The 138,318-nt window shown below is 40.7% G+C and overlaps 15 protein-coding genes across 20 annotated transcripts in view; 6 read left to right on the top strand and 9 right to left on the bottom strand.

The window, feature by feature from the left end:
• Positions 1 to 7,571, bottom strand: part of LOC306697477 (long-chain-fatty-acid--CoA ligase ACSBG2-like) — an 11,806-nt gene extending 4,235 nt beyond the window's left edge. Inside the window, exons 1-10 of one of the 2 annotated variants that reach the window (XM_079161423.1) lie at positions 7,477 to 7,571; positions 5,569 to 5,643; positions 5,348 to 5,484; positions 3,681 to 3,964; positions 2,682 to 2,770; positions 2,014 to 2,134; positions 1,842 to 1,922; positions 1,434 to 1,583; positions 116 to 283; positions 1 to 32 (exon numbers count right to left, since the gene is read on the bottom strand). The exon at positions 1 to 32 is cut by the window's left edge and continues 150 nt beyond it. In XM_079161423.1, coding sequence (XP_079017549.1) covers positions 1 to 32; positions 116 to 283; positions 1,434 to 1,583; positions 1,842 to 1,922; positions 2,014 to 2,134; positions 2,682 to 2,770; positions 3,681 to 3,964; positions 5,348 to 5,484; positions 5,569 to 5,633 — 1,127 coding nt within the window. In that variant the 5' untranslated portion in view covers positions 5,634 to 5,643; positions 7,477 to 7,571. Of the gene's footprint in view, positions 33 to 115; positions 284 to 1,433; positions 1,584 to 1,841; positions 1,923 to 2,013; positions 2,135 to 2,681; positions 2,771 to 3,680; positions 3,965 to 5,347; positions 5,485 to 5,568; positions 5,712 to 7,476 lie in introns of those variants that run through there. The other variant, XM_079161422.1, reaches the window with a different exon arrangement.
• A 2,056-nt stretch (positions 7,572 to 9,627) lies between these two features.
• Positions 9,628 to 19,478, bottom strand: LOC306697309 (long-chain-fatty-acid--CoA ligase ACSBG2-like). The gene is made up of 15 exons (XM_079161136.1): positions 19,340 to 19,478; positions 18,192 to 18,266; positions 17,950 to 18,086; positions 16,201 to 16,484; positions 15,773 to 15,861; positions 15,105 to 15,225; positions 14,933 to 15,013; positions 14,538 to 14,687; positions 13,320 to 13,487; positions 13,055 to 13,236; positions 12,443 to 12,676; positions 11,240 to 11,457; positions 10,584 to 10,723; positions 10,255 to 10,498; positions 9,628 to 9,932 (listed from the first exon to the last, which is right to left on the bottom strand). The coding sequence occupies exons 2-15, from the start codon at positions 18,254 to 18,256 to the stop codon at positions 9,841 to 9,843; spliced, it is 2,205 nt and encodes a 734-aa protein (XP_079017262.1). The 5' UTR covers positions 18,257 to 18,266; positions 19,340 to 19,478; the 3' UTR covers positions 9,628 to 9,840.
• Positions 19,479 to 21,089: 1,611 nt separating this feature from the next.
• On the bottom strand, positions 21,090 to 23,830 carry hint2 (histidine triad nucleotide binding protein 2). Of its 2 annotated transcripts, none has more exons than XM_079161990.1 (5): positions 23,440 to 23,830; positions 23,218 to 23,355; positions 22,970 to 23,074; positions 21,486 to 21,558; positions 21,090 to 21,381 (listed from the first exon to the last, which is right to left on the bottom strand). In XM_079161990.1, exons 1-5 carry the CDS (start codon positions 23,668 to 23,670, stop codon positions 21,290 to 21,292), a joined length of 639 nt encoding a protein of 212 aa, XP_079018116.1. In that variant the 5' UTR covers positions 23,671 to 23,830; the 3' UTR covers positions 21,090 to 21,289. The 2 variants fall into 2 exon arrangements, with proteins under 2 accessions (XP_079018116.1, XP_079018117.1); XM_079161991.1 differs by having other exon boundaries at positions 23,584 to 23,830.
• Positions 23,831 to 24,899: 1,069 nt separating this feature from the next.
• mrps30 (mitochondrial ribosomal protein S30) lies at positions 24,900 to 27,312 on the top strand. The gene is made up of 5 exons (XM_079161505.1): positions 24,900 to 25,558; positions 26,011 to 26,156; positions 26,292 to 26,397; positions 26,601 to 26,777; positions 26,909 to 27,312. The coding sequence occupies exons 1-5, from the start codon at positions 24,937 to 24,939 to the stop codon at positions 27,166 to 27,168; spliced, it is 1,311 nt and encodes a 436-aa protein (XP_079017631.1). The 5' UTR covers positions 24,900 to 24,936; the 3' UTR covers positions 27,169 to 27,312.
• Positions 27,313 to 27,510: 198 nt separating this feature from the next.
• Positions 27,511 to 32,299, bottom strand: emb (embigin). Its single transcript, XM_079162048.1, has 9 exons — positions 32,206 to 32,299; positions 30,396 to 30,473; positions 30,110 to 30,293; positions 29,669 to 29,754; positions 29,335 to 29,471; positions 28,968 to 29,129; positions 28,634 to 28,751; positions 28,516 to 28,546; positions 27,511 to 28,406 (listed from the first exon to the last, which is right to left on the bottom strand). Exons 1-9 carry the CDS (start codon positions 32,273 to 32,275, stop codon positions 28,346 to 28,348), a joined length of 927 nt encoding a protein of 308 aa, XP_079018174.1. The 5' UTR covers positions 32,276 to 32,299; the 3' UTR covers positions 27,511 to 28,345.
• Positions 32,300 to 33,752: 1,453 nt separating this feature from the next.
• malt1 (MALT paracaspase 1) lies at positions 33,753 to 42,951 on the bottom strand. Of its 2 annotated transcripts, XM_079160462.1 has the most exons (17): positions 42,713 to 42,951; positions 42,013 to 42,179; positions 41,805 to 41,926; positions 41,366 to 41,513; positions 40,987 to 41,165; positions 40,745 to 40,841; positions 40,581 to 40,628; positions 39,968 to 39,991; positions 39,824 to 39,868; positions 38,540 to 38,743; positions 38,251 to 38,428; positions 37,253 to 37,324; positions 37,036 to 37,163; positions 36,548 to 36,697; positions 35,626 to 35,783; positions 35,293 to 35,418; positions 33,753 to 34,725 (listed from the first exon to the last, which is right to left on the bottom strand). In XM_079160462.1, exons 1-17 carry the CDS (start codon positions 42,859 to 42,861, stop codon positions 34,237 to 34,239), a joined length of 2,484 nt encoding a protein of 827 aa, XP_079016588.1. In that variant the 5' UTR covers positions 42,862 to 42,951; the 3' UTR covers positions 33,753 to 34,236. The 2 variants fall into 2 exon arrangements, with proteins under 2 accessions (XP_079016588.1, XP_079016589.1); XM_079160463.1 differs by lacking the exon at positions 40,581 to 40,628.
• A 2,452-nt stretch (positions 42,952 to 45,403) lies between these two features.
• prlrb (prolactin receptor b) lies at positions 45,404 to 50,549 on the top strand (the record flags this gene model as incomplete). The annotated part of the gene is made up of 7 exons (XM_079160785.1): positions 45,404 to 45,530; positions 45,944 to 46,076; positions 47,048 to 47,217; positions 48,136 to 48,302; positions 49,278 to 49,465; positions 49,695 to 49,764; positions 49,866 to 50,549. Exons 1-7 carry the CDS (start codon positions 45,461 to 45,463, stop codon positions 50,547 to 50,549), a joined length of 1,482 nt encoding a protein of 493 aa, XP_079016911.1. The 5' UTR covers positions 45,404 to 45,460.
• Positions 50,550 to 52,027: 1,478 nt separating this feature from the next.
• Positions 52,028 to 61,403, bottom strand: LOC306697878 (selenocysteine insertion sequence-binding protein 2-like). Its single transcript, XM_079161967.1, has 18 exons — positions 61,264 to 61,403; positions 60,680 to 60,783; positions 60,395 to 60,572; positions 60,229 to 60,304; positions 59,676 to 59,887; positions 59,483 to 59,567; positions 59,308 to 59,399; positions 58,138 to 58,284; positions 57,948 to 58,037; positions 57,663 to 57,764; positions 57,443 to 57,572; positions 57,097 to 57,263; positions 56,853 to 56,994; positions 56,579 to 56,762; positions 56,197 to 56,417; positions 55,500 to 55,654; positions 55,176 to 55,371; positions 52,028 to 54,975 (listed from the first exon to the last, which is right to left on the bottom strand). The coding sequence occupies exons 1-18, from the start codon at positions 61,270 to 61,272 to the stop codon at positions 54,848 to 54,850; spliced, it is 2,418 nt and encodes an 805-aa protein (XP_079018093.1). The 5' UTR covers positions 61,273 to 61,403; the 3' UTR covers positions 52,028 to 54,847.
• Positions 61,404 to 61,972: 569 nt separating this feature from the next.
• Positions 61,973 to 73,053, top strand: LOC306697028 (uncharacterized protein). The gene is made up of 11 exons (XM_079160769.1): positions 61,973 to 62,071; positions 62,442 to 62,503; positions 62,599 to 67,718; positions 67,820 to 68,106; positions 68,476 to 68,594; positions 69,179 to 69,313; positions 69,423 to 69,666; positions 69,786 to 69,928; positions 70,012 to 70,235; positions 70,614 to 71,622; positions 72,339 to 73,053. Exons 2-11 carry the CDS (start codon positions 62,494 to 62,496, stop codon positions 72,479 to 72,481), a joined length of 7,434 nt encoding a protein of 2,477 aa, XP_079016895.1. The 5' UTR covers positions 61,973 to 62,071; positions 62,442 to 62,493; the 3' UTR covers positions 72,482 to 73,053.
• A 355-nt stretch (positions 73,054 to 73,408) lies between these two features.
• On the top strand, positions 73,409 to 79,357 carry mfsd10 (major facilitator superfamily domain containing 10). Of its 3 annotated transcripts, none has more exons than XM_079161457.1 (13): positions 73,409 to 73,485; positions 74,483 to 74,667; positions 75,172 to 75,268; positions 75,400 to 75,503; positions 75,688 to 75,846; positions 76,083 to 76,274; positions 77,194 to 77,296; positions 77,408 to 77,519; positions 77,617 to 77,725; positions 77,831 to 77,921; positions 78,302 to 78,349; positions 78,454 to 78,543; positions 78,790 to 79,357. In XM_079161457.1, exons 2-13 carry the CDS (start codon positions 74,515 to 74,517, stop codon positions 78,891 to 78,893), a joined length of 1,362 nt encoding a protein of 453 aa, XP_079017583.1. In that variant the 5' UTR covers positions 73,409 to 73,485; positions 74,483 to 74,514; the 3' UTR covers positions 78,894 to 79,357. The 3 variants fall into 3 exon arrangements, with proteins under 3 accessions (XP_079017583.1, XP_079017581.1, XP_079017582.1); XM_079161455.1 differs by having other exon boundaries at positions 77,390 to 77,519; XM_079161456.1 differs by lacking the exon at positions 73,409 to 73,485 and adding an exon at positions 73,492 to 73,541 and having other exon boundaries at positions 77,390 to 77,519.
• Positions 79,358 to 81,388: 2,031 nt separating this feature from the next.
• On the top strand, positions 81,389 to 85,839 carry coq2 (coenzyme Q2 4-hydroxybenzoate polyprenyltransferase). The gene is made up of 8 exons (XM_079160967.1): positions 81,389 to 81,918; positions 82,248 to 82,590; positions 83,378 to 83,544; positions 83,695 to 83,816; positions 84,249 to 84,334; positions 84,731 to 84,864; positions 85,017 to 85,205; positions 85,355 to 85,839. Exons 1-8 carry the CDS (start codon positions 81,874 to 81,876, stop codon positions 85,508 to 85,510), a joined length of 1,242 nt encoding a protein of 413 aa, XP_079017093.1. The 5' UTR covers positions 81,389 to 81,873; the 3' UTR covers positions 85,511 to 85,839.
• A 180-nt stretch (positions 85,840 to 86,019) lies between these two features.
• mboat4 (membrane bound O-acyltransferase domain containing 4) lies at positions 86,020 to 87,274 on the bottom strand. The gene has a single exon (XM_079160968.1). It carries the CDS (start codon positions 87,263 to 87,265, stop codon positions 86,306 to 86,308), a length of 960 nt encoding a protein of 319 aa, XP_079017094.1. The 5' UTR covers positions 87,266 to 87,274; the 3' UTR covers positions 86,020 to 86,305.
• Positions 87,275 to 92,098: 4,824 nt separating this feature from the next.
• gldc (glycine dehydrogenase (decarboxylating)) lies at positions 92,099 to 109,219 on the top strand. Its single transcript, XM_079161989.1, has 25 exons — positions 92,099 to 92,520; positions 92,697 to 92,775; positions 96,554 to 96,689; positions 96,845 to 97,009; positions 97,218 to 97,295; positions 97,520 to 97,667; positions 98,135 to 98,331; positions 98,446 to 98,542; positions 98,697 to 98,802; positions 98,960 to 99,099; positions 99,743 to 99,823; positions 99,993 to 100,090; positions 100,887 to 100,971; positions 101,061 to 101,102; positions 101,346 to 101,488; positions 102,188 to 102,263; positions 104,285 to 104,410; positions 105,026 to 105,175; positions 105,899 to 106,011; positions 106,229 to 106,370; positions 106,801 to 106,912; positions 107,044 to 107,139; positions 107,327 to 107,499; positions 107,591 to 107,671; positions 107,925 to 109,219. Exons 1-25 carry the CDS (start codon positions 92,233 to 92,235, stop codon positions 108,063 to 108,065), a joined length of 3,093 nt encoding a protein of 1,030 aa, XP_079018115.1. The 5' UTR covers positions 92,099 to 92,232; the 3' UTR covers positions 108,066 to 109,219.
• Positions 109,220 to 110,553: 1,334 nt separating this feature from the next.
• Positions 110,554 to 114,546, bottom strand: LOC306698005 (monocarboxylate transporter 13). The gene is made up of 5 exons (XM_079162141.1): positions 114,530 to 114,546; positions 113,916 to 114,164; positions 113,691 to 113,834; positions 112,010 to 112,792; positions 110,554 to 111,499 (listed from the first exon to the last, which is right to left on the bottom strand). The coding sequence occupies exons 2-5, from the start codon at positions 114,109 to 114,111 to the stop codon at positions 111,327 to 111,329; spliced, it is 1,296 nt and encodes a 431-aa protein (XP_079018267.1). The 5' UTR covers positions 114,112 to 114,164; positions 114,530 to 114,546; the 3' UTR covers positions 110,554 to 111,326.
• Positions 114,547 to 116,001: 1,455 nt separating this feature from the next.
• Positions 116,002 to 131,567, bottom strand: jak2b (Janus kinase 2b). Its single transcript, XM_079161591.1, has 24 exons — positions 131,085 to 131,567; positions 129,112 to 129,354; positions 128,311 to 128,434; positions 128,084 to 128,201; positions 126,602 to 126,747; positions 126,168 to 126,459; positions 125,659 to 125,778; positions 125,313 to 125,470; positions 124,819 to 124,930; positions 124,204 to 124,390; positions 123,354 to 123,478; positions 123,017 to 123,151; positions 122,293 to 122,380; positions 121,845 to 121,972; positions 121,483 to 121,621; positions 121,156 to 121,307; positions 120,819 to 120,969; positions 120,312 to 120,448; positions 119,620 to 119,809; positions 119,272 to 119,396; positions 119,015 to 119,187; positions 118,459 to 118,576; positions 117,971 to 118,084; positions 116,002 to 117,020 (listed from the first exon to the last, which is right to left on the bottom strand). Exons 2-24 carry the CDS (start codon positions 129,338 to 129,340, stop codon positions 116,913 to 116,915), a joined length of 3,369 nt encoding a protein of 1,122 aa, XP_079017717.1. The 5' UTR covers positions 129,341 to 129,354; positions 131,085 to 131,567; the 3' UTR covers positions 116,002 to 116,912.
• Positions 131,568 to 138,318: the final 6,751 nt, after the last annotated feature.

Raw genomic sequence — 138,318 nt, 5'->3', positions numbered from 1 at the left:
CGAGCCTCTTTAAGTGTATTTACTAAGGAGCCCTGGAAAAATGATTTGGGATTAGAGTAAAAATAGTAAACCACCATTAATAATACTATGTTTATACAACAGTAGGCATCCTTACCTTGAGGGCGTCTGGCTCTGCAAAGTAGGTGGTCATGGCAAAAGAAACACACAACCACATGTCAACTAGCTGGGCGGCCACGTGGCTGAGCGGCAGGTAACTGACCATCACCTCCTCAGTGTGCTTTAAGTTGAGCATGGAAGATCCCGTGTTGACTGTCCATGTCAGCTGCATATTAGAGAGGAGTCAGAATCAGAGTAATTTACTCAGATATTTTTCTATAATTTTCACAAAACAGCAAACACATTGTTCACACAGACTGTTATCAGTATCTTATAAAACTCATTGGTTGAGCCAATAGTAGTAGGGTTTAGTTGTTTAGTTTTAGGTTTTGTCTTTACATCCACCAGCCAGTGTTTATGAGATGGTGGTGCAGTCTTTTTCCATTTAAGGGGAATTAGTCGTCGAGCAAGCAATGTAGAGGAGGCCACAACTTCAGCTTGGTCAACTTTAAGTCTTCAGGGCCGCCCCAAATATGGCAGTGAAAAGGTTGGGATCAATAACTAAATTGATGTACATTAAATTTGAAAAAACACTTTCCAAAAAACCTTTTGAGCGAGGCAGGAGTTTTGTATTAAATGTCTGATCTGGGTGCTACCTGTCTGATAGTATTTGATGTGCATAAAATACATGTAGCTGTTTTTGGAGTTCCCCAGGGCTCTATGTTGGGTCCTCTTCTTGTTTTTATTTACATAAACAAATAGTTTATTTCATGCTGTTAAAATGCTCTTGTATCTCCCAAAATTCTGGTTTAGAAAAAAGTCAATAATCAAAATATAAATTACGGGAAAAAAGTACACCAACTTCCTTATATTCGCCTGTGTTCGTGTTTTTGTTCATTTTAATCATACCTTTAATTTAAACCGGCTTCTTTTGAACACACTACGTATATTTGATGTTTATATACATGTCAAATGTCCATTGTTTTTGCAATACAAGTTGATTTGCTGTTTTCTACCTTATGTGAGCATAATCACTATGTATCTTTAGTATTTTATTGTTACTTTAATAGTGAAGAAATGCTAGACATTCTCTGGTTCCAGCTTCTCAAGTGAGATGATTTGCTTGTCTTTGTCAAATATCAGTTGAACATTATAGGTTTTGTACTTTTTTGGGGCAAATAAAACAAGAGTTTTGAAGATATCATTTTGTGGTATCCAGTTTTTCAGTTTAATTTTTTTTACTGGAACGATTAATTAACAAATTATTAGATTAATTGATAGTAAAAACAATTGGGCTTTAAGATGAAATGATATATAGATATTTGTCAAAATAATAAAAGCTAAGAAAAGGGAAGTATTTTGTCCAGATAACTTACATTGTCGTGGCTCAACATGACTGCTTTAGGGTTGCCAGTGGTTCCAGAGGTAAAGATGAGAGTACAGCACTCGTTGGCCCGAAGACTGTCAATCACAGCATTTAGCTGCTCGTCGGGCACATCCTCTCCCAGCTTCATGAACTCTGCCCACTACACAAATACAGAGATAATGTTAAATAAAGTGCATTTGAATCCAGACTGAACTGAACTGCATCTGATGTAGTGCAGTTTAATATATTTGAGGTCACATGTATTTGATTACAATTCTTAAACCACAAGTAAGATAATATTATTGCATTAGGTCAGTGGTGAAACGATAGGCATCACATGAAGAATTCAGTTTAGATCAGATTTTCTACAACCATGTGACTTATCTGCTACATCAATATGTTTGCTGAGCAAACGTACTGTATACAGGAATGGTGCTTTCTGCTGCAGCTCGCCTTTATACTGGACAATGGCTTTCAGATGAGGTAGATGATCTTTAACCTGTTGGGGAAATACAAATTAAACAATATGAGGACATTTTTTTTTCTAACTTTACCAATAGTTATTACAGCACTCTAATGAAGCTCCTGACCTGCAGGATTTTCTCGAGCTGTTTCTGGTTCTCCACTACCAGGATGTTGGCCTCACTGTTGGCAGCCACATACTGACAAGCTTCGGGTGAGTTGGTGGTGTAAATTCCAGTTGCCAGACCCCTATGGAACAAATCAGATATAGGAGAGTAAAATCCTCTGTTGAATGCACACATTTCCTTACATGATGTAGTGTGGATTTTGCTCTTTGGACTACAGTTTGTCTCACAAATAATTGCACGTCTTTCAGAGAGACTGATCAGAACTAACTGAAGTTAATGTTTGATTTATCTGTTCATTATTCATGCAAATGAGTTAAAAACATAAGACATAAGGCACAAGATATGCCACATAATTTGAACTAAACAAATGCAATCATCAAATGATACATTTCTTACACAATTATAAATAGTATTGTATCCTCGAAACAACCTAACATTTTAAATTAACCCAAGAGCTATCTGCATACAATACACAACTTCAATATTACTCATTTATCTGAGGACAACGGCTGGATAGAAGTTTCACACCCACATTATAAGACTTTTAACTGGTACGGCCTTAACGGCTGTGGGTGGGGATACAGAGATGAACTTTGAGATGAGCATGGACAGAGATAAATGTGTAGTATCGGGTGGAATTTTATCTTCCTCCTTTATTGTGATCTTACCCTGCAAAGATGCAGCCGATGTCTGAGATGAACCATTCGGGGGAGTTGAATCCCAGAATACCCACACCATGGTAACGCTCCAGCCCCAACTACAAAGCAGACAAGTTGTTGTTGTTTTTCTATTTTTTCAAAAGAGCATGTATCTTTAATGAGACAGCAGCACAGTGCCTCCATTACTCTTGACCTACATCTCGTTTCAAAAGCCACTCCACCTCATGGGACACGAACATGTCCATGAAACAGGAGATGGAACACAAGCTGTGAATTTCACACACCCAGGTGTTGACTTTCAGCAGCCCAATCTCATGCCACAGATAATTCAATGAGAGAGGGAGGACATTCTGAGCTACCTTTTACAAAACAGGAATTTACTTTGTTGTGTAGCCTGTAAGTCCTGTACCATATTTAAATGCGCATGTCAAAAACTTCTGCTATACTAGTTTGGATTACAGATGTAGGATATCACAAACAGTGCAGGCAGAACATAAGATATACTGTAATGGAATGTTTTTATTTGCTCTAATTCAGCACACTTAAATGAAACTTATGACTTTAATGTACAAGTCCAAAAGTTTTAATAGAATAATGATCCTTAACACGACAAGCAAGACATTTTTACCGGCCCACAGGTTATGTATTTACTAAAGACCAGGCTAAAACCAAAAAGCTCCTGAAGCAAGCAAGAAGTGAAGATGGCTGCAGCAAAGGTCTGGGAGAGCAATACAATTTCCCTGTGGCAACTTTTCCACTTTGTTCCTTTTAAAGTGTGTAAGTTATATGTACTTACACATACAGTAATGTGTTATATACATTCATGTGCCTTGCCTAGTTTCTGCTACTGAAAATTGTTGTTTGTGTAAAACAAAAAAAGTCTGCAATTACTACTGTTGACCCAAAACAGATATAAACACCCTTAAATTAAAGCTCATTCAAAATCCAATGTGCTGGAGTAGAGACCAAAAGAATATGTAACTGTACAAGTTCAATTTGCAAACAAACCTTGAGGAAACTTTTAGCTGCTGCCCGGCACTGCTCATAGTATTGCCTCCATGTCAGGGTCACCCACTGGCCCTCTTCTTTGGAAGCCAAGGCTGGATGATCCCCGTACGATTCCACCGTCTTCAGAAACAGCTGATGGACAGTCATGGGAGTCTCTGAGGCCGGGCCCGAGCCCTCCATCCTCAGCTTGACTGCCTTGTGTCTGCTGGTGCTCCATAGCTGGTCCGCTGGGGCCAGAGGTGCTGGTCCGTTCGCCCTCAACAAGGGAACTGCCTTGGGCTCTTCTGTATTGGGACAACAGGGACAGCCGTGTTTACTCGCCATTAATAACAAGTCAAATTCAGACGACACCCTCACCAAACCGAGACAGCAAGCTTTAGAAGAAGAGTCGGGTTTATGAGAGGACTACAGACATCACTGGACTGACCCTGTAGATTTCTTACACATGAATGGACAGAGCAACACGATTTACAGGTTGTGCTGTGAATGTGGGCGGGCTGTAATGATACCTGAGGCAAACCATAAAAGTCAGTGCCTACCTACCGATCAGGTTTGGTTAGTTAGAGGAAGTTTGGTGAGAGCCTCAAACAACACAAACACGATAATGTTGCGTTTGTTCCTGTTGGTAAAATTCCTTCCTGTTATTTAATTATTTTTCTTATTTCTCTCACCACAACTCTACAGTAGGATGGTATACATTATTTAATTCCTTCCTTTTGCTAAATCTTTGTTTGCTCTTCTGTTTTTCATCTTGGAGTCAATTTCCTCCAAAACTCCTAAAACATGCAACACGTTAGCCCCCGAATATTTAGCATCTATTGTTACAGCTCTTTGACTCTGAGGTGTATCTTCCGCTCCACCTTGTGGCTGTAAGTACGTCACTTAAAGGTAAAGTCGAATTTCCAAACTTTCCAAACTACAACTGTTTTTATAAAAGGTCACAAAATTGAACGATCTTGATGCATCATTTGATACAGTGAAACATGTGATTTTTACTCAATTGTCTCTTTACTGCATCAACAACACCATTAGACTGGTTCAGATCCCTCTATTTCTTAACATGTTATCCATCTTACCTTATTGTTCCCTTTTTCATGTTATAGTATCCAAAAATAGAATTTTAGCGTTCCAAACTGCAGGAACTATTTAAAAACCTCTCAGACTAAAAAAAATGTAAAAGACAAAGAACACATAGTGACAACAAGTACATCATGATATTTTATCTAAGAACGAGGGTCATTCTCTGATTCCAGTGTCAGAATAGAAAGGTTCTGCTGTGCTATGTTGGATGTCATTTGAAGAGCTCTCTAGAAGATCTTTTTGCTTCATTTACTTGACAATCCAGCTGATTTTCACAGGTTGCATTTGTTTCAAGATGTTTGTGTTTGTGCGCCTTCTCAGTTTTTCATATTTTAATCATTTCTAGAGGTTTTCTCAATAAAAGACAATATCATTTGTGGAGCAGAAACCCCTCTAAATTATTGTTTTTATGTATTTATTGTTATCATTTATTGTCTTGTTAATCAGTCTGTCAGCCCTGGGAGCCATTGAGAACAACTGTGCTCTACAATTACTAGTTCGACAAATCTTTCCAAAGCTTTCCCTCTTGAAGCAGTTTTTAACATCAGATTAGCTTCTTTCTCCTCACATTGCACTCAGACTCTTACCCAGTGAAAGTCCTTCAGTGGCTTCCTCCAGCTCAGATGTTGTACAGAGCTCAGCTGTGGTGGCTTCTCCATTGAGGAGGAGGGTGGGGGGAGTCTTTACGTTTGTGGAGTCTGACGGTGCCTTTTGGGTAGAGATGCTGTGGACAAACATAATTGTTAGTTACATGGATCAAATCTACCTGATAGTAAAGATGTGTTTTTTCATGCATCATTTTGCATACCTCTCAGCTTTACCATCCATGTCTGCTACACCACTGCTCTGAACCGAACCCTCTTGGACACTCATCTCGTATTTGCTGGAATAAAAGAGAAAACTAGATTAAATGGGCGTTAAGTACAATCAGCATTGAAACATTTCAGATATCAACCGAGTAGATAAGGATTCCAGTTGTGAAACAGCACCGCTCTGGTCATTTATATAAGACTGACAAAGTCATTGCAACAGGTCAGAGCCGATGACCGTCATCACTAAATGTTGAAACTCTGAATATTGTGCCAGAAAGCATTGCAGGACATCTGCACGCTTTCATACTATTTCACTCCACCTTAGCCATCGCTAATTCAAGTGAACAAACTAACGAACCAACGTTTCACGTATTTGATGAAATTTAAATATTGTCAAAAAACAAGCTTGTCTTTAGGACTTAGGAATTCAGTTCTCTTTTGAATGCACTGCAGAGAGTGAAATGATGCCACCTAGTGTGTAAACGACTCAACTACTTTGTTTCATGGTCCCAAGCTGTATCTTCAAATAACCAAACTGCCGAAAATCAATTCAACACATCTCTACGGATACAAATTAGCAGTGGTGGAGGAAGTATTCATCAGTAGTAGAGTAGTATTGCTCTGTACAAATACTCTGTTACGAGTAAAAGGCCTATTCAAGATTTCACCAAAGTAAAAGTACAAACAATTAAGAAGTATTAAAGTAAAAGTATGTGTAGCCTAAAGAAATCAATTATTTCAACACATCTGTAGAGATACAATGAAAGATCAGCAGTGGTGGAAGAAGTACTCATAACTTCTACTTAAGTAAAAGTGGTAGAGTACTGCTAGTATATATATAAGGATATATATTATAGCAATATTATTACTCATGCTTTAAGATGTAAGCAGCATTTTAATTGTTATATTCATATACTGTGTTTGTGAAATCTTAATCTCTAAAATAACTAAGAACTCCAGTTGTCAGATAAATGTAGTGGAGTAAAAAGCACTATATTTCCCTCTGAAATGTATGGGACTATAGAGATATAATGTAGCATACAATTTAAATACTCAAGTAAAAGTACCTTATAATAAAACCGTATGAGATTAAGCTCTGTCAACCCAGCAGACTCTCAGTCTGACCTCTAGTTTAGAACTTTGGTCAAAATTTCTCTGGACCAAAGTTCACACGACTTACAAAACTACAGTGTGGCAATATGAAGTGGCAACGGCAAAGTCTTGTATTATGCAAATATCGATGGATTTCAGTGTCATTAATGACTTGGATTTGCACATTACCCAGAAAGCAGACGTTACCTTTGAAGACAACTTTGTGTTAAATCTTCTAGTAAAAAGTGAGTAGTAGAAAGTCCTATAAGAGTCCCATGTGAGATAACTGACAGCCCAGAGTAGTTCCAGATGTTGAGTCTGATTATGTAAGAATCGCTCAACTCATTGCAGAGGGGGGGGGGGGGGTTAAAGAAAGACTTTGTCTCTGTTGATCAAACAAATAAAAGTCAAAGCGGCCTGCTCACATTTAGTATTTCCATCTCTTCGTCACGTGTTTGTCTCAAACACATTGTCCATGCAGCCCAAAGACTAATGAATGAATTTGCTTCTGTCTACAGATCAAAGATATCAGTGTCTAGTGATATAAGTGTGCATATCAGTATATCTTTCTCAGCCTTAAAATCGTAAATTAAATTGTGAAATTAATTTATTATTTTCTGCAATTCAATAACAATCAGCTGAACCACGAAAGGAGCTGTAACATGTCAGTAATCAAAGACATTCAAAGTGCATCATCCTCATACAAGACACGCAGTCCCCATAGCAACGTATGACAACAAAATTCCCCCAACACAAGTCTTCTTCACACACTGTAACGTGAAAAAAGATCTTAAAATTGAAACTTTTCTTACCTTCTTCTGGGACAGAGCTGATTGACAGTCGTCAGGTGTAGGACAGACCCGGATCAACCTTTGCCCGGCGCAGGTGTTTGACTGTTGCCCCCCTGGAGAAAGTGTCAGCCTAAAGAGGACTTCCTGAAGTGCATGCCAGCTTCCCTTGCACTCACGCCTCGTGTCCAGTGCTTGAAAGACTTTCGCAATCCTCTAAAACAACTGCTGAGTCGACCAGTTAAAGATCCACCAACAAGCTAGACAAAAGGTTCCTGCTCCTCGCGGTGAAGCAGACACACAAACACCCTGTGACTGGTAGAAAGCTGCTTTGTTTATATTAATGATACTAGAAGACAACTAGTGGGTAGTGTGTGTGTGTGTGTGTGTGTGTGTGTGTGTGTGTGTGTGTGTGTGTGTGTGTGTGTTTGTGTGTTCACTCATGAAGACACGTCATTATCAGATACGCATAACCAGACCTGCCAAGGGTAATGATAAAACTAGGTAAGTTCTCTCAGGTCCGTGAGGAGAGATGAGACTTTGAACCATAAAAACAGTTTTTCAACAGTTCAACAAAACTTATGTAACTAACTTTTTCTAACTGATTGACACGTCAAGAAAGAAGTGTCAGTATGTTGGCAATGCATGTTCAAATGCACAAAAATATTAGGGATATAGTGTTTTAGCTGCCTTTTGCAGAGTCTACATACTCTTAACTAAGAACTCTTAATTTTTCAGCTTCTCTATTTATGTCTTGGTAAAAAAGTGCACAAGAGAAATCAGTAAGAGTCCATGAATTCTACTTAAAATGTCCATAGATCAATACTTGTTACGTGTCATTACTACAGCCCTCGTTTCCTCTTTTGTCTGATAGTCTCGGTTAAAAAGTAAATATTGAGGAGAGTTCAGCCACCCCCCCCCCCCCCCCCCACACACACACCCTGCTCACGGGCACCGATGTCACTAAATCATACCACCCAGTCACACCACATCTGTCCAGACTCTGACCCTCACTGCTAATATCTGGGCACATGCCATCTGTGGAGGTTAGTTAGGGAATTTGACTTTAAGGAAATGTGCTACATAAATAAAATTGTCTTTCTACACTTTAATACAATATTGTTGACTGTGGTCATGCATATTGCTGACTGTTAATAACTAATACAGCCCAGTGTGATTTATGTTCTAAAATGCATGTAATACTGTAATTTGAATCAACTCCTCTCAGAAAACCTTGGCAGCAATTGTTTAAGTTTTTTCAAATTCCTGACTGTATGATTTTAGATGGTTTCAAGTTGTGGAAACGAGATGCTACTGTTCCTCCGCTTAGTGTAAGTCTTCCCTGTGGGCTGCATACGTGACAACAACTAATCCAGGATGTAAACTGTGAGCTTGCTCGAATATTTAAGATGAACGCAAATGAGTTGAACTTAAGAAAGGTACTGCAGGTACACACCACTAAATGGTCTAAAGAACATTTCACAACCTGTCACACCTCTTTGTTTACTTCTTGTCTGGGGCTATATTCTAAATAGGGTGGGGCAAAGCCCTTTAGTTTAAATTAAGGGAAGCTTGATGCAATATAGAGGTATATATTTCAGATTGTGGTGTGCTTGACTTGTCAAAGGAGCGTAAAAATTTAGGTTACTGTTGTTCAACATATTCTTGATTTATATGTTTGAAAACCTCAATAAGTTTACCATTCAATTATGTTGGTGTTCCTACTATCAGTGGGAAGCACTTATTGCTTCATGACGGTTCCTACACGTGATTGAAGTACATCATTTCATCCACATGATGGCAGCGTTACACCAACAGCACAGCCATAATCTGCTCTTCAATTACAGCTACTGTTGAAAAATGAGTAATGTGATTGGATTCTATTCTTATCTCATATAATATATATATATTGAAACATCAGCTCCATCCAGTCTTTAGAGGTGATATCTGCAGTTTTGCTAGATGGGGATAATCTCGAAGCATGAGGCAAAAAAAATACATATTGGTATGCTGATGACCAGGACATGAGATTTTCTTCTTTAAGGCCACAGTTGAATCAAAAAATGTCCTTAAAAAAAATGATGACTGACACCATTCAGTGTTTCCCAGTGTGATGACATACAATGCACCTGTATGCTAACAGTAAATGGCAAGATTTGGCTTTGATTTGGATATTTTATTTACAAAATGTGCACAGCTGTTTTGAAACCGTATGTTTAGACATGACATCTATTGCACTTCTGTTCATCCTGGGAGAGGGATCAGAACATATTAAACAGAAACATATTAAAACATATTAAAATATTACATTTTATACATTTCTCAACATGACGTCTGGGCACAACACAAACATGCCCCAGGTATTATCTCATCTCTGTGCAGTACAGTCTACTGTCTTTCCGTGGCCACTGTATACAATTCATTTATTTTCTCCTGGTACATCTTCACAACAATGGGTCTCCTCAGTTTCAAGGTAGGTCCTGCATAGACAGAAAAAAGAAAAAAGCAGGTTAATTACATTTAAATCTCAACCTTAAGTCTCTGCTGAGCGACACTCACACGGTGACAACATTTGACCCACTGTAGCTTTAAAAATATCTCAGAGGGAGAGATTCAATCGCTACCAATCAAACTTCACTGGAATGCTTTCTGGCATGCGGCACAGTCACAAGACATGACCCTGATTGATAGCTGATTAAACTACATCACAGCAGTAGTGAATACTTCTTTAATTATATTGTTGTGTGCAGATTTTGCTATAATTTGAATACCAAAAGAAGGAAGCAAAGCAAAACAACTCACCCAGTTCACCTCCACTGACAGAGAAGTCTCGCTCCAGTATCACCCACTTCTGGATCTTCTGGGCGTTGGACGTTGCTCTGGCGTTGGAGCGGTCCATGCCTTCCTGTATGGCTTTGTAGATAGCCGGCTCCTTATTGGCTACGATCTCGGACACCTTGGTGGCTGTGACGTTGTGCTGCTGGCAGAATATCAAAGCCTCGGGGCTCAGCTCGTCTGTGGGCTCGCCGCTGTCATCCACCACACACTGTGGAAATAGAGAAGGGACATTATTGTGTTTGTTTTATTTATTCAGTAGCTGTGACTGCGTGCAGGAATGGAGGCCCGGTTACTTTGAGCGTGAGCAGCATGGAGAGGAACTTCAGCTTGTCTCCGATCAGCATGGCGTTGCTGATGATGGGCACCTCGGCCTTCACTGAATCCTCGATGGGCACAGGAGGGATGTTCTCTCCACCTGCAGTGATGATCAGTTCTGTGCCAAAAAGACAGTTTAGTTTCAAAAGTGTGTCAACTGTTTGACAATGTTCAGAGTCCAACGTTAAAACTAAACACAATGACCTTTGTCATTTTATATAAATATTTTATATAAATTGCCCTAAAAAGTGCATTTGTATGTTCCATTTGTTTTGTAATGTAGAGTACTTGAATTGCTAAGTTCTTAAAAAGTACTCAGTTATTTTACTCAAGTAAAAGTGCCAATACAACAATACTTTATTACAAATTAAAGTCCTCTATTCAAAATATTAAATAAGTAAAAGTAAAGAATTATGTTCAGCAAAATGTACCAAAAGTATAAAAAGTATAACTCTTTGTTCTGCAGAAAAATACATATTATATTATGACATTATTAGATGCATCAATTAATAAGCAGTTTTTTTACTGTTGTAGCTGGTGGAGGTCAACATTGGTCTAACTACTTTATATATAGTTACATAGTGCAGTCCTGTGGATCAAGGGGTCAGGCCCCTCCAAAGGGACCACAGCTTACCCTTGATCCTTCCTGTGATGTACAGGAAGTCATTCTCGTCGTGTCTTCCCAGATCTCCAGAGCGCAGCCAGCCGTCCTGGTCGAGAGCCTCTGATGTTAAGTCCGGCATGTCCAGGTAGCCCATGAAGACGTGCCGACCCCACATACATATCTCTCCACTCCCGTCCTCATCTGGGTTCTCCAGCTTCGTCTTGCAGCCTGGCATCACTTTTCCACAGCTGGAGAGACACAAGTCAGCAACTTGTTTATTTAGACCTGACCTAACTACAACGGCACCGCTACTTTTAAGTTTAGTACAAAGAAATAGGATATCATAATGTCAGTATACTATGAAAAACATTTTCATGCAAAAACTGACAAACCTGGCTGATTTGTGATTAATTAAACCTGTGGTTCCCAACTTTTTTGACTTGTGACCTCTTAAAAACAGATTAATGTCTGCTTCCAAACCCTCAACAAAAGTTATGATAATAATAGTTTCGCATAGCTAGACTTATCTCCACAGCGCTGTGTCAGCGCTAAAGAAATGTCTGGCTCCACAAATTAACATTCACAATCCTGGGCGACGCTAAGCACAGGATGCAATGACGGTTCACTTCCTAAATAAATAGTCCGGATAGAGGAAGAAGAGCAGGATACTGTGTGAGATATGCGGCCAATGACAGACTTACACCCATAGTCTACATGCAGGTCAATCTTTGTCAGTTTCACATCCCCGACTCCACCTGTCGGTAGATTAAAGACTCAGCCCCTCAGCTCTTCTCCCTCTACACCAACAGCAGCACCTCCAGTCAGCAGTTCGTCAAACTCTTGAAGTTCATGGACGACACCTCATTGGACTCATCTCTGTTGCGGATGAGTCTGCCCACAGGTGCGTGATTAACCATCTGATGACAACTCAGAGCGAAAAGTCTAAAGACAGTGGAAGTTGTGGATTTTAAGAGGAGCGCAGCCCCAGTCGCCCCTATCATCCTATGTGACTCCCTAGTCGACTTTGTCCTTTAGCTTCATGGGATCCGTCATCAGCCAGGACCTCAAGTGGGAGCTTAACATCAAAAAATGTGTAAAATCTGTGGAGTTCCACTTTGACTAAAGGTTTTACTGGAGAGAAAATTACCAGCAGGTTGTCACAGTATTCTCACATCCATATCAGCAACACATTTTAATCATAGTTGAAATGTCCCATAATGCTTTGCTGCTCACCTTGTGAAGTGGTAATAGGTGTCAGTGGAGATGGTGTGTGGGCAGGAGCATTCACTCATGCCGTATAGCTCCAATAAAGGGATGTTCAGGCTCATGAAGAACTCCATAGTGTCTTTGGTGATGGGGGCAGCGCCCGTGAAGCATAACTTGCAGCGGTCTAGGCCCAGCGACTCACGGACCTTCTTAAAGACCAGATTATTAGCCAACATGAAGCCCCAGGGCACCTGGTTCTCCCTGTAACCAAAAAGATAAAGTCACATTTACACCCATTGTTTGTTTGAAGTTAAGATTTCTTCGGAATTAAGAAATGGGCTCCAAATGAAGCATTACCAACTTGGCAATGTAGGTCTGTCTGTTTGGCCCAGAAATGAATAACTATTGGATGTATTGCCATTATATTTGGTCCAAACATTCATGTCTCCCTGAAGATAATTTGCAACCACTTTGGTTATTTCCTGATTTCATCATTAGGTCAAAATGTCAACACCAATACAGAAGCATGCAGAGCTAATGTCATTCCCATCAGCCTCAGCTGTTCTTTGTGTTTAGTGCTAATTAGCAAGTGTTAGCATGCTAACATGAATTCTAAAGGAATCTTTGCTGCTGTCTCACCCGTTCATGACACTGTAGTTGTACCGCAGGCCTATAGACTTGGCCCAGCCCGCGACTCTCCTCTTCATTGGGGATGCCTTGGCCCCAACAGCTTTCATTTTCTCCTGCATCTTCTCCCACACTCGAGGAACCCCCACGAAACAAGTTGGACGAACCTCTTTAAGTGTATTTACTAAGGAGCCCTGGAAAAATGATTGTGGATTAGAGTAAAAATAGTAAACCACCATTAATAATTCTATGTTTATACAACAGTAGGCATCCTTACCTTGAGGGCGTCTGGCTCTGCAAAGTAGGTGGTCATGGCACACAACATAGTCATCCACATGTCAACTAGCTGGGCGGCCACGTGGCTGAGCGGCAGGTAACTGACCATCCTCTCCTCAGTGTGCTTTAAGCTGAGCATGGAAGCTGCCCTGTGGACCGTCCATGTCAGCTACATATTAGAGAGGAGTCAGAATCAGAGTAATTTACTCAAATACTTTTCTTTAGTTTCCACAAAACAAGTCAGCAAACACATTGTTCACACAAACTGTTATTAGTACCTTATAAAACTCTCTGGCTGAGCCAATAGTAGTAGGGTTTAGTTGTTTAGTTTTAAGTTTTGTCTTTACATCCACCAGCCAGTGTTTATGAGATGGTGGTGCAGTCTTTTGTTCATTTAAGCAGTGTAGAGGTGGCCGCAACTGCAGCTTGGTCAGCTGGGAACTTTAAGTCTGTGGGGCTGCTCCAAATATGGCAGTGAAAAATTTGGGCTGAATAACTTTAATGAAGTATATTACATTGAAAAAAAAAAAACTTTCCAAAAGTCCTCTTGAAGGAAGCAGGAAACAGTGAGTTTTGCAATAAGTGTCTGGTCTGGGTGCTACCTGTCTGATAGTATTTGATGTGTTGGCATATAATACATACACTGTTTTTGGAGTTCCCCATGGCTCTATGGTGGGTCCTCTTCATTTACATAAATAAACACTTTATTTGATGCTGTTAAAATGCTCTAGTACCTCCCAAAATTCTGGTTTAGGAAAATCTCATTAATCAAAATATCAATTAAGGCGTACAGTAAAAAAGTTTTTTCAAAAAAAGAAAAGAACAACTTCCTTTTATTCAGCTGTGTTCGTGTTTTTGACTCATACCTTTAATTTAAACCGGCCTCTTTCTAACACATTATGTGTTTCTTTTGTGGGGGGTTTTCTTCTTCTGCAATACAAGTTGATTTGCTGTTTTCTACCTTATGTGAGCATAATCACTATATATTTGTTATTATTTTATTGTATTTGACTTCAATAGTGAATAAATGGTAATGATAGTCTCTGGTTCCAAGTTGTGATGTGCAGTTTTTCAGGATTTCTTAAAATACTGGAACGAATAATTAATTTATTATTAGATTAATGATGGCAAAAACAATTGTCAATCAAGCCCTAAGAAAGAATGATATATAAATAATTTAAATGTAAGAAAAGGAAAGTATTTTGTCCAGATAGCTTACATTGTCGTGGCTCAACATGCATCCTTTAGGGTTGCCAGTGGTTCCAGAGGTAAAGATGAGAGTACAGCACTCGTTGGCCCGAAGACTGTCAATCACAGCATTTAGCTGCTCGTCGGGCACATCCTCTCCCAGCTTCATGAACTCTGCCCACTACACAAATACAGAGATAATGTTAAATAAAGTGCATTTGAATCCAGACTGAACTGAACTGCATCTGATATTTGAGGTCACATGTATTTGATTACAATTCTTAAACCACAAGTAAGATAATATTATTGCATTACAAAGGTCAGTGGTGAAACGATAGGCATCACATGAAGAATTCAGTTTAGATCAGATTTTCTACAACCATGTGACTCATCTGCTACATCAATATGTTTGCTGAGCAAACGTACTGTATACAGGAATGGTGCTTTCTGCTGCAGCTCGCCTTTATACTGGACAATGGCTTTCAGATGAGGTAGATGATCTTTAACCTGTTGGGGAAATACAAATTAAACAATATGAGGACATTTTTTTTTCTAACTTTACCAATAGTTACTACAGCACTCTAATGAAGCTCCTGACCTGCAGGATTTTCTCGAGCTGTTTCTGGTTCTCCACTACCAGGATGTTGGCCTCACTGTTGGCAGCCACATACTGACAAGCTTCGGGTGAGTTGGTGGTGTAAATTCCAGTTGCCAGACCCCTGTGGAACAAATCAGATATAGGAGAGTAAAATCCTCTGTTGAATGCACACATTTCCTTGCATGATGTACTGTGGATTTTGCTCTTTGGACTACAGTTTGTCTCACAAATAATTGCACGTCTTTCAGAGACACTGATCAGAAATAACTGAAGTTAATGTTTGATTTATCTGTTCATTATTCATGCAAATTAGTTAAAAACATAAGACATATGGCACAAGATATGCCACATAATTTGAACTAAACAAATGCAATCATCAAATGATACATTTCTTACACAATTATAAATAGTATTGTATCCTCGAAACAACCTAACATTTTAAATTAACCCAAGAGCTATCTGCATACAATACACAACTTCAATATTACTCATTTATCTGAGGACAACGGCTGGATAGAAGTTTCACACCCACATTATAAGACTTTTAACTGGTACGGCCTTAACGGCTGTGGGTGGGGATACAGAGATGAACTTTGAGATGAGCATGGACAGAGATAAATGTGTAGTATCGGGTGGAATTTTATCTTCCTCCTTTATTGTGATCTTACCCTGCAAAGATGCAGCCGATGTCTGAGATGAACCATTCGGGGGAGTTGAATCCCAGAATACCCACACCATGGTAACGCTCCAGCCCCAACTACAAAGCAGACAAGTTGTTGTTGTTGTTTTTTCTTCAAAAGAGCATGTATCTTTAATGACACAGCAGCACAGTGTCTCCATTACTCTTGACCTACATCTCGTTTCAAAGCCACTCCACCTCATGGGACACAAACATGTCCAAGGAGCACAAGCTGTGCATTTTTACACACAAGTGTTGATTTTTATTGAGAGAGGGAGGACATTCTGAGCTACTGTTTACAAAACAGGACAAACAAGAAATGCTTACTGGCCCACAGGTTATGTATTTACTGAAGACCAGGCTAAAACCAAAAAATCCCACAATATGTAACTGCACAAGTTCAATTTGCAAACAAACCTTGAGGAAACTTTTAGCTGCTGCCCGGCACTGCTCATAGTATTGCCTCCATGTCAGGGTCACCCACTGGCCCTCTTCTTTGGAAGCCAAGGCTGGATGATCCCCGTACGATTCCACCGTCTTCAGAAACAGCTGATGGACAGTCATGGGAGTCGCTGAAGCCGGGCCCGAGCCCTCCATCCTCAGCCTGACTGCCTTGTGTCTGCTGGTGCTCCATAGCTGGTCCCCTGGGTCCAGAGGTGCTGGTCCATTCGCCCTCAACAAGGGAACTGCCTTGGGCTCTTCTGTATTGGGACAACAGGGACAGCCGTATTTACTCGCAATTTAATGACAAATCAAATTTCAGACGACACCCTCACCAAACCGAGACAGCAAGCTTTAGAAGAAGAGTCGGGTTTATGAGAGGACTACAGACTTCTCTGGACTGACCCTGTGGATTTCTTACACATGAATTGTCAGAGCAACATGATTTACAGGTTGTGCTGTGAATGTGGGAGGGCTGTAATGATACGTGAGACAAACCATAAAAGTCAGTGCGTACCTACCGATCAGGTTTGGTTAGAGGAAGTTTGGTGAGAGGCTTTTAGACGCACCATTAGACTGGTTCAGATCACTCTATTACTTAACATGCTATCCATCTTCTTTCGCATTTTTCCCTTTTCCATAGTTATATTATCCAAAGGGAAATGTTGCTGTTTCACTTTGAATTTTAGCGACCCAAAATGCAGGAACTATTTGAGAATCTCTTTAAAAACTGCAAAAAACAAGGAACACATAGTGACAACAAGTACATAATGATATTTTATCTAAGAACAAGGGTCATTCTCTGATTCCAGCGTAAGGATAGAAAGGTTATGCTGAGTTGTATTGGATGTCATTTAAAGAGATCTCTAAATTATCTTTTAGCTTTATTTACCTGACAATCCTGCTGATTTATGAGACTGTATACAGTAAGTATCTCTCAAATTCTGCCCTTCATGCAGCTGCTAATACAGTAGTAGCTATTTTGGGGCTTTTGACCTTTTAAAGCGACAGAATGTCTATATCCTTTTTCACAGGTTGCATTTGTTGTAAGATGTTTGTGTTTACCTTAAGAGTGATGGCACCTTCTCAGATTTTATCATTTGAATCGTTTTTAGAGGTGTTCACTATAAAAGACAATATTTGGGGAGCCTACTAATTTATTGTTTTTATGTATTTATTGTTATCATTTATTGTCTTGTTAATGTGTCTCTCAGCCCTGGGAGCCATTGAGAACAACTGTGCTCTACAATTACTCGTTCGACAAGTCTTTCCAAATCTTTCCCTCTTGAGGCAGTTTTTAACGTCAGATTAGTTCCTGGAGTTATTTTTAAACATTTGCAGTTTCTCCACTTGAGAAGGATCGATGAGTCTCCCCAAACAACTTTTATTTTGGTAGGTTCAGCATATTAGTTCGTTCAGTCACTAAGCCATTAAGCCATTTTAGCCATTTAAGCCTTTTTAGGTGAAAACCCTTTAAAGAGAAAATAACACATAGAAGAAAACCCATATATATATATATATATATATTAAATATACAAATTAATGTAAACAGGCAAAGCACTCATGATAGTTTGAGTGATAAAGTATCAGTGCCATATTCTATCATCTAAACCTAATATTTTTAATGCACATAATGCCCACTGCTGCCATAACTGCCAGCTTAACACCAGGCAATGTATTTATACATAATTTCCCTTTCTCCTCACGTTGCACTCAGACTCTTACCCAGTGAAAGTCCTTCAGTGGCTTCCTCCAGCTCAGATGTTGTACAGAGCTCAGCTGTGGTGGCATCTCCATTGAGGAGGAGGGTGGGGGGAGTCTTTACGTTTGTGGAGTCTGACGGTGCCTTTTGGGTAGAGATGCTGTGGACAAACATAATTGTTGGTTACATAGTACAAATGGATTAAATCTACCTGATATTAAGATGTGGTTTTTTTTCGCTTTGGGACATGCATCATTTTGCATACCTCTCAGCTTTACCATCCATGTCTGCTACACCACTGCTCTGAACCGAACCCTCTTGGACACTCATCTCGTATTTGCTGGAATAACAAAGAAAACTAGATTAAATGGGCGTTAAGTACAATCAGCATTGAAACATTTCAGATATCCTACAAGTAAATAAGAATTCCAGTTCTGAAACAGCACCGCTCTGGTCATATACTGTATATAACACTGACAAACATTGCAACAGGTCAGAGTCAATGACCGCCATCACAAAATGTTGAAACTCTGAATATTGTGCCAGAAAGCATTGGAGAACATCTACATGCTTTCATACTCTTTGACCCATATAATCACACATTGAAGCACAACACACTGCATCTCAGTCATCTCTACTTAATTCAAGTTAACAAAGTAACGAACCAACGTTTCACGTATTAGATGAAATTTAAAATATATTCAAAAAGACAAGAGCTTGACTTGAGAACTTCCTTGATTCAGTTCTCTTATGAATGCACTGCAGAGAGTGAATTAATGCAGTTTAGTTTGCAAACAACTCAACTCATGTGTTATGGTCACAAGCTGTATCTTCAAAAAACTAAACTATGTATATAGAAAGCAGACGTTACCTTTGAAGAAAACTGTGTAGTAAAAAGTGAGTAGTAGAAAATCCTAAAGGAGTCCTATAGGGGATAACTGAAAGCCCAGAGTAACTCCAGGTATTTAGTCTCAGTATGTAAGAATTACTTATTCATTGTGGAGGGGGGTTTTAGAGAAAGACTTAGTCGGTTGATCAAACAAATTAAAAGTAAGCGGCTTGCTCACATCAAATATTTCCATCTCGTAGTCATGTGTTTGTTTTAAACACGTTGACCATGCAGCCCAAAGACTAATGAATTCAATTGCTTCTGCACATCAAAGACATCATCAGTGTGCATAGCAGTATATTTTACTCAGCCGTAGAATCTTAAATTAAATTGTGAAATGAATGTAGTATTTTCAGCTGACGCAGAAAACGAGCTGTAACATGTCAGTAACCAAAGACGTTCAAAGTGCATCATCGTGCATGCGACATGCAGTTCCAATAGCAACGTATGACAACAAAATTCCCCCAACACAAGTCCACACACTGCAACGTGAAAAAAGATCTTAAAATTGAAACTTTTCTTACCTTCTTCTGGGACAGAGCTGACTGACAGTCGTCAGGTGCAGGACAGACCCGAATCAACCTTTGCCCGGCGCAGGACTGTTTGCCCCCTGGAGAAAGTATCAGCCTAAAGAGAACCTGCTAAACTGCATACCAGCTTCCCTTGCACGCCTCAAATCCAGAGCTTTAACGACTTTCGCAATCCTCTGAACAACTGCCACTGAGGCCGAGTGCATCAGTTAAAGATCCACCGACAGGCTAGACAAAAGGTTCCTGCTCCTCGAGGTGAAGCACACACACGAACATCCTGCGACTGGTAGAAAGCTGCTTTGTTTATATTAATGATACTAGCAGACAACTGCTGGTTTTAGATGTGGTGGAAATGAATCTGTGAGAAATAAACGTGATGAAAAAGCTCTCAAATGTCTCTTAAGTATTTTATTGAACAGGCACTGTTCCAAAAACATTTAACAGTATAAAGCAGGTGTATGTGTGTTTGGGGGGTATTTAGACTTATATCATCCCTAATTGACTCATGAAGACAAGTCATTATCAGATATGCATCATCAGACCTGTCAAGGGTAATGATAAAACTAGAACTTTTAACTAGAAACTAAAAGTTCTCTCCAGTTCATGAGGAGAGATGAAACTTTGAACCAGTTTTTCGAAAGTTCAACAAAACTTGTGTAACTCTTAACACGTCAAGAAATAAGTGTCAGTATGCTGGCAATACACTTTAAAATGCACAGAAATATTAGGGACATCGTGTTGCACATATCTTTTGCAGAGAATACATTTTCTTAAGAACTCTTCCCCTTCTCTATTTACTTCTTGGTAAAAAAGTGCACAAGAGAAATCAGTAAGAATCTATGATTTCTATTTAAAATATCCATAGATCAATACATTAATAATACAGCCCTCATTTTCTCTTTTGTCTGATAGTCTGGGTTAAAAAGTAAATATAGAGGAGAGTTCAACCACCTTGCTCACAGGCACCGATATCACTAAACAATACCACCCAGTCCGGACTCTGACCCTCACTGCTAATATCTGGGCACATGCCATCTGTGGAGGTTAGTCAGAAGATTAATTAGAGCCAGCAATGCTAATAAAGAGGTAGCAGGAAACGTGACTACACTGTAGGTAATGTGCTGTAATACATATATTGTGTGCCTTAAAACAGGCTTCTCTTCTCCATTCTTCAATAAAATATATACTTTTGAATATGATGAAACTATCCGAAATAAAGCAGGATAGAAAGTGTATCTTGAAAAAGTACAAATATTTAACAAGAGTATTACTTTCTAAATAAAAAGTATATTCCACTTACTTTCAATTCTCCCACTTATTTGATATACATTTTTATTTTGATGTGTTTACTATGTGTATTATTGTTTAAACTTTTATTGTTTTACATTTATTGTTTGTCTCATAATGATTTTTTTTAATAAATTATTAATTTGGGAATCAATGAGGCTCAGTTGTTTTGAGATTTGGTTTCACTTTTTGATTAGTTGTAACAAACCTGTTGCTCTATTATAAACGTGTTGTTTTAAATCCTTTCTTCCCCACTTGATAATTTGAGTAGAAAATGTAATACATCCTTAAAAATAACATGCAAATCAGCTTCACTAACAAAAATTCTACCGCTGTCAAGATTCAACTTCTTATTGTATTTTGAAATACAAACATTTTTGAAGTATTATCTGCATTATCTTCTGATCACTTATTGCAGATGCTAGATGTCAGATTAAAGAACTGAGTCGTGTTTTCATATTAGAAACTCTGTCTTTATTTGCAGCCATATCAAACATGATGTCTAAATGTTTACATTTATTCTTTATATTTGATAAAAATCAACATATTATCATGTTTTTGCATGGTGAAGTTAGTTGTTGTACAGGATGACGGGAGGAGGATGAGCTCATTAAACACATGAAAGCAGCCTAAAAAGACAAGAGACACATGAAGCCTTTATCCTGGCGGCCACCTCATCTGCCTTCCTCCCAGGACGTGGACGTGAAGGTGGTAAACTGACTGAGCACCGTGCTTTCCCTCGTTGATCACTGCAGAGGACAGAAAGAGACCCAATATTCAATGTGCAAGTATATAAACAGCCTGTATTCCCACATATACTGTGTATCACTATAAGCCCATTTCTGTAACTTACCAACTCTGTATCCTTCATCTAGAGACTCTTGCTTTGCCACATTTTTGGCAACAACCAACAAATGTCCCAAGAGCTGAAACGTGTAAGAAAAGAGAGCTGAAGACGTGATTTTTCAATGCATGCGTGCACGTTAGTCAATAATAATTGGCTTTAAATAATATATTGAGTGCGACTGGTCATGGGGGACATTTTGTGGCAAATGATTTATGTTGGACTTGATCCCTGCTGGTTTCTGGCTATATCTGGAAATACTATTATATATTATTTTTATATATTAGGCAGGATGAATTTGACTTTAATGAAATGTGCTACATAAATGAAATTGTCTTGCATATTGCTGAATGTTAATAACTAATACAGCAAAGTACACATATGCAGTTTGTGTGATTTATAAAATGATTGTAATACTGTAATTTGTATGCCCTCCGATAGCATCAACTCCTCTCAGAAAACATTAGCAGCAATTGGTTGTATTTCAAATTGTGATGTGACATCAAATAGATTTAAACAGACAACAACTAATCCTGGATGTAAACTGGGAGCTTGTTCTCTGGAGTGCTTTCTTTGAATATTTAAGATGAATGCAAATGAGTTGAACAAAAGAAAGTACTGCAGGCACACATCACTGAATGGTCTAAAGTATGTCCACAAACCTGTCACACCTGTTTGTTTACGTCTGGTCTGGGGCTAGATTGTAAATAGGTTGGGGCAAAGCCCCCTTAGTTTAAATTTAGTTTAAGGGAAGCTTAATGCAATATAGAGGTATATTTTAGATTGTGGTGTGCTTAACTGGGGCAATGGGGCAGTCAATAAAGTCTTAAAGCACGTATGGGTCTGGCCCCAAAATATATAGAGGATTTAGATCAAATATATAGAGGCCTCTATAATATATATAGAGGCCTTAGACCCTCAGGTGGGGCCCTTCTGGCTGTTCCAAAGTCGAGTCTGAAAACTAAAGGTGACGGTGCCGTTACCATCGGGGCCCCTCAGCTTTGGAACGAGCTGCCTGAGGAGATACGGCTCGCAGAATCAGTCATCTCTTTTAAATCACTTCTTAAAACACATTTTTACAGACTGGCTTTGATGTGATGTCGTCGCTTTACTGCTTTATTTTTATTTGTTGATTTTACAAAATTATTTTATTTTTATTGTATCGTTTAACTCTTGTTGTCGTGCCTCACTGTTGAGCTTTCTGTTGTTATTATTGCCTTGATTTTGCTGCTTTGTCTATCAAAGCACTTTTTAAACTCAGTTTTTAAAAAGGTGCTATATAAATAATATTATTAAGTAAAGTAGGTAAGTTTCAACTTTGCGGAGATGCTTTTCTGTGCACAGCCCAGTGGAGGGTGTTGTAGCAGCAGATTAATAGGAAGATATGTGCAACACTCACACGTGTATGTACTGTTTGGGTGCCCCCCATCTCATCACCGCACAACTCCTGAACAGGATCAGCGAGTATAATAAAAATGGATGTACAGATTTACCTCTACGTCGTCATCTTTGGCCTCACTTATTCTGGGAATAGGGACCCTTGGAATAACCAGGAAGTGAACAGGGGCCTGTGGGCTGATATCCCTAAAGGCCAAACACTGATAAACACACACAAAAACAACTTATATGAAGAGTTGAATCGCACAACTTTCTCTCAACAATCATATGCTGAATCTTCTCTGGCCTCCACGTGGAACAGGACAAATTAGACACCATGTTTTGAGAAGGGTTGGCTGTTTACCTTCTCATCTTCATAGATTATATCTGCAGGGATGCTTTTATCAATCACTTTGGAGAAGATGGTTGGAGCTGGGGAGCCATACTTCTTGCTGGCCTCCTCTGCCAACCTCACCTCGACACTTTTGGTGCACAGTGGTCTCTGTGGGACCGAGAGACACATCACACACACAGGAAATTAAAAAGCTCTGAGCTGAATAACAAACAAACAACTCATAAACCAAACCTCTTGGTGGGCAGATACTGTGTGTTCCCCACAGCCTCCACCAGGGCTAGTGGGACGGGTGTTGTCAAAAGGCTCAGCTGCCGTTAACGAAAATAAAAGGTTTATGACAATGAGACGGTTTATCTGAAGAGCAGCGGACGTTACCTCGGCTCGACAAACACGCTGCAAACGGCTGAGGTGAGCCGCTCTGGTCCCGATCAACTGCCTCCGCAAAATCTGCCTAAAATACATAACTAGCTAACCAGCTAATTTAGTATATCCGAAGTAAATATTTCAGGGTTAACTCGTTTTTAAGACACAACACGGTGGTCTACAAAATCTTGTTGGCAGTTGAAAACTGTGTTGTACGGCGATGTTGCCTTCACGTGCTCCCTTGTAATGTTTACTTCTCTTCTTCTTCTTCTTTTTCGGTTTTAACGGCAGCTTGCATCCTTAGCGTTGCACTACTGCCATCTTCTGGAGTTAGTTTACTCCTACAGTGACCAGAATGTTATATTACATGTCAATGTGATTCATAGCTGCTGTACAACTAACCAGCACATGCTCTACAGTTTATAGTACCTGACAATGATCTCAGGAAACGGTTGGATGCTTCCTTAAAGTGGGAAGTGTACTCTTCAGATTACTGTGCCCTATTCTTAACCTAGTAATGACTGTCTCTTTACTATTACCTCCACTACTTCTCACAATTGCAACTCTATTTTGATTTGTACAATTATCTTTCCTTCTGATTCTTAAAGATCAATATGTGTATCTGTTTCCTTTATTTAACGGCTTGTTTGGCTAATTTGTCCACTCTTTCATTTCCCAGCATGTCTGAACGAGCAGGAACCCAGATGAATACAACATCAGCACCTTGTTTGCTGAGAAACAACACGCCCTTAGATAAGTATAAAGTTATTATTTACCACATGTTTATTTATATGGTGGTATTTGCGTACATAGGGGCATTTATGTATGTGTAATTTCTTTAATTGATATTGTTGGAACCAGGCGAAAAACGCGTATAACATCATTTACTGACCATCAAAGTTGACAATTTACCATCAAATGAAAAATATGACTTCATTGATCACTTTAAACAAACTGTACACCTGGTATTCTACGTTAACGGTCTCTAAGTCTTATTATATCCATGATCAGGTTGTGTTCTTACAAATTTACGACATTTTTGAATGCGTCCAAAGGGGGCATTTTCTTAGCAGTTACAAGGGTCTGTTCAAGAGCCTCCAATATCTCTGATGCTAACTGTGATGCTAACATTAGCTTTATACAAGTAAAACATGTAAAATGGCCTTAAATTAAATTGACCATAATAATAATTTTAAGTTTCTCAGTTCATACATAGGAGTTGATTCTTTAGACAACTGAAATACTGTCGAATATGGACATGTATGTCTGTTATGACCTTTCGTCCAGCAGGGGGCGATGTTGGGGGAGACTAACGGCTCATATGTCGACGGAAGAACAAGTTTGAAGTAAAGTCATACAAGAAACATGGCGGCCCGCACACGGCTGCCCTTGCTGTTCCCTAAAAAACTGCCTCCGCTTAGAAACCAAAGGCTTGCCCACACCGAGGCTGCGGTAAAGGAGCCTGCGTATCCCCCCATCGTCCCCTCCCTCACGGCTAAAAGCAAATGTGCCCGCGTGCGACAGGTCGAGGACCAGGTGAAGAAGATATGCGAGTCTCCGGTGGAGGAGAAGCTCTCCCTCATCACTCGCATCCAGCGGAAGAAATTTGTGGTTTATCCTCAGACTTTCGCACGGAACGCAGACAGATGGTACCAGCACTTCACCAAGACCGCATATATCCCGGGCCTGCCCGAGAAGTTCACCCTGGGCCCGGAGAGGAAGACCCAGGCGGAGGAGGAGGAGGAGGAGAGCTCTCCTCCAGCCGCAGCTCACACCACTCTACCGGGGGTCGACAGCGATGCGTTCGCGGACATCCGCTCCTTGGTCACTCGTGTGATTTTACAGGAGCACTGGCACATGAAGAAACGCACACCTTTCCTGTACAGAGAGCAGGAGCAGATGGTTGGACCTTTTCTGAGAAACCTGGTGACTGGACTCACCTTCAGTCTGGCCACATATAACCCACTGCTCCGCCTCTCCAGTCTGGGTATGAATCCCTGATCTGACACCAGTCTATCTCAAGCTGCCTTTCCACCCACTTTGGCACAATTTAACCATACATTCCAGGCCTTTGTGCCTCTGTTAAAACTACATTTGTGACAACATTGTGAATGTAAACAAGGTTTTTACCCTTTATTTTTACTGATCAAATAGAGCAGGTTATTGGTATTTCTGATTCAACACCAATAATATGTTTTGATTGCTGTACAATTTCCAAATGATGATTTAAATAATGAACTATCTGACCAAAAAATACATTGGCAACAATACAATCTGCCTTTCAGTGCTTTTGATACTCAAAAAACGTTAATTATCAAGATACATAAACCAAAGTCCTTCATAGTATCTAGTTTTACATCACAATAGCAGTATTACGGTGCATTCATTCCTTAACTATTTGACTTCTGTAAGTCATATTTTTGTGTGTTTCTCTATCAGATATTGCTCCCCAGGTAAACTTCTACTGGAGGAGAGGACAGAGAATCATCCCAAAGGGGCACCGGAGAGGCCGGCAAGAGCCAACCAGGTTCCAGATCGATGACCAACCGCACTGTCAGATCAGGATAACTCAACAGCTGCAACAGGTGGACGTCGTTCCCAAACCGTGGTCTTTAGTTATATACATATATATCTAAATATCATTAATAGGTGCCGTTTAATGTCAAGCATTCATGTGATTTTTGTTCTTATCCCTTTTTGTTGTTTTTAATTTCTCTTAGTTTACCCCGCTGGAGGCTTCTTATGCAGCCGATGTTCCAGAGGTGACGTTTGCTCCGGACCTGCTGCCTCTGTTCAGAAGGCAGTACGACAACAGCATTTTTACAGGTAACGCAAGAGAGCAGTGACATCGGTCTTACTTCTTACTGATGTGTAGTTTTGAAGTAGCCAAAACGACATCAATTGAGCATGTTGTGTTCTGGCTACATTTAACATGTTTCAGTTCTGTCTTGCTGCCACTAGATGGCGCCAATGTGCAGCTGTTTTATTGCTCTCTCAGCTGTGCCCTGTCCTCTTGGTCTCATCAACAGGTGCCAAGGTACCGGACCCGGCATGCTACGGTCAGACTCAGTTCCACCTGGTGCCCGACCGGTACCACAGAGACCGGATGGCTCGGCAGCAGCAGTCTGACCAGGTGGAGGTCTTCCTCAGAGCCAATGGACTCGCCAGCCTCTTCGCCTGGACAGGAGCTCAGGCCATGTACCAGGGTGAGTTACCAACGCAGCAAAGAGATGCACACACACACACACACACACACACACACACACACACACAAGTGGACTTTTACTGAAGAGAGGAGCAACAGCTGGTGGTCTAACTTCCCTCTCTCACCTCTAAGGTTTCTGGAACCACGAGGACGTCACCAGGCCTTTCGTGTCCCAGGCTGTGATCACAGACGGACAGTTCTTCTCCTTCTTCTGCTACCAGCTCAACACAGTGGCCCTCTCTGTGGAGACGGACGCCAACAACCCCAGGAAGAACCTCCTGTGGGGCACCGAGAGCCTGCGACTGTACGAGAGCGTGCAGGACGGAGAGGTGGTCGGGCTGAACGACGGCGTCGTCAAGCTTCTGGTTCAGTTCCTCATGAACCAGCCGTAGAAGTTCGTCAATCAAGAGGACGAGCTTTTAAAGAGCCCAACGTGGCGGACATGAGGACGTTTGTCAGATTGTATAAAATGTAATGTTCAAAAATGTAGAAATGAGTATTATTAATGTGCAGACTGTAGCCTATTTATGCAAAAATAAAATCATGCTTTTCAGATTGACACTCGTGTGTGTTTGTCAGTGCCTACTACTAAAATGTGAACATTAATAAGACATCTTTTCACTCATACACATACTTTCTTTTAAAAGAGTACTTCGCTGACTTAGCATTGCACTCCTGTTACATTGGACTAGAGAAAAAAGGATTAGAATCAATGCAGCAGAACCAGAGGTATCTTTTATTCCACATATTCTTCCTCCTTGTCCCTCAGGAGCCACAAAAGGGTTTTTACAACTTCATTTCTTATGTGCAGTAGTTCTCAACGAGCCCTGTGAACAGACTTTGATGTGTGAATTTGGTGGCGTTCCCCTTTAAGTGAGCTCCGTCTCCATATCGGCTAACACAAAGGCTTTGATAGTTATTTCAGGCAGTGACTTGTGTATTTTTTAATTTGCATGTTCACACACACACACACAGTGGCAGGTTCGGGTTAACAACTACAAATGGTTGAAGTCATTATTAGGGTGAAAAATGACCTTTTCTGACTATCTTCTGATACATTAACATGAAAAACACATACAAGCGTTTGCATATATGATGAAATATCTTGATATACTATAGTATATTATGGCATTACACAGCATGTTCACTACAAGGACAAACCGCAAAATTGTTGCAAGCACAGGATGAATGGTTATGGGAGTGGTTTTTTCACGGTGTAAGGCACTGCTCACAAACCATAACACATTAACAAACAGAAGTAAAGAGAAGTTGAGGTTTGAGTTGATACCAAAAAGCAAGAAATGCACTTCCTGTTTGAGAGAGAGGTGTGATGCGTGTCACAGGATGTGGGTGCACATAAGACTAAAAGACGAAAGGTAAATCATTGGTCTTCTAGCTGCCATGACAGCACTGACGGTTATTAAGTGGTGGTTATTGCACTTTGTTTTTTTGAACACACGTATAGAATAGTTGCTGAGATTTTGAATTTAAAGCTTCAAATCACCTTTGAAAATAATCCAAATAAGTCAACAGTTTTGAAGAAGCTTTTATGTGTTGGATTTGCAATTTTTAAACTTTCCGCTGTCTCACTGAAGAACCTTCCTCTGGTCCGTTATTTTCTCCCTGAGTCCTGATGAGGGAATAAAAAATATACACCGTTAAAAACTACAAATAAATACATTAAACCTAAAAAATATATACTTCTTTAGACAGCTCAGCACCATTCCCATAGTACTCACATTGTATTTGTTTGTTCAATGGTCCCATTTCCTGAGAATACGGCAGATAATTTCAAGTTAAAATACAACATGCAGTACACACAAAACACACAAGAGTACCAGTATACTGTCTGACTACCTGCTGTGTAGTCTTTCTTGGACTGACATCTCTCGTAGAGCAGAATGCCGGCGACCAGGACGATCACTTCGATCAGGATGGCGATGAACGGCTTCAAAGGCTCCTGGAAGCTGATGACCTTCAGCAGTGGGGGGAAGACGTGTTCAGACGTTTTACTCGAGAAACAGTTACACTGCACAACAATGTGAAAATACTCCATGACAAGTAAAAGTCCTGCATTCAAAACAACCTCAACTTGAAACACCCAAGTCAAGTAAAAGTACATCAAATGGTACTCAATTGTACTTAAGCACAGTAATTGGGTTAATGTACTTAGTAACTTTCTATATCTGACCTTCAGCTCCACGTGGCTCATCGTGGTGCTGATGGCGTACACCGCACCGCAGTAATACAGGCCTCCGTCAGCCTCCGTCAGGTTGTACACAACAAGTTTGGTCTTCCTCTCTTCGTTTTTGATCACATGGCGAGGAGGCTCTGCAACAGCGAAGATCTGCTCCTGGACCAAACATCAAATATCGAATGGGTCAGAGGCACATAAATGTGCTTATGCATTTTTCATCAGATTCTGAATCTTTCAAAGTGAAAAACAAAATAACACATAGAATATTCCATCAGTACAGATTGAATTTAGACACACCTGCACAGGTGTTTTCAGATATTTGACGCAAATAGTTATGTCAGGCTCAGAGCAGCTCACCCACCTTGTCTGTACCATTTGCTTTGTACCAGTTCCAGGTGATGGGTTTCGGTTTGGTTTCGTCCATTTTACATGCAATCACCCCAGAGTCCCCCACATAGCTGACTATCGGCTTATCTCGCACCTCACCGATCTGTGGAGCTGGTGGACAACAAGGAAACAGATCATGAAAAAGGGGCATTGCTTGTTCTGCATTATGTAAATATTGACATTCATTTTGAAAGGGACTTATTAACAAGCTGATAGCAACACAAATGCTGACTGGAAAATGTAAGAATATATTTATACATATATACTGTATATACACACATATACTCATGAAAGGATGTGATCTGTACCAGCCAAAACAAACTCTATTTTTGCTTCTTCACTTCCAAACACGCAAGAGTAACTCCCGAGGCTTTCTTCACTGACGATGCTGAACCTGTGAAGCACAAAAAAATAGACACATAAACATATTTTAGTATGAATGTTATTTTAAAAAGGTCCGTAGATAATGTGCTTTATATTCTTGTAAATTAAATAAAGTCACAGATTTGGACTGCAAACTGATAAAAGCCAGTTTTGAGACGTCCAACTTAAGTTCTCAAGCTGCTGTACATTAAAAAATACATTTTAGTTGTATGAAATATAATAATGGCTATGACCTTTTATTGTACATCATTAATAAAATGATCAGACAACTCAGATATGGGTATTTACATATCAAGACAGCCAATTTATGATAAACAATGTATTTCTTTAAGCTGATGGATGGATTAATGAACACGTGTACTCACACTCGTTTGAGTTTATATTGATCGCCCTCCAGTTGCACTGTGACTTGGCTGTTCTCAACTTCATCCCCATCTTTTCTCCAGAACCCAGTTATGTTTGGTTGTTTGTTCTGGTTACCTGTCCAGGTACACGCCAGTGCCAGATTGACAGGATTCAACAGTTCAACTTTCTCCGTGTGACTTTCACCTGCATGAAGAGTTGAAGCACGGACACAATGGAAATTCAGAATGAAGATCACGAGCAGATAAAACACTCTCTGCCATAATACTAAGATTTAAAAACAGCTACCTTCAAGAATAACGCTCCTTTCATCTGTTGGCAGGGAAGTGATGGGGACCAGTGGTGGGGGCGTTGGACCAGGTGTCTCTGACAGGAAAACAAATAATGAACACACACAAACTAAAAATGTAGCACTAACCGTCAGCATTCATAGTAAAAAGGGGCTACATTATATGAAAAGCAAGGGTGTTGATAAGTTATCTGTAAGGAAATCAGTCGTTGTTAGGATATTATTGATCATTGCTAAGGCATTGCTATGTGTTTGATGTTTAGAGTTGTTGTTGTCAGGGTTATGGCAACAACCTTTATGAGGGTGTTTCTAGATGTTTGCTAGGTTACACTTGCATGTTGTGAGGTTGCACCAGCTGGTTGTCAGGTTGCACTAGCTGGATTTTAGTTTGCAGCAGCCAGTTGTTAGGTTGCACTAGCTGGTTGTGAAGTTGCAGTTGGTGGTTGTTAGTTTGCACAAGCCAATCCATGATGGAGGTGGTGTTTAGGCCCAGGGCTGTGGGGCACCAGCTGGTTGTGAGGTTGCACTAGCTGGTTATTAGGTTGCACTAGCTGATTGTTAGGTTGCACTAGCTGATTGTTAGGTTGCACTAGAAGGTTGTCATGTTGCACCGGCTGAATGTTAGGTTGCACTAGCAGGTTGTTCGATTGCACTAGCAGGTTGTTAGGTTGCACTAGCTGCTTGTTTGGCTGCACTAGCTGATTGTTAGGTTGCAGTAGCAGGTTAATAGGTTGCACTAGCTGATTGTTAGGTTGCACTAGAAGGTTGTCATGTTGCACCGGCTGATTGTTAGGTTGCACTAGCAGGTTGTTCGATTGCACTAGCTGCTTGTTTGATTGCACTAGCTGATTGTTTGGTTGCACTAGCTGATTGTTAGGTTGCACTAGCAGGTTGTTCGATTGCACTAGCTGCTTGTTTGATTGCACTAGCTGATTGTTAGGTTGCACTAGCAGGTTGTTTGGTTGCACTAGCTGCTTGTTTGGTTGCACTAGCTGATTGTTAGGTTGCACTAGCAGGTTTGTTAGGTTGCACTAGATAGTTAAGTTGCACTAGGAGGTTGTTAGGTTGCACTAGATAGTTAAGTTGCACTAGGAGGTTGTTAGGTTGCACGAGCAGGTTGTTTGGTTGCACTCGGTGGTTGGTAGATTGCATTAGGTGGTTGCAATGGTAATTCAGTGTTCTTGATATGCATTGAAAATCTTCACATTGCACTTTTTATACAAAGAGGTGCAGCCCAAAGTTATTGTTGACTCATAATGATGAAGGTAAAATATATATAAACTAAACTAAAATAAAAAAGTAAATTAATAGATCTTAATGGCAGGAGAAAAAGACAAAATAAGATCAAAAAAGTGATCCTCTTTGAATTTGCAGAGGTATTATAAAAAGGTGCTCTTTAAAAAAAAAAAAATCTTCAAACCTTTAATCTTAACATTAAAGGTAACTGGGTTTAGCCAAAGGCAATTGTAAATGTACGGTGAGTAAACATAATGCATTAAAAATGTTTTTGTATTATTTTTTTAATCCTTTAATATGTAAATGTTCTTGGTTTTAATGTAGAGTTTCAGTGTCCTGTGACAGTGTAAATGCTGTCTATAAATGCTGATATAATAGAAAATAAACATTAACTAGCTGCAATTTACAATCCAGAATGTGGTGGATACAGTAGTACATGATGGTGTGGCAATCCAATGACATTCTCTCCAACTCCCCTCAAGGTTACAGATTATTTAATGGGGAAATGAGAAGGCAGAAAAGGGTTTTAACACAACCGCACTCAGCCAAAATGAAACCCAAACAGTCATTTACTTGTATTGATGTATCTGCAGGAGACGAGAAGGAGGATCTGAAAAAGGATCTGCTTCCAGGAGGCTGACATGATTATTATCCCTCTGTCCTCTCTGCAGGCAGGTTTCTCACTCCTCTCTCTGCCTGCTGCATCGTCTAAAAAACACCACCCACCCACCCACCCCTCCTCCCTCAGCTGCACAAGTGACGCAGCCATGATATCACCCTGCAGCCTGTAGAGGGCTGACTCCATCCATTATTCAACCAGACAGGGTTCATATCTCCATACCGTGTTGCAGTGTACTGTCCTGCACTGCTGTGCATGAGCAGAACATGCTGAAATAAACACTCCTGTGCTTTGAAGCTTAATGTTTGCTCAGTGTGAATAAAATGTTCTGCTGTGGGAGCTTCCTGCAAGGTGCCCGATGGTGTTATGTGAGAGGACACGACCTGCCGGCCCTCATGAAAACGACTGCTACTGTAGCTGATTTGCTTTTTCATACATTTGAGCTTTTTTGAACATGTTCCAAAACCAAAACTTTTGTCTTAAGTGGATTTTAGATGATGTACTCTACGTAAAAGCAAGAAGATGTCAAGAGAGCCAATTTTCTTGAGCAGATTTCAACAAAAATAATTTCACATCTACTTGAGTAACTCAGTGCTTCTGCTTGTGTATACTCCAGCCCTAGAAACAGCCCCCATGAGCAATATTTATAATAACACTGAGTTAAACACCCTCATGTATTGATTCAATACCTAGCCTGTGAATGCATGATTCAATACTATTGAATCATGCATTCACAGGCTAAAAAAGTACACAGGTCTCTCTACATCACACATCCTCCTTCAATTAAGTTGTATTGTTATCTTTTCTGTCCACACTGGTACATTTCCATTCTGTCTTTACACTTATTTGTCAACTTCCTTTTCCTCCTCGTTTCTTAAGAAGTAGTTCCTCTAACAAATTGTCTCAGACGGGAATAAATACTGCGTGAAAAGCAAAAAGGGGTGGAGCCATTTCTTTTGCTCATGCTGTATCCTGCAGGGTTTGACACAGACACGTATCGTGGTTTCTTATGATAGGAGATTAATTCTGCATGTGCCACATTGTCTCATGGAGAAATTAATACATAGTAGGACTGTGGAGCAGCACATATTGTCTGTGCATACCGGCCCATTATAGGTTCTCATAGTGACCTTCTCACATGTTACAAATGCTGAACTCAAACTTCAGGAATAAGGTCAATCAAGTGTGCAGTGGACAATCCAGAGGTAGCTCCATGAACTTGTCGGGGATAATAAAGTGAACGGTGCCTTAATTCCCCAGCACAGAAATCACCAGGTGGAACTCTTTTGGAAAGTTTCACAGTTCACCGAGGAGCAGATTGAGACTAAACAAGGATATAAGAGGAGCTGCTGACATGAGGTGCAGCAGACAGATCCAGAGAGTTGGGAGAAGAGTACGAGAGGCAGCTGGTGGAAGTAAGTCCTCACAGAGACGCCTCCTACTGCCATAAGATAGAAAAACAGAAGAACGATAACGGTGTGGAAAGTAGCTTGAGGTTTTTAATCTGAAGGGTTGTTTTTAACGATCACTTTCTTTCCTCTGGTTCATTATATTACAAAACGTCTTTGGTATTTCCTCCGACTACAAAACATTTTTTAGACTAGTTACATGAACAGATGTTGTGTGTAGATTGCTTCAGCCCTTATCTTCTTGATCTTAATGCCACTTCCATCTCTCCACATTTAGCTCATATTCTTAAACAAATATCTGGAAGAGGTACAATTCCAGCTGTGAAAAGACATCCAGTATCTTTGCTATTCCTCGGATAAATATTGGTAGATTGACACCTCATTTATCTAGGTTTACTGAAGTACACTTTTTCAGTCTTCCTAACATGTATTTACACTGTTCTTTAAAACTCTAGTATAAAAGTCAGTATACGGCTTCTTGTTAATAACTGGATGAATATAATATTCTAAAGAATGGTATTAAGTCACAGAAAGAGCAGCAGTATTCCAGATACAACGTTAAGAGCTTTAAAGCTTTCACTGCTGCTGAAGCTGCAGACTGTTGATGAACACAGTCTGCAGCTCGAGGATGTCGTCAGTGGTCTCTATTGGGATGCTGAGCCTCCCCGGTGAGCTTGAAAGCCCACCAGCTGAGTCGTACGCAGGTTCACAGCGAGATTGGCCGACGTTGTCGCAGAAGGAATCCCCACAGCCTCCCACTGCTCCCTGGTGCTCATAGACGTCCAGGTAGTGGTGTTGCGGGGACAAGCGGTTGTAGTCCTGGGCCTGGTGCGACTTGTAATGGAGGTGGAGTTGGTGTTCGGGCCCGGGGCTGTGGCAGGGGCTGTGGGACGGGCTGTGGGGCATCATGCAGGTCTGCAGGCAGCTATTTCGCCGCACGGCCCGGTTCAGGTCCAGTCGGGCGATCAGCGGCTTGCCAATGTTGATGCTTTTGGTCCAGTGGACGGATTCGTCATCCATGGCGGTGAAGGTGCCCTGAAGGCACACGGTGAAGACCAGCTCCTCCTGTTGGATGTGGGGTTCGAGGAGAAACAGTGTTAAGAAATTCATTGTGTAACTTAACTAAATACTTTCCAGGATGGACATGTATTCTCTGAACACTAATGAAGGAATGATAAGCAAATTATTGCCTAAAACATTTTTTTTCAAAATAGCAGCGTGGTTCCTGCAGAGTCTGTCTTTCTGTCAGACCAAATCTGTGAAATTTCATACAGACATTCATGGAGCCCAGAGCATGAATCTAACCGACTTTGGTGATCCCATGACTTTTAATCTAGTGCTCCCAGCAGGTCGGATGGATCGGCACAAAATTTGGTACAGACAGTTCAGGTTACATTACTTAAGTTCATAAACCTGCAACACAAATGACACTAATGCCTCTTAGTCTTATTATTTAATCGTAAGACAACAGGCTTTCCTAACCGGAAGGAAGAAAAACATATATAAACCTTCTGCACGTAAAAAAAAACGTTTTTTGTGAGAAACTGAAAAATAGCTCTTAAGCTCTTCTGCTTATAATGAGGTTAGGCTAAACACAGTATGTAATGCCAGAAGGCCCCGTTGAGTTTTTACCCTGAGCTTCTGCAGTGAGCTGACTCTGGTGTAGAGGCAGTGCTGCGGCAGGTTGCTGGACAGAAGGTAGATCCCCGTCTCCTCTGGAGTCTCTCTGTTCATCTCTTTAGGATCAACATCAAGGTCCTGCAGTGAGGAAAAGAAGCAGGTGGCCGATTACAGTTGGCACAAACTCACAAACGTATATGCACACGCCCAGGTATTTTGTGTTCTCTCAAGTCTGAAGGGCAAAAGTAAATTCTAATCAATTTACCTACAAGGTTCCCTGTTAGATTGGTAGGACAGATGAGAAATTGCCTGCTTAATAATCAGTTTTCATGACAACATAATTACCTGTGAGAAGTCGGTGACGTGAGCCTGGCAGAAGGACATGTCCTCTGGCTTCTTAACGATGTGGGTGTAAATGACGAGCACGTTGGAGAATTCTGCAGCGAAGCCCAACTTGATCTGAGCCCCGCAGTCAAAGTTGAGACACATACTCTCAGGGAGCTCTGGAATAACAAAGAAAAAACATTTAAAGTTCTGTATGTGTGATTGATTTAAAAAAACGTCAGCTGTTCTTGAAGCTCCATTCACAAGATCTCATGTCGTGTCATTTTAAGAAATACAACAAATGTTCACTAATGTCTTTTTTGTAACAGGGTTCTAAGGAATAACTTATATTTATTGATTTATCATAAGACACATCCACTTTGTGTGTGTTTGTTTAACTTCAGTGTTTTGTGTTTGCCTGCACATCCAGTAGAGGCGCTTAATAGAATATTTTCTTAAATCATTTACTCAGAAATGGTGAATCACTTCCCAACCTGAGGGTCGTGGTCCCCCAACCTCTCTCAAGATAAATCATATCGATGATTTCAGGAATACGATAGAAAATAAAACAAAGAAAATCTATTTCTCAGAATTTTCTCAACATTTTCTTGTGAAATGCTGGATACTTCCACCAATAGAGGTCTCTAAAAATCTCTCAAAATAAATAATCTGAGAAAGGCTTCTCCATAAGCAACTATTTATTAGCTGATAGAAGAGGTGATCATGCTGTCGTCCGGTGTTTGTCACTCGTGTGCGGTTTGTCTTGGGAAGCCCCCATGTGTGCAGGTGTGTGCAGAGGGAGCACTGTGTGTTTAATCGGCATTAACCAAAGTCAACATTTGACTGAGCGTGCATTATAGAGCTGCAGTGAGCTAATGGGGGCTTCCCAGCATAGTGATAACAAGTGCTAAACAAAGTTTGCGTTGTCTCGTTGTCTACTCACCGTGAGCCTTTGCCCACTGGAGGCTGTGGGCGTGAGCGAGATCGGCGCTGTCGCCGGGCAGGATAGGATCGGTCAGCGCTCTCCTCTCTGACAGACTACTGCGGATCTCCAGAGCCTGCTTGCCCTTCGTAGCGTCAAACTGACCCATGTCTGGACACGAAAGAGTATAAATCACATTTTCAACAACAGCCCGTGTTGACTGTATCGCCTCGACAAAATATCAAAAGCTCCTTTACATGAGTTGAAACTGAATCCAACCAGAACGGGAGCTCTGTGAGGAGCACATTGTGTTAATAACTTAATTTAATCTCAAGTAATTAAGTAATCTCAAGTCAATTATATTCATTAACTCACGGTAACCTAATAATGTTCTCAGAAAATTCATTTGAAGAAATCAAGACTACAGTAAATAATAGTAATTCTAATAAAATATAATAAGAATTTTGCTACGTGTGTCGTCATCTCTTGTGTTTCTCTTCCTCTCTCACCCTCAGCGACTCTGTCCAGCACCACGGTGATCTTCTCGTCGTCGAGGAGCCGCTTCTTCAAAAACTTGACAAACACACCGTTGGTGAAGCCGCTGGAGCTCAGCTCGAAGGCCTCGGCATCCTGGCACCTGAGCAGCCAGAAATCAAAGAACAAAGCATTTTAGACGCTCTTGAAAACAAAAATAGTGTGACATACATTTAGATGATTCAAACTTACGTCGCGTATCCAAAGACGATGTTTGCCGTCACCCTCAGGACAATGTTAGGAGCGCTGTCATCATGAATATTCCTGGAAGATATAAAAGGTACAAACCAAGACGATAAATAAATACTGCAGAGAATAACAAACAAAAACAATCAATGTACATGTTCATAAGAATAAGATAAAAGGGTGGCCTGGTAGCCTAATACTACTTTGTTGTCCTACCCGTCTCTCTCCCACCATTTCTTTAATGTAGTTTTCTGTCTCCTTTCATCAGTCCAATTAAGGTTTACGTGCCAAACAAATCTTTACAAAATGACATTCACAAAATAAAAACATAGCAGAGAACACAAGGTGTTCTGGTACAGAGGATGTCGTATGCTATACAGATTGTAAAGCCCTGCAAAGGCTTTACAAATACATTAAATTAAATTAAATTAAATTAAATTAAATTAAATTAAATTAAATTAAATTAAATTAAATTAAATTAAATTAAATTAAATTAAATGTTAAAGTTAAAACTGGAGCTCTTAATATAAGATGACTGAGAGAACTATTTGTTGGAGAAAGGTTAACCTGTGAACAAATGTCAACATTAGCTGGTTTTATTAATCTTTAATGATAATAAACTTGAATATTTAGGAGTTATTTGTATTTTGTTGACTCTCACTTCAGAACCTTCAGTGAACATTTTCTCTTACTAGTTTCTGACATATTCTGGACCACTTGAACAATTAATCAAAGAAAAATATATATATAAATATAAATTAGTCCTGCTGTACTCACTGTAATATATTATTATATTATATTGAATTGTTGCTCATATTTTACCCTTGACTGCAGTAGTAATTTTAGTATTTAGTAATATTTTAGGTGCAGAGAGGATGTGAATGGTTGCCTTTAATCTTGGGGACATACAGTACTAATTACACTCTTCCACCTACATGTCGTCTGAACTTCTCTTTGTAACATTTAAAATGTAATAAACTCACAGGAATGACCTGCTGACTCACCTCTTCCTGCACATGTCCAGCAGGAAAACATTGAGGCCCGTCTCCTTCTCCTGCATCAGTTTCAGGATGCTCTGCACACATAAACAGTTGGCCGACCGGTACGGGTTCGGTGCGTCTACCGGCACCATGAAACTGTTGCCGTAGTTCTCATATCCGTGACCAGCGTAGTACAGCAGACCTAAAGGAGGGAAGTGAGTATTTCAATCGACCAACAACACAATTCATGTGAGCATCTCTGGATCTACCGCAATCTAGAACAGTCCACGGGTGTGTCACAGTCTCAACGTACCGTAGACTCCCTTGTGAAGCAGCAACAGGAACTCCTCGACAGCGTTTCTCATCTCCGACTCTGTGAGGTCGAGCAGTGACACCACCTGGAAGTTCAGCTGCCGCAGCAGGTTCGTGAGGTCGTACACGTCCACCATGGGAGCTTTGAGCTGCGGGTGGTTTTGGTAAGACAGGTTGCCGATCAGCAGGGCCACTTTGTCGGTTGCTGTGAGGGGAGAGAACCATACTGTTACACTGTGGGAGGGGACGACAGCTCTGCTGCAAAGCACACCCATTTAAGTTAGGAATGTCCTTAACAATATTCATGCTTTATTATAATAACAACAATAACAATATATATATGTTTACATTAACATATAACATAAGTACATATCCTTTTTATGGAGCTTTGTGACCAAGATATGTACTAAGCGAGATAATTAATAGCTATACAGTAAAAATGTCCTCTAAAGGACAAACTATGTTATGATCACACCTTCTTGTTTCTTATTGGCTTATAAACTAATATCAACTGACACATGAAGAGAAACGCAGCACAGACAGATGTCCTGCAGAACCTTTGTTGAGGCTCATGGGTGTTTGTTTTGGTTGCAGATATCAGGGGCATTGAATCGACTTGTGACAGTCAGCCAGTGTTTATTTGTGAACACGGCAGGTGCAGTTTGTTTTCTGATCAATTAAATACATGTTTTTATGGGTTTTTTATGACACACAATGCTGCACTTTATATGTTGCAGCAAGATGAAAATTCCCCTTTAAGACAAATACAGATTTGTCACAGGACTTAAAACCAGTAGTTCAGGTAGTGGTGCTACAAATCATAATTACAGAGAAATACAGGCAGGAAGTGGGTCACAATAACACAATGATATTAACAGCTGTTTGATGTCATATACCAGCCTGCTTGTCAATTTCCTTTTCTGGAGACACCGTCAGAGAGATGTTGATTAAACTCTGGTGGTTTTTTAGAGGTATAATCATCTGGTGTTGTTGGATTTTATTATGCCTTAAAGTGTTATTTTGTTCATCTTTAGCTGCTGACATCACATATCACAAGAAAGCTATCACATCTTTATTTTGGTGTTCATGCTGAGAGAGGAACTGACGGCAGATCAGAACAAAGACCGCGATGGTATCAGACACAACAGCGACACAGTTGACGTACACTGTGGAGAAACTGTGCATCAGACATATCAATCGCTGAAATACAGCAGAGAACTCGGTGATCACATTTTAACACATTTTTCACCAACTCCTGCGTAAAGATGTGATAAAAGACACTCACCATGAAGTTGTTCTGGGACATTATTCAGGAAAAATTCACTGGATCCTAAAATTGCAATGTCAAAATAAAAAGAGCATATCAAAGCAGGTTCTGTGTGAGATATGTGGATATGTATAATTACTTGATGAGTGTGATTACTCTTACCTCCTCCAATGGCGTAAATATCATCTAGAAAGTGAGACAAACATGTTACCATCATATAAGATGAGCATGTTTACGAAATATTGTATTAATTCAGGAAAGAAAGATTAGTCAAAGGGAAGGTTAGCTTCACAGTCGTGCAATTGAATCAACGAATTATTATGTTTAATCTAGAGATTAAGAGGGGTGTTATTCTGTGGTTTCCTTATTATCAACAAATCCCATTAATACGACAAAACCAACAGTTCATTAATCCGTCTCTCAATACTGTCCACGAGTTCCTCCTCAACACATTGAACCATTTGTTAAACAAACAGGACTACAGGATTATGTTAGAGGATCACTTCATTGTTGGTTTTGGTGTTTTCATTTGTTGACAATAAGACAAATATAGAAGACACAGACTTGAAATTAATGACATAAGTCAAAACAAAATGCAGGCATGTGAAACCTCGAGATCGAACCCTGTGAGCTTTATGCTGGTTAGTGTTTATGTGACAATAAACCGGATCACGACCCACATGCAGTTAAAGGAATTGTGATTAAAATGTGCATGCATGCTTATTGTTATGCTATCCCCATTTAATACACCATGCGCCAGTGCTTTCCACTCTACCTTCAGAGCACTCCATTGCCTCTGAAATCTGGACAGATATCCTCGGTGCTTTCAGTCAAGAGCAGAGCAAATAATCACTCATAACACAAGACAAGACAACACGAGAGCTGGTTTTTCTGGACTGTAATCACACCACGAACTAAACGTACTGAAGTGTGACATACCGATCACGACGTTGACTTCATTGGTCCACATTCTCTCAGTGCTGCTGCTGATCTCACAGCGATACCTGCCGTGGTGATCCTGCATCGAGTGAGGAATCTGAAATGCACACACACAAAGAAAAGTCTGATGCTCGTGCCTTGTAACGTCTGACAACTAGAAAAAGAAGCCTCCAAACAAGAAGCAAGAAGTAGAGTTTTGGAAACAGTAACAGCTTGATTTTTCTCTAACAACCTCTCCTCACCATGTGTTTCCTCTTTGTGGCGTTGGGTACCGGGACTCCGTTCCTGTGCCACTGGTATCGAGGGATCGGCCGTCCCACGGCTCCACACTCCACCTGCAGGGTTTCCCCAACATGCAGCCGCTGGGACTGAGGCTGGATCACCAACTTCAGCCGACCCTCCAAGGAATGATAACTCTGCCCTGGTAGTGGAAGGAGAGGAGACATCATTGCTATATTATCTGTTATATTCTCAACGGCAAAAGCACTGGAGTCAGGGGTTCAATTCCCACAGGAGTCACTTGTCCTGTGCTTCGACTAATAAATACGTAAAACAACAAATGCATTTATAAAACATCGCACACGGAGCAGAAGGTAGATTTAAACACCTGCAAAATCTTACCGCACAACCCGGTGACATTCAGGACGTCCACTTGAACCCACTGGCTGAACTCAAAAGTTTCTCCACAGTTGACCCTGCAGATGTAAAAGCCAGCGTCCTGCAGACGGACTGGACTTAACACCAGGTCTGAGGAGAAGCTGTTCGGCACCTGAGGTTGTGGAAATGTGAATCACATTTACCAACATGCAAAGTGTAAAACTATCACAGCCCTAGAAGAGAAACAGCGGCGTGAAGACTGAAATCTAGGGTCAGGTAAATAAAAAGTATGTGCAGGAGCGGAGGATGGATGAGAGTCAGACATGTTTTGAAGTGATCGCATCTTACTTATGATAACATCTCATATCAGCATGACCACGACAAATAAACAAACTCAGCGGTTTATCACAAACGACTTCCTTTGACGTCGGAAGTGTGTGAATGCGGAGGAGTCGTAGCTCACCTCTTCATTGGTCTTGAACCACTGGTAATGTACCGGAGACTTGCCCACAGCGTGGCAGCTCAGCCGAAGATTGTGTCCAGATATAAGAGCCACCGACTGGGGCTGTATGAGGATCTGCAGGGCTGTGCGTTTAGTTAGAATTGTCACACTGGTTTTAAACAGACTATGTGAGAACACGATAACAAGCCTGGGTGCATTTTCACTGTACCTGATGGTTTCATGCACTGCAGGGCCTCCGAGTTGCCCAGAGTTTGAAGGTAGTCCACCAGGTGACCCGTGGTGCAGCCTCGCTCTCCCATCAGCCTCAGCAGCATGCGGCTCGGGCTTCCCTCCAGCTCCAGCACCTTCAGAGAGCACATCTCCATGTCGTCTGGGCTGCAGAGCGATGTAGGACATTGACAGCACGTCATATTTCACACACCATATTCAACTTTCTTGGGGGCCAAGAATTTGCCTCAGGTTGTCGGTGGCTCACAATATATTTATGTATCTATATCTGTATTTATCTATATTGTTAATATTTCCTGATGTTATTAAAAGGGCTTGTTTACATTTGTACACACATCTTTTTTTTGTCTATTTGTGTTATTTCTCTCAACTACACATAAATTAGATGTAAATAGTAAATAAGTTTGATTGTTGTTATTATATTATTATTATCACATTTCCTTTGTATCTATAGAAAGGACATTGTGATAATCTATATATCATCCTTCCTGTGAGAATATATTTTAGAAATAACTATTTCATTTCAAAGGCTGCAGACACCATCCAGCATGTTGCCATTGAGTGCATAACTTTATTCACCAAACTAAAGTACAGATACTACTGGACTCAGACACACTATATTGTTTTAACAACAATAACGTTGTGATTTCATACAGTCTGACGTCTCAACGTCAGCCTACCTCACTTTGAACCGTCTGTCGTTGCCGACCAGCTCTCCTAGTTTTCGCCATCCTTTACTGCTGGATTTGTCCAACACCTCACAGAGCTTCTTCACAAGCGACTCCCTCAACAGGTTGATCTTCGTGGACCGGTCCAAAGAATCCGACATGGCGGCCAGCGAGAAGAGTTGACCATCAACGCGTTTCTCTCAGGCTACAGTCACTGGTTTTACACTTGACAACATTTCCCTTCAAGACAAAAAGTCTACTTCCTGGAAGAAATTGTAAAAGTGATACGGATACAGATACGCCTACTACACAGACTTGGTTTCTCTCCCCCCCCCACACGTAACTTTGGCTACCTCTGTCAAAGATTATATATGCGTCAAGATAAGTCACCGTACGTAAACGTTATTTTTGAAAACGAATTGTATAGTAATTTGCAGGTTTTCTAGAATGCTCCACAACTGAACCTTAATGTTGAGAAGTCAAAGTTTAACATACATTTCACCATTCAATTGTTTACATTCCTTCAATACTTTAAACAATGTTCAGATGAGAGAAAACGTATTCAAATAAATAACTGTAAGTAACAGTAGGCTACCACGTCTTGGCGAATTGCATTCTGGGTAGTGGTCACCATGTCCGTCGTTGTTTAGCTACATTAAGTTCAGTGCTTCAAATAGAAACAAAAACAATAAATAAACAACAATAAATACAATTAAATGTAAACAAATAAAAGTCAGTAGTGTATAGAATAATGCAACAAAAAAAATGTTAAAAAATATGAAATCTTAAAAACGAAGGGTATAGCATTACTCCAAATTTAAAGCCAGATAAAAAAAAATAGGTTAGGTCTTTCATTTCCTTTAAAAATACAGAGAGAGTTCGCTAGTCTAATATTATTTTAGTTAAAGGAAGACAAACAAAAGAAAACATAAGATAAACTTATTCTTCACAAAACGACAGCACGTTGGTAAAACAAATAAAAGCTCGATGGTTAAAAGGACTGCCAATTCAAGTTTTTTTTTTAAAAGCATCGCGAACAAGAAAACTCTGCATTTCTGTAAGTAAGATGGTTTGTAATGTCAAAAGTGTGACATCTCGATGCGGCTGTGATCTTTGGCTGTACTCAAGTGGGCAAATCGTGACGACACGAAGCCCTCCCCGTCGTAACTCAGAGGACGTCTCTCTTCCTCAGGTCACGTCACATCGCGTCGGACACACCTGTGGTCATGAACGAAGAGGACTTCATAGTCCTGACCTACTCTCTGAGGATAAATGTAGTGAGAGTCGACACCCGTCCTAGGTAGGTGAGTGAACACCAGAGCTGTAATTATCTTTATTTATGTTTAGCAATTTGTAACGGTAATTTATTTAATTAGTTATATTGTGAGTATGCTCAGAATTAGCTCTACAAGGACCACACACAACATGAACACTGAAATGCAAAAACTTGTAATGATATATGCATTAGGCTTACTGCCCTTGAGTTACTGTGTGTGTAATGCTCAATTTATATTTAATGGTGTGTGTTGGAACATTTTCTGAGGCCATATATGGTGAAATATTGGATTGTAGTGTCACTTTATTTATTATTTTGTACAACATAATAGAAAAATCTTGAATAAACACAGCTTAAAACGAACCTGTAGTCAGCAGTTTTTAAGAGATTGGATTTAAGAGATGTGTCTTATAATAAACCGGTGTATTTTTCCTGTTTTTGGTACAGATCATAATAATGTAGGATTTGCCATTTAGCTTGTTCCCTAAGATATTGTATTGTATTGCCTGAAATGAAAGATAATTCAACTCTAGTTTTTGTGATGTGTGAATAGTTAATTGTAAGAATGGCTGCAAGTTATCTGCAAATATAATGTTAAATAATAGTATAGTAAATATGAAATAGTAGCCCAGACACCGCTTACGCTGAGTGTAAAGCTGAATATTGAGCTTTGGGTATTATTTTTAGCCTCAAGTTCTGCTTTTCGCCTGTCAGAATTGAGAAATAAGCCTCATCTATCCCGCCTTGCTCAAGCGACCATGTTACAATTTGTCTTTAAATGGTGTCGCAGTATGAAACTGAGCTATTTGTCACTGAGAATACTGCACAAAAACAAGGAGGAAAAACGGTGAAAAGCCGTAACCCTCTCTGTGGCATCCTGTAAATTCCAGGCTGGAGAAGGGTTTCCAAAACCTCCTCAGGTGACTAATTGTATTTCAGGTCAACGTTGCTCAAAAAATCAGAGAGTTTGAATCAGGGAGCATAAATCTGCAGAGCCAATCACTCAACCTTAAGTGAATTTCATAGTCACAAGACATTGAGGGAAATAAGCGTCTCATAGCTGAGTGTGTCACGTGTGCCGGTGTTTCATAAGTCTGTGCCTTGTGTGTAAGTGTTTGATCGTTATCAGAGTCAGTGGATCTGAATTAACATGAGCTCCTTGGGATACGGAAGTACATAACATTGACCTAAAGTTTATTTGGGTGATTTCAGAGAGCAACACTAGTGAGGGAGATGAAGTATTTATCCCTGAACTGAAGATACAAGGTTTGTTTTTACATTTTACATATTCTTTATAGTTACATTATTACATTATCATGTAATGACCGTAGTTGTCAGCTACAACATGTATTGGTTCGTGCTCTCTGTTTTCCCTTCATATCTCCTTGTTTTAGGTAAAAACAAAGACACGCGGTTTCTATTACCTCATTAACCACAAGCTGGGGATGACACGCCACACAGTGTGACAGACAGTTGGTCCCAGGATGAGGAGAGATCTTGGGGTGGCTTTGCTCTTGCTGCTCTTGCTGCTGTCTGCAGCTGTAGAGTCCAACAGTAAGTTGAAAGGCTTGAATGGCATTGTCTTTGGCTTATAACAACATGTCTAATAAACCTAGAATTGCAGGTAGTTTTGGTTTTATATGTCTTGGTTTGGAGATCTGCCTTTGAGATGTCTTTCGTGTTCACAGCACTGAATAATTACATTTTCATCACTGCTCAAAGAAAATGTTTTTTATTTAAAAATATCAACCTTTTTGAACTGTGGTGGATGAATACTTCTCAGATACACATACTTCAAAACCAGGGCAGTTAAAAACAAAACAATCTATCTAGTGTAGCTACCATCAAAGTTAAGGTTCAACTTGTTGTTGTTGTTCAAATCCTGCCAACGTTTCTCTTTTTTATTATAATATTAGTGCTAAATTGGGGATTAGCAGCTAATATTTGTTCGTCACATGTGTTGCCAGGCATGTCCCCACCAGGGAAACCAGTGCTGCTCGGCTGCAGGTCCCCCGAGAAGGAGACGTTTACCTGCTGGTGGGAGCCGGGCTCTGATGGAGGGCTGCCCACCTCCCACCATCTGTACTACGAGAGAGAAAGGTGTTTTGAATTTAATTTTCCATTTGGGGAATTTCCTTTTTTTGCTTTTATTCAACAGGTCACAGTAGAGATGCGGGAAGGGTGAGTGAGAGTGAGAAAGAGGGCAATGACACACAACAAAAACTAGAACCAGGCTTTCAGTCACAGTGTTTTGTCTTAACCTCTCGGCCACCAGATGCCCCATTAAGTCTCAGTTTATCACCAACACTGAGAGAAAGTAAAGGTAAAGCTTCTGTTGCTGAGTTATCAGTCATGTAATATTGTATGCGGGTGAGTGGAAAAATACCGGCTCTCTTGTCTTGAAATCTAAGCGCAAATCTTTGTTTCTGTGTAAGAAAACCTGCAGACTTCAAACGCTTCACCTGTGTGACCTTTACTGGCAGTGGCCTGGGGAAAAAAAAATCCCATAACTAAATTTATCACCAATAGTTTCAAGGATCGGCAGCGTCAGTTGGTTCCTCCAACTGGATGGATTGCCATCCACATTGTACGCACAGTCAAGGTCCCCAGAGGATGAATCCTGGCTGGTGATCCCCTGACCTGACCATTGATTTTTACTAACTCTTTTGTTTATGCCCATTATGACATTCCCATCAGCCTCAGCTCTGTTTAATGCTGATCATCAGCATGTTAGCGTTTTAATTGTGAGCATGCTAGCAAGCTGCTGTCAATATTCATCTGTGCCTAAGTATGACCTCACAGAGCTATAATACATTAAATGTAAAGTTTGGTCATTATGACATTTGTTATCGTGTTGCAGTGGTCAGTGAGGAAACTACGTGGACATCACACACACCTGACTCTTTTCTCATTGTCAGTCCAGCCCTGTGCTTGTTTACTGAATGTCAACATGTGTTTACTGCCCACAGCACAGTTTTACAATGCTGACTTTGTCGTATAATATGCATGTAAGCAAAATGCCCTGAGCAGTGTTTGCTGGTCAGTAAAGGTCTTGTTTTGTCTTCGCACAGGTTAGAGGGAACGTACGAGTGTCCGGACTATCGGTCGGCAGGGAGGAACTCCTGTTTCTTTGATAAGGAACACACCTCCATCTGGGTCGACTACTACCTGACGGTGATGGCCTCCAATGCACTCGGGAATGCCACTTCAGAGCCCTTTAAGATGGACGTGATGGAAATTGGTAGATTTTGTTGTTTGTTGTTTTCTGGGTTTTGGAGGAAAATGTAGAATATAATCCCTGTGGGTTTAGCTATGTACTATACTACTTAATGTACAATGTCTAAACAAGTAGTGACCTCCCTTTGACTTTATCATGGATCATTGTTTTACAACATTGAACCACATTGAATATAGCTAGGATTTTTGAACACTGATCAAATGACTCAAAATGACTCATTAATTCAGAATTTAAAACAAAACAAATTGCGACTAATAATAACATATAACTTAATCTGTTTAGCTCAACAGTGTTTTTGTGTCACATTAGGACTGATGCACTTTGAACTATTGACAACCCGTCAATATGTGTATTAATTAGAGTAGAAGACGGCACACAGCAGACAGTTATCTGTATTGATTCAGCTGATGATTGCCACAGTTGTATTGGCTGTGCAGCCTTCTAGAGCCTTCTAAAGTACCGAGTGGCGGACACGAAGTATAAATTGAAACCTGAACAGAATGAGGCGGAACTGGTTTGTGGCCTGTGTAAAACTTGTGTACAGTCTCGGATCAAGTTTCACAGCTTTTGTTTGGTTATGCTATGAAATTTGGTCCGGACATTTGTGTCCGTTTCAGGAAGAATTGTAATCACTTTGGGGATTCCCGACTTTTCGGCTGTTGCCATCATCAGGACAAAGTTTTAATTTGTCCAATACTTTGGTTTATGAGAGCCAGATATCAAACTAATGACATTACCATCAGCCTCAGCAATACTTTGATTTTAGTGCTATTTAAAAATGTTAGCAAACTAAACAAATATGGTGAAAATGAACAACATTATACCTGTTAAACATCAACATGTAAGCATTGTCAATGTGAGCATATTAGCATGCTGATGTTAGCATGGTTCTGGACTAAATGTCTTGTTCTGTCTCGACAGTGAAGCCCGATGCTCTTGAGAATGTGACGCTGCTGGTGGAGGAGAGAGAAGCCAGTCCATACCTTCACGTCAGATGGGAGCCTCCCTCTAACACCGACACCAAATCCGGCTGGGTCACCTTGAAATATGAACTAAGAGTCCGACAAGACAACAGCAACAAGTGGACGGTGAGTTTGAAATGTTGTATTCCTATAAAATAGTTTGCACATAAATAATATAGAAATAAAATAAAATAGAAATGTAAAATACAGGATTGCAACGTGTTTACAGTCTCTACTAAACCTGTTTTAGGTGTGTTTTAGAGCTGAAACTATTCGTCGATGAAATGATTTATGAAATGAGTTAACTGTGTGTGGTGAAGCCTGACCGGAGTGGCTTCTGAAGTGGTAGGAGGCAGACACGAGAGACTTTGTTCCAATAACAAAAAGTGTTTTATTTACAAAAAGTGCCCTGCTACACGTGTAACCAAACATATATCAAACAACACAAACGGTTAACTTGGCAGAACTGAATAAACTCAACTCATCATAAACTAACATAATCACGTGCACACAGCTACACACTGATCTTCTCTTTTCCCCCGTTCAGTCAAAGTCATCTCCTTTATATAGAGCCTCCTATCAGCAGGATCTAATTCAGTGCAGGTGACACCAATTACCTACACATATTCTACCCCCCCCCCCCATACTTGGTCTGACCCAATGACATCACGGATGACATCATCCAGTGTATAAATAGAGGCAATGGTTGGGTGACTTCCCCTTTAGCCTCTGGAACACATGGTGGGTATGATAAACAAACAATTGACAAGCATGGTTAGATTTATAGATGAATGCAATATGGGGACAAATGGTGTGTTCTCACCCACTTTGTCACACTGTGTTTTTCTCAATTATTATTATTTATTATTATATATTATATAGTGGCCTAGATAGTGGAATAGATTTTTAGGTGAATCAAATTCTCAGTATGAACACTTAAATAGCCCTTATTAAAATGATCAGGTCAGTAAAAAAAATCAGATATCACTAAATCAGTGTACCGTAATTCAGGTAAAAGAAATGTATTTGCAACTACTGTTTGACCCAAATGTGATCCTAATCTGGGTAAGAGGTCAACATGTGTTTTGTTTTTTTCTCTAGGAGTACACGTCAGGTACACAAACTCATTTCAGCCTGTACGGCATCAGTCCTGGGGTGGTGTACACGGTTCAGGTGCGCTGCAGACTAGACCACGGCTCCTGGAGTGAGTGGAGCAACTCTACCTGTGTGAAAATCCCTCACAGTAAGTCTCAGAAGCTTGTTGCAGAAGATCTTTGGCTTTATGACGAGTACTAATAATCACTGAAAATGCTTTTTATATTTAGATCATCAGAATGAGAAACCATTTTGGATAATGGTTTCTATCCTCTCTGCAATTCCATTTATAACAGCAGTGTGTATCTTGGTAATGAAGAGGAAATCGTATGTATATCCCGCAAAAAATATACATAACTCCTTATTTAAAGTCAAGATGATGAGGATAGTTTGACTCATGATTTACTTTCTTTTGATCTCCAGTGTGAAGCAGTGTGTTCTGCCCCCTGTTCCTGGTCCAAAGATAAGAGGTGTTGATGGTCAACTTCTCCAGGTAACGCTGAATCTGCTGTGTTTTCTCCAACATATCCAAAAAGTTGCTTTGGACTTGATAGTGGTCAGGTCATAATTTCATTGATTAACTCTAACTTCCAGAGTGGGGGATCTGAAGACGTCGACAATGCCCTGATGGTCAACCAGAGCTTTCCTCCTATCGGGGCCTGGAAGGACCAAATGGAGGAGTACCTAATTGTGACTGAAAATGAAGATGGGCTTCCCTCCAAATCTCAAAAAAGGAAGAAAAGCTTCATTATTCCCGCTGGCTTCAAATTAGACTTGGAAAAAATCTATTATGAGGAGACGACACCATGCCAAAATAACTGGGAAAAGGCTGAGAAAAGAAATAATGAAATGGATAGCTTTGAAGGTGATAACACCATCAAACCCTTCACAAACAGCGGTTATGTGGATATTCAGAGACATGTGGAAAACATACAGGTGGTGGATGTGAAACAGGTGAACTACAGCAGAGTGAAAGTGGTGAATGGTGACAATATTCTCATCTACAAGGAAGAAAACGTCCCATTTGAGAGCTCTGGCTACATTGATGTTCAGATACAAGAGAACATACTAGAGGACTACAGCAGGGTGAAGGAGGTGGACAGTGACAACATGGTCATCCTGCAGACACAACATGCGTCAGTTGACACTTCCAGTAGCGAGAAGGAAAACCATTACACAGACGGTGCCCTTCAGAAGACAAGAAAACCCAATATGTGCTCAGAACTCATCGAAAGCGGATATGTAGATACCATCCATCCATCATCAAATATGGGATGAATTGCTATGATATTTAGTACAGACATTGATGCTCTCTATAGGATGAATCGGAATGACTTCGGTGATCCTGTGACTTTTCATCTAGCACCACCATGAGGTTGACATTTTTATGCCTCCGTGCTGGCGACATTCTGTTTTCGGGTTGTCTCTCCGTCTGTCCGGTCCATTCTCGTGAACGTGATATCTCAGGAACGCCTTGAGTGTATTTCTTCAAATTTGGCATGGACGTCCACTTCGATTCGAATTTGGTGTTCAATGGACACTGTCACCTCACAAAACATGTATTGTGCCATAACGCAAGAATTTCATATGCTTGTGACATTTTCACACAAAGGTCCAATAAAATTATGTTTTTGGACCGACGTTTAGGACAAATATGGATGTAGACTGCACCATGACCGGTATGCAGAGGCATACAATTGCGAGGCAGTAGTTCTAGTTGGTTTTGAGTTCAATTTCTTGACATGTACTGAATGTGTTGTTGTGAAATTTGCTACATAAACCTAAAATATATATATATATATATATATATATATATACCATCATCTGGCAGCATCATGTCATTTCAATTTGTCCAATACTTTGAAAAAAAAGTGACACTCCCATCAGCCTCAGCTGTATGTTTTTACCAATTCACAAATGTTAGTTAGCATGCTAACAGGGTAAACATTACACCGTCTAGTGCTAAACATTAACTGGCCTCACAAAGCCGTTCTCAAGTCTACGCTTGAGTCTTGTTTGCTAACAATGGAGCTTTACAGCACTGAGGATTAAGTGTTATCAGAAGACGTTGGTTTTGGTCTTCTTGCATTGGATTTTTGTTGAGACTAAAAAGAGATTAATGAAATGATTGGGGCCCAAGCACCGACAAACGAAACTGTAGCATTTCTTCTTCTTCTGCCAAATATATTGGCTTTTTGGGGGCTTTATCGTGCTCAAAAACGTAACAATTTTGGCATGCATATCAGGACTGGTGAAACATGTTATATTTTAGGGGTCTCGCATTTGGGTATGAAAGAATGGCTCTATAGTGCCCCCTAGAGCTGATTTTAACTTTGAAAGGCCACGCGCCTCACCCAATATGTCAAGTTCTATCTGCGCTACAAAAAAGTCAATAAGACCCCTAAACTCCGCCTCCCAAAATGTTCCGCCATTTTGAATTTAGTGAAAAACACATTTTTGCAAACTCCTCCTAAACGCTGGATCTGATTGCAACTGCAGACTGCACATAAACATGATAGTAGCCTAATCAACTAAACTGTTTACTAATTCTGCAATATATAAAATAATTGTAGTAGTAGTTTAAACCCTGGACTATTTTTGCTGCCTCAGTTTGACGGTTGCTTTAAAAGTAAACATGCATTTCTGGTCTATTTGTGAACTATAGTTTTAAAAGTGATCTCATGAAAGACGTTTCTTTTCTTTCACCTAAATAAACAAAATGTTTGAGTAACTTTCAGATAAAACTTAAATATTTTCCAAGATTCTTTATTCAGGTGAAAATTCAATATCTATTGACAAAATGTTAATCATTTACAATTACCAAAACAATCTAGATCTGCTTGGTTTTTCGTTTTTATTAATGACCCAAATCCACTTAAAGTAAACACTGCATTTGTCCTCTTTATGAAGATGACACTACATTGAATAAGAAAATGAATCAACTCCAAATTGTCCTGACTTTACTTTCCTATTTAAAATGCAACAATTGGTTGTATGTCTGTTGTCCTAGTTACAGCCTACAGTCCATCTTACATTCAGAGTTTATATTCAAGGATTTATAAAACAGCTAAATCAGGAATTATATCTTAACATTAGTTTTCATCTTTCTTTGTTTCAAATCTTCAAGCATTTTTTAATTCCTATTATTTCACAGTTTGTTCTCTCATTACCACAGAACGTATTGAACCATTGTATAGCATTTGAAGAAACCATTTGAAGTTTTGGGAAATACGCTTATTCACTCATTGGTGGTGAATTAGATGAGAAAATTGAAACCTATCACATTTCTGTATGATGGCCACCTAAAGCTAGCTAATTAACAAGTACTATCTCATTTGTTCAATCACAAGAGAAAAATAAAAAACATCAATTCACCATTTTACGGGGAGTATTTTTCTTGGAATCTTTTGACTTTTTTCTTTTACAGAAAACAGTGATTTTTAACCGCTTAGAGGCCAGAAATACTCCAGTACATAAACCATGAAATAGTTGTTTTGCTCTGATAAAACAAATTACATATGACATTCAAGTATTCTGCTAAGCTAACCAGCTGCTGGCTGTAGTGGAGGTCACTGATAGGAGAGCGGTATCATCTTCTCATCAAACTCTCAACCAGAAACAGATGGACACATTTCCCAAAATGTCAAAGTTTTGCTGTAAGATTCACATGAAATGTAAGACTGTGTAGAGACTTTTTGAATAGCAGGACATAATTAATGCTGTTAGTAACGTGTGCTTTTCCTGGCGTAACATGTCAAAATAACTTGTCAACTTCCTAAAAACCATCCTCGTCCTGCTTCCTGTAGAATTATACTGAGACTTTAGCATGTTAGTAGATCCATCTTGCTTTAACAACTTCCAACTACACATATGATCTTCATACTCATGTCTTCCCTCTACAAACTTCATTTCAGTCCTCTGAGATCTGACTGTTAATTCATTGTGTCCATTTCAAATTGAAATTTATTGCTTTTCTTAATGCATATTGCCACCTAGCACTTTAGATTACTGTAATTTGTTATATCATTATACTATTTTATAGTTTCTTATTCCTCACTATGTGGATCAACAAAAACAAAAATCACTAAACAGCTTTTTAACTAAGTCAAGTAAACAGCAGCTAATGTTCCTTAACATTATTTTGCTCTTTTTCCTATTAAAAGAAAATCAAACGCTGCCATTTACACCAATCTCAGGTAGTACTACATGATATGTTCAGTACTTTGGTAGTCTCAGACAAATAATAAAAATAAAAAAACACAGGCTGTACTATATAGTGCAATCAGGATAAAAAGTAAAAAACATTTTCAACTCTAAACTCAACAATACATGTGTCACGGTGACCAAGACTGTGGGTCAAATACGGTTCACTTAGATGTTGAGCTTGTGAAGTCTATCACCCTTTGTCAATCTGTGAAAAACAGGTTGTGAATGTAAATTAAATTTGGTCTCAAATCGTATCAACGGTAAGGTTACACAAACACTGAAACAAGTGGTTTAGTGAGCATCTGAGTGCAGATTCAAAACAAAAAACCTGTGTGAGAAACTCAGTGCTCAAACTTCCCACACTATGTGTAACTCTGCAGTTACACATCCATATACATACCAGTTCTCTAATACAATTTGGTTAATAAAAGGAAATGTAAAACTTAAATAGTGGCTTTTTTTTAAAGTTACATTTTGATTGACACCCGACGGCACAAGTATTTTATAATTTCTTGTTAGTAGATATTGGTTTAGAATGTTTTTCTTGTATACCAACATCAACAAATAAAGATACTATAGAGTATATACTGTTTTGGGACACTTTTCAAGAATCTTGGCTCTGGTGTTTGTGTGGATGTGCACCTTCAGTGTCATGCACAGTATGGGAACTTTGAGATTCTCACATTTTTTCTTCTAAAACCCAACATTTTTTTTCCACACAGTTTTACAAAGGGTGGTATACAACCATCATTTTACAAACTTAAAATCGTATTAACCCTTTTTTGAGCCGATATCAGCCCTGACCAGGTAGAGTAATTGCAATGTTTCTGGGGACAAAAAGATGCCAGAAACATTACATACTTTAAACTTAACTGAATTGATTAGATAAAAACTAAAATGCACCATATTGGCTTTACTGAGAATGTCTTAGTACTGTGTAGCTGGTTGACATTGTACATACACTCAGTACATAAACCCCTGCACATCCTCTAGTCTTGATCACAGACAACTTGGCTGAAGGTTCATATTGTGGGATTGCTTCAGGTGAGTGGTTTAGTCCTGATTAAACCTCTCCAGTTTATAACCCACACACACTCTTAAAGTACATAGCTTTGCCCACTTATCTTGAACTAAAACACAGAAACATTACTTAAGCTCAATGTCCTATTTTTTTGTGTTTAAGTTCAATCAGTCAAAAATAAGAATTAATTGTAAACTTTAGCAACATAATTAATTTCCTGACAAAAATCTTCAGGTTGACAACCACTGCAGCGGATTATGTGCATGTGGGGTTAAGTCCATTATAAGCTGGTGATCAGCGAGCGAGAGTGGGTTCATTCATTGTTTAGGCACAGAGGGATTCGCCACTGTCAACTCTTGTCATCTTCATCCGTGTTTTCAGCACATACACTGTCCAAGTGCATGGAGCTCAACTGCTCCTCAAAGTTCAGAAATTTGTGGTTGCAATCCTTCTCCAACATTTTCTTCCAAATTTTTACTGGAAGAAGAAATACAGAAAGATAGTTATTGGACCTTGACTTTCAATGGGACAATCTGTTTCTGTATGCTCTAACTCTTTACTTACAAATTGAACTGGTCAAGTCACAAAGTCACAGCTTTCCCTTTGTTTCACCTCATAAGACCACATTCATTTAAAAGAGCAGGTGTCACAAGTATTGGGTCAGGAGGGTAACTTACTGTACTCTGGTTCCTCTGGCTGTGTGGTGTCAGGACCGGGCTCAGCCTCCTCAGCCAGGCTGCTGATCTGCAGCTTTTCCTCAATGTCCACTGCGTCCTCTGCATCTGCCTGGCCTGTCTGCTCCAGACTCGACACCATCACCTCATAGGCTCTCCTGGCCTCAGACGACAACTCGATCATCTTATGATAGAAGTCCTGTGGGTAAGAAAGACAAACTTCTCATCTTTTTTTAAAATATATTTATGAAAAAATACTAATTCTCATGTCTAAAACAACTGTTTTGTTAGTGATTAGTATGCATTAGTGCTGAACATATTTCCCACCTGTGCACCATCATAGTTGAAGATGCCCACCAGGCTGACAGGCACGGCCTTGTTGACGCAGCGACCCAAAGCTTTCCTGGAGAGGGCAAACACGAATGGCACCCCCTGTTCCCGACAAGTGTCGATGATGGTGTAAAGAGCCTCATCCAGGCCTCCTGCGAAAGGTGACATTTTTCAAAGAACTTTGTGTTTTGACCTGGTGCGCATCTTAACCTTCTTGCTCCCACGTTTAAATGTGTAAATGAGTATGGTCTTGCAAAAACTGTCACGGTCAGCGTATGTACACATTGAACTGGATAAATCTGCTATAGAATTTGTATTCCTTCACTTTTGGCCATATGCCCACACTAAGCTGCCATTTTCACACCAAAAATGTTCAGCTGGGGATAAAACTCAAAACGCTGGCTTTTTCCAAAAACAAGACTTACTAGCTAACATTCTGTCACCTCTAGTCCACACTGTGATTACACATCTGTGCCGTTTTTGTTTTGCCAAACGAGGAGGGAGATGAAGAGATTTAGCTATTTTAACTATAGTTTTGGTGCCTGTTTGGGCAGGGATCTTTAAAAAAACAACCTGACACTTTATACGAGAGCTGAAACAATTAGTCAGTCAACCTTTTCAGTCATTTCTCAAGCAACAATACATGTAATATTTCAAAAGGTGGCATTGTGAAACTCTCACAAAGACACAGTACCTTTGGACTGGATGCGTTCACAGTTGGGTGAGATGACGACACACTTGACCTTCCGGAGTTTGAGGTGCTTCAGAACCTCTCTGAGCCCCATCACAATGCGTCTCTTCATGCGGGCCTTCATGGGGTCCTTCTGGTACAGGCGGTCCTGGAAACGAACCAGCTCCTTTAGCAGAGCCGTCACACATTCATCCACGTCTTTGCTCAGCATCTGGCTGCAATAGCTGACATGCACAACAATATAATATACTTTTACAATATACAGTTACCACAAATGTGAGAAGAAAAAAAAAACACTGATTAAATTCTGTGAGATTAAATGTTTCCTTATTTCTGCACAACCAACAAAGATTACAACTTGTGGGAATAGAGTGAACAATCTTACTCTCTGAACTTTCTGCTGTGGATTTTGGGTCGACTGACCGGGCAGGGCACAGGTGAGGTGGTTTGTTGCTCTACGATTTCGTCTTTGTCGGCCTCTTCATCACCCTCCTTCATCATCTGGTTTGTGTCGTTTAACTCTGACTGGTCATCAAGTTCTTCTGTAGGACTTCCAACCTCATCTGAGGCTACAGAAGCACAAAAAAAACAGATCAAATATTTGCTATAATCAAAGAATTCCTCAAAAGTATTCTATTGTTTCACATGCTTGATCTGACCCGTGGCAATTGTTTCACACTGCTCTTCTTCTTCTTCTTCTGCAGCATCATCATTAGCAGGTTTGAACTCATTTTCAGGCAGCAGTCCTCTCTCTTCCAGCAAACGTTTTTGTTTCCTCTCCTCCCTTTCTTTCAAAATAACCTGAGAAACAGAAGTAAACTAACAAACGCTGCACCGCGGAAAATACATTCTTAGGAAATGTGGTGCATCTGTTTTTGTTTCAGAGTAAGTCGGTGGACATGCCTTTTTGAGAGGAGTGGGTTTCTTGGCTTTGGGCACCTCTCTCTGCTTGCCTTTCTTCACCAAAGGGCAGGTGGAGTCCAGAGGGTTGTGTGCAATTTTATCCTGCTGCCAGGGCAGCTTCTTCTGGACTAATGGTTGCTTCTGGACAGCAGGTAGTCCGCCACCAACTGCAAATGAATCATTTAAAAAGAGACTCATTCTGGGGTAAGTTTTTGGATCAGTAGGCTTTGTGCTAAGAACACAAGTGTAACCAACTTAAATACATTCTTAAATAATCTTTATTGAGGAAAGAGAGAGAAATTAAGAAGCCTTTGTATCAGAGGCCAAGATGCCAAACACAACCCACCTGAGAGAATGACTGGTTTGGCGTCCTGCTTTGCTTTTTGAGATTGCTTCTTTTCCAGGGCGACCAACATGTTTCCGATGTCCAGCTGAACAGGAACTTTGCTTTTCTTCCCAGACACCTTTTCAGCTTTCTAGTAATCAGGAGACCAAAAACAATCTCTAGTGTTTTCTCCAGGAGAATATCAAAACACACAATTTGAATGTAGAAGAACAATACAAACCTGTCCTTTCTTCGCCGTCTCTGTGGGCTGAGTTTTTGCTGCGGGTGATTTTTCCTTGGTGTGGTCGGCAGGCTGATGCTGAACACCTTCTCTTTGGTTTTCCTGGGAAAAAGAAACGCAACAAAGGTTTTGCAAATTACATACAACATAACGTTGAAGACAATCTCCTGACCCGACAGGTTGTAATGTTTCCACCCATGTAAAGTGCATTTTAGTAGAAACAGAAACAGTATTTTAATTATAATGTAAAAACAACTGGGAGGAGAAATAACTGTTGATATGTACCTCATTGCATAGTTTTGCGGCATAACTGCTCGTTATAAATCTATCAGTTACAGTCAGAGCAGGAGTCAAGCCTGGAAACTCCTCTTCGTCCTGAGAAGACAACATGGCAACAAAAATCAGCTTCCATCACTTGCAAAAAAAACATTGCTTTAGAATTGAATAAAAATATGTGCGCTGTTTTTTTATTCACCTCAAATTTTGGAAGCTCCTGATACATTGCTGGCTCTTCTGATTCATCGTCTGCATCTTCACCAGCACCTTTAGCCTTCTTCTTCTTTTTCTTCCGTTTTCTTTTCCCCGGAGCTCCCTCCTCCTGCTGTGCAGCCATTTCCTCCGTCTGAAGAGACGCAAAAGTGAAGGGACAGAAAACAATGATTAAAAACAAGGCAGCGCAGAAAAACCCAGATGTTTACCTGACAACTACATTGTATTAACCTAAGTGAGGCTGACACCTTTAATAGACTAAATAGCCAATTTTCAGGCAAGAAACAAATCTTCAAGTTTAAGATGTTGATACCTTCCAAAGCCTGAATGAATTAAACACTTTTAAAGACTTTTTTAACCCGTTACCACTCCGACGGCCCGCGGGAGTGTTTACTGTACATCTGTGTCATGTACACAACGGCTATTTATAGGTAGGCACTGAAATGACAGGTTCAATCAACGCCTCTGTCAAACCACCAACCCACAAACAAGCAGTTGCAAAAACAAGGCACCTCACCTTTGAGTCTTTATAGAAGTCCACCCTTCAATTATATTCTAACAAAAACAATCTTGTTACATTGGCAAAGGTGCAGACGATCCAATCCAGTAAAATATTTAGTCCAAAACACATTATTACGTCCATAAATACCCACGGACTGCTGTTGCATCATTTCAAATTAGCCGGCAGATATGCTAACTATCTGTGTAGTTTTCGATGTAACTCCCGTTTGCATGTAAACACTGGCACTCCGTGGATCTCAAAATGGCGGCTGCACTCTGACCTTTCGAATGACACCTTATTTAACCTATTAGGAGCTTCCATGTCCTGTCCACAGCCTACAATAGTCAACGAGAGTCCGCGTTGAATGCTAAAAAATATTCAGGAGGAAATAAAAACCGTCTCCTTCAGTGTGTTCAAAATTCTATTACTCAATGCCAATAGCACTTACAGTGATTCTGAAACTTCAGAGTGTTACCTTTCAAATAAGACCAAAACCATGCATGTACTCCAAATGGTTCAAGAACAGCTTTCAATTTACTTTGGGTAAGCCTTGGATAGGCGTTTTAGGCGTGGTAACAGGTTAAGACCTGCAATGCCGTGTAAAAATGAAGCCGTTATGCCGAGAGCCTGAATCAAACAGAAATGTCATCTAACCTGCTGATTGCCGCTGATTGTCTTCTCTTTAGGGACAGGTTTCTTTGGAGGCTGAGAGGCAACATTAGCCCAGGAAGTCACCACCGGCTGACCTGTTCACAAAAATAAATATATAATCTCAATTATTACTGATCTTATAGTCACCAAAAGACTGACGACAGGGACTTTCACCTACCTGGCGACGCAGCAGAAGAATCTGGCTCAGCATTACTGGCAATTTGTTGGTGGTCAGTTTGTGTTGAGGATCCTCTCCTAACAGACTATTCAACAGAAAATGACATCAGCACCAAATGTAGGAGTATAACTACATTAGTGAAACAGTCACTGCAAACTACACAATATCCCTTCTGAGATTTCAATGATCTCACCTTCCAGGAAGATGCCGATGTTTGCATTTGAGGGCTCGAGGATTGAGGAGTTGGACCCCAGCACTCTTTCTGAATAAGAGCGCCTGCTTTTCCCAGCGAACCACCAGCCAACTCTGGGAAATCAGTCATCTTCACTTCAAATGGGACCGAGTCTGCCTGTGCTGGTTTCGACGTCCCTGCAGAGGTCGGGAGAGATCTGGCACCTCTAAAACCTGAATGGTAGCAAATCATTTTTTATTGATTAAAGTAAGATAACTTCTTGAGGTGCCTGGGATCATTCAGGAAAAAGGTTAAAGATGCCATGTGAATGTATATATTAAGACTGTAGAATGAAAGACTAAGGCTGTTGTATTACAATGGAAGAGTAATTAGCAGATTTGAAGAGTGCTGTCTGAGTGTCTTATTTGTTTCTGCCATTTCTATTCTTAATTTATTTTACATTTTTCATTAAATTCTGCTTTTAAAACATTATATTCAGTACATATTCATGATGCTATGGGGATGTTGTACTTTGGACATAATGGAAATGAATCACATCATGTGTGATGTGCACCTTTTCTCTGAACATCCAGTGAGTTCTTGCCCATAACTTTGACTTGAGCAGGAGAGCCAATGTTGCCTTTTGATGTCTGTGGAGATGGATAAAAATCACTTAAATCGATTTCATGAAGGAAGTTTAGTTTATCAAATCTCTCTGAAGATTAAAACTAAAAACCCACCTTAGCTTGAGGGCCCCGTGTGGACCTGTCCCTCTGCAGGAAATCATCACTGGTCTCTCTAACACGACGGCTGCTACTGTACCCATGACTCCTGGACACATCTCCCCCCTTTCCTGCTGGACCTCCATTTGTATTTGATGTGTTCTGCTTTTGGCTCAGACCTGAACTCCTTGTGTTCCTTCACAAAAGTTCAGACATTCACACAAATAAGGGGCTTGTGACATCAGTCCATTAGGTCAAGTCATGGTTACTTAATCAAGTACAAAGCAGTGATCATCCTCCTACCCTCTTAAACTGTGATCACACACGTGTGGCTTTGGTAACATCAGAGGTGGTGGTGTGGCTGTGTGTGGCTCAGCAGGTCTCCTCTGGTGTTTATGGTCAGAAGACTGGATAACAGGTGACAGTAAAGATTGTCATTAACAGTCTGCTGGAATACGACCTTTGGCTGGAAGTGAAGCCATGTGTTGCCACACTTATTCAATAACTATTTGATCGCTTTATCCACATTGCAGACTCACACTTATATGCGTAAGGTACAACTTTTTCCTCTAGTACAGTGAGCTAACGATTAACATTTGTTAACTATAACTAAACTATTTAGCCGTTAACTCAAACAATTAGCATCTAACGTTATGTTAGCTAACGTTACACAGTCTTTTGTGTAGCCTGTCAAAAACTTTGTTTTTCCAAAGTTAATAACCAACAGTCGATTAGTGTAGTAAAACCATATGTAAACGCCAAAGTATCATCCAAGCTAACTTACACATTGACAACAGCTAGCTAAAAGTTACGTCCATACGGTATGGTTACTGGCTAGCTTGCTAGCTAAAAAACAAACAACCGTTACATTATTATTTGTTAACTACCTTGTCCATCTTCAGGTTTTCCTAAATGCAGTCACATGTCCGCATGTTCACTCGATCGTCCACGTGTTGTCAAACACCCTGTTACACCGCTGCCACATATATATCTAACTAGCGCAACAGTTTGTTGGCTATCCAGGCTAAGCTACTTGAGCGATAGCAGCTAGCTGTCGTTGAGCCTCACTGGAACAGCTGATGTTTACAGCGACATCTTCCGGGCTCATTGCGTAACACATCAACTTGGCAAAAGGTACACAAACAACGCGAACTAAATATGAATAGCTTTCTTTTAATTGCCAAAAGCTGTGCCAATATGTCAAGATATACGATATCACCTGTAATACTATGAAACATTTTTAGACGGACATTTATGCCACAAATAAATAGGATTTTAGCAGCTTTTAGTGGCAAGTCTAGAATCCAATACTTCCGGTCAACTATGTCTCTGATTTCACAGTTAAAGCACAGGTGTCCGGTGGTTTTTTTGGGATCAAATGAAGGCAAGCATTTTAAAATGGATTTAAATGTATGCTAATGCATAATTAATTCATGTTTCAACGGTTACATTCACGCAAGAGTGTCATAACGTGAAAAGAGGGCCCTTTTTTTAAAATCAATTTTATTTTGAAGGCTAAATGGCTTTTGACGGAAGTGATGTGTAACACATTGATGGTCCGTTGGTGGAGCGGAAGCGGCACAAACCAGAGTACTCGCGGGAAAAGATGGCGGAGGATTGTGGCTTCTTCACGTTCTCAACATCAGCAATTGAAAATATTGTATTATAAGCCTCATTCGATGTTTATCTGGATGCGTGAGTACATTATTCGTGTGCGTTGAGTATTAGTGCAAGTTGTATTTGTCCACTTTGTCTTTTTCATTGTTTTGTTAAAAGAGTTCGTGCCAGTTTGTCTGTAAAGGGGTTGGACTCTCCTTACGTTTCCTTCCTGTTGAACATACCTGACCGAGGTCCGAAGTTGTATCCAGTGCCATTGTTGTTCTGCTCTTCAATTGATTTTCCTTAAATACTCAAGAAGTGCGATATATCTCTTGTTGTCATTTTTAAATCCCCTTGGAACCCCCCCAGTAGTGCACGTGACTTTAACAGTAACGCTAGTAATTAAAAATATGTTGCTTATTTTGTACGTTGAGCGATGCAATAATATATGCTTTCAATCCTCTAGGTTTGTCAGAGCGGTGTCTTCATATGGCTCTGTGTCTAGAGAGGAATACAAGATGCAAGAAGGTATTTATTACAGTAATTTTCCTGCCATTTTTGTGTCAATGTAGTGCATAAAATTAAGTTGAGTATTCAACATAAACTTTTATTTACCCCCTCAGAGTCACTGAACGTTCCCACCTCTGGCTACAGTCAACCTAATCAGGTTTTCACTCAAGAATCCCCAATCAAGTATTTCCAGTGTAGTCGTTGTATACTCCTCTTCAAATCCAAGGTCTACCTTTTTGAACACCTCAACAAGGTGCATGGCTGTGATGTAGACGCTGCTCTCAGAGAGGCTGGTTTAAAATATGCGCTGACTGACAAAGACAAAACTGACAGCAATAGCAACAGTGCAGAAGATGATTTTGGATGCCAGCTCTGTGATTTTAAACCTTGTAGTCGGGACATTTTAAACGAACACGAGAGACAATGTCACAAAAAATCCGAAGATGTTATTGGAAATCTAATCATTTCTGAAAACCCGGATACCAGCATAATTGTCATGTCAGCAAACCAGCACAGTGAAGCTGCAGGAGCAAAAGAGATTGCCTCGGTTTTTTCTGTGATGTCTACCTCAAAATCGAAATGCACACTTAATTCATCCAAGGATCTTAAGACGTACAAGCGGCCATTGCAAACCATTACCAAGTACTTTGCGGTATCATCTGGATCAAATGGGAAACCCCCAGTGGACTCAGCTGAAAGCCCAAATCTTCTAGACAGCACCAAAGGAACCATCCTTTTGAAAGAGTCCCCCTCCAGCTCCAGCCCAAACAGTAGTGGTGTGTTTAAAGTCACTGCAAAGTCCATGAATGATATCGCCAGTGTTTCTCACCGCTTTTTGCTAAATGACCAAGTTATAAATCGTAACCTGATTGCACCAAAGCCCAAGGAACCATCCAGAGAAACAGTTCCTGACAACATTGGTAAAAGGACAAACAGGGAAATCTCAAAATGTCCTCCTGCTAAAAAAGCAAAGTCAGAAAAAGAAGAGACAAAGCTCCCACAGAAAGGACAACAAACATCAAGCAACACAGAGTTTTCATTTGACGTTAGCGAAGATGAAGCAGAAAAGCTTTGTCTTGTCAATGGAGACTCTGAAAGCTCAACGGTGTATTCTTGTAAGCACTGTGTCTACAGCGATGTGAGCAGTACATGTGTATCTACCCATTATCAGAACGATCACCCCTGTGTGATATATAACGCTGCTTACATTCAGGATCCAAGTGACAGAAGTGCTACCTTTCGTTGCCTGCAGTGTCCAGTTGAGTTTGTAAGTGTAGCTGCCCTCAAGAGACACTACAATGAAAATCACCCAGAGGCCCCAAACGTATTCGCGATGCAATCACGTGATCTCAGTTTGGTTTTCAAGTGTTTTTTGTGTGTGTTTACCACCAACGTATTGAAGGCATTGAAAAAGCATTACAAGGAAAGTCACCCAACTCATGAAGTGGATAATTCCTTGCTGTACTGCAGATATTTGGCGACTGGATGCGAAGAGGGACCAACTCAGTCAAATGTATGTGAAAAAGCACAGAGTCCAGAAAGACCAGGAGGTATTTCTCCTGAAAGTGCCTGTACACCATGTAAGGGGGTCCAAAATGCCCCCTCAGCCCAACATGCCACCTCCACAGGAGCAGATGTGACCATGTACCATTGCAACACCTGCACATTTAGTCATAAGTCAGTTGTTGTTATGCATGTCCACTACCTAAAAAGCCACCCAGGTCAAGAAATCACAATAGATAAAATCAAACAGTCCGCTTGTGTTACGTCACTCGCAACATCACCGATGACGCCAGACAAGTCTCCAAACTCTGTGACATTAACAGAAAAATCTGCACCTCAAACGGACATCTCAGATTCTTCGAAGACAACAACAGACAAAGCTGAGCAGTCGCAGCGTAAAAGCACATCGGAAGCTTCAAAGACTCATTCAGCGTCTCCCAAAACCAAGAAAGCGGAATCTACTGAATACGAAAGTAAATGCAAGGACTTGCCCAAAAAACGCAATCGGGTGTCAACTGGAATAGGCGGTTCATCCGACATTTCTCCAAGCGAATTGTTTTACTGCCAGTTTTGCAGTTATTCAAGTACCAATATCAAAAGCGTCCTTGGTCATCATAATGCAAAGCATTCTCTGCATGCACTAACGTGTATGGAAGAGATCGTATGTTATAGTACTCAGATGCAGAAAAAGAAAGTTAAAAGTAGAGCTGAGGCCTCAGCGACGACTGCATCTTCTGATTCTAAACAAGTTGAGGTATGTGGTTCAGAAGTTCTACGTGACGAGGATGATGCAGCAGACGCTTCCGTGACTGAAGATAATGCTTATGCATGTGCAGAAAACTTGTTTTACTGTCAAAAGTGCAACTATGGAAATCCATCTATAAAAGGTATCGCAAACCATCAACTCGGAATTCACAAAAGCCTCCATTACAGGAGGGTATGTGTTATTGAACATACAGCTGTGATTCGTGATCAAATTGAAAAATCAAAATCTCAAGCAAAGGAGTTCTCCTTTTCTACGGGTCTACCGCTTCCTCTTATGGGTGCGGGAGACAAAGATGTGTATTTCTGCCACTTTTGCAACTACAGACAGAGTACGGTGGACTATGTGGTGCGGCATTACCTCAAAAAACATCGAGGGTTTATGATTAAGGGCGAACTAATCCGTCTGTATACCGCTATGGTTCGCGAAAAGACAAAGAAACTACACCTACAAACTGCAAACCAAGAAGTCACTCATGCATCCCTAGAGGGGAAAGGAAATAAAGAAATAAAGATGGTCGGCAAATCCCTCCCAGATTCAGCCCCACCCTCAGTGACAGCCTCACAACCACAGAGGACCCTTCGTTGCTATAGATGCCAATACAGCACTCAATATGTGCTCGCTTTAAAGAAGCATATATGGAAAATCCACAGGGCAAATCGCTCAATCACAGATGTTTTAAGAGTGTGTTTCAAACAAGGAACTTTACAGACGGGGTATCACTGTGACACGTGTGTTTTCTCTCACGAAAAAGCGGCAGCAGTCCATGAGCACTACCAGGAACAACACCCCGGACGTAGCCCAAGCCTCGAGTACGTGACTTCTCGGTTGTATGTCGGTCCCGATGCGCATCCTCCGAAAAAGAAGAAACCTCAAAAGAAGTGCACCGATGTTGGTGAGGGTGATGGCACCGATGGCTGCTCACCATCTCAACGATCTGGACAAAATGAAACCAAGAATTATTCATGCAGAGCGTGCTCATTTAAAGGCAGCTCGGTGTCGGCCATCACGCGCCACTACCGCGCTGTTCATCCGTGGTCTGTGAAAGAAGACGGCTCGGTCCTGGGTGTCGTCAACAGCAAGAGACCAAGTGCAAACAGGCAGGTGGAAGACGATGATGTAATGCCACAGACATTCAAACCTTACCAAATGCCTCTTGAATTTGAAGCGACAGCATCTTCCCCATTGCTCAGTTGCCCTTACTGCCCTATAACATTTCTCACCCAGCACGGTCTCAACACTCACTGCGGAATGAAACACCATGAAGCTGTATATGACGGTTACGATGAACATCAAGAGAAAATCCAAACGCGCATGCAAGTCTTCAAGTGTCCACATTGTACCTACGTGAACACCATTCATCAAGGAGTTCTCAGTCACTGCCATATGAAGCACCCTGTCCTCGAGCCCAGGGCGGACAGTCTTCACACGGATGAAGCACAGCTAGCTAAGTGGGGTGACTGTTTGAAGTGTAAAGGTCCTGGTGATCCTGGCAATTTCAGGCTTCGTGGCTACATGTGTGAAACCTGCCAACAGATCTGTGCAACGCAGGAGAAACTGAATAAGCACTGTGAGAAGGACCATACTGAGACTGTGGCAAACACGCTGCCAAACACGGTGAAACCAGCCCCTAAACCATCGCCCATGGGTAAAATAAAACAATATAAGACTCTAAGCAACCGGGGATTAGTATCGCAGGCTCCCTTTTTACGTAAGAAAATCTATACGGTGGTTAAATGCCAGTACTGCCGTTATAGTTGCAGCACAAAAATTGGGATCAACCGACACATGCGTGTTCACCACAAGACGGCATCTGTTTCTAGGCCTCAGGATTGCGTGTACAAATGCGCTCTGTGTTCCAGTTCCTATTACACGAAAATACTACTTGGAAGCCATTATGTTAAGAAACATGGAAGGGACAGCTTCTTAAAGTACTATGCACCGGTATACAAGCAGGCCCAGGAGAAGGAACCATCAGCATCTCATGACCGCCCTTTAACTCCGACACCAGAAAACACTCCAGAGGCATGCGAAAGCAGCACGACGACGGAGGAAAGCAAAACTTTGTTAGTCTACAGGTGTGCAGCTTGTCCCTATGTGAATACAAGCTACCATGGCACTCTCACTCACTGCCAAATGAAGCATCCAGACCTCGTTGCCAGGGCAGATGAGCTCCAAACAAAGGAAATACTTGGAACCAACTTGATCGGGTGTACGGTTGGAAAAAGTGCTACTGAAAGAGGGTACATTTGTCAAATGTGTCCACTAATTTATCCAACAATGAAAAAACTAAAAAGCCACTGTGAGAAGGACCACCGGCAGGCTCTGCCAGCAGCCCCTGAACATTCAGCTGACATTGAAACTGAAAAACCACCTGATCTCTGCTCTCAGGGCTCAGCATCAGAGGAGGCTTTAAAAAGCCAAACATCAACAACAGAAGATGGCCTCCGTCACCAGAGCACCGCTGGGACAATCAAAGTGTCCATACAGAACAAGGTAACACTGTACAAGTGCCACATGTGTAGCTATAAAGGATTCTATCGAAGATACCTGCTATGTCACTACAAAAAGACCCACAAATTGGATCCACTTACAACACGCAAGCTGCTACAGAAGTATAACAAACGCAGAAAGGCCAGCAAACGGCCCGAAGCTAAAGCCGAAGCTGAAGCTGAAGCTAAGGAAGGAGTGCCCATCAAATGTAGGAAGTGTCCGGAGTTGATTTTTGACTCCTCCCAGCTACTCGTTGCCCACTATAGTACTTTCCATAGCTCAGATTGCATATTGGACTTCACGGTGTTATCCCGAGGATCAAAGAAGGGTAGTACAGGTCTTTACAGATGTGTCCGCTGCAGTAAACAAATGAATGGAATTAGAAAGCTGTGGTATCACCTGGATTGCCACAGAGAGACGGCAAGAAAGAGCGCAGAGGCTGCAACGTCATTGCCAGAGGCCAAATCCATCGAAGTAAGTTGACTCTGCCGATATTGGGCATTTACACTCTTGATCCCTTTTTGCTGCATGCTTTAGCTACGCCTTGTTGACCTTTTGCTGCGTTTCATTTTCAGCTCTTCATGCAAGATGAACTTCTCACGTTGGAGACTGTGGACGAACTGGCCCAGTGGAACGTGACACCAGATGAGACCGCCACTTTGCCGCCAAGCCCTCTGTCGCCACTATCAAAACCCGCGGATGAAGCGCAACCACAGCCGGAATCCAGAGAAGAGTACACTTGCAAACGGTGTCGGAGGACATTCATGTCGCTAAAGGGGCTGCGTTCGCATGAGCGCAGCCATGCAGCCGTGGCAGCCCTCAAGAAGATGAACAAAGCGCCTACCTCAGGGTTAAAGCTCAAGTAAGAAGAAACTTTGGGGATTTGAAATGCACGCTATTCAAAACAAAAGTCACATGTTTGTTCATGTAAAAGTACAAGGTTTTAAAATAGCTCGGGCTTATACTGAAATGCATGAAAGCTCTCCAGTTGGCTTCATTTGCATACATTCAAATACCTTTACAAAGCTAATTGTTACTATCGCAGTATCATTAATACAGCATTATTGATAATTATTACTGCATTATTATTATTATTTGAACATTATTTGTTCGAAGTTCAGGTAATAAATGAAATATAAATCACATACATTTTATGTCCGAAACCCCCCCTCAGTGTATTTAGTTGTAGGTGAGCTCACTGTGATAATATCTGTTTCTTTTCTCTCTACAGCATTAACAAATATGTCCTGTTCAAAGCCGGGACTATCAAGCCTTTCCTCTGTAGTTTCTGTTCCTATCGGACCACCGTCATGGGCCTCTGGAGGTGTCACTTTATGAAAGTGCATCGGGGTGAGAAACCTGCACATATCCCACCATGACCCACCATGACATAAATTGATAATGTTACTATGATGCATAATTTATGCTCTGTTGCATGTATACACTCCACCATATTTCTATCAGTGAGGGAAGGCTGAACATTAGAAACATCTCTTCCTATAACCCAATACTGTTCATTTGAACCATAGCGCTCTAAAACAGTTTCAACACACACTGAACATTATAACCTTTATGAAGGGGGGATTTATTGCGTGGATGTTGTAATTCACTAGGTTTACTCAGGTCTACTTAATAAAATGTCAACTGAGTGTAGATGGAAACTGTTGCAGCTCTCTGCTTGCTGAGATTATGATCAGGATGGTTTATTATCACTGGCATCCAGCCAAATGTTGTTAAATATGGGCTATTGTATTGTATTGTACTGAATAGCCGACTCTGCCCGTTTTCGTATGTTGTAAAAGTGTTGGAATTTACCAGATTGTGTCGCCCGTATGCTAATAATCAGCCTCACTGTACGGATTACACAGCACTTGTATTGTTATATTGATACGATCTTCTGTCTTTCCATGTTCGTACCACTAATGAATGCTCAGATGTCATGATGGATCCTGCTGAGACTGACATCCACGGTGAGGAGAGCGTTCAGGGGGCCGACACGGAGCCCTTTAACTCCTCGGAGGAATTTAACTATTGGCCTGAACCTGATGAAGAACCGGAAATTTCTAAAAGCAAGTCATCCCTATTGTGTTTTGTAAATCATAATGTATATTTAGTACACACTTTTTTTCAGTAGTGGCTATACTGAGATTAAACTGTGATTCATTGTACTTTTGACAGAATCTCTGTACTTGGAGCCCCCAGATGTGCAGCGACAGTTGAACCACTACAGCTCGAGGGCTCAGGCTGATTGCCCGTCTGAAACTAACGTGCAAGAAGCCAAGTTACCGGACAACCGTCTTCTTCACTGTGAGTTCTGCAATTTCAACACCGGACACCTGTCTAGTATGCGACGACACTACTTAAATCGCCATGGAAAGAAGATCCTCAGGTGTAAGGACTGCGACTTTTTCACTTGTTTTAGGTAAGTTACAACCCCCATAAGGATTAGTTTTAATGTTGGATATTTGTGACAGGAAAAGTTGTCTCCAAACACTTGTTTCTCACTTGTTTCTCACTTGTTTCTCATGCCTTTTTTATTAGGAAAACCCTGGAAAAGCACATGGCGGTGGGTCACTCTGCAGGCCAGTCAGAACCTACTCATGAGAAAGACCTCCGCTGTCCTTTCTGCCTCTACCAGACCAAGAACAAGAACAACATGATCGATCACATCGTCTTGCACCGCGGTAGGTTCGACGCTCGACGGGATTTCGGTCTTCGCGTCCACTTATATTCTCCTGCGTCACATTGTGTTTTCTTTTGTCTTCAGAGGAACGCGTTGTGCCAATAGAGGTGCGACGCCCGAAGCTGTCGCGTTACCTTAAAGGCGTCGTCTTCCGCTGTCACAAATGCACTTTCTCAAGCGGAAGTGCTGACAACCTGCGTTTGCACATGACGAGGCACGATGACGTCAAACCCTACAAGTGTCGGCTGTGCTACTTCGACTGCACGTGGCTGAGCGACTTGGAGGCGCACCTGAGCGATAAGCATCAGGTGAGGATTTGTTACTAAACCCCCGTCTGTGCATCACTGGAATCCCTTTGTGTCTGAAGAATTTAGAAAGTATCCACTGTCAGTGTACCGGAATTTTGAAAAAGAAAAGGGAATAACAGACACCGTCTTTGTCTCACATTTTCAGTAGCCGTTAATATGCATTATAGACAATAGAAGTTATTCCCTGAAGACTCCGGTGCTTGGGGGACACTGGAACTTGATTTCAGTCTTTTTATTATACTGTTAGCGTATATACATAGCTTTGCTTTTAATTCCAGTAAACATTTAAAGAAATATTATAGTCTAATATTTATGATAGTGGCAACTGGTGCTTGATTACTGGGTCAAGAAACACAATTTCTGTTTGTTTTATTGCAGGTTGTGAGGAATCATGAGCTTGTGGGTCAGGTCAGTCTTGATCAGCTACAGGCAAGAGTTGGTAGGATGCCAGAAGAGGAGCCTTCGTCGAACGTGGAGCACCACAACACTGGCAGTGAGGATGTAGAAACAGAGGAGTTTGTTACGGAATGTAATGAAGTTCCACTTGAGACGCGAGCAAAAGACCCGGCAGAAAATACCACAAGGGGGGAAATTACACTACAGGCCGAGGAAGCATATCAGAAGCGAGGGCAGGCCGGGAAGAAGGAAGTAAGCGCCGCCAAGAGCTGCGTGTTGGACCTTCAGCGTGAGCAGGAACCGGCCCAACCCAAACTCAGAGATAGTGAGGTCAGCAACATAACGTTCACACTACAGAAAGAGGAGGCAGCCGAGGGAAGCTCACTGACATCTGGTGAAATAGCTGAGGATGTCAGCATCTGCAGGACAGATAAGAGGGCAGAGCAGGATGGAACGGTTAAGACAGAGGACATTGAGACAGAGGTTATAGATAATGTTAGAAGTGAGCTGGTATTACTAGATGAAAGAGGCAGCACCTTTCTGTCCCACAACGCCAAAAATCAAGTCAATACAGAGGCAATTTCAGCCCTTGCAAGGAAAAATCAGATGCAGGCTAATAACAGCAGGCCTCAGGGGAGTTTTACAGTTACAAGGCATTTGCTAACTCTCTCATCCAAGTGTGCACAACTTAAGATGAGCCATGAGGACAGCTTAGGGGTCTCATTTACAAACTGCAAAAGGGAACAGGTGCACGATCAGAAAACCAGTGCCGAGGTAAGAGAGCTGTATGGGGAAATGCCAGTACTTGAGAATGAATATCTCAAAGAAGAAATGCAGCCTCTTGATTGTTGCAAGGAGGAAGATGAGGGCGATCGTCTTGAGCAAAAGCGGGACGGAGAAGATGAGACGGTCACAAAGGACGATGGGAACAGATGCACGAAACAGAATCATGATGGCATGAAGAATGCTGGTACTCCACATGTGCCCAGAGGTAAGATACGGAGTTGATGACAATGAGTATTCATCATTCTATTATAATTTACAGAACATGAGGTCAGAGCACCTCCACCCAGTAGTTTTCTAATAGCCTGCACTCCAGCGATGTCTTGACTCACGTCAGTCTGGATACATCAAGATTGCCCTGCATCAATGATGGGGCCCCAGCTTACTGTCGTCTTCATCGGTTAATCAGCTGATCATTTTCTCGATTAATCGTTCGGCGTATGAAGATATTTGTTTCGTCGGACCAACGGTCCAAAGATATTCTGTTTACCATCGTATATAACGGAGAAAAGTATCAAATTATCACAGTTGAGGAGCGGGAATTTGTGAGTAATTTGGTATTTTTACTTGAAAATTGACTGAAATGAAAAATGTATGATAAAAGAAATGCTTCTCTCATTAGTCAGCAGAAAAAAAGCAGCATTTAAATGTGTGCCAAGTTCCAGTTTTTCAAATATGAGGATCTTTTTCTGTTTGCTATTATAGTAAATGTAATATATTTTAGTGTAAGATGGCCAAAATACGATTTCATCTCGGCCTCCTGTGAATCGTGATTGGTATTTGTCACTATACTTTGACATGTTACAGTATAGTATATAATTACTACTAGATGATTGAAGGGACAGCATAATAATAGTGGGTTGCTGCCCTAGTTAGGGTTTGTGAAATGTCATGTGACACCAGCCTGTTTCTCTTGTTCTTCAGGTGCTCTCACAGTCACCGATGGAGCTGCTGAAGTCTCATTACCAGCAGCGACTGAGGAGAAACCGTTTACTTGTGAGTTCTGCGGACGAAACCTCACGAGCAGCTCTGACCTGCAGCGTCACATCATGCGACATGGATTATAATGTTTTTCGATTGCGAGGGCTTTCCCTATTTATTTTTTTTGTGTGGGAAGCTTCGGACTTTGTTTTTCATGAACTGTCCGGGCGGGACTCTCTTACTGTGTAAAGCTGTACAACCTGGTTGCAAAAACATGTGTCATGTTTTGTAGAATGTAAACCTTTTTCTATTGTTTTTATGGTACAGCTCTTGTGCGTAGGATATAGTTTGAGTAACTAAAACTTAACCCGAGACTTTGACTGTATAAAGTGTGACACGTTAATATCTTTAAAGACAATAATGGATAACCATGAATATCCATCAGCCAATGCAAAGAGCCTTTCTTTTTTTATTATTGCTTGAGTTTATGTGAAGATTAATTAATACTGTAAAACATGCAAAGCTGTTGACACTGTGAATAATTGTTACATGTAAACTGGTAACTAGACCAACCACTGATTGTGGAAACAGCTTGTGCTGCATTCAGGTGCTGTTAAGTATTTGACCATGAATTGCTGTGTATCTTGACATCGAGGAAGTAAGTCATTTTACCAGTGCTAACATAATATTTTGTTTGAAATAAAGTTCTGTTAACTTTTTAAAACCCCGTGTGTAATATGACGTCGTTTAGTCTTGTTTAGACAAATTGTAGCTCAACAGTGAGCAACATCTAATTTATCACAATGCAAATGAAGCTATCACTTGTATTATTAAAACTAATAAGAGTAAGGCAGTTGAATGTGTGGGAAGGACTTAACACGTATCTACTGTCCCGGTTTGCTATTCCGAATGTTGGAGTTCCCCGTTGGCTTTGCCCGGGTAAATATTTACGACCAACGGACATGATTGGATGTGGAACGCGGAAATACGAGCTTCCGATGAACACCTGAAGGCGGCATTTTCGCCTGTGCGCGCTGGGTTGGTTACGACATTCTTGTCATCCAAATGTAAGAAGACACCGTTTCCTGGTGTGGACCTATAATAATGGACCGATGAGAGAGAGAGAGAGAGGTAGACCTGCTCGAGTCGGGTAAGTGTTCAGTGTGATCTGTTTGGATTTATAGGTTACGGGTCTGCACATACTGTGTAAGTATAGGAACTGTGAAATGTGTCCGTTCGCTTGGTCAAATGTAGTTGCGGTGTCCGAGGAGAGGTGATGCTGGTCAATCTCACTGGATCGATGCCATACATGGTGGAGGCAACTATTTGTCGGAAATGTGTTATTTATCAGAGGCACAGTTTTGGGACTAATTCAAGTTAAGATGTGTTTTCATGTCGGTGCGAGTTAATAATAATTAGATCAACTTTGAGCTGACATTTGTGGTTGCAGTTGTTTCCTCCTTCCTCTTTGAGCAACACCTTTTTTCGGTCTTTCCTGATGACTTACTGGAAGTAGTCAATGGACATTAGTTGCAACTCTACTGGCATACATCTACTTTTGTAAACCTCTATTTGTTTACATATAGCATATCAGAATCACGTCGCCTTATCAACAACTTTCACATGTTTACACAGGGTTTAACTGAGCCCCACGTGGAGTTAAACAACTCACCCTGTACATTTTTTTGCAAAGTTCTACTCATTAATCTGCAGATAACTAACTCACTGTCTGTATTAATGCTTTATTTTACTGGTTTCCTACTGACTCATTTTCTAGAAAGTAACTGACATGTATCTGCAAATCAGGAGGTTTTCTGGTGATAACTATATAATGTAATGTGTATTACTTATTAAAGAGACACTGTTCAGTTGATACACTTCCATTTAATTAATTCATTAGAAATATAACCTATAGTGTGCAGCAGGCCAACTGAACATGCACAAATATATAAACAATCAAGCACAAGTTTTGTCCTTAAATGTCCAATATATATTCCCATATATAAATATTTTTTTTCCAGGAAACTCAAGAAAGTTATTAGGAAATTACAGACTTGTACAAATATGCTGTTTGTTATACTTTCCCGATGGTTCATTTGTTCCTGTCTTTTTCTAACATATACTGTATGTGTTTTACGTATGTACAGGAACAGAAAAGACGTCATATTTAGTCCCAGGAATGTCAGCCGTAAACAAACCCGCAGAGGATGGCAGCTCCTTCTCATCAAAGGTCATCAACATTGTGTTTATCACCCTGCTGTTGGACCTGCTGGGATTTACACTGATTCTACCTCTACTTCCTTCTATTTTGGACCATTATGCACAAACGGGGGTCAGTTTTGTTTTTTGAAAGCCATCAGTTTTTGATGATTCTACCAGCCTTACGTCCTGATTTGAGTTGCATTTGATTGCATGTAAATTAAGATAATTTATTATCACCTGTGACGATATTTTCAGCAGTTAAATCATCGGACTGTTTTGGAACATATGGGCGCCAGACAATAATCTCTTGTTCCCTTGGCAAGACAGTCGTGCATCAGTTTCGCCGATTGGAACCGGTGTTTGTAGTTTAGAAACTGACTCTGCTGTTTGAATCATGGTGTGATTTGGACAGACAATGTGACGAATCTGATGCTCTGTTGAACAAAGGAGGCCTTGTGTGAAGAATCTGTTCCATAAAAGCCAGAACCAACTCATGAGTGATTATATTAGTCGTCATGTGCTGTGTCTGTGTGTGTGACTCTGTATGCTGACTCATTCTGAACAGACATATTCACTAGTGTTTGTATTGTCCATGTGTAATGTTATATATTCTGTGTTTTGTCTTGTTGGACAGGATGGCGTATATCAGTCTCTGCAGAGTGTTGTGGACTGGTTCAGGGAGGTCGTCGGGATTCCTATGGAAAAGAAATACAACAGTGTCCTGTTTGGAGGTATATTGGATTGATTTCATATTCAATATAACGTATGTGGAGCTCTACTTTTCATGACACTATGACTAATTAAAATTGTAATACTGGCAAGAAACTGGCCTCATTTGTTTGCTCCTCAATTTAACTTTCAGGTCTCATCGGGTCGTTGTTTTCTCTGCTGCAGTTCCTGTCGTCGCCTGTAACCGGGGCTCTGTCAGACCGTTATGGCAGACGACCCTTGCTCATTCTTACCACAGTGAGTAAAATGCCATATCACACTACTTTATGTTTTTTTTACAACTTTACAATATAAACTTCAGTATCCTTTCACATTGGAAGCCACTAGAGTCACTTCGGCATAGTCGCCACTCCACGAAACCATGCAGCTTTTACCATCAGCCCTGATTCATTCGGGTCTAATTGGGTGCCTTGTGTTCCAGTTAGGGCTGATGTCCTCCTATGCGGTCTGGGCCGTTTCCCGGAGCTTCAGCATGTTCCTTTTGTTTCGGGTAATTGGGGGCATTTGCAAGGGCAACGTCAGCCTCTGCACCGCCATCGTGGCCGACTTGCCTTGCCCAAAAGCACGGAACCGAGGAATGGTAGGCACATATTTTCATTGGCCGTTTCAGGAAATGTATTGTTAAGATACGGCATTCAAAAAACCCCATAATGTGATGTGATGCATGCTCCATCTTTCGCTGGAGGTTCATGTATGAAAACAAGCTCTGCTAGTTTTCATTTAAATCTCATTGTTGTGCTGTTTGCCAGTTAATAACTTTGTATCTGACCTTCAGGTAAATGTCCTAAAATCTAACTCTAATTTCATTATGACCAGGCTATGATCGGCATTGCCTTCTCCCTAGGCTTCACTGTGGGACCTCTGATGGGTGCCTACTTTGCCCTCAGCTCCAAAACAACAGGGAATGTCTTCTACCAAACTCCAGCTCTGCTCGCCTTGGCCTTCAGCGTAGCTGATCTGCTCTTTATTTGGGTCGTGCTGCCAGAGACGCTCACAAAGGATGTCCAGGTTGGCTATGGAAACATTCACACTGCCAACTGACAAACTGAATAACTTGCAGTTTTACTCAAGTTTCGTGCAGCATGTCGTACGAGATTTAGATGAGAAGATTGGTACCGCTCTCTAATGTCTGTACGGTAAATATGAAGCTTCAGCCAGTTAGCTTAGCTTTGCATGAAGGCTGCAAAGAGAGGGAAACAGCTTGTCTGGCTCTGCCCAAAGTTAACAAAATACGCCAACAGGCAATTTAAGATTGTGCTTGTTTAAAAAAACAGCCTATTGTTGTTTCACCTGGGGTTATGTGCCAGACTACTTCTTGGTTGAAAGCAGTATTTTCCTGACAAGACTCCAGGAAGTAATTCGACCTTTTGTCTGACTGAAGCTGGGTGGAGCTATGCTGGGAATTACCTGGTGTCATTCACCGAACCCTATGATCTAAGAACAATATCAGTGTACATTGTCCTGTCATAACAAGTACCATAAAGCAAACAGAAGAGCAAGGGAGCTGTCAATCAAGTGCAGTTTATACATACCTTCACACCTGTGTGAGTGGAATATGGGCGCATAGGAGCTTAAAAACGTATGTGAAACAAAACAACAAATAAAAGAAGTCTGTAGGTTGATACAGTATGTATGTAAAGATTTGTGTAATTATTTATTACATTTTCACTTGTAATAATAATAATCACACATAAAATGAAATGCACATCAAGTGACAGCAAAACATACTCATTCAACGCAATAATTAAAGGTTCAAACATCATCACTACTCACTGATTGATATATGTAAGAATCATGGTTATTGTTTTCGCTCAGTGATAAAGTCAAATACCAGTTTATTTTCCTTAGTGGCTGAAAACATTATTGTTCTCACAACATCATTATTCTATTTTAAAGGATACAGATTGTTTTTCTTGTTTCATCCTAGGCTTCATCTTCGGGGTTCGGGGACTCCAGGGACCTCCTGAACCCATTATCTTTGTTCCATTTTTCAGCTGTTACCAGGACAAAAGATCCGCCTCCAAAAGAACGTGGGTACTGCACATACTGAACGCCTCTGTAGCGAAAGAGGCTTACATCCATTTGACCCATATAAAGCATGAATGAACACTGAATGATAAAAGGTGGAAATGTCTTTACAGGAATGCAGAAGCTTCAAGCGTTGGGCCTGGTTTATTTCTGCTACCTCTTCCTGTTCTCTGGTCTGGAGTTCACGCTGAGTTTTCTCACTCACCAACGCTTCCACTTTACAAGGTATGAACTCAAAGATGAAGCGGTGTGCTCTATCAGTTACAGTAAACGCACCCGAGTAGCAACCCTTTGATTTTTACGAGCATTTTTCTCTCACTAGTATGCAGCAAGGAAAGATGTTCTTCTTCATTGGTGTCATCATGGCTTTGATCCAGGGGGGTTATGCTCGCAGAATCAAACCCGGGCAGCATATCATGGCTGTTAGAATGGTAGGAGCATCTTTTGTTTACATGACAAAAACCTGTATAGTGAAAGACATGATCCACCGCTACGCCTTTGTTTTCTTAAACAACCACTTTTCTCATTTTTTTTAGGCAATCGTAGCATTAATCCCAGCGTTTATTCTCATCGGGCTCTCATGGAATATAACGATGCTCTACGCTGGCTTGGCTTTATACGCATTTGGTGAGCTCATTTTATATCGTATGTCCCCTTAACAGAAGTTACGCCTTTTATTGTACCCAAGAACGTGTGATGTTAGTTAAATGTAACTGATAAACAATGGCTTGATAATGCACTTGAGTAGAGTCAGATTAGAAAACGAGATAGAAAATAAAGATGGTAATATTAGAATACCTGATTGAATAAAGGTTAAATAAAAATAAAACACAACATACAACCAATCACACATTACAGTTTGTATGCAGCAGGATAATATCCATAGACAATACATGAAAATGTAAAGCATAACATATAGCTACATCTAGAGAATTATTTATTTATGTTAAATGCATTGTATTGTGTGTTTACATTTGTCGTTTATAATTTGTTCATTTTTGTGACAGCGGCTGCAATAGTAGTTCCATGCCTGTCGACGCTTGTTTCTGGCCACGGTGAGCCTCTTTATTAGTTCATGTTTATGGAAACTCACAACCCATTTTGATTAGACTAGAATGTGCATGTTGTTCCTGATTATCTACTGTGGATATTCCTCCAGGGTCGGCCAATCAGAAGGGCACAGTGATGGGGATTCTCCGAAGTTTGGGCGCCCTGGCCAGAGCACTGGGACCCGTTGTGTCATCCTCCGGTAAGGAAGCCAGATGGCAGTAATAACATCAAATGCTGCTGAAATTTGTTGACAATTTATGAAACATTAGGCAGCACACACAAGCCACTAACTCTTTTGAGAGAATAATCTTTGAATTCCTCAGTTGTAATACCTTATTCTGAAGAAATAGCATGGATACTGGGCATGGTGTCAATTTGTACAGACTGATGTACAGTGTATGTATAATCTTGCTTGGTAAAAATTCTGTTTGTGTTTTCTTCACAGTTTACTGGATAGCTGGAGCTCAAATCTGTTTTCTTCTCACATCAGCCTCTTTCATTATTCCTCTGGCTCTCCTGAGGACAGCCAGCAGGCTGAAGGATGAGTGAGAGACACAAACCCTTGACCGAGCCTCTGCTTGCAGAGACATTTTATAGCTCATATGAATGTTATGATGTTTACATCTGCTGGTAAAACAAGCACCTGTGTCTTACTTTGACGCAAACAAAAATAATGATGAGATGTATGCTTTCTGCACTGTTTGCCAAGCATCATCACATGGAACAAAATAATGCAAGAAGACAATGCACATGCCAAAAACAAGAGATGTTATTGTACAAATTAGGGTATTGCCTTTTAATGTGCAAATTTAGAACTGCTCATAATGTGAAATGTATGGGTTAGAGTGGGGTACAAATAACATTTGTGTTAATAGATATACTTTTATAATGCAGTATTTTATCATGCACTCAGATTTTATATTTTACGAAGCAACATTTTATTTTAGCTCACTTTAAACATGTGGATATTATATTTTCTTGCTTTAAAAAGAGAATAAACGAGTTAGTCAACATCTGTGTATCAAAATGAATTATTATTTGTCTTCAGATTGTACAAAAGGGTTTTCAGTAAACTTAATTGCAATGGTGGAAAGTAATCAAATACATCTTCTCACGTAAAAACTTTGAAGTAGGCTACTTGTACTTTATTTCCATGTTGTGCTACATGATACTTTGACTCCACTGCATATATTTTACTCCACAGCATGTATCTTTTGCTGCTGTTGAAGATGTCACATAAATCCACCCAACATTATAGACTGTAGTAAAAATCCACCTACCAGCTGCAATTTTATAATACTACTTGCATATTTATACCTAAATTATTATTATTATCAAAATCTTCTGCATAAATGATGTATAAATGAAAAAATATGGAATAACAGGAGTAAAAGTGTTCTACCCAATCTACAAGACATTGTACATCATGGTACTAATACTTTTAATTAAATAAGTTATTTCAAAATATTAGTAGAAAGTTATTGATTCAAGCAATACAATACTATACTGTACTATACTTAACTTGTAAGTTCGCTGTATATCAGAGTGATTTTCTAAACCAGATGCAAAGTTTTGGACGATTGTTAGCGGTTGTCTTCTACGTCTGTGATTGGTTCCGCGTACGGACATTGTTTACTCCGGAACAATATCATGCGGACCACAACAAGACAGCGTAACAGCGGTGCAGCTGTGGGTGGAGTGTTGTGAGAGATGTCGGCAACATCAGCAGGACGTAAGCGAGGAAAGTCAATTTAAAAAAAAGATGAAATCCAGCTGTTTGTCAAAGCAGCAGTGAACCACTTAGCAATTAAACTTTCTGCAAACAGATTAGAATGGAAGGGTAATTGAAGCTTTGAAGGATGATGGTAGAGGAACAAGGATAAACATAACTGCAGGTACTGAAACAGCAATATGTATCACATTAGTGTATAATGCATTGGCTGGAGTAAGTAAATGGGACGTTTGCAACAGTAGGAAATGAGCATTACTCGTTATCATGTTTGATAGGAGAACTAGTGGAAGTCAGACCAGGTGGTGGAATCCCAAAGTGGATCTTTCAAAAAGCAAACTGGGATAAGTTCCAAAAGTTAAGTGAGATAACAATGACAAACATTTACATTTCTGGATTTATAGATGACATAAACTAGTAACTTCAGCAATAATTATTGCAGCAAATAACCAGGAGTAAAAATAGGATAAATAGGAAACATGTACCATGGTGGACAGAGGAGTGCTGCCAGGCTGTAAAAAAAACAGAAATAGCGCATTCAGACACGTCAAAAGAACCCATTACATGCAACATTTGATTCAGTATAAATAGGCCCAGGCAGTGGTGAGATAACAGTACTGTATGCAATACTGTATGAAGTCTTTCAGTCAGCCGCACAAATAACTAATCAGGGAGGTCAAGTTACATTCCAGCACATGTAGGGGTGAGTGGTAGGAATGAGAAGGTGGATGAGTTCGCAAAGAGGGCTTTAAAAAAGGAAACATAGAAATACAAACTAGTATTGGTAAAGCAGAGGTCAAGTGTGTTATCTGGGAATACATCTTTCTTAAAGAAGTTTATTTTTTTATAAGATATGACGGAAATGCAGTGATATGGTACAAGAGAAGCTAGGGTTTTATAGGTCTAGACTCTAGAGTACAACACGTTTAGGATAAATATATAGTTTAATATGGTATGTGTGGTATTTTTTAATTCATTAATTACTTTTTGTTTGTTTTGTTTTGGGGAAATATTGTAAGTATATTGGCTGAGCAGAAGGTGGCGCTCATGCACCAATTAACTGGATGCCAACCGCCGAAGAAGAAGAAGAAGTAGAAGAAGAAGAAGAAGAAGAAGAAGCAGCAGAAGAAGAAGAAGAAGAAGCAGCAGAAGAAGCAGCAGAAGCAGCAGAAGAAGCAGTGCTGCTATGAACGATTAGCCACCTGTATAATGGCTAGTCTGTTATTTTCTCTACTGTAACCCACAGTGTAAGTTTGTTTCACTTTATTGGGTTTCAAGACAAGTTAACGTTGATACAGACGTTTTAAATAGCTCGCGGGACCTTAAGTTAGCAAATTAGGTTTGTGGCTAACACACACATGTTCAACTGTCATAGAAATGGACTTTGTAGTGTCATTTTGCTTCCTAAGAAAATACAAAATACAAACAGAAAGAAGCTGCCAGAGAGTCTGGTGGTAAGTTACTGCAGTTGTTAAGGCTGAGGCTGGGTTGTTATTGTCTTTTAATAATTTTCTCTTAATAAGTCTCCTTAAGAAATACAGCAGTTTATGACAACAAGATGGAGATGTGAGATCACCATGTCAGTTCTATTTCATCCTTACTGACCGCCAGAGGCAGTGTTTAACACTGGATATCTTCTGTCTCGCGCATGCGCAGGTCGAATATTTATATCAACAAAGTCACCTGTGACCTCGGATGACCCCCCGTCGTCTATAAGTTCCGGTGTCATTCCGAGTTCAGTCCTTTTTCATCTTCTCGCTACGCAGGTTGGCTACCATGGTAGAATAAGCTTAAACAAAGATGTGTCTACGATCAAGACATATTGGAGCTTGTCGCTGTAGCCTTGTGAGTCTAATAACCAGGGGCACATCGTGGTACACATGCCCAGATTGCTACATTTAAAACTCAAGTTTCTTTGGGGGAAGATTTTGTTGAATGCTGAGCTGAAATCAGCAAACACGAATCTGATTTCGGTGTTTTTATTTTCAAGATGTGTGAGAGAGCTGAGGTGAAGACAGCATTACACATTAACACCTCAGTGCTTGTGCAGCTGATTCACTCTGACACAAAGGGAATGCCTGTTGCAGCAAATCAGTCCTCCTTTGTGAAAAAGCCGTTGATGTACGTGTGTGTGGGTGTGTGTGGGTGTATGTGTGTTTTCATTTGTGGTTTAGGGAGGATATTACCGGAGGAACACCATGTTCCCAGCCAAGCTGACCAGCCAGTTAACTCTGAACACCCTGAGGAGGATTCGTCATGGAGCTCTTTGTTCCCTGTCCAACGTCTTCCTTCACACAGAAGGAGGGAGGACTAGAGATGGGACGAGTCTCCACTCAGATTCCAGCGTGTTGAAGAGAGAACTATGCGCCCAGAGGGTTTGGCACCCTTCACTCAGACCTCAGGAAACACGGCAATATGGGAGAAGATCATTCAGTTTATCAGCTGCCACAGTTGTGAATTCAGCACCCGGTCCTGTCCAGCCGTACCTCCGGTTGATGAGGCTGGACAAACCTATTGGTGAGTACATCACATCTATCTGTGTATGTTTATAACCTATGTTTTATACAAAGACTGATGCTGTGTGTGGATATAATATAAATATTGGTTTTAAAAAGTTATATCTTGATTGGTTCTGCATTATTTTAGTGCAGATGCTTGGAACATTGTCAAATCTGCATTTTGTTTGGGATCTTTCTTTGGGAGTAATTCACCCAGTTGTGTAATAACCAACTTTATGAGAATATGATTGTGTATTAGAAAACACACAAAGACCTTAAGATAGACGGACTAAAAAGATGAACTTGGTTTTCAGCTATATTATCCAAGAACATTTCCAGAAGTTTATTTTAAAAGTAGTGTGTGCTATGAAATATATTTGTATCAGCTTCAAAAGACCATATTAATGCATCCCTATGTTTATATCTGCTTTTATAACTTAAAGTGTGATGTTCTTCCCCTCACATTGCCACACACATTGCCCTAACCCAGTCTGTGTTCTTGCTTATACTCTCAAATCCTAATCTCTTGTTTAGTTCACTTGAGTGATGGTGTGTCACGATAACTGGATATATCGTCCCAGAAATAATTGAGATAAACGATGATATTGTCATTTCAAGATAATTTGTATGCCGCTGATATGATAATATTAATATACAAATAATGCAAGCACACCCTTTCAAAGAGCAGTTCACTTTGAACTGTTATGAATATATAGGCATTGGAATTGGAATGTGACTGCCAATCAGTTTGTCAATGTTTACGACTTGTTTGTTTGTTTGTTTGTTTGTTTGTGTGTGTGTTGTAGGGACATGGCTGCTCTACCTCCCGTGTACATGGAGCATTGCTCTGGCTGCCGACCCCGGATGCCTCCCACACCTGGGCATGCTCACCCTGTTTGGTGCGGGTGCCCTACTGATGAGAGGAGCGGGCTGCACCATCAATGACATGTGGGATAAAGACTTTGACAAAAAGGTATATCAAAGCCATGATACGATACGATGCTGTTCATTGGATGTAGTGCCTGCGTCACCGCCCTCCTTACTACTATGCTACGGTAAGAAGCATACATTCCTAATGTGATTTCTGCACTCGCTGAATGAAAGTGTTGATGTTTTTGTGCAGGTGGCCCGGACGGCAACTCGACCCATTGCATCAGGAGAGATTTCTCAGAAGCAGGCACTGGTCTTCTTAGGAGGGCAGCTTTCACTGGCACTCGGGATTCTCTTGTGTCTCAACTATTACAGGTACCCAGTGATCTTCATGGTGTCATTAGATCTGTATCGTCATCAGTTTAGGAACGTTACAGAAACATAGATGGAACAAATTACCAAGTGTGTAGGTCAAACAACAAACACTGTCTTTAGACTTTATTTCTCCTGCTGTTCCATAGTTAGATCATCGGTAATGCAAAACATATTGCAACGCTCATATTTGCACCTAACTATTGTTTTAGGGTTAGGGTTTAGACAGATTGAAAATTTGTGAGCCTATCCTTAAACACTGGATAAAACTTGCGTTTTTATAGATACGTTACTTGCAGTCTGTTAATGTACTATAACATATAGTCTAACATATTATGTTAGAATACAGACACACAAAGACAAAACAGCAAAGTTGTTTTTATATCTAAAGGCTCAACATTGTTTGACTCACAGTTTTCATAATGCTCTCTACAGCATAGCTTTGGGCGCTGCCTCTTTATCTCTTGTCATCTCCTACCCGCTGATGAAGAGGATCACCTACTGGCCACAGTTTGTGTTGGGTATGTACTGTATAAGGTTCTCCTGTGGTGTTCTACATCTGAAACCAAGGCTGCGTTCACACCAAATCATGCGTTCTTGAATGTGGGTAGTGCGTTCGGGGTGCGGAAGTGTGGCTCGCAGGAGATGCTCCCCCCCCCCAAAAAAAACCGGTGCGGCAAAAAGTTGAAATAGATTCAACTTTTTGAAGAGTCGCAACCCGACATTACGCTACGGTGACCGATCACGTATACAGTGATCAATGGACCATTCAAATCAAATGGGCCATTTAAGTGAACCGCCGCACAACACGGCGCTAATCGCCACACAGCCTGGTTTTGGTGTGAATGCAGCCTGAGAATCCTTCCCATCAGCAAAACTAAAGTTGGTCTCGTGTGTCTTCTATAACGTCTGTTTAGGCCTCACCTTTAACTGGGGAGCGCTGCTCGGCTGGTCCGCTGTCCAGGGCTTCTGTGATTGGTCCGTATGCCTCCCGCTGTATTTCTCAGGAGTGATGTGGACGCTGATATATGACACAATTTATGCACATCAGGTGATGTATGGGGCTCCACTGATCTTTGCTGTTCTTCTTTATGTTTTATAGAAAGCACTGGCATGAACATTTTCAGGCGCTCACATTTGGAAGAAATTGTTCGCTTTTTAACCTTAATGTCTGATATTGATTGTTCTCTGTTTGATAATAAGGATAAGGAGGACGACATGAAGATAGGAGTCAAATCTACTGCACTGAGGTTTCATGAGCAAACCAAACCGTGGCTCAGCGGCTTCATGGTGGCCATGATGTCAGGACTGGTTGTAACTGGAGTCAATGCTGAACAGACTCTCCCGTACTATGCTGTACTGTCCACAGTGGCTGTTCATCTAACGTATCAGGTGAGGAACATGGTGTTGTACAGTGTAGCCTGAAGGCTCTCTGCCAAAGGGATGACTATTCCAGTACGTATAGTACAGTGTCATTCCACAGTGGGATGTTATCACAGTTGATCTTTTTGAGTCTCTAACATTCCTCTCCTCTCTTATAGATTTACGCATTGGACATTAACAAACCAGAGGACTGCTGGAAGAAGTTTTCCTCAAACAGAAACCTCGGACTGTTGTTACTTTTAGGCATTGTTGCCGGCAATTTGTGGAAAGAAAGAAGAGAGACTTTGCTGCAAGACGAGGAAGCAGTCAGATAAGTGAGATCAGCAGAACAATTTACAGATCACAATCACATGCTACAATGTTGGGTTTTTAATTCTGAACGAAGTCCCATGAGACAACAAAAAGATGTACCGCAGGCTGTGTGATTTTAAATGTAACTTTTCAATTTATTTCTTTGCTCATGAAAACATTTACAGATTTAAAATTTCCTTTCAATGAATATTGTTGAGATTAAATTATTAAATAATACACCTCCTAGTACATACAAATATAATTCGCCTCTATGTTGCAGTGCTGCTAAGTGGACCTCCAATGGCTGCACAAATAAACACAAAACAACATGTAGTCACAATAAACATGCATAATTGGGGAAATTGTGTTGTTTCTGTTCAAAGCTGCATTAAGCAATTGTTACCACTAGGGAGCCGACAAATGGCCACCGTAGGAAGTATTTACTGGTTGTTTGGTTTCATTTCCAATTATTTAGAAAAATCTGAGTCTTTAGTTTAACTCTCATCACGAGTCTCTTGTTTACTTCAGCCTCTGTCTCTTCATGCGATGTTGATTGGGAACATACTCAGACTGAGCTGGTTGGATGAAATTGGATGCTGCCAATTCTTTTTTTAATAAGAGTTTATTTTTAGATTAGTCACACATAACCATGCAGTATATGTGCAGCGTGATGGAATAGTCTAAAAGCTGCACAGGCCTGCTCTCTCACATGACCGGGAGTTATTTATATCAGTGCCAATATCAAAATGACACATTGAATATGATTATCCATTGCTACGCTGTGAATAACATCAAAACACAGTAAGACGACATAAAGTTTAAATGACAGAACAAGCCTGTCGTTCACAGGATGACATTACTAAACTGTTGAGTTTTAATAAGATAAAGAGCAGAATTATGTTAAAAAGGGGAAACAGACTTATGTATGTTATCGCCAAAAGTCTCAAACCAGACATATTTCTTAATTCTACTGCTGTAACGATACAAGCAACACACATTTGAGTGTTAATCCAGTTTAAACAAGTGTATATTTTCCTCCACATTGGCGAGAGTTTTGGGTACAGGTAGCTGTGTATATGATAATCTGCCTTCACCGTTGCTGCCCAGGTTAAAATTCCCACAATGTGACCTAAATGACAACCATGCCACCACAGTGAGAAACTAAAAGTCATGAACAACGGGAAACGTTTGCACCTTTTGTACACCAGTCTACGCAGCCATGAAGCTGTTGTGGCGTTCCATCGACGGGCAAACTCTGACATGCGGCTTGACGCTTCGATGGTCCAGAAATCTCCATCGGATAGTCCGCTCCAGTCTGGGGAGTCTCCTGGTGAATGTACCCAAAAGCCAAACCCAGCTGCGTTATTGAGGCATTCACTGATCCTCCAGTGAGAATAATATTGGATCCTCAAAGTCCCCGCCAGACCCAAAACCCACAGGATACCATAGAGAGCGATTGAGTCAGAGGGATCATAGGTGCTCAGAAAATGGACAAGACAGTACCTTACCAACTCCAGCAGTAACACCTGCATCAGTTTTAAGAAGACTAAACCCAGTGGATCAGGTGGAGGGTTCACGCTGATCCCTTCCATTAAGGACACAAATCGCCTGTAGGAGCACAAAGGGCCTCCGAGCAGTGTGGTGAAATTGAAGATGTAGCTGACAAGAGGGAGAAGCGTCACACAAGCCTTCCTTTTGGATGAAGCGTTGAGTGTTAGCCGAACTCGTTTCTCCTGCAGGTCCATGGACACTGAGGTGATTCTCTGAGTGAGCAGCATCAAAGAGGACACGGCCCAAAACAATCTGAAAGTGGAGGAAGAGTTCATTTGATTACCAAAGAGGAATAAATGTTTAAATAATTGTATGCATTTCATGTTGTTTTTTCCCAGAGCACAGAGCAAAATGTCATTCAACAACTTGAGTTCAAAGCGTATTCATTTTTAATGGTCTGCATTCATGTTATATCCAGAGGGTTATCTTATTGGACTTCAGTGTACACACCGAACAGCTGATTTAAGATTAGTACCTGATACTGACAGGCTCATGCAGGTAGTATTCCCTGTACTGTATAAGCAGGTGCCAGAAGGTCTGCCACAACATCTGGATACCAAACACCCAGGCGTGGACACAGCTGGGATCCACAGAGCACACCAGCAGAATAAAGACCACGGTGGAGGTGAAGAGAAGCGAGCTGTAGATGCCCATTGTGACGACCGCCAGGATGCATCCACCAAAACAAACAAACAGGTACCTGTAGGTAGAATTATTGATTAAATGTTTAGCAAAGGTTTGCTAGTTGCAGCTTCTCCAATATGAGGATTTGCTGTTTTAAATCATTATAATCTGAAGATAATTGGCTTTTGGACTGTCAGTGGAACAATACAAGACATTTTCTGATATTTTATAGGCCGAACGATTAATCATAAACGGTCTGCAGATGAATTGATAATAGATTATTGTTAGTTGCACTTATTGAATATTTGTTGAATTTATTTATTTAAAGAAAACATTTAACAACAAATTGCTTTAATGGAGAAGTTAAAAATACAATCAGATAAATGAAATGCTAAATGAATATAAAATAAAAGTAGTATAAAAAAAGTATTGAATACTGTGTTGAATATTGTGGTCCTGCCGTAGACTTATGTTTCCGGTTGAACTGATTATTTTATATTTAATTTGATTTACAAATCCAACTTCACAAACCTGCTAACATTTAAATCCGAATGCTTATAGAGTATAAGGAGCGTAAGGCTCCAAGAATAACAATAACTTGACACTTTTCTTTGAAAAGGTAGTTTAGCAGATATTAAAAATCCATCGATTTTCAATTACATACCTGCATGTCAAGGACAGATATCCCCGCTTTGCAAGAAAAAAAAACAAAAATGCGAATGGAAGTGAAAAACACTGGTGCAGTAGAAACTGATGTCGTTCCCAGAAGCAGCTCATCAAACCCATATCTGAATCTCCAGGTGAATATCACAGAGAGAAGAACAAAGCTGCTGATACCAGACGTTGGCTGCCGATTGTCCTATTAAAGAGGGGAATGCTTGTTTTACCTGGACTGACTGACTCTACCATTCCACCTGTGGCCTGCATTAAAGCGATCCCTTTTATTTACCATTGTCACACAGTACTGATAATATGTAATCCTTTTGTTGATCCATAGGCTTGTTATCAGTCCATATTTTAGCAACTGTAGTAACCAAATCAAACACACAGCAACTGTTTTCACTCTCTTATTCCATTGTGTTTGAGTTTCTCACAAACTGCCCCACAATTTTAATCTCTGTCCATGTGTAATTTCACTCAGCTATATTTAAGTTTTCATATTCATTTTATTGGATCCTGTCTCAAGAAAGATTTACTAAATGTTAGAAGTTATAGGAACTGATTCAAAAATTACAAATATTACAAGCAACAGTTTATTTGTATAAAACATGAAAAACAGTTAAAGATAAAGAGTGAAGATGAGAAATGAAACATTTAACACCCGAGGTTATATTTTCATACTGACAAACTGCCATTAAAATTAATTAATTTGACCCAACCCTGCAGGGTGACGTAAGAGGTTTTGATCTGCATTCAATAAATGGTAAACGGGTCGGACCAGTCAGGCAAAGTTATTATATTACATATATTTTGTGACACGTCCTAAAGATCAACTGATTTAACATAAACAAGTCTAAATGTACTTAAGGTGTGTGTGTGTGTGTGTGTGTGTGTGTGTGTGTGTGTGTGTGTGTGTGTGTGTGCGCGCGCGCACTTGAATTAGAGGTATGATTTCTAGTCCAATGTGTCTGATGTTCTTCAAGTATAAACTTGTTTGTTTTAATTCTATTATCCGATTGGAGTTTATAGGCAGTTGTAAACCAATACTTAAGTTGCAGCCAGAACATACTCCCACGGAGGACCTACATTTTCCTGGAGATGGCAGTTGCCAATTCTGAGATGAGAAGGTTTGAGACGGGTTTTAGCCACATCCCCCTCACTTTAATTCACTTATTCAACAATGTTGAATTAAGAAAATGATGAACAAGGGTACTATTTATTACCATCGTACAATTTACTTATGGTACCACAAATTTAGCATATTTCTGACGACTTTCCCTAAAAGTCTGCTGACCGAGTATTCATTATTATACTTTTTGCAGTATTAAGGTGACAGTGTGTATATTTTGTTGCATTTAGCAGTGCGTTTGCAGACTATAGCCCTCAGACCATGGCCGTCCTTAACATAACAACATTACTTAAGGAGTAATGGACGTCAGACAGCGGCTTGCGTTACGACTGTTTTCCACTCTGCTGCTCATGTTACTGCAGTTTTCCCAAACCTGTTTGGGAACTACAGTGGCCTACAATAACATAAAAAGTATAAAGGCTCTCGCTACACCCAGTGTTTGTCTGTTCTGGGCTGCTGTAGCCTCTGTGGAAGAGGACTCGCTCCCTATTTAGATATGAGATTATATTTAAATGAAACATAACATTTCTTAGTTTTAGGTGTTTATACACGAATAAAAACCGAGCTGTGAATATTAAATTTAATTTCTGCTAATAGATCGCTCTAATAGACTACTCTCATTTGATGAATCATTTATATCATATGCATTGAATGTGTTGTAAATGTGTTATGTTGTATATTCCATTTTTGGGGGGGGAGTTCTTCCTGTACCGATGTGAGGGTCCCGGGACAGAGGATGTCGTATGTGTACAGATTGTTAAGCCATCTGAGGCAAGTTTGTGATTTATGATTTTGGGCAATACAAAATATATTGAATTGAATTGGAGATCCCCCTAAATCCTGCACACTGTGCCTTTTTAACTGTCAACTGTCAAACTGAGTTTGAAGGCAGGTTTAAACCAGTACTTGAGTTGCTGGCATTCAGAACATAATCCCACATAGTTGGAGATGGCATTTGCCAATTCTGAGATGAGAAGGTGTGACTGAACAAAACAACAACTTTGTTTTTGTCAGGTTCTGTCCAGCTTTGGGTCTCTGAGTCATCCAGTGTCCCTGATGAGTGAAGAAACACCAACACAGCACACTGGCTTACCTTATATGACTGAATTAATAACAGACGTTGATACGCAGGTCTTATTGAAAGCATTTTGAGGAATCTCTGTTATTTTGTCAAATTACGTGAAAAGTGTCAACAGTCATGCTAGCAGCATTGTGAGGCTATACTTGGACAAAGGATGCTAGTTGCTAATTAGCACTAAACACAAAGTACAGCTGGGGAAGATGGGAATGTCTTTAGTTTTGCAGGTATTTATTCAAAAAACATATTCCAATTTTGACCTATTAACGAGACTACATTCATGAAAAGTCAAAGGATCACCAGTGTGGTTACAAGTGATTAACCACAAATGTGAACCTCATGGTGGTGCTAGAGGAAAAATCTGAGGATCACCAAAGTTGTTGTGTTTCATCCTCTGGTAACCAAGAAGGTATGTTCACAATTTATTATCAATCCATGTAGTTGTTGTTGACTTCCGGAGAGGCCACACTCAACACCCACCACTGACCATCAATGGTGCCGATATAGAGAGAGTGAGCAGCACCAGATTCCTGGGGGTGGACATCAGTGAGGACCTCTCGTGGACAGCCAACACAGCATCACTGGCAAAGAAAGCCGACCATGATTGTGCGTGACTCCAGACACCTTTTTAACCAAATATATGGTGTTTGCTTGTTTCTTCAGCGCAGCTGATGGTGCATTTGTGTTCCCTCTTCACCTTTCAATGTTTAGACGCATTCCTCCCTGAAAACTGAGTGTGGCTCAAGTGATTGGATATTAATGTGCTGGTGTGCCGAGCTGCCTACTTGTAATCACACCAACCGAAATGCATTTGAAGGGCTAAATGGGAACTGGAGCAATGTGTTTTGTTTTGTTGATGAATTGATCCTTCTTTTAAATAAAGAACTTTCATAGGTGCAATCAGAAGGCCTGATCTCTGAGGTGTCCTCTCATAGACCTGCAGACTTTCATGTTTATGACTGATAAGTTTACAAGTGGCTGGTGTAAACAGCAGTTGTTGGGGGGCATTTTGGAGGACTCGGTCCTTTTATTCACACCTATGAAGCAATAAACCATAATTCATATTTAGCATTCGACCTTTAAAGAATGGAAAGAATAGATGAAAACTAGTTTGCATGATGCATCAGCAAGTAATTTGTCTTTATGTTGACATTAAAACAACCTCAAGTTCAAATTATTTATAAAGTCTCACATAAATCACACGTTTGCCTCTGGGCTGTACAAGCTGTACAACATGTGATGTGATATGGTATGCTTTCGTCTGGGAATGAACAAGAACCAGCGTGTCACTTTATTAGCCATTGGGTAAATGCCCAGAAGGTTTGGGTGCCATAGTGTACCGTGCCATTTCTCCTGCAGCGTTTCATCCTCTTGGCCACGCACATTATCACTGAGATGACTTGCTCTTAAAATATGTGCAGAGTGATACTTATATATTTTTTAATCGTGGTTAGTGCGCACGCGAGAAACTTCAGCAGCTGTTTAACCGGGGCTCGTCACTGCGTCACGCAGCATCTCCGCTCTGATTGGTCTGCTCTTGGGCAACTGTGCAGTTGTATAAACTCTGCAGTTTGAAGGAGTTGGCAGACTCTCCTGCAGGGATCGCATCCGTCTCAGTGGGTGGAAACACTGCCGTGAGAGGGAAGGAAAAAAAAAAAGGCTTCACTAGTTTCCGCAGACTTGTCTTGCAAAGTGATTTAGAGATGCAGAGCTGCGCCAAGACCTGGGGTATTTTCTTGGCCAAGTCGGTGAATCCCAGCGCACCATGCAGGCATCTGAGTGACAAGAGCCGCGTGGTTTGGAAACTTCAGTGCAGGATCCGAAACAGCGGCGCATCCTTACTAACACCAGCCCGGGGTCTGAGGACGTCTGCAGCCGTCTCCTCCAGACAGATTGAGAGAACATTACCCAGACATGATGATTTTGCAGAGAGGCACATTGGCCCAGGTGAGAGGGAGAAGAGAGAAATGCTGGATGCTCTGGGAGTCGAGGTAAGATTCACTAGCCTACTCGCCCCCCACCAAATAGGGCGCAAAACACGCTTTTCCAATTTATTAAGCCAAATTCCAGCATGAAATATCTTGTTTTGAGCAGTATATTGATATTATTCTGTTCATATTGATATAGCCATGTTTCCACGCTTTTCATATATTTGTTTCCCCCACAGTCGCTCGACCAGTTGATGAACGACACAGTTCCTTCCTCAATCCGAATGCAGCGGAGTATGAAAATGGATGACCCAGTCTGTAAGTTTACCTTCATTTTAATATATTTATTATTGATACAATTACATCTTTATGTGACATTCAAATAGCGAAAGGCTGCGACATCAACCTCGACCTAAATGTGCAAAACCCCGATTTAAAATGCTAAATATCACCAAAAAGCATGTAAAAACGGTGCTTTTATCGCACTCGTCTCCAGTTATGTTGCACAGTGAGGTTTTTTTCGCACATTACACCGTCAGTTAAATGAAGCCAAGAGAGTGGGTTGGAATGTAGGTTGCTCTATTGTGTGGCCGTGGAGCGCTCTCCCCTGTTAAGTCTTCCTTTGAACATATTTGGAGTTGTTTTTGCGAAACTCGGCGAGCGGCACCAATTCCCTGTTGGGAAGCCGATGCTCATAGGATGGCAACTGGAGTGTAAAGTTTAGCCTTGAGCTCCGGTCCCCAAGTCCAGTTCAATCTGGTTACAGCGTTCACATTACATCACAGCCGAAGGGCTTCCTAATAAGGTGACTTGGCTATGTTTTGCATGGGGATTTGCCTGGATGTGTTTTTTTTTCTTTTCTCCTATGCAAAATGTGTGCATTGCATCACCACACACAGTCTTCCCGTGTGTTTTGGCTCATTTCTTCTTAAAATAAACAAAGCAAACGACAACAAGAACACATACAGACTGGGAAATGAGGTTGTTTTATCAGAGGGGATTTTCAGTAAATGAAACAAGGAAATGAAAGAGATTAGGCAGTGAATTGAGGGAAATTGACTTTAGTCGCAGATATAACCCCTCTGTAAAAGCAGCAGTTTTTCTAACGGATGTGAAGCTTGTGAAAGATGAATATATTATGACTTACTGCAAGACTAATTCAACTACAAATATCTGCTTGGAGGGAGGCTTATGTTAATTTCTTGAACTGGGGCTGTTACGTATGCAGATGTGCAAAATGAAAATAATACAATGGGGTGGGCCGCATGGATGAAATCATCATCTCAGCAATATTGAGAACATATTTTCTTATATTCTTATGTCATGATATTCCGACTATATGCCATATTTCATTTAAAACAATCAAATTGATCTTCAATGTAATGAAATCGGTTCCATTGTTGTGGGTTAGCTGACACAAAACTCTTCAAATATGGAACACAAAGGCGTAACGTAATATACATAAAATATAACAATTACTTTCATTATCGGTTAATCTGCTGAATGTTTTCTTAATTCATTCACTGTTTGTGGTACAACAAATATACAAATTAGGGCTGCAACAACGAATCGATAAAATCGATAAAAATCGATTATTAAAAGAGTTAGCAACGAATTTCATTATCGATTCGTTGTGTCGGCGATTATTACGCCACTCAATAAGTGGCGGAGATGTTCACAGCAGCTGGAATAATGGAACAGCAAACACCGGAAGTTGATTTACGCGATTTGTATTATTTTCGCGTCATTCGCGCCGCCGCCGCCGCCGGGGACCTCGCGTTTGGTCACGATCGCCGGGGACCTCTTCACCGCGTTTGGTGTTACACACCTTGGTGTGACCACCAAACGCGATGAACGCGGGGGGAGTATTTGTGTTCATTCGCGTGCATCGCGCCGGAGAGGGGGCGTGGCTTATCGGCCTGAAAGCTGTTCACTGAGTGGATCAGCGCGTGTCTACCCTTCACTGAGAGGCGTGGGTAAACCCGCTGAACCCCATTCCAGATATTAGTCCATTTATTTTTTTAAATAATTACTTTAACAGCTCAGGGATGTTCAAGCAACCTGTTTGTGCACTTTGTGAAGATGTGTTGCTCTGTGAATGTGCACTGTCAGTTCAGGGTTGGAAATTAATGTTTTTTTTTTTTTATCCGATTCATCGATTAATCGAACAAATAATCGACAGATTAATCGATTATTAAAATAATCTTTAGTTGCAGCCCTAATACAAATATCTTGTTTTGTTTGACTAATGCCCCAAAACTCAAAAGGTATTTAAATCATTACACAAGAAATGGCAAACTTCAACCAGCGAGGGGCTGAAACCTGGAAATGACTGAAACGATTAATCATTTTTCAAAATAGACTTGGTTGATTGACTGGATTCAGCACTAAATAATGTCATGTCATAATACAATTCCACCTAAGCATAAATACATGCCGACGTGACTCTATTGCATAACTCTGCAGCCATATACTTGCGACATTGATTTGACAGTAGAGATAATTTCCGTGACGCAGTCGGCTTTAACACCAGAGAGCCACTGGAAAACCCAACATTTATGAAAGATTGTTTAAAAAAATGTCAGGTTTCGTAATGCAACAAGCCAAGCTGAAGGAACAAACTGGAGGCAGTGCTGGTTTTCTGCTTGTTCAGCTTTGGAGGGCTTCAGTTTGCAAAGCCAGCAAGGGATTCTCTCCCCAACAATAGACCTCCTGGATGGTTCTGAATCAGGCTTTTTTGCTGCCCTGTAGAAGTCCAGGACCATGGGAAAGCAGTCCTCCCCTACTGAAACAAACTCGCACACACCAACGGCTCACCCTGAACCTGCTGATAATCCTTTTTTGTACTGAATTTTGCCGATTCACCACCTCCAGACTGAGACTGTGCACCGTTTAGAAGAAGCTGTAAATATGCCCTCGTATACTGGCTACAGTCCCTCTCACCACCAAACACTTGGACGTGTCTTTCTTCTGCAAAAACAGGAGTAGTTGGGGCTCTCGGTTCAGACGGGTGGTATTGTCCATTCCTTGGAGTTGCTAGGCAGCCAGGAAGGCCAGAGGAATCTCAGAGGCTGGTTGTGCATTGGTAGCGCTTCCTTAGAGCACTGGGGAATGAGGCTAAATAACTGGCCATCGACAAAGAAACACTGGGTGTAGTCCGTCTCTTGATGCTTCTGAGATGAAAAAGTATTTATATGGTATTGTTTTCTCATCCCAAGTTCAACTGTAACATGATTTTCCCCATGTTATATTTTGTTGACATTATATACTCAGTTTTACTTTGAAGAATATGTATTTTGAATTATTTTAGGTACAGTAGGAGGGTTACTGTATGTGGAGTGTGTGGTAGCTCTGATGGACTGCAGCTTTTATTAGTTAACTAGTCAGGTCCTCGCATGAAACCCTCAATGCTGTTCTTCAGATGGTGTGGCATATCTTGTTTGCCTTTTTGTTATTTATGCAAACTTTTTAGAAAGTTGTTTTATGTATAATCCTACATTTAAACCAATATTATCTGAGATTCCTCAACTGAGTACCGGATCAGGAATCAATATTGGCAGATATCCTCACACTCTTCTTTCTCCTAACCTAAAAGTCTACTTTCCACGCTCCACTCGTGATCATTTATGTACGATAACATGACGCCAGGGACTGCTTGTGATTTAATAAATGTTCCTGATACCGTAGTACTGAAATTAATTACATTGTCGAAGAGTTTTGTATTTGTGGTTTTGCTCACATGCATCCATAGTACAGTTGGGTGATATGGATAAAGTGTATTATTGTATATGTTTTATATTACAACATATATTTCATTGAGAAAAGCTAAGACATAAAATAACCAGAGAGGAATGTCTGTTTTTGTTTTATCCAGTGAATTTGAAGAGATACGTTATTTGATTGCATTGAGCCAAAAATCCATTTAACACAATATTTCTATCTACTAGTATTGCGAGCCGATAAGCAGTAGGTATCATGAGCAGTGTAGAGAAATCACTCTTGTTTTTTGGATTATATTTTTAACGTCATCAACACTATCATGTAGTGTCATGCCCAATTTATTTTTCTATATAATCACAAATGACATATTTTACAGGTGAGAGTGAAATTCTGGACACTCTACAGAAGATTGCATCAAAAAACAAAGTATGGAGATCCTACATCGGCATGGGCTACTACAACTGCTTGGTACCGCCGCCCATCCAGCGTAATCTCCTGGAGAACTCAGGCTGGTGAGTGACTTCAGGTGGCCCTCGCTTAAAAGGAACCTGATGGAAATTTGAAAGCGCAGGGAGCTTGTTTCTTCTCCGCACAGAAACCTAAAGATGTTTATTCTGTAAGTTTGGTTACTCACGCCAACTTTTTGTCCAAACTTGCTTGTGCTCAGGGTGACTCAGTACACACCCTACCAGCCGGAGGTCTCTCAAGGACGCCTGGAGTCGCTCCTCAACTACCAGACAATGATCTGTGACATTACTGGCATGCCTATGGCAAATGCGTCACTGCTCGACGAGGGAACGGCTGCTGCTGAGGCCATGCAGCTCTGCCACAGGTATTTACAAGCAATGATGTGAAAAAAAAAAAATCTTTACTACTACTCCTATTGTGCAATGGAATCAAATCATAGGAATTTAAGATAATAACTGTTACACTTCAGTAATAAGTTGCATCTTGGCCACAAGAAGAAACCAAGCAAACGCATACATTTTCGATACATAAACATGTGATTGAGACCAGTTATTTGTTTTTACTCCTCACAGACAGAACAAAAAAAGAACCTTCTACATTGACCCACGCTGCCATCCTCAGACCATTGCCGTGGTGCAGACCAGAGCCAAGTATGTATTACACACAATCCATGCATGAGCTCTATATAATGAAATCAATTGAGTGAACAAGAAAAACAAAACCATTGCATTGACCATCAACTATTGAGTGAAACATTCTTTTTATGGTATTAAAATAGAAAACCCCTACACACCTCTTTTTCTTCTTGAGAGGATGTATCATTATACACCTATATTTCTTAGTTCCCCTCTAAGTTTTCACTGTCATGTTGCAGCTATATCGGGGTGAAGACGGTGCTGAAGCTTCCTCATGAGATGGACTTCAGCGGGAAAGACGTGAGCGGGGTGCTCTTCCAGTATCCAGACACTGATGGCAGGGTGGAAGATTTCACAGCCCTTGTGGACCGGGCGCACCAGGGAGGGGTAAGGGAGCGTTAACGCATAACAAACCCGCCGCTTTCAGGCGACTTTGCAAGTCTGTGATTACTTTATATCAAAAGAAAGGCACACAATCTCAGATTTGCAAAGTTCTCTTTGTCCATATCTGAATTTCATTCTCAAGATGTATCGAGGCAGTGATACAGTTCACCTATTGGCCTTTTATTTTTTACAGCAGCTTCGATTTAAAGTTCTATGCTGATGACACCATAGTATATTTATATTTAATATATTGGCTTTGTACTGCTTTAATGGAAGGGTGAGTTGTGCGTAAAACCACTATCATGATTTGGTAGGATCGTTGTTTTACAGGAAGTGCTCATCTCTGAAGTATATGTGGCATGGCTGCAAACCACCTGCTACAAATTAGGTTAGAATAGATGCCTTTTTTAATGACCAAAGGCTAATTTCGTCCATTGACTTTGTTGTACTCTGGTTCTCTCCCTTTCAAGGCTCTGGCTTGCTGTGCCACAGATCTGTTGGCCCTCTGTGTGCTGCGTCCTCCGGGGGAGTTTGGCGTCGATATCGTGCTGGGTAGCTCCCAGAGGTTTGGGGTTCCTCTCTGCTACGGTGGCCCCCACGCCGCCTTCTTCGCTGTTAAAGACAACCTGATCCGGATGATGCCTGGCAGAATGGTTGGCGTCACCAGGTGAGGCACTCATCGGTCAGAATATTGTAGAGCTAAGATTTTATTTCCTGAATGAAATTAATTGTAGAAACGATAAAACAAATGGAGGAAACTGTTAACTAACTTACATTTCAGGGATGCAGCTGGTAAGGAGGTTTATCGGCTTGCTTTGCAGACCAGAGAGCAGCACATTCGCAGAGACAAAGCCACCAGCAACATCTGCACTGCACAGGTATAAGAAAGCTCACACTTTGTACTTTCTTATCATTTCAGAATTTCTGTCTGTGTAGATTTATTTAATTTGTTTTCAAAATGTACTATTTCTTGGGTCATTAAATGTTTAAAAAAAACTAAAACATTCCTTTTGTTCAACCTCTGACTCCTAGGCACTGCTGGCCAACATGGCTGCTATGTTTGCACTGTATCATGGTCCTCAGGGACTCAAACACATCGCTGAGAGGACACACAATGCTGCTCTGATCCTTGCCGAAGGTAAATTTGTTCGTTAGTATTTTAAGCTTGAAGTCTAGCTTTTATTACTGCGGCACCAGTTCTCACTTACATTATAGATAAACAAACATTTATTCAGTTATGTATGCGTCTAAAGCATGTGCTAAATGTTGTTTTTCCATTGCACACTTTGTTTCAGGTCTGAAGAGAGCAGGACACCGTCTGCACAGTGAGATGTTCTTCGATACTCTAAAGATCAACTGTAGCGTGGCAGCCAAAGACATCCTTGAAAGAGCTGTGCAGAGGGAGATAAACCTGAGGGTTTACACTGACGGAGTGGTAAGCAGATCATATACTAACTGAACCTTCTTTTTTTGGACAGAAATTGCAAGAAATGCTTTTCAAATTGATACAACTACATGAAACGTCACCACAAACTGCAACATGATGACACGATCAAAATCACCGCATCAACATCCGCAACTGCAGCAATACACAGGGCACCACCATACCCAACAAACACCCACAATGCCTTTTATTTAGTCAAAACGAATCAAAAGGCTCGAGCTTTATGAAATCTGTAAATTGGGTATGTCAACTTATGATTTCCAGATAAATGTCCAAAAGTTGGAAAAATAATTGGTATGCTTTTTTTATTCTCAGTCAGACAACACTTTACTAATAGAAACTCCCAATATAGGCTATTGAGTGCCTTGGTAAACCTATAATTTATATTGAATTAAGTTTTTTTTCAATGATTTCTAACTTTAATATGCTTGGTCTACATCATATTCAAGTTCAGATCTCCTGGGTTATTAGCCGTCCTCCCCCAAGCTGTTGACACAAGCTGTTTATTTAACTGCATTTACCTACTTCAGTCACTTGACGCCAGATGAACATACAATATAAGATGGAGGCTTTAAGATCAGACGCATGCTGTTAAACATGTAACAACTTTGTCTTGAACTGTCTCTGTCAACAGTTGGGTGTCTCGCTGGATGAGATGGTGACTGAGAGGGACTTGGATGACTTGCTCTGGGTCTTTGGTTGTGAATCTTCAGCAGTACGTTGATTTCTTGTTATTCACTCATTTAGATTTCATCTGTTATTTAAAAGTAGTTATCAGTTTTTTCTGTCTTTACTTCTTGGTTTCATAGTGATTGTTATTTATAGAAGTAGCTTTAACATAAAACTCCTCCACCTCCTTTTAATTTGAAATGCTCAATGTGCAGGAGCTGATTGCTGAGAAGATGGGTGAGCGAGTAAAGGGGATCATGGGAAGTCCTTTCAAGAGGACGAGCAAGTACCTGACGCACCAGGTCTTTAACAGGTTGGTATTCTCAAGTTAAAGTGCAGCACTAAAGCACATCATGTAGCACTATATCAATGAAAAGGTATTGCACATGATACAACCTTTATGTCTTTATGACATGTTGGGCCATAAATATCAGATTTTCCACATTGATCGTCTGGCATCAAGCACAGTTGCACTTAACCATGAGGTGAAATCACCACATTACATAACTGACAGAAATGTGGTGCTCAGACTTTGTAGTATTAATTGTCTGATCGGAAGCCCTGCTGCACTTGATAATGGGGTTAGAGTTCATGGTTTGTTTGTGTTATGAGAAATGCATACTGAACAGTATGACTGTAACAGTCCAAAAACATTTTAATTTCCAAACAAAAGTCATGTGATCAACCCCTTCTGGCCTTAATAATCATCCAGCTGGTGTTAGTCTTCATGCCAACTGGCAATCCTTCATGATCTGGCTTAATTTATTATTTAAAATAAGAGATGTGAATTTAGTCTGTAACATTGTAATCATTGAAACAAATGATTTCTGCAGTAGAAATTGGCCTCAGTGGTAACAAGGGCGTCTATCTTGGCTGCTAAATCTGGAGCTGCTATCTTTTATTAGTGCCATAAAGACCGACTGTTATCAATGTATTAGAAGTCCATTTAATCTTTGACATGATCATTGTGACATACTTGCGAAAGTATTAAGTAGTCTGCTTACTAAGTGTGTTTGTAGGATATTTGACCAAGTCTTTTTTTTCATCACTTAATTGTGCTCAATCTGAAATCAGTTAATCCTAATCCTTTCTTCCTGGTTAATCATTAGCTATCACTCCGAGACCAACATTGTGCGATACATGAAGCGCCTGGAGAACAAGGACATTTCTCTGGTGCACAGCATGATACCACTGGTTGGTACAACTTGACTTACTAAGACACTCAGATTTGCAAACGATTCACAAATTGAAGTTATGTGATGGTAAAATGTTTTCTTCTTTAGGGCTCCTGCACCATGAAGCTGAACAGCTCTTCAGAGCTCATGGTGAGTAATTTAAGAACAAATAAGATATCTTCAAAGCTACCATGAAGTTAGTTTGTCAGGAAGTTCCCATGACATGTTTATTTGTTGTCATGTGACCGAAATATGTAAACCAGGAAATCACCTGTGCAGCTCCATCCACTGAGGAAGGCCATTTTTCCATGGAATGAACTGTCGAGCTCAACCTGAAGTGGTTTTGGAAAGTTGCGATCTTTCCCACTCACTGCTGTCCTCTCTCTTCTTTAGCCAATCACCTGGAGGGAGTTTGCCAACATCCACCCCTTCGTGCCTCTGGATCAGGCTGATGGCTACCAGATTCTCTTTAGACAGCTGGAGAAGGACCTCTGTGAAGTGACGGGCTATGACCGTATCTCCTTCCAGCCAAACAGGTAAGACTCACCTTTTTATGTTGCAGCCTATATCTGCATATACCAACTCATCAAGCATCACTCCCTGATGTCTAGCTCTGAAACCGTTCTGTTCTTAGTTCACATAAATAAAGTAATGCTTAATTTGAATTTCCCACAGCCGTTCAGCTGCATTATTTAACACATTTTAAAAAGATTCCGTGGAAAACGCTCCCTTCTATAAATGATTTTAACCCCTGAAGTCATTCAGAAAAAAAACCTCATTAGACTTATGATTTATTAATAGATTAATTCTGTAGAGTGTCAACTCTTCTCCTGTCCTTAAAACCTATAGCACACGGTGTTAATGATGCGTGATTTACAGATGTGTCACATCCTGTTATCATTCTTTGATAAAATAGGCATTTTACCAAAGTTACCAGAACTCTGAGGGTAGAAAGAAGCCAGGCCTTTTTTATTTGAAGTGAAAAACCAAGAGTTTCCCTTTGTGTCTGGGACTTTGTAGTTTGTTTTAGACTTTAGTCAAATGCTTTCTATCACCACTTTATCAGCAGGAGAAGGTTTATGAACGGCACACTGGAGAGTTGTCATGCAGCCAGCTTTTCATCTTTCTCTCCCCTTTTGGTAATGTCGGTAGACTGGTCTTTGAACTGTGCAGAGGTAAGGATGTGTGTGTAGGTGTAGTACATAACCATAGTGTGTGTTTCCCTTGTCTTCCAGTGGTGCTCAGGGAGAATACGCTGGCCTGGCTGCCATAAAAGCCTACCTGAACTCAAAGGGCGAGAGCGCGAGAACTGTAAGTGTGGTGCCTAATTACACTGTCATACCGAAACACCTGTGTGAATTAGTGTGGAAGTTAATAGGATTAAATGACAGTTAAGGTTCTCATCTGATTCTGCAGCTTAACACAAATTGGATTGGTTTTGATTTAAGCTCCAGTTTCCAGATTATCTGCACTACAAACAAACGATACAGAGGAATGTTATGATCAAAGCCATATGCAGTGTCCCACAGCAATTTAGAGAAAACGTACTGAAAGGAATAGTTTGACATTTAGGGAAATGCACTTATTTGCTTTCTTGGTAAGGATTGATGAGAGGATACATAACACTGAATTAAACTAATGCAAAGCTTGTGCTCTGCAGGGCTCCGTTGTCCACTTATTTATTACGCGTAGGGGACATCTTGAGCAAAACTGCTCTTCATCAGACAGGAGCAGTTGTGCATCTGCTCACTTTGGATTGGATGTGCGTGGATACTCCTACAATAAACTATACTCTTATGAAACACATACAGCCAGCCAGCAGCAGGTTACAAGTCACTGCCTCCATCCGAGAGATAGTCTCACCCATAACCCACAGTGAAAACTACAACATCTTTGATCTGTACGTAAAATGACAGGCAAGCAAGCAATTACTTAGTATGTTTTTAGACCTCTAAAGCTCACTAATTAACAACTTATTTCTGGTAGGAGGAGGGTTTTGTTACCATTGGACAGTCTTTATCTTAAGATAACCATCTGATGACTGTAGCATCACTTTTGAAGCAGAATCAGTCTAATCATTAGTAAAATAGCAAATATTTCCCAAAATGCCCAAGTATGACTGTAACTCTCCTGTTTTTCAATAAGATTAAAGTGCTTCTAAAAGCAAAGCAATAATGTCATTGCTATTCTTAGATGTGCTGTAAACCATAGTAACAGTGCTGATATCTAAGAGTGGTTTATCTCTAGTAGTTCCTTTTGATAATGCTGACGTTGGTCAATAGAGTACATAAGCCACAGAGCGTAAGGCCTATCAGTGTGACTTCCTGACAGTTTTATTGCTCCCAGGTTACCACAGGTCATTTTCACATCTCAGATTAGCGTGTTTCAGGTATTCTGGTTAGGAATTCCTTCAGTATCCTGACTTACTGATTGGCGATAGCTCGAGGACAAGGCGAGATAAGACCCCCCCCCCACACACACACACAGATTAAAGAATGGCTGACGCAAGTATTTTTCCTGTACTGTAAATCGTCCTTTCTTTTTTTTTTTTTAAAAGATTCCCTCAGGAGTACATCTTAGTTTGGACCTTGACTGTTTCAAGGGATCAGGCCACTATCTAACAACCGTGTGCAAACAAAGGGGCTGAAAACGCTCTGATCCCACTATAGGCTACCTGCTTTCAAGGTTCCATATTTGGAGTTTTTAAGACTTTGAGAACTGCAAGTCACTGGCGTGTCATGCTCTGCAGTGTTTCCTCGGTCACTCATTTGTCAGTTTTGCCCAACCTACAGGTCTTAGTGACCCAGTTTCCTTGTGCGAGTTGCAAAAATGTCGCCCTAATAAGGAATAAAATCAATTAGTGACCTCCAGGCAGGTTACACATTGGTGCCATTGGTGGGTGATGGAAAGTTACAGCCTGTACCAACACAGACTAAATCCTTAATAGTCCTGCTCTTTTTGTATAAATAAGTTATTTTTTATTTATTCTACTGTATAACTGTTATCAAGTGGTGGTTTGACCGTAATAAATACTAGATACTGTTTTTGGATAGAATATCTCTTTGTGACTTTTTTAGGTTTCCTTTCTCTACAAAGCAGTATTGTTAGACTCAAGCTCACTCAAGGAGATGAATTATAAGAATCCTCATCTCTTGTAATATTAATATGAAGGAGTTATGTTCTGCTGATCTTGGATATATAGATACTGAAATATCATTAGTCCAAAAGTTACTTCTACACACACTGAATAAAAAGACGATTTGCCTCCAGGCTACAAATGTGTCTCAGCTCTCTTGTCCTGCTACATTATTATTTCTTCTTTTCACCTCCAGGTTTGTCTGATCCCCAAGTCAGCCCACGGCACCAACCCAGCGAGCGCTCAGATGGCTGGCATGAAGGTTCAGGTGGTGGAGGTGGACAAGGACGGCAACATCGACCTGGCACACCTCAAGGCGCTGGTGAGAGCCGGACAGTTTTCATTCCACTGGTTTCACGCATGAGGATCCAAGCTGCTGTATAATGTTGTATAAGGACCATTGTCAAGTCTGAGGACATGTCATAAGCGTGATGATATCGCCAAAGTTATCTTAGGTGGAGACTTCAAATCTTCAAAAGAAAGAAACGAGCCATGTTTGAAAGGTGTGGATGCTAAAGAGTGTCACTTATGTGGGTCTAGCTCCAAAAACAAATCTCATTATGAAAGTATAATGAAAAATAGTTTGTCTTTTATGAGTCGCCCATCTTAACTTGAATAGTGTCGTGCTAAATTGCTGGAGATATCTTTTTTTTGCAAAGCAGTAACTGCTGACCATGATACCATTTTAAATCCATGGTTGAGCGGTCTTTAGCGTTGGACTGTTCACTATCTCTGTGGATCTCCATAAGAGTTCAGAAAAGACCATGGCAGCTTTGAATTAAAGTAAAAACAAATGTATGTACAAATGACCAAGAGGTATTGATGTGATACATTTATCACAGCTCGGTAGTCCCGAGTCAAATTTGGTCTGTTCCCGCAACACCCAATTTTAGTAATAATGATGTTGTTGTCTTGTGAATCCTGCCTTCTCTTCCAGGTGGATAAACACAAGGCGAGTCTGGCAGCCATGATGGTCACCTACCCTTCCACCTTTGGTGTGTTTGAGGAACAGATCGGTGACGTATGTGATCTTATTCACAAGAACGGAGGCCAGGTGTACCTGGATGGCGCCAACATGAACGCCCAGGTGAGAGAGAGGAAACATGAAAACCTAATGTTTCTGTTCGAAAGTGAACGCTTACTTGTGGGAACTGAAGGCTAATAGGATAACGGTTTATAGATGCGTGTTATCGTGCTGTAAATAGTTAACCTTTGTTCTCTATGATCTACAGGTGATGGGTTTTACGCCAAGAACACCTCCACAAATCACTGACAGACTTACAGACCCTGTCCCCACTGACTTTTATAATGCATTGTATTCTTTTACTGGTCACGTGACTCCTAAATATCTGGGCAGATCAAATTAAGGAGGAATCTGGAATATTTAATATTCAAATGATTGTCAACAAGGTTACTTTTTTTTGTGGTATTGTTAACTCAAGGGGCCTAGAACAATGAGTTATGCAAGACACTTACTACTCATGCTATACATGTCATTTCTCTTGTTCATTAGAATTCTAAATGCTTAGTAAAGCTACAGCTAAAATATTCCTCACTTGCTTTCATGTGAGAGATCTTAAACTATGTAATGCCCTTATCTAGTTTAGATTGTCGTCTCTTTTACACTCATTGTCCTGGAAGAGCTTGGATTTGACGTGTTTGCCTGTATAGTATCAGTAAAGTCAAGGTTGGGCATTCTTTACTCCAATCTATCGGTGTTTATGGTGTAACATTACCAATAGCTAAATGTTGGCAAACTTTGGTAAAAGTAGAAATGGTGACGATTTTCCTTCCTTTTGCTGTTTTCCAGGTTGGTCTGTGTCGTCCTGGAGATTATGGCTCTGATGTGTCTCATCTCAACCTGCACAAAACCTTCTGTATTCCTCACGGTGGAGGAGGACCTGGCATGGGGCCAATTGGAGTGTAAGTCAGAATGGAGATTATGAGCCAGATTAGATGCGTTGTATTTATGCTAAATGTACTGTAACCCTGATGGGCGACATTATCTAAGTCAGTTATGAGTACATGCACACAGCTGTATGTTTATTCTGTAAAAGCAATAACATAAATAGCAACATTTGTATCACTTTGAGAAGGACCGTCTGTTCTCATGACATTCTTCTGCTCTTGTCTTCATCAGGAAGGCCCACCTCGCCCCCTTCCTGCCGAGCCACCCTGTGGTTCCCATGGATTCAGTCAACACCAGCAGCTCGCTGGGCACCATCAGCGCCGCCCCCTGGGGCTCCAGCGCCATCCTGCCAATCTCCTGGGCTTACATCAAGGTCAGCGCAGCTAATCAATTATTTTGCGTTATCTTGAGAGGACGGCATGACATGTTTCACAACCTTTGATACCAGAGAGCATGGAGGACACAAGACGTACCAAAGTATTTAGTAAAATTCTGAAGCAAAAGCAGAGGAGGATGGGGAAAGATTTGGAAGCATAAAGAAATGCTAGAGATGTGTCTCATCCAAACAGTGCAGCAACCTGTAGTCTGAATTCAGAGCAGTTGAATGCATCCTACAACGCATCAATTTGTAAAAATTATTTTGACACAAATCTTCTTGACATTTATTCTCTAGAACACGAAGTCAGTTTTTTCTTAATAATTTACTGTAACAGACATTTTCGGGCACGTAAACCTCATTTCTTCACATGTTATCACGCAGAAGTGTTTTCCAATATCCCTGCTAATATCGTTCCTGTGTTTAGATGATGGGATCTAAAGGACTTCTTCACGCTACAGAAGTGGCCATCCTCAATGCTAACTACATGGCCAAGAGGCTGGAAGGTCACTATAAAGTCCTCTACAGAGGCAGGAAAGGTACGGCTGAAAAAGCATTCACTTCTCTCAATGCATGTTGACGTAGTCTCTACATTTCCAAAGACGAAAAAAAAAAGCTTATGTCAAATTTTAAAATGCTTTGCTGGATGTTCTTGTGTTGGTCTGAACAGGTTATGTAGCCCACGAGTTCATTCTGGATGTGAGGCCATTCAAGAAGACTGCTAATATTGAAGCAGTCGACGTGGCCAAGAGGCTGCAAGATTATGGTACGTTTAATAATACACAGTATAATGTGTCTTTTTTTTTTTTCTAGATATTGAATATACAGGATCCTACATTTTCTTAAAATCAAAAATTGTACAAAAACACAAAAATGTAAAATAAGTTTTTATTGGTTTATCATGGCTGCAATAGAAGCTCTTTCTGATTTTGCTTTTTTGTGCTGGTGTCCAGGTTTCCATGCACCCACCATGTCGTGGCCGGTGGCTGGTACCCTCATGATTGAGCCCACAGAGTCTGAGGACAAGGCTGAGATGGACCGGTACTGCGACGCCCTGCTTGGTATCCGACAGGAGATCGCAGACATCGAGGAGGGAAGGATGGACTCCCGCATCAACCCGCTCAAGGTACCCGAATGGCTTGATTAGTCCATTTGTACGAGGTGGAAATATGCCTTTTTACAGCAGCTAATATAAAGCTCCTCATGTGTGTTTGCAGATGGCTCCTCACTCTCTGGCCTGCATCGCATCCTCCAACTGGGACAGGCCCTACTCCAGGGAGCACGCTGCGTTCCCCTTGGTGAGTGTCCTCATCCCTCTGACTTCATTACACAATCCCGGCTGCAACTTTTCTGTAGTGCTAAAGGTGTTCAAGATTAGACGGTCTTTGTCTGTATTGCCATCTAGTGGTCAGATGTAAGAATTGCTTTTTATTCCTCAAAATCTGTGCAGAGGGCTGCAAAAACGTTTTTTTGAAAGAATGTTTTTAATGACCGGTGCAACTGATTTAGATTTTGGTTTATTTTATTGTCACATTTATCCTTCCTTTACAGCCCTTCATTAGGCCCGAGACCAAATTCTGGCCGAGCATCTCCAGGATCGACGACATCTACGGTGACCAGAACCTCGTGTGCACCTGCCCGCCCATGGAGGCCTACGAGTCTCCGTACGAGGAGAATAGAGCCTCCTCATAGATGCTCCCTGTGGTCCAGTCCCAATGTCACTCCCGAGCTCTAAAGCCTCACGGACTTTACTTGTTTGCTCAGTGAAAATGTGAGAACAGGATACACAATCGCAGAATAATTGGACTCTATTATTATTATTATTATTATTATTATTATAGGATGTTTAATCAAATTAGGTAAAATAACAAATCAATACTGTCAGACTCTCAATGGGGGGGGGGGGGGGGAGAAGATATTCTTTGCCACTTTGTTTTCTTCCAGCGCTGATTTCAGACTTGCCCTTGACCTGTTAACATTAGTGCCCTAAGAATTGTGTTTAATTCCCTCAAGCGGAGCCAGAAGTGTATTACGGTGGGGTGCAAAAAGTCTACAAGAGAGCTCTCAAGCACTTAACCATTTCACAATGTAGCAGCCCTGAGCCCTAGCAGACTGCTTTCAAATGAGGGTCAGAGTCGGAGAGGTGGACATTGGGACGGGGCCTTTTCTCTGATCTCACCTATTTGACAGGGGTCACTGGTTTTCCCTCGACTCAAACTGTTCCAATGGACCAAAGCTGCAAGTTTTGCTTTTCCAGGTCGCAAAATAGGTGCATTCTTTTACACATAGGCCGCTACGTAAAACACCTCTGAAATACTGTATTTTAAGTTGAGTAAACTTTTCAATTACTAGACTCCCAACATCTATAAATACAATGCCCTTGGTGCCTCAATTCTGTTGTGTAAAATAGCTGCCTTGACATTCCCTTTTTATCAAGTAGTCTGACAGAACATAGAGGTTTTTAATTGTAGGCTGTTAATATTCATGTGTTGTATAAAAAAATGTTTCAATGGGTTTTGTTGTGTAAGTAGATGGTTAGTCTAAACTTTTAATTGTTTTCTAATCTAAACTGTTTTGTCAAAAAATTCTGTATTAAACATTTTTGTCTTTAAGTGTGGACATGTTTGTTTGAAGACAAGTAAGATGCGCTGAAGGGAAACTGCAAGACGGGTTTAAATTCTCCTTCTAGTTAACACTCCCACCTCGTTGCGACTGACAAAGTGGATCACAACAGGTGGAAAAGCAATCCAGGGAATCTGGGAAGGACGGGCTCGTCTTCATCAGGTCTTTCGTCTCAAATTGAAACTTTTGGAAAAATAAAATGTTTCTAGATATTTCCTTTCAAATGGCTTCATCTGAGATTTTGTTGAAACTAATATTTATTTGAAATGACGGAAAATAAATTAACAAATGACTTTTGGAATATTGTATATTACATTTTCCTACAAGGATTTCATTATTTGACATTTTATAATTTGTCTTTTAAACTGATTTGTGACATTTTATAGCATTAACTGACTTTTTAGTGACAGTTTCTTTTAATGATTTTTTTACGATATATTATATTACGACTTTTTATGACTTTTTTTACGACTCACTATACTATGACATTTATTACGACATACTATACGATGCCATTTTTTACAACTGTTTCATGACGTTATGACTTTGACATACCATGACATGTTTTCTGGTATTTTTACAACAGACTGATGATTTATGATTTTTGAATTAAATACTACACTATGACAGTATACTATGACATTTTTGATGATTTCTTATATGCTATACTATGACATACTATACTTTAACATTTTACTTGTTACCTTTTTATGGCATATCCTATGACTTTTACATCATACTATGACTTTTTAACGACATTCTATTATAGTTATTTTTTATGAAATACTTAAGTTTGACTCTTATGACATACTATACAGATATTTTTTATGACATACTACACGATTACATTTTTTTAATGATTTTTTTCAACATACTATATTAGGACATTTTCTATGACTGACAAATTATACTCCAATATTGTTAATGACATACTATACCATGACCTTGTGACTTGACATTTTTGTGAAAATGTATATGCTGACATAGCGGCCCTGTGAGGCTGTAGTGAGGCAGCGTGGTGTTTTGAGCTGAATAGTAACTGCAGCATGCTGCTAGCAAAGTTAACACTAACATGCTGAACATCTGGAAATTTAAAGGCAGATAAGACAAATGATATAGATGAAAAGTAAGACGTGAGGCATGCGTTTAAAACCATCAGTGCAATCATTTATTTCTTAAAATGCTGCATTTTTAACTGACAAGAACTGGTGGTGTTAACAAAATCACATATTGAGACAAAACTTTAGAACACAAAAAGATCAAGTCGCTCAAAACATCAAAAAGGTACAAAAGGAAGCTAAAGCCATTCATCCGTCTTGGACAGAATCTGTTAAAAGTATTTCCTTGGTGAAACGGCTTTAAAAGGTTCGTTTTTCAAGTATGAAAATGGTGCGTTGAATTGTGCGTATGAGAACTAGTATTACAGTACTCTAGGAAGAACACAAGTTATCAGGACCTCAAGTTATCTTTTAAAAATCATTAAGAAAATCCACATTTTAAGTTGATAAAGTTACCAAACCTTATTTCCTTTGAAGACTTCATCGTAAGTCTCGATTGCATAGGAAGAACTGATTTCCTCGGACAAGCTATATGTACATTAAAGTCATAAAACCTACACCATGACCTGTGATGAAATACGCCCCTTAAGAGCAGAGTCAGAGTGCCAACACACCAGTAACATGGAAAGCCAACACTTACACAATACTCACAAGCACATCAAAACAGTTTAAAAATAGTCCGAGAGAAACGCACTATTTCCTCCTTTTTGCCCAACAGTAACAGTAACAGCCAGAGTAGGTGGATGGGACAGTATTGCATGTCTGCTGCATTATACATATATATTTACCATGACCGACTAAAAAAACTTAAAATCATTCCAATCCACACCAGAGTGTTTCTTTGGTTAAAACCTTTTTCTATTTTCTGCTGTTTAAAACACAGAACTATTTAAAAAAATACCGTAAGAGTGTTTTAACCTGCAAACAATACCGTCACTCAGAGGTAAAACCCGTCTGCAGACTTTGAGGGAAAAGGGGAAAGAAAATTGTTCGTGCTACTTCCATTTGTCAACCTCTCAAAGTCTCTCATTGGCTTCAAATGAGGATATATTGCACTTATTTCTGAGAACATAAAAATGTCACTGTTGTGATAGTTCTATTAATTAATTAAGGAGGAATATATATATAAACGGAAGAACCAGGGCTAATGATTTATTGATTGTCTGCTGGGACTAATGGGTTTCATAACCTAAACCTGTCAACAAGTCAAACCCGGCCAAACCACACAACAGCTGGCATGTGATCCAACGCTGAACACACCTCAGGCTTATAATCAGGTTGCTTCCGAGTCGTCCTGGATAATCGCTTCATGAACTTTAGCGTCTAATGATTTTCTCCTCTGAACTAGGCAGTCGACCAGGGCGACAAACACCGCTGATGAAACGAGGCAGGCACCCGAGAGGTAGAAGGCAGCGCTGTAGTCGTTGGTCTGGTCCACCAGCCAGCCTGCACGAGAAACATTAGAGCACAGTGTGCCAGGGTTATAAATACACAAACAGACAGGGCTCCAGGCGTGTGTAGACCTACAGTGAAGAGTTTGTGCCATTCTCATTATACACTATGACATTTTTATTAAATACTATATTATGAAAGTTTGACATTTTGTAATGACATACTATGCCATGAATTTTTTTACTACATACAACATAAGGAAGGACATTTCAAGAAACATTATATTCGATAATTACTGGGAACCATTTGATCGCTATTCAAAGATTACGCCGCACACACACTGAGCCATTTAACTGTGGATGATTCAAATATAAGGCATGCATTTCATGCTAAGTTCTGGGGTCCAATGGTACAGCGCCTCGTTAACAGCTCCGTGAGGCTTTAGTTAGGTACAGTGGTGTTTTGAGCTAAATACCAATGGCAGCATGCTGCTAGCAAAGATAATAGATTAATAGATACAGTCTGCCGCATTGTTTTCCTGCCTGACAATCTAAATCTGCTCACCTGCAGCAGGTGGGCCGAGGAATCCACCGATGCTCCTGAAAAGCATAAAGAGCCCCAGTCCGCTGTCGAATCCCTCCAGGGTCACAATGTCCACGATAGAGGTGACGTGAATGGCCACCACGCAGCCGAACAGGAAGCCGTAGAGCGAGGCAAAGACCAGGATGGCCCAGTAGTTGTGGCTGATGGGCAGCAGCAGGAGCACCACCCCGAGCAGAGCGACCACCATGGTGAGCAGCTGCAGGTTCCTCACCAGCCTCATGTTGGCTATCCACCCGCAGAGCAGCCTCCCCGCCAGGTCTGCCAACGCCAGGGTAGAGAGGATGAAGGCAGGCCAGTAGTTATCCATCCCCAAACTGTTGGCGAAGGGCACTAGGAAGAGTGGCGGGATGAAAAATCCTGCCGCCGCAAAGATGGCAAACAGGATGTAGAGGAGTAGTTCAGGTTTTCTCATCAGGGAGAACTGGAAGATTACCTTCCTCTGTGGTGGGACCGCAGCGGCATCGCCTTCTGGATTTTCTTTGGTTTCCTGTATCGGGCTCTGGACTTCCTCCAGGGGTCTCATGAGAGCGCCGCAGACACACAGGTTGAGCTGAAGGCCTCCGATGACGAGCAAGGCCCCCTGCCAGCTGTACATCTCAATCAGCCACTGGAAGAAGGGGCTGAACATGACGGCGAAGACGCACTCCCCGGAGCTGGCGATGGCGTAGGCGATGGGACGCCACCGTACAAAGTAGTGGCTCACCATGCTGTTGGCGGGGATCCATGTGAAGCAAATGCCCGTTCCTGGAAGCAGAAGATGGAAAACTTGAACCATCATGTTTCCTTTCGGAAGATCGGGGTCCTCTGATAATGTTTTAACCAAACAAAGTGGTCTCCTTTGTTTCATTATCAATTACTTATTTATTTCTCAATTAATCCCTTAATTAATTTGTGTCTATAAACTGTAAGAAAATTAAAAATTAAAAAATTCCCAGAGATCAAGTTGGCATCATACAATTGCTTATTGTGTCCGTCAGTTTATCATATACAACCGTAAAAACTGAAAGCAGGGAATTTGAAGAATTTATGTCTGAAAAAAATACTGTATTGTTTACCGTGTGTTGTCTGAAGAAAGCTACACAACTGCCTCTGAAATCTGATGGAGAGATCTACTCTCCCTCTGTGCAACTGCCCTCAAGCTCACTGTGCTGGCTTGTCAGCAGGAAAATACACAAACTACTCTATTTGAAAATAACAATTAAGGAATGCATATATATACACACACACACACACACACACACACACACACACACACATAAATAAAAGTGGATTAAAAAATGTCTTTAAACACTCACTTATGTTTCTTCAGAGATTGATGGACACGTTAGTATTTTCTCCAACAAGTTATTCATTTTTAAATGTGTTAAATAAACAAATGCATCTTATCCCTTTCTTCCATCGTGTCACATGTGTCCCTAATGCAACAATAGAACATGTTCAGGTCTTCATTCAGCTAATCAACTGACCCCTCACGTTTATCTTGAATCCCCATCACAAGGTTGCATCCCACTGCAGTTGAGGGTTTAAATGATACAATTAGGTGGTAGATTTAATTTGGCGTTCCTCAGACATAAACTAACCAATCAAAGGAGCAGCAATGCTTCCTGGGGGAGTCACGGTATGTGCTGAGTGTGCTATATACCTTGCAGGATGCCCATGGTGAGGTAGAGCCAGGGCAGGCTGAAGTCCAGAGAGGCCAGCAACATGCCGGAGGCCGACAGCAGACCTCCGACTATGATGACCACTCTCTGGGAAAACTGTAAGGTCAGCGCACTGGCCAATGGAGCTGAGAGGGAAAATGGAAACACCATTACAAAAAATATTCTTAAATTATAAACCAACTTCAAGCTAGAACCCATGTCTTTACCTCCTAGGTGAAACATGGCGATGGTGGTGGAGGTGATCCATGAGGTGGTGCTGGTCGGGACTCCAAAGTGACTCTGGATGTCCAGGAAGAAGATGCCGAAGTTCTTGAGGACGGCAGCAGTGAGGCCCATGATGAAAAAGGCGGACATGACCACCACCCAGCCGTACCCCCCGTCAGGAGGTCTGCTGGACTTCATCCTCACCGCCCCTCTGCAGGCTGCTCTCCAGCCTAAGCTTGTCGTGCAACAAACTGATAAAAAGGATTTCACATTTGTTTGTGGCATTGGAATTACCAGTGGTGGTAAAAGTCCTGCATTTATATAATACTATCAGTAAATTAAAAAGTAAATTATTAAAATTAGAGGAACTGTTCCCATACATGACATTATTATATTGTTAATGGTTATTTCAATGAAATGTATGGAAAGGTGACACAAACCAAAAAATGTTTTGATTTCAGAATGTTCTGTTTGTGGTCCTTCATACATCTAAAAAAAGGGGGTATAAAATACAACAAACACCAGTCTAATACAACAGCATCAGTAAGTACAGCCCCAAAACCTTACAGCAGTAAATAGTTCAGAGCGTGAATATTTTGCACAAAAGAAAGCTCACCTTTCTCTCCGCTACGGTCCCTCTCCTGGTGTCTTCAACACATGTACTGATGCTGCAAATTTCCTACAGCATTACGGTCAAGTTGTCAAAATGCGGTCGCAGTGCGCTCTCATTCAGAAGTTTACGGGAATCCCATTCAAAAACAGGCGACCGTTTGCCCGAAGGTTAGAGGTATTCATTTCACCTTTTGTTCTCGTTCACCAAACACGATTCACGCGCCCGCTCACACCCGATCAAACAGCTGATCGCACCTTGGAAACGTCCTCGTTTTGATGAAGCTCCGGCACACCCGCAGCGCACGCAACATCCGGATTTCAAAATAAAATATGAATTAATGAAACAGTAAATGAATGACCACAAATGCCTGAGTATGTGACTCAATAAAGTTCCGCACAAGGGAGAGTGAGCGAATTAATATTTAGAGAAAAAGAAAATTAAAAGTGAAAATTATTTTTGTTTACCGTTGTATTTAGAGCTGGATTCTTTTTGGCAGCTTGAATCTGCAAAGCAGTGAAAGCCCATTTCCACCAGGAAAAACAGAATGAAAACCATTGTGGTGGGTCAAAATGTAGACTTTCAAAGAAAGTTTAAAAGTCAAAACAAGTCATATAATAACTTACTGTTCCTTGAATGTGAGTAAGAATTTAACAACTTGTATTTACTATCTTACAATTTTGACTTAGAAAATGAACATTTGGTTATATACTGTATGTTTTTTGGACACACACACACACACACACACACACACACACACACACACACACACACACACACACACACACACACACACACACACACACACACACACACACACACACACACACACTTAATTAGGTATGGTAGCTACCGATTTAACTTTTTTAAGTGGATATATTATATTTATTGCTACATTTACTGTATAATTTAGATGTTCGACTACTCAACTGTAAGTTGTACTTTAAAAGTGACATTAAGACATTTGGTGGAAACCCCTCCTTGTGCCCCCTTAAACCCATGGTCTCCATTACTGCAGTTACATAATGAGCTGCAGTTAGTACATATCGTCAGGATTGAAAATGTTCAAATGTTTTCCCCTGCACTATAGTGCTAAGTAGACTACAACTTACGTTACACACATCTGTATCACCTGAAATAAATAAAATGCTTATCGAATACTTTGAGACATGCCTTAGGTTTGTGTTTACTCCCTTTTAAGTAGGTCAACTTTCTGGACAACATTCTGAACACTGACGGGCTAAACGTTTATATGTGTTGAATCTGGAGCTGCTTCGCTCAATTTGTTTAATCTTTATGATCAACCTCCTTTCTTGAAAGATACATTCATGATTGAAAATGTAACAGTCCGATATGCTTCAGGGTTTAATGCGTATTGAGATACTTGCCTTCTAATTAGGGCACATTCAGTATATTGTGTTCTTTGTGATCAGTGTTGTTTCCCCTTAAGTCAATTTCAAAACGATATTTTGAGCGTCTTCGCTGGTTTTTACAAATGTGCTGTTTGAAAAGCACATTTCATTTATACTGTGGAAATAACGAGGACTTTCAAAGACCACAAGATTTTGCTTAACAGATAAATTGAATTAAACTGTTCTTTAATTTTCACACCACCTCTCACAATAAAAACACAACAGATTTTTTAAATCACCTTTGTATATACTTCATTTATACTGACATCTTGCTCGTAGTTCAAATATAGTACTTTACTATATTTTCATTTTATAAAATTATAAAATTTGTCTGGACATATGTACACCAATATACTGTGGGTATATACACACACACATACATAGAAAACACTCGGCTCTATTAGACAATTTCTCTTCAGGTGAGGGGAAAAGAGGATGGCGAGAGCTAGCCCTGCTAGCTGTTTATAAGGACACAACACACACTCTTGTGCGCACACACACACACACACCTGCAAACAGACACACACACACACACACCTGCACACAGACAGACACACACACCTGCACACACACACTCTCGTGCACCCACACCCACACCCACACACACACAGAGAACTTGTTTGACACAAGCGTCTCTAGCTTTAGGCCTGGCAATTATCTACCTAGTCTCCACAAACTCTTGAACTTTTCTTTAAAACTTTATCCAGGATCTCTGACCAAACCAACATCACCTTCCACAGTTGATCCATTCCCGTTCTGCTGCCACTGAGCCGCTCCACTACAGAAATGGGGGTTGAGTGCCTTGCTTAAAGGCACCTTGGCAGTAGTTTTTGAGCTGGTCCAAGTTTTGAATCACCACTCTTTCAGTCACGACCTGCTTTGCCACACGCTTGGCACACATCTTGTTTTGGCCTTTGTCCCTTTGTCACAAACAGGGCGGCAATTTCTCCACAGGGCACTTTGGGTGATTTCTCCGTCTAAAACTCCTTACTGTCCCTGAACAGGTCTATGCGCAGGGCAAGCTCCTTGAAAGACGGACGCAAGCCGGGGTCGTTGTCCCAGCACTCCTCCATGATGTCCTTTATCTGAGAGAACAAACAGGGAGAAAGAGAATCGTTTGTGAATGAGGTCCTGAGATGAGCAAACATGTTTGACAAACAGGTTGAGTTGCAGTTACTTTACAGTCACATTACAAAAAAATTTAAATAAAGAAGAATGGTCGCCTGTAGGGTTGGTCGGTATACCGGTTTCACCAGTGTCACGCAAGGTAAGTTTAATCCAACAGCGTCTACGCTGTGTATTTCAAGTCTTTCTTCATGTGGGTTAACATGTAAAAGGTTTTGTTTAGTTTCTTCCGAGATGGACATTCTTGTGTATTTGGCTGTGGTGAAGAGAGGTGAATCCAGGCTGCTCAGCAGCTGTGATGAACCACATTTCATTTACATTATGAGAGATGCTACTCATCCCAAAACACGTACGCCTATAGCCGATTTTCATCATTTTCATCAGTTTCTTTTTCTTAAGATATGTTAAGATAAATTGGTAGAATCATGTTTTGAGTGGAGTATTCCTTTTCATTTTGTAATACCTTAATAGAATAGAATACAGACCAACATTTAAGTCATATTGCCCACCAAAACAACCAAAACAACCCGATTCAACTTTTGCTTCAACACAAAGTCATGCGGCGAGGTGCTGTATTGGCCAATCTAATATAAATTGTTTGCATAACATCGGCCTATTAATTTGTATTTTCTACGTGTCGGTTTATTAACCAGGGACGATGAAGATCCCCACTTTCACATCGGGAGAAGTAATGCAACGAATGTCATATTTAGAGTGCATCTAACCAACGCTCGTTTGCAGCCGCCGTTCCTGTTGAGGCTTTTGAAATTAGAACAAAACAACTGAAATAAAACAGACTTTGTGCATGTGTGTATGCATGTACTTGACATACAAGGTAAAATAGTGCGAGTGTAAATACGTGCATACAGTATGTAAGTGTATGTGACACAACAGCAGTGCGTGGTCCTACCTCCGTGGGACACTCCAGAGGTTGAGGCAGCCTGCTGCCTGACTTGAGGAGCTCAATGAGGTGATAGACGATCAACTGTCCCTGCTTGTCGTTCCCCATCATGGACATAAAAACCTGAGGAGGAGAATGGTGACAGCCGAGACAAAGACAGATTGATTCAAACTAAAATGAAGCAAAACATGTGGAGCAACACGAGCAGAGAAATGTTCTCAGTGCCAACATGACAAACTACTAAATGACTTCAGTAAGGGAGTCACAGGCTCTACTTTGTGCGGCGTAGCGCGGAAAAAGCGTGCACATTTAGGAATTCCCCAAATGAAATTATGTTTAATTGTTGGCACTATGCATGAATCACGCTGGACTTCTGGATCAGCGGAACTGAGACCGGAAATATCCACAGTATAAAAAAAAGCAGTGACCTTAAATAAAGTTACACAGGCGGTGAAAAAGCCAGTGCATGCGTGCGAGTGTGAGTGTGAGATACTTACTGCCGGAGGGCTGGAGTTCTTGTCGCTGTGGGTGAAGAGCTCGTAAAGCACCACTCCAAAGCTCCAGACGTCTGACGCCACAGAGAACTTGCTCTCGGTCAGCGACTCAGGGGCATACCTACAAAATAGCACACCGTGTGACTGTCTGTCCCTCTTCTGCTCCTCGTAGGAAGCTTGTGAGCTTCAAAACTAGGACAGGTATCACAGCAAACATAAAACAATGTTTCAAGAATTCCTAACGTGGATCAACATTCAAGAGTTATGTGTTCGCCATAACAAGCCCCTTAGAAAGAGCTGATTTTGACTTCTTAAAGTTACTACAAGGAACTTTCATTTAGTGGGGATTTTGATGGCTCCTGTGGACAAAGGTGGTAGTGTTTCCCCGAGTACCACCCGACCACTGTTTCATGTTGATAAGATCTGCAGCTGCCAGACTCCCTTTAGAAACCTCTAATTTTACAGCCGCAGGCTCTGACAGTCTGACTCCGCCTCCCTTCCCTTCAGTAGCCGCACGGCATCACGAGGAAGAGAACAAATATCCTTAAAAGAGACTCACCAGAATATGGGACTCTCTCCCGGCTCTTTGACCATGTAGTACTCTTTGTCCTGAGGCAGAACTTTGGTGAGGCCGAAATCTCCGATCTTTACCCTCAGCTCACTCTCCACAAGGATATTTCGTGTCGCCAGGTCTCTGTGGATATACCGCTTACTTGCCAGGTACTCCATACCCTGGGAATGCAGGAAAAAAAACATTTTTTTGTATCTCTAGCTCCACTGGTCAGCAGCTCAACAAAACTGGAGAAAAGGAAGTACCTTGCAGATCTGTGACGTGTAATGCACAAGCTTCTTGTGGTCGATCCTCTCCTTGTTCTTCATGAGATAATCTCGCAAACTTCCAAAGGGCAGATATTCCATGACGAGACAGAGATTCCGTCGTCCTGAGAGAAGCCAAAAAGAAACGGTGTCATCCAGAGGACCTGGCAGCCACAAAAGTCTACAGTATATAGCCCGTCCTCTGAAGTTTAAGTGGCAGACCCTGTAGAGAAGAGTGTAGAGGATGCGCGCCAAACGTTTCCTGTACATTTTAAAATGCTCCTCCCAAATAAGGAAACATTTCAGTTCTGGAGGAGGATGAAGGTGCTAATTACGAGTCAACTATACCTGCACTGTAGCAAACGCCTTTGTACTTGACGATGTTCTCATGCTGCAGAGATTTCAGGATCTCAATCTCTCGCTCAAAGTCTCGTATGTGCTCTGCAGTGCTGTGCTGGAGTTTCTTCACAGCCACGACCTCTCCAGTGTTGTCCTGGAGCGGGTCATATCGACACATCTCCACGCTGCCAAAGTTTCCCTTTAAGAGACAACCAACTTAAGTGAGTTGTCATTTTTTTACTCAAACTTAGGTTTAACATTTTACTCTATTTCTTAGTTAAAGCTTCAATGTAAGTCCATCAAATTTAAGCAAATCGCAACCCGTCGCTAATCGCAAAGACATGACGTACACATAAAATAATCCACTCATAAGATCTAGTTATAATACCCATAAGGGTATATATATTCCCTCTAAGAAAATGCATGCTAAAAATGCATTAACCCCTTAAATTCAGACTGAAAACATTTAGCAATGGAATCCCCATACTGAAGAAAACGTCATTTCAAAACAAGTAATATTATGGAATGTTTATTTCCTGTTAGAAAATCTCAGAGAGACAAATCATCATTTTTTAGTTCTTCCAGAATCACGTAGTCGTAATTTAACGAGGAAAGAGTAAAAGTCTAAAATCATCATGACCACATATGTTGAACACAGGTTGATTTGCTCTTAAAGACACAGTTTCCACACTTCTTCATACCTTGCCCAGCTGCTGTAAGAATATGAGGTGTCGCTCTTCAAACTGAGCCGGCTCCTGACTCTCAAAGCCCCCGTTGGACCAGCCCGAGACCACGGTCCTGTTTGGCAGGATGTCACTGTCCACGATCAACTCATAGTCTGGGGACACAAAGACAAAAATCACGCACATTCAAGAGATAAATCGACAACTCAGAAATGAAGTAAATCAACATTTACAAGCTCGGCGACTCATCTCTTGGACCAATATCTAAATTAATCACAAAGAGATGACCTAGATATTTATTTTCTCATCTAACTTTTAGTAGGAAACCTTCACAAAATGCTGAAGAATTCCTTGAAGACTACTTCATTAATCACCTCGTTCCAATCAGAGCTAAAGACGACCTAGACAGGAGCCGGGACTTCTGCAGACACTATGATCAGTGTGTGCGCCGGAAGACATTTGAGACTCCACACTGGTGTGACCTAGATTCCCTGTGGTGACGACATCAGGAGCATAGAAACCAACCTGGTGTGAAGAGGCTGTGGAGGTCACGGATGACGGCACGAAATGTGGGCCTGAACAAAGGTTCGTAGTCCATGCAGCTGGTAATCAGATTCGCCAGTTCGGTCCACTTTGGTGCAGGAAGCTGGTGGTGGTCCTCATAGAACAGGGTTTTCTGTGAGACACAAAGGGTTCGTATAGTGGGATAGAGGATGGATATTGGACAATGTGCAGATTCTGCTTATGTCTCAATACATAAATTATGCTCATATACCATGACGTACACAGTATTGTCACCACGCATTATTGACTATATACCTTGATATAGCATATATTTGAGGTCACACCACCCCAGCCGTACCTTAGAGATGTCCAGTGTTGCTAAAGGTTTCTCCCCACCACTGCAGATCTCCCACAGTGTGGTGCCAAAGCTCCACTTGTCTGCAGCCAGGCTCAGGCTGGCAGGGTCCTCCACACACTCGGGGGAAATCCAAGGGATCCTCTCAATCAGGACTGATCCGGGACAAAAACATTCAACCCCACCGCTGTTAGTCGATTCTTCTCTTTAATTTAAAGCACTGGAAATTTCAGGCAAGACTACAGTTTGACTTTAGACTAATCTCAACACAACCTTGTTAAACAGCTGCCCCCTGCTGATTGAAGATATGTATTACAGACACAAACTCACTTTCTTTGGGAAGGACAGTGATGCCGATGCCAGGGTCACTCAGTTTGATGAAGGGGGGGTTCCCAGCCCGCCGGTCTTCTTCTCTGATCAGAAGAATGTTTTTAGCGCATACATTCCCGTGGACAAGCTGCTTTTCTTCCTGCAGGTTGAGAGAGGGAGAGATGAATCACTCTTTAATAGTCTCACATAGCCAGACCTACCTCCACAGCGCTGTGTCAGCAGATAGCTGAAGGGGAGGAGAACACGCGGCCGACAGAAGACTTTTAACCAGAGTTTACATCCTGTGAGTCAAACTAATCTCTTACACACAAATTGATATTACTCAATACTATGAATTACTTGACATCAATTCATAACCCTACCAGGAAGTTCATGGCCCAGGCCAGCTGCTTAGCCACCTCCAGCTTCCACAGGATGTTTATCAAGTTCTTGTTCTTCTTCAGGTAGGTGTCCAGTGAACCAAACTTCACATACTCCTGCACCATGATATCTGAAACGGGACATTTTTGGCAATTACAACGCAATTCTTAATCAATTACACATCATCCTTATGAGCCTCTTTGCTAATGGTGTTACACAAGGACACTTGAGAATCTGACGTGGTTATGGTTCATATCAACGTTTAAAGGCATCGCTTTGTGTTTGAAGTCATTTATCAAGATTACAGCGAAGCAAGGTCTCCTTACATCATTAGACCACGATGACATAAGCTCAGATTGTTTGTCAAACTGAATATTCAGTTTATTTCAATAAACAACAGTAGTGCTTATGCCATGATAAGTTCAGAGTATGTCTCTCAGGCTGACTTACTTTCCTCTCCGCAAACACACACACCATAGTTAAGTATCAGGTGCTTATGGGACAACTGGCTCATCATGCTGGCAGCTTCAAAGAAAGACTGTAGGACAAGAGAAGACAGTTAAGATAGAAAACAAACGTATTTATGCGCCCATGATAGACAAATAGGCACACCAACAACAACCAACGATCATCTTCATTTTTAAACAAAAGAGAGGTTACATTTTTCAGAGGGAATTTGTATTAAAAAGACAGTAACTGGAAGAAATCTGCTGCCGTTTGTTTAACTCAGACTGCTGAAGCCTCAAATCAATTTCAGATTAAGTTGTTGAAACACAGGACAAAAAAACACTCCCCTAAAGTTCACTGTGTGACACATCATGACATGGTGACTGTTTCACTCCGTCACTCCGTTAGCTCTGTCAACTGCAGTTGTCTCACATAGTTTTGCAAATCAAGTGAGGAACAATTCCTAATCCACATAGAAAAAGAAAAGAGTTCAACATGAAGCAGTTTCTGATCATTTGCAGCTCCTACTGGCTGTTTTAGGCTTAGTGTTCATAAAGACTCCTTCTCGGTCAATAAAAATAAAGCGCTGACACCACTTTTCTGAAAAGTTCCGAGATTTCCCAGAAGCGATCAGAGCGGCTGCACAAAGAAGCCCTCTGAAAACTGGGACTGTAAAAAGTGTTCCTTTCAAAGAAAACTTTTTGCACCGCTTTAAAAAGCCACACACCTCAGAGTAGTTCCTGTGGGCTTGGTCCAGGACTTTCATCACAACTTCTGTTTGGTGCACGAGTCCATAATCTCCCAGCTCCTTGCGGACCCCTTTAAAGATCTTGGTAAATGTCCCTTGGCCTAGACTCTCCATCTGAAAGGAAGACCATTGTTGCAGGTTAACAGGTGATTGTTGTAATGAATTCTGAGCATGACATGTCAGTAAAAATGCACAGTAAAGGATAGTGGTATTGTACTTTAGAGCTACAACACAATAACGGGGAATGTATTGACTTGTTGGGACAAATGAGGAAATACTGACATATGACAGCCCTGAACATGCACACTAAGCTTACAAATTCCAGATCTTCTTTCCTGATCTTGTGAAACACCATCTGATTGATGTTGTGTCGATGTAGAGACGGAGAGAGAGGCACTTCAGAGCCCTTGTTGCTCCTACACACAAGGAGGCAGGACTTTTCTGTGAGAGAGAAGAAAACAATCTGATCGATAACTAAACTTTAAAAGAACAATATATGTAGTTCATGATAAGTGATCACACTGACAGAGAAACGACAACGTGAGTCAGCGGTGGAAACATTTCAGTGGAAATCTTCCACCCAAATTCAACTAGTTCTGGTTTAATTACGTAAGCAAAAGGACTGAGACAACTTTGAGTCATTCCAGCTATTAGTTTGACTGACCAGAGTACTGACTTTACGTTAAAACTCATTAAATATTAAGAGTGCACAACATCGGCGTTAATTTGTCCAGGGCAGTGGATTTCGTCTTTGGGGACAAACAGTCCAGTACTTTGTGTCTGTTTTCTGCAGCATATGAAGATCATACAGCTGGAGGCCCATGGACACCGTCCATTCATCCATTAGTTATACCCACTAATACTTTAATTATACAATCATACAGCTGACAGCATCATAGAGGCAAAGGAGGGAACAAGAGGGATCGCACGTCAGGCGTACAACGAGAAAACAATGTTTTTTTGCGGGCAAAGTGATTCTAGCGACGCGTCTCGTTTTTATCGTGACCTTACCGTGCTGCCTCTGCGACCCCGGCCCCAGATAATCGGAAGGATAGTTTGATTAATAGTTCAGTTTAATTTTGACATCGCACATTAGACAGAAGCACACACAGCCTTTGCCAACGTTTACTAATCTCTCAAAAGAATCCACAGTCTGTTAGATTTACCTTTGGATTTAGGTGGACAGCACTTGCTGAATTGGAAAATGAAGCTGTCGGAGCGCACGGTTTCCTTTTGGTAGCAGCTGAGCAGCTCCTGCAAGCTGCTGAAGTTTCTTTTGGTTCCACTGAGGTTAAACTCTCCACTGACAGACCTGGTTATCTGGCAGTGCTTGTAATCTACAGCATCATACACCTACAGCAGCAGACACAAAGAGGTGGAAGACAGAGGAAAAGAAAAGACTTCAGTCACCAAGTCAGTCAAACAGTCCAGTTGGATTCAATTCTTTGGATGGGGAGCTCATTGTTTTACTGTACATGTAGCCTTATACAGTGCAGCTTTTCACACATCACACATTTCCTGATTTAAATGATAATTTTGTCAGTTTTCATTTATTTTGGTCAAGTTCTTCTGTTTGTCAAAACGTTTAAAGACGACATTAAACACAGATGCATCTGAGAAGTTTGATTGATTTTGAGTAAAAGGAAAAACAAAGTGTAAAACAGAGAGGCACCAACACAGCTGATACGTAAGATTAGATCAGAGCGACACACAACAGGAGAACGGTTACTGTTACTCCAAGTTGTCAATACACATGTGGAAATATGCCACGTTTTACCCACCTCGACAGGGAAAGTCAGAAAATACTTGTTGAACTCTTTAGGGCTACATCTCAAAATGTACAATCCTTGTTTGTTTCCACACCTCTGAAGCCGATTGATGGCAATTTCCATTCTGCAACAAAAACACAACGCAGAAAAGTCACATCAGGTTATTTACCTGCATCTCTGCCGAGAAATTCAGTTCCACCTGCTAGGATAAGTCACGAGGACCCGGGGAATGCTTGTACATTGTGGTAGCAATTTTGAAATATATAGATAATGTACAGTATTCGGCCTGAATCGGAATTATGTATTAAAAAGTAGCAATGTTCTCTGTCCGATGTCCGCTGATGTACGGCTAAAAATGTCCCTGCAGAACTCACGCTTGTGAACTTTGGGTCTGCATTACAAGTGTTTTTCTTCTTTTTCATTCAAACTTGATGTTTTTGAGAGTGACGGGCCTTTTCTAATGCTGGTAGGAAAATATGAATTAAGCTTTGTTGTTGTTCACTTACGAGATGGGGCCATGGCAATGGGAAGCGATGGCCTCCACAAGTCTGGGAGGAGCCACTTCTTTACAAAGGTAGTGATGTGCGTCTGTAGTAAGCCGATAGTAGCCATCAATGAGGGACACAAAGGAGAGGGCTTCAGACAGGCTGAGGAACTCCAGCTCCTGAAATATAAATACGAAAAACACTTTTAGACATCATGTGTAAACTTCCACCATTACATTTCTCATTGGAACCAAATGCCTCTAAACCTGAAGTTTTCCTACTTCTCTGAGATAGCGCACCAGATTCACTAAAACTGGCTTTGGTCAAACCTTCTTTGACTGGTTACGACGGAGTAAAGTGAAATTACCAGATTCTTGCCATCTTGTTTGTTGATGGTGACCACCCGACTCTCTACGGCACCCTCCTTGCTGGCCATTTTGATGCTGATGTCAGTGATATCGGGGAAGTCACACAGGGTCTGCAGCTCCTAGACGAACAGCATAAGATAGGACTTTTATTGCCACCAAACCAGCGCTTTTAAATACACAGATACTGTTGAATAGGTTGACATAATGCCACATTACAATGAACATAGCCTGTGTAGTTTATTCTGAAATACTGCCAATGCTTGAGGACACACTTCTGTGCTTCTGTTTGTTGCCGCCTGCTCCTTTTAGCTCTCAAAACTCCGATTTCCTTTCGTAACATGTTAGTATTTAAATTTTTTGGTGACATTTTAGGGTCTTATGGAATTATGACCCATGAACAGACGTCCATGTGTTGTCTTTTACGTAGGTATTTTGGTAACAAAAGGCCTCCGGTACTGCAAAGTATTTAAAAGTCAGCAACATGTCTGACAGCACTCATGATACCAACCTGGTGAGAATCTTTCAGTTCCTCTCGACACCACTGGATGCCACTGTCCGCCGCCACCAGGATGATGAGCTGTCCGCTGGATGGTTCCCTGACCTGGAAGGTCTCTGTGTAGAAGGACTTCTCCAGGGACTCCATGCTGATGAGGTACTTGAGCTTGAGATCGCGGGCTGTGGTCCGACACTGACTGAACTGCCGGATGAAGCGCTTGAAGCGGAATCGGATTCGCTTGCGTGTCAAGAAGTTGCAGTCCTGGATCTGAGCACTCATATCCTTTGGCAAGAAGGACTTGTAGCTAGAAGAACGCAAGAAAGAAAAAAACATTATTATGTATCAGCATAAATCCTATTGTTTAAAATGTTCCTATCATGTATTTAATAAAAATACCATGAGTGATGATTGGAAACAGTGATTTCAACAGTGTTTTTCACTAGTACCTTATTGTTTGGTAGACGTCCAGCGGAGACATCTGTCTCTCCTTGGCTGTTCTCGTCATATCGAGTACAGCCATACCAAGGCACTCTTCCTGAGTTTCATGGGAGTTGGGGATCTTCACTAAGCCATTGACAAAGTCATTCCTCCACTGCACAGAAAGCAACACAATCACTGTTGAGCCCATCTGACAGATTTGTACAGATCTGTCACTTGTGTTTGTCTATGTGCTTAAGTAGAGCATGTGTACAAGCTCGTGCTCACATGTGAAGTGTAACGGAATCTTGCAGACTTTAATCAATTCACCACAAATTCATTATCATTGTCCTTTGAAAAACAAAAGGTTTTAGCCTCCAACTGGGGGAAACAGTGTTGGGCTATGAACAAACCGCGTTGCTGCGGTTTTTGCTGACCCAGCAATTTTGAGTGGCGAGTCCCAACAGCAGAGACACACTTCCCTTCGCAAGTCATAATAGCCTTACTTTATCACAAACACAGAGGCTCAGCTCTAGATTAGACTGCGAGGAATTTGATATATCCTTCACAGAGCCAAACAGAAAACATCTGTCCGGGGTGAACGCAAGCATGTGTAATGGCTTAATGGCTGTGAGCACACTACACCCTCAAATGACGCCCGCAGTAGTGCTTCCCTTCTCCAGGCCTGTCCCGAGCCACCAGGGCAGATTTCCACAGGCATAAATCCACATAATCCTTCAGTTCACTCAGGGTTCAGCTCCAGTCATAATACTGGCTTCAGTTAACTGGATTCACCTATACTACTCACTTTGCTTCTATTGAAACAGGGTTTATAATAGGGCTGCAGTTATCAAATATTTTAGTAAATGAGTATTCTATTGATTAATCAAGTAAATGGATAAAAAATACTTTTGCTTTATTGATAAGCAACAAAGACTCAACAGATTTTTAGTAATCAAGTTACTCGAGTTCTCAAGAAATCTTGAACCTGTTGGATTAAACTTGGGCAGAAATGCATTATGGGAAACCACATAAATGAGCCACATGGTGCACTGGTTGAAGTCTTTCTTGATTCCCATGAACATGTTTTCTTTTCAGTAAATGCCACACAAACCGTTCTAGTGCTTCACCAACGAGGCTGAAAATAATCCCCAAAAACATGCACTTTTGAGTCCTGTTCTAGTAACGTCTGCTCATGTCTACGGTGCATATACACGGTATATATTTGTAGCCCATTTCTAAAGATTTACATCTTCAGTAGCCAAACCAAAGGGCTTGTGGAAGTATTCGGAAAACAGAGACACTCTTGGTTTGGGTCTTTTCTTTTTGTGTATATTGTGCTGATACTGATCACACTGAAAGTTGAACATGTGCTTGTTTTCTGATGCCTAATCCACAATACTGGGCAATCCTAACAGGCTCTTGAATATGTTGCTTAAGTGCAAATATAAAGGATTCATTGTTCTTTCATTTAAGTAATAAAGAGAGTGGTTGTATGGTGACATGCTCACCTGAGAGAAGAGGTATGACATTACAAAGTCATCAAGGACGGGGCTTTCGGACCCTTTGGAAACCCCACATCGATACGCTCTGGATGTCCCACCACTGTACCAGCCAGGGAAGTAGTACCTGTGGTAAACGATAATAAAAGGAAATGCAGTAAGTCACAAGAAGATTAAAACATAAATCTGGAAGAGTTACTTAAGAGGCAAACAGACAACAACAAAATGTACAATACCTTATTCTGAAAAACACATCTTCAGAGGCCAGTTCGTCAAGCTGGAAGATGTGGTTGGGTGAAAACCACAAGCTGTCTCGCTCTCGGAAGAGACCAAAAAGGTTGCAGTACAGTGGTGAAATACCTAAAGCAGACAAAGAATGAGAAACCAGACTATGTTCTCTAAACTTGCACTCCATTGAATTCTCCGAAACAGAACGGGGTAGCTATGCTGTGTATTACTCGCTTGATCTAAATCAATGTTTCTTGTTCATCTATATTTATTAAGTGGACAAAGAAATGACATTATTCCTGTACAAACGGTGCAGATTTAGGGGAAACTCAGAAGAGCACATAATATATTATGCTTTAGGGCGCACACTAGGAAACTATATGTTTCTAGTACCAACACAGCTGACCAAAAGGTCAATAAAGATTGTCTAAAATGTCAATTGTGTTTGGTTTATCATCAAACAGATATCACGCGACTCCATCAACATGCAGGTTAGTCTAGCCCTGATCTGTGTATTAGTTGCATCATACTTTTATTGGCTCTGAACTACTGCAACTAAAAAAAACAACTAAAAAACAAACAAAAAACACCAAGCACAGCCAAACTACCATATGTTGTCCTTGGAACAAAGTCAGTAAAGCTAGACAAACTGTAAATAAAGCATTGGGAATATTGAACAAGCAAACGATTTTTAGGTCTCGCTGTGGCCTCTTGATAACCTTATCTCAGGACCTATGCTCCGGGTTACAGCAAAACACATGAGTGTGTGTGTGTGTATTATGCAGTCTTGCTATGGTTCGATTACTCACTGCATGCCGTGGCCGCATCCATACACAGCTCCTCGGACACGTAGTCCCCCGGTGGGTAGCTGAGGAAGCTGCGGTCGGCCGTTCCTTGGCTGCTGTGGTAGAAATGAAGCTTCAGAGCAGCAGCAGCAGCAGCTGGCCTTGTGTTTTGAGATTCCCGATGGGCAGTCCCATTTTGGTGCACCGCAGGGCACGTGTCGGTCACAGTGTCCATGGCTGGCAAGGAGGCCATCAACAACACGAAACCTTTCAATCAGATGAATGCCAAATGTCAGCAGAAAGAACAACGGCTTCTTGTTTTTAGGGCGATCCATTTCACAGTGTGATCAGCTAGGTTACAACTGTTATCAAAATTCCAACGTCACATAAAGCTGCAGGGCAGAGGAGCCACTGTCTGGAAGAAGGTCACACAATTTGCAAATCTAATTCTAAAATAGGCAGCTCTCTGTGAGAGTTACGAAATACAGTTACACTGTAAACGGAGTATTGAGACATTTTTCAGGGCAGCCTATCAAGTTTAAAATGTATGATTTTCTCATTTATTAGGCTACTTAGGTTTAAATGTAAAATGTCTTCGAACTAGTACATGTATTTTGTACAATCCAAACAGCTGCTTTTCAGCCCACCTCTACTCCCCTTCCCTCAAAGACAGTATTATATCACGGAGGACTGGATTATGTTGTATTTCCTCCTGGATCATAATCTAGCACACACACAGGGTATGATAGTGCTGGGGTCCCGTCCTGGTTTCTATATGTAATCAGCCCACCATGCACACCTTTGCACACCAAGATGTCTATGGCAACTCTGATTTATCCAGGTACTCCACCAGTCATGCATGTATGGTTATAAATGTTTTTGTAGCATCCAGATGTGCAAAGCTGTGACTGTAATTGCTGCCAAAGGTGCCGCCTCTAAATATTGACTTGAGGAAGTGGTAACTACTCACGCCATTAATACTACTGTGTTATTATGCTGTGTTGTAATGAATGGCATACACCTTGACTCATACTAGGAACAAATCATAACACATCAACATGATTATTGTCATTATCAACTATGTATTTGACCAATCCACTGAAGGTGTAAGTCTATACTATGGCAGTGTCTCGGAGCCACACAGGGATTGCAACAGCCTACAAAAAGGAGCTTCAAGACACACAAAACCAAAAACCAGAGAGAAACAGCAACTCCTTACATTTGAGGAACTGAACATAGTGAAAGGTCAGCATTGTACTTGGTACGTGACAAACTATCAGTAGCTCATCAAAACTGGTCTAATCCATTCAGCACTTATATATGTGTATTGGTCGGTGAGCAAAGACGCACTTAAATATCCAGCAGCATGTTTCATGTAACATTTCCCATGTAAGGTTAGAAAGAGGATACGACACCTATGACATTCTCTTAACTTCTGCTAAACAATATACCTGGGGCAATAATATACATCATGTCATTTTAGACTGGTCTTTACACCAACTGTCTCCTGGGAAGCTCCACAATGCATAATCTATATTCTCAATTTCAGGAGCACAAAGTAGGTACATCTCATTTTTTTTAAATCTGTCATTTAGAGTCTTGTGAATATGACCTGAAGGGAAACATGCAACAGTTTGTGGACGCTGCTTGTTGTCATGGCAAGTTCAGTACTCAGCTGAGGGGTTGCTATCCCCCAAAATCTACGTTTAATGTTAAACTGAACATGTCCAGCACAAATACCAGAGACTTAGCTGCAGATCAGACTCATCAAGGCCGTGATCTTGCGTGCCGCCGTTAGCTATGGCTTCAATAGATTAACTTAACGCCAGGAGACCCACCTCCATATGAGTGAGCTACCGTTAAGTTCCGTTACAGTCACGAGAATACGTTACGAATATATATCTCAGCGACTCAACCAGCCAGCGTTACATGTTTACGTTCGTGCACGTAGAGAACCCAGAGCTGTCAATGAAGTAGTAAAGAGAGTAAACACTTACTTTGGAAGATGAGCCAGCTAGGCGTGCAGCTAGCTACAGCTAGCTTGCTGCTAGCTTCCTAGGCCAGCGCTGCAGCCAGGACTGGGGCGAGAGTTTGACAGCTAAACCTGACACACTTCTGCTTCACTTCTTAAAAACCTCTTCTCAGACTACAGCCCGAAATAAACAAATGGTTTTGTGACATGAATCCATCTGGAAGCATTCTTATGTCCTCGTCGCCCTCAGCTGGCTAACCTGCAAACGTTACATAAACTATACCCGTGGTCAGCCCAGCGTTACCCATTCACTCCCCGGGAGGAACTTTAGCCGTCTATCTTGTCAATCTTCTAACTTAAAGCTAACGCTTAAGCTAAAAACCGCGTCCTGCTCGCGGTCACAAACTGGTCCGATGACACGCAATTCATCTGCAGGCAGTGATCTTTTGTTGTGTGTGTGTGTGCCAGAATATCTGTGGCTTACAGCTGTACAACGAGAGTTACATTGTTGACATCTTATCAACTGAATGGCTTTAACTCTCTGAAGGTAGCTAGTTTGTCAGTGTGCGCACTGCACTACTGCGCAGCCGAAGTCAGTCAACAAACCAGCCTCTCCCACTACATCGATGCTGCCTTCAGGTGCTGTCAGAAATACCATCATTTGCAGTTTCCAAATATCAACAACAGAATAATATTTGACCCAAGGGCGTGGGTTTGGTTTAAACATTGGTATAACATTTTTGCGTAAAACACTTAATTTCTTGGTGCATTTTTCTGCATTAATTTATGGTGGATATGTCTTTATTTATTTAAAGAATTACAATTTTAAAAATCAAAATGCTCTCGGGCATTCTGTATTGTTTTAGAAATATTTTCTTTCGTTTAATGTTATCTCTGCTGAGTCAACATACATGTAAGCATATATATAGATATACTCTTCCATCCATCCACAACTTTCAGTAGTACGTACTATTATTTTACATGAAAAATGCCTGAATACCTACTGACAGCTAATAATACAGAACGATAAAGTGAAGATAATACAAAAAATGCAATCATACAATTTTGCTAATTATTCAAAATGATATATGCACAGAAATCCAGCAAAATAAGGTTTGATATCCTCACAATGGTTTTAAAAGACAGCTGGTTAAAACCAGTACCAGTAAATCATAACGTGATTTTATAACCTGACACTAAATTTATACACAGAAACTAGTTTGAACAACCATGAATGTCTTCCCTACTTCAGAGCACATTATCTGGCTCTCACATACACATTTGCATATATAATTTAATTTATTGTATTTATTATGCTTTATTATACAACTTTGGTTCTGGGAATTTAGAGGTTATGAGGAGACTTGAAGGCAGCATCGTCCCACTGAATCAGTCACCCGGCTTGTGAATCAACAAACACCCAACTCATAACCACTTGCTCAGATTACAGCACCGTTTTATAAGCTGGACACAATATCGTAAACACACTTAATATGTTATGTTATGAAATGCAATGCGACAGTTTTGGAACAACTGTAGTGAAGCTGATCCTTTTAAATTTGTTATTTTATCTTTTCCTGTAATTTCACACTCATATGTGTTTTTGACAACAGCTTTACATTTCAGTTTATTGAGTGAGAATTTCTAATTCTAACATTCTTTACATATCCATCATGGTTAGGACTGGTACAGCGACTATGTCAGACCTCTCGGACATGTTTCTGCAAAATTGCTGACAGCAATGAAATAATTGCACGCAGACCTGAAATAATGATGTTGTTATTTTGGAAAAGGGAACAACTGGGCAGATGGGTGGCACAGTGGTTAAGGAAACCCACAGTAAAGGAAAGTATGAGGCGTTTAGGAGGAACTATGCTGAGTGAGTGTTGTGGCATCTTGATGCTTTACCTCTCTCCCCCAAAAAAGGTCTCACTGACTGTAGATCTACTGCTCTAACTCATCTTCCCATGAAATGCCTGGCTGGAGGGAATAATCAGAGATCATCAGGGACACCAAGCACCATTTCAAAATGGTGAAAGTGAAAATGCAACAAGACCTTTGAGGCTGCCTCTATCTATAACAAGATAACACATATTTAACCACTGTCAAATTTCACTGGAGAAGTGAACACTTTGACCTGAGGAAACTCAGGGGATCACCAAAGTCAGGGGGCTTCATCCTCTGGAGACCATGAATATCTGCACAGAATGTCTTGGTCACATATCCAGTTGTTGAGATATTTTAGCATAGACTAAAGTGTTGGACTGACTGACATTACTATCCCTTGAGCCAAAAATACAAGGACAACCTAATTCTGAGTGCATGGTAACCAGTCACAAACAAAATACACATGTTATCTGTATCATCAGACTTTTCCTTAATAGCGAGATAGATTAAAAGCTGTTGCAAAGCAAATATGTGTATCCCTTGGCAAAACCCATGGGCAAGCACCTGATACACACACACACACACACACACACACACACACACACACACACACACACACACACACACTTATGAATAAAGGCCTTAGGAGACTCCTGAGGCATTCAGGTGAAACTTGTCTTTTTTGCTGCTCATACACACACTAGAACACACACACACTGAGAAAATGTCTTGAGGATGTCCTCAGGTGTTTGGGTGACAGCACTCATGCATGCCAACACACACACACACACACACACACACACACACACACACACACACACACACACACACACACACACACACACACACACACACAGGAACAGGAGAGTCTGTTCTGCTCCAACACTTTATCCCTCAAGTGGATCTAAAACAGCACCGCAGCCGGGATGCTCTCGGCAAAGAGGGGAGATGGAGGGAGAGAAACGAGACAATAAGAGAGCGGGAGGGAGGCAGGGGAGGGAGGAAACGAAAGCAAGGGAGGGAAATGGAAGAACAAGTGGAGGAACCGAGAGAAAGGACAAAAGACAAAACAAGGGAGGGGCTGTGGAAGAAAGGGAAGTTAGGAAGGGAGGAAGGAGAGAAAGACTTGAAGAGGGCCGCAGAAAAGTTGTCATCCATCTAGATTATTCAATTTCGCTTTTCACTTTTTAATGATTAGTTGTTTTTGCATCTTTATCTGATAATCCATTATTTTTTTATAAAACAAAATTCATAGTACTTCACTGTATTCAATAACTTGACACCTAATATTCTGAGAGTATTCTTCTCTGAAAGACAGTCAACATGGTTTGCTGTCTTAAGGATCATTTTCTTAAAACCTATATTTATATTATGATAAAAAGGACTACAAATCGAATGTGCTGTCAGAGCTAAAACAACTAAAAAGGTGTCACTCTCCTAAACTCATGTTTCTCTTGTAGCTAGTTGCATATTTCCTTCCTCAGTTGAAGAATTTATCTTTTCTTAATTTTGAAACCCACTAAAAAAAGGGTTATATTTTTGTGCACCCCTTTATTGTATCTTGTCAGCTATGGATTTGTTGTTATAGAGACTTTGTCTTGATAGTTTAACATTTTGGTAAATACACTTATTCTTTGTCCAAGAGTTAAATGGAAGATACCTCTCTTAGTGGTTTTGAGATTCTCATTTCACTCTCAGCAAGAAAGTTAATTAATATATTTTCCTAAATGTCAAATTATGCCTTTAATATATAAAAACTAATCCAATTCCTTCAATGTATCATTGTATGTGTTGTATAATAAGCTGTAAAACACTTAGTGCAAAGGTGTTTTCTAACAAGATAACCTTGTAACTTGTAAGATGTCCCCTAACTTTAAAGGACTAGTGTGTGGGATTTGGCGGCGTATAGCGGCGAGGTTTTACTAACTAAAACTGCTCCTGTGTGCCAAGTGTGTAGGTGAACTACGGTGGCAGATGCGAAAACATTACAATGCGAATGGCCCTATAGCCAGTGTTTGGTTTGTCCGTTCTGGGCTACTGTAGAAACATGGAGGCCCACTCTCTATGGAGATATAAACAGCTTCTTCTAAGGGAACAAAATTGAAACAATTCTTATTTTCTGGTAATAACACACTAAAGAAAATAAACCTATTGATATTATATTCTATGTATGCCAATAGATCCCCTTAAATGCTACACACTGTTCCTTTAAAAGGTGACAAATACAGGGTCTGTGGTTTTTGACTCTAAAAATGTAACAAAAATGTACTTTTCTATGATCATGATCCCTCACAGACGCCACTGAAACCATAGGATTTACCACTAGATGGAGCTACATGTACACATTTTCAAACAGAGGAAAACTGAGAAGGAAGGACACCATAAAGAAAAGAAAGAGAAAAACATGGAGTGAATAATAGAGTATGCGAAAGAGAGAGAGAGAGAGAGAGAGAGAGTGGTGACGGGATGGATAAATAAAAAGAACGGTGGTGGAAATGTTTTTATTTTGGTCCCCGGTGGTTTGAACAGAGTCTCCGAAGGCTTTCCATGCCTGAAACTCACCACCTGCGCCTCTCTATCTCCCAGCCAAACACACACACACACACACACACACACACACACACACACACACACACACACACACACACACACACACACACACACACACACACACACACACACACACACAAACAAACACACACACACACACACACACACACACAGTGGAATATCTCCCTCAGAAAAAGTCATTACCTTGCTGCAGTTCATCATTCACTTTAGCATATAAGACAAGGAGAACAACTGTTCTTCAAGGACGAACTAACTTTTTAAGTTTTTTTAAACAATTATTTCAAAGAGAAACTGACAGAAGTTTCCTTGTCGAAACTTGAGTTGTGGTAGGAAATCAATAACAATTAATGAAAAATAACACTGTTGTTCCTCTTTAGAAAATTAGACAATCAATTAAAAAAAAATAAGCAAGTTGAGGAAACTGCTGCTGACCCTTATATTTCTCAGAAACACTTTATGTTACAATGACTTTATCTCTGTATGTTGATGTGAATTGAACGATCAAAGTTTCTCAGGTGTGAACAATGGTACACAGAATGACATGTCAAAACAGAAAGAAAGCAGCTGAATGTGTTTCATTAGACCGATGGAGCTTCATTTACTGTAGATTTTATAATGAATTGCTCTTTTCCTTTCGACAAATCTGGAGCTTTTACCTTTACAGTTTGTGCCTCAGTATTATTTCCTTGTCCCAAAACTTTGAAGTCCATTGAGGAAAATTTGAAATGACACAAAATGGGCCGGAAGTGATGAAACTCAGTATATATGAATTGTTTATGTGGCACTTTAAACAGTTTGCTTTACCTCTGGTTACATTATTTGCATTATTAGAGAAATGTTCACAAAATATAAATCTTAAAAAAAAATGTACCAACCATCGTCATCAGCTGATCCCAGAGATAACTTTGCAATAAACGCTCAGGAGCTGTGTGAAGATTTTACCTCATTGTCAGAAAATGCAGATTGAAAGAAACTTAAAAATGCTTTATTTTAACCATGATAATGTCAAGTACAGCTTAGTATGGACTTGGGACATAATCTCATCCCTCTATCTTTACGTGTCTCTCTGCATCTGCCTCTCGCACACACACACACACACACACACACACACACACACACACACACACACACACACACACACACACACACACACAAGCATGTTTGTACTATACTTGTGAAGACCTTGCCTTGCCTAACCTTAACATAGTTCACACCTTAACCCTAAAACTCAAGGCTTAACCCTCCAACACCCAAAATCTCCTCACTCTCTAAAACTGTCCTTACAATTCAAATAGGTCCTCGCAGTGATAGCAGTACAAGAAACACACAAACACACGTATAGATGCGCACGATACCCAACACCTGAAACGGCTCAGTCGGGCCGAGCTGGGAGGCACAATTATGAGAAGCTGCCTTCTTGACCTTCTATCTGCCAACCAATCAAATTGAATGATGACTATCATGTGAGTGATAAGCTCCTTAAAGCACTTCTATATAACTTTCTCTTTTTTCCCTCTGACTGTTTGTCTTTTTCTTTTCCCTCCGCCGATATCTTTCTCTCTGTGCTCTACTGCTCCCTCTCTCTTTGTAAATATATATATATATATTTATCCGTCTCACTTGCTCTTTCCTGGAAAAAGGCTCCCAAACCTTTACCGCATCCCAAATTTTACTTGGAAATGTCAAATCATAGTTGATGTTATCCATCAGAGTCTTGCAAGAGCTGCATTTGAACACTCAAATTCGCAGTTGACTTGTGACTTGAATATTGAACACAATAGGTGTCATGTGATACAATTCATTGCTGAATCATGCTGGAAATAATGAAGTACGCTCATTTGACCACTTTCAATAAAATTGATGCCTTTTTCTTCGACTTCATTTGATATCCATCATGTGAATGGAAGCATTCACTTACATAAAATGCCACCACCATCTATTTTTATCAGACGCAACAGACTTGTAGTATAGCCGTACTTTCCAATGTTTTGGTGGCGTCTTCACCACACCACAGACTGTGTGGGTTGTAGCTGCCGCATTAGTGGGCCAATCACATGTTGCATTAAACACAAAAAGGATGGAGGGCAGGTATTGTTTGACAGGAAGAGTTTTGAAACTAAATGGTACTGGGTTATTTACCTAAAATGTATCGAGTACCTATGCAGCCCTAGAAGTGTCAGTCCGCCATTCTCACCCTGGATTCAGATTGCCTGTCTAAGCGTGACGGATTCATAGGACATGATGCATGCATATAATCCAGTGCATTTTTCTGCAAGTTTATTGTTCACTTTCTTTACAACATTTCAGAGCTAAATCAAGGTAGCCCATTTCTATGGCTGCAGTGTCACATTTAAAAGTGTCCCACTGACCTTTGTATTCTTTGTGAATTAGCAAAAGGAAGCTTGACGTGTATGTCACATGAAATCCAGTATATGGCCCTGATTTAGGGTTTAACATTTATAGTAAGTTTATAGTATATTAAATCACAAAGCATAAACATGCACTGTTGGTTTCACCCTTTTTAAATGTTTCAAGCTTGCTAGCTTACATTACAACACTTGCCAGGCTTGAACATGCTTTGTAAACACAATAAACATTTACAAAGCTTCATGAGTGAATCAGAATTGTATTTATTTAGTTTTTGCCACAGTTGGTAAGAAGCATTTCTCAATGCCGACGCCTCTCGTCAAAGCTCATAATGCCGCTCTCAACACTGAAATGCTGTTTGACCAGACGGCTAATTTCAGACACAAAATGCAATAAAACTCTCTCTCATTGAAGATATGTTCCAAAGTTGCCAG

The sequence above is a fragment of the Pholis gunnellus genome, assembly GCF_910591455.1.
Source record: "Pholis gunnellus genome assembly, chromosome: 6".
Classification (NCBI taxonomy): Eukaryota; Metazoa; Chordata; class Actinopteri; order Perciformes; family Pholidae; genus Pholis; species Pholis gunnellus.
Note: the sequence above shows the minus strand (reverse complement) of the source record. Positions and strands in the feature narration are given on the sequence as shown.

What these genes read in the sequence shown, in the direction of transcription:
- emb (XM_079162048.1), bottom strand. Translation starts at nt 32,275, where the DNA reads ATGTCAGCCTCCTGGAAGCAGATCCTTTTTCAGATCCTCCTTCTCGTC. An exon ending in AATAGAGTTTGTTTTGGCTG is followed by an intron (nt 29,472 to 29,668) that starts GTACAGATCACA and finishes GTTGTCCACCAG; the next exon opens with CTCCACAGATCGGTGAGGTG. An exon ending in TGAGCCACGTGGAGCTGAAG is followed by an intron (nt 28,752 to 28,967) that starts GTCAGATATAGA and finishes CCACTGCTGAAG; the next exon opens with GTCATCAGCTTCCAGGAGCC.
- coq2 (XM_079160967.1), top strand. Translation starts at nt 81,874, where the DNA reads ATGTGTCTACGATCAAGACATATTGGAGCTTGTCGCTGTAGCCTT. An exon ending in GAGGCTGGACAAACCTATTG is followed by an intron (nt 82,591 to 83,377) that starts GTGAGTACATCA and finishes TGTGTGTTGTAG; the next exon opens with GGACATGGCTGCTCTACCTC. An exon ending in CTGTTCATCTAACGTATCAG is followed by an intron (nt 85,206 to 85,354) that starts GTGAGGAACATG and finishes CCTCTCTTATAG; the next exon opens with ATTTACGCATTGGACATTAA.
- hint2 (XM_079161990.1), bottom strand. Translation starts at nt 23,670, where the DNA reads ATGTATTTTAGGCAGATTTTGCGGAGGCAGTTGATCGGGACCAGAGCG. An exon ending in TAATCTATGAAGATGAGAAG is followed by an intron (nt 23,075 to 23,217) that starts GTAAACAGCCAA and finishes TGTGTTTATCAG; the next exon opens with TGTTTGGCCTTTAGGGATAT. An exon ending in AGATGAAGGATACAGAGTTG is followed by an intron (nt 21,382 to 21,485) that starts GTAAGTTACAGA and finishes TGTCCTCTGCAG; the next exon opens with TGATCAACGAGGGAAAGCAC.
- LOC306697878 (XM_079161967.1), bottom strand. An exon ending in TGTGATCACAGTTTAAGAGG is followed by an intron (nt 60,573 to 60,679) that starts GTAGGAGGATGA and finishes ACTTTTGTGAAG; the next exon opens with GAACACAAGGAGTTCAGGTC. An exon ending in AACCCACTCCTCTCAAAAAG is followed by an intron (nt 56,995 to 57,096) that starts GCATGTCCACCG and finishes TCTGTTTCTCAG; the next exon opens with GTTATTTTGAAAGAAAGGGA.
- malt1 (XM_079160462.1), bottom strand. Translation starts at nt 42,861, where the DNA reads ATGTCGGATTCTTTGGACCGGTCCACGAAGATCAACCTGTTGAGGGAG. An exon ending in GAATGTCACCGGGTTGTGCG is followed by an intron (nt 41,166 to 41,365) that starts GTAAGATTTTGC and finishes TTCCACTACCAG; the next exon opens with GGCAGAGTTATCATTCCTTG. An exon ending in ATCGTCTTTGGATACGCGAC is followed by an intron (nt 37,164 to 37,252) that starts GTAAGTTTGAAT and finishes CTGGCTGCTCAG; the next exon opens with GTGCCAGGATGCCGAGGCCT.
- mfsd10 (XM_079161455.1), top strand. Translation starts at nt 74,515, where the DNA reads ATGTCAGCCGTAAACAAACCCGCAGAGGATGGCAGCTCCTTCTCATCA. An exon ending in CAACAGTGTCCTGTTTGGAG is followed by an intron (nt 75,269 to 75,399) that starts GTATATTGGATT and finishes TTTAACTTTCAG; the next exon opens with GTCTCATCGGGTCGTTGTTT. An exon ending in CCTTGCTCATTCTTACCACA is followed by an intron (nt 75,504 to 75,687) that starts GTGAGTAAAATG and finishes CTTGTGTTCCAG; the next exon opens with TTAGGGCTGATGTCCTCCTA.
- mrps30 (XM_079161505.1), top strand. Translation starts at nt 24,937, where the DNA reads ATGGCGGCCCGCACACGGCTGCCCTTGCTGTTCCCTAAAAAACTGCCT. An exon ending in TAACTCAACAGCTGCAACAG is followed by an intron (nt 26,157 to 26,291) that starts GTGGACGTCGTT and finishes AATTTCTCTTAG; the next exon opens with TTTACCCCGCTGGAGGCTTC. An exon ending in AGCTCAGGCCATGTACCAGG is followed by an intron (nt 26,778 to 26,908) that starts GTGAGTTACCAA and finishes CTCACCTCTAAG; the next exon opens with GTTTCTGGAACCACGAGGAC.
- LOC306697309 (XM_079161136.1), bottom strand. Translation starts at nt 18,256, where the DNA reads ATGAGTGTCCAAGAGGGTTCGGTTCAGAGCAGTGGTGTAGCAGACATG. An exon ending in AAGCACCATTCCTGTATACA is followed by an intron (nt 14,688 to 14,932) that starts GTACGTTTGCTC and finishes GTATTTGTGTAG; the next exon opens with TGGGCAGAGTTCATGAAGCT. An exon ending in CAGAGCCAGACGCCCTCAAG is followed by an intron (nt 13,237 to 13,319) that starts GTAAGGATGCCT and finishes TCATTTTTCCAG; the next exon opens with GGCTCCTTAGTAAATACACT.
- jak2b (XM_079161591.1), bottom strand. Translation starts at nt 129,340, where the DNA reads ATGGCCTCCTTGCCAGCCATGGACACTGTGACCGACACGTGCCCTGCG. An exon ending in CCTGGGCCATGAACTTCCTG is followed by an intron (nt 121,622 to 121,844) that starts GTAGGGTTATGA and finishes CTCAACCTGCAG; the next exon opens with GAAGAAAAGCAGCTTGTCCA. An exon ending in GGAGAGAGTCCCATATTCTG is followed by an intron (nt 118,577 to 119,014) that starts GTGAGTCTCTTT and finishes GCTATTTTGTAG; the next exon opens with GTATGCCCCTGAGTCGCTGA.
- LOC306698005 (XM_079162141.1), bottom strand. Translation starts at nt 114,111, where the DNA reads ATGAAGTCCAGCAGACCTCCTGACGGGGGGTACGGCTGGGTGGTGGTC. An exon ending in CGCCATGTTTCACCTAGGAG is followed by an intron (nt 113,835 to 113,915) that starts GTAAAGACATGG and finishes TTTCCCTCTCAG; the next exon opens with CTCCATTGGCCAGTGCGCTG. An exon ending in CCTCGGCCCACCTGCTGCAG is followed by an intron (nt 111,500 to 112,009) that starts GTGAGCAGATTT and finishes TTTCTCGTGCAG; the next exon opens with GCTGGCTGGTGGACCAGACC.
- LOC306697028 (XM_079160769.1), top strand. An exon ending in CTTTATGAAAGTGCATCGGG is followed by an intron (nt 68,595 to 69,178) that starts GTGAGAAACCTG and finishes ATGAATGCTCAG; the next exon opens with ATGTCATGATGGATCCTGCT. An exon ending in TACTCCACATGTGCCCAGAG is followed by an intron (nt 71,623 to 72,338) that starts GTAAGATACGGA and finishes CTTGTTCTTCAG; the next exon opens with GTGCTCTCACAGTCACCGAT.
- mboat4 (XM_079160968.1), bottom strand. Translation starts at nt 87,265, where the DNA reads ATGCTGCTCACTCAGAGAATCACCTCAGTGTCCATGGACCTGCAGGAG.
- gldc (XM_079161989.1), top strand. Translation starts at nt 92,233, where the DNA reads ATGCAGAGCTGCGCCAAGACCTGGGGTATTTTCTTGGCCAAGTCGGTG. An exon ending in TGGCACACCTCAAGGCGCTG is followed by an intron (nt 104,411 to 105,025) that starts GTGAGAGCCGGA and finishes CTTCTCTTCCAG; the next exon opens with GTGGATAAACACAAGGCGAG. An exon ending in TCTCCTGGGCTTACATCAAG is followed by an intron (nt 106,371 to 106,800) that starts GTCAGCGCAGCT and finishes TCCTGTGTTTAG; the next exon opens with ATGATGGGATCTAAAGGACT.